Source organism: Cibotium barometz, chromosome 14, assembly GCF_041138505.1.
Source record: "Cibotium barometz isolate CiBa-2024 chromosome 14, ASM4113850v1, whole genome shotgun sequence".
NCBI lineage: Eukaryota > Viridiplantae > Streptophyta > Polypodiopsida > Cyatheales > Cibotiaceae > Cibotium > Cibotium barometz.
This window is the reverse complement of record NC_141059.1, coordinates 32,757,973-32,902,151: the sequence shown is the minus strand read 5'-3', so window position 1 is coordinate 32,902,151 and position 144,179 is coordinate 32,757,973. Positions and strand designations below refer to the sequence as shown.

Below are 144,179 nucleotides of genomic sequence, written 5' to 3'. Positions count from 1 at the left end.
GGAAAAAGGTGCCATATGATGATGTAAGTGCCTTCTGCAAACCCAAAAGGTTGAGGGTGACTTGTAGCTAGTGCACATATTTCAATACCTTGTCAGATCCATTTTTTTATAACTTGCGATAGTTTCTTGTCAAGTACACATTTAATGAGGGTATCTTTTAATTTTTTTTTCTAGAGAGAGAAAATACGAGTTTGTGAATTTCTTACAAGGCCCTAGAAATGACCTCCAAAATTTTCTAATGGAGAGAGAGAGAGAGAGAGAGAGAGAGAGAGAGAGAGAGAGAGAGAGAGAGAGAGAGAGAGAGAGAGAGAGAGAGAGGTAGTATTGATGATTGGTGTGCAGATCTATTTGAAAGTTAATAGCTAATATTGTGGCCCTTACCTAGGAAGAGATTTTAGAGGAAATAGAGATCATTAGAGTCCCACAACAACATGATGGCTTTATTTGTGGTTGGAGAGTGTGCTACAATGCCATGTTGCTGTTGCACTTAATGTTGAGACTGCTCTTAGAAAATGTAAACATGAACTTCTTCTTCTAATGATATCTCAGTTTCTTTGTACATTCACTGATAGCACATATGTATTTTTTTGTATGTGTAGAATCTATGATTAGCAAAATATATAGATTTAGATGTATGACTATTCTAGGGCCATAATAATTGAAACTCTAATCAACAATATTGGGCAATGAGAGCCTGATGTGCCATATACGTTTGTTCCCCCTCCACAACAGCCAAGACCAATGTCGCCCCGCGGGCAGTATCTACAAATGCTAACTAACAAGGAGTGGATCCACCTTGGAGATTTGCCATCCCCTCAGTGGGAGCAAGCATAGCAAGAGCATGCTAGTGACTCTCCCTAAGCAAGAGCAAGCTTACTCTTCCCCACAAGAAGAGCAAGCTTCCTCTACCCAACGAGAATATTTTGCATCAGCCCAGTTAACTAGAATTCACATATTCAGAACACACCTCTGATGTAATGTGTAAATTCAATATAATTGACAATGTAAGAAGGCATTGATCTTTGTATTAACTTCTCTCAACATGTATAAAATTTTGTCATGTAGGATTTTAACAAGGTAATTTTGTATCTCCATGTTGTAATGATGATCTCTATGATATAGTTGGTAGCACCAAGAAAACTTGCTTCATGGTAATGTCTTTACATGAAATGTTCCTTTCGTTATCCACAGTACCTATATGTAGAATTCAAAGTAATGTATGTAAGTAATAGCCTATTATGGCTTAATATTGAAATCTACACATTTTCAAGGTAGAGGATTAGGGATGCCTAGAACGTGTGGTTGCCATTAAAGTATATAGAAAGAAAAAATGAAAAAAGAAGAAAGAAGTAACATTTATACAACAACATATAGACTAAAGATAAATCTTGAAATTTTACTATAGATGGAAAGGTTACAATCTGAAGGTGATCACAACATCTAGGATATGTGATTACACAACATCTAGGATATGTGATTTGATACAAATAGAGAAGGTTTTGGAAGCTTCACTCTTGCTTCTGATTTTCATACCATCTAACTTAAAATAGAAATCCCTCAGTGCATCACTACACATCAATCAAATCTCTTGTCTAAGAAAGGCCAATGGTTGGCCAATGGCTTTCTAGATTAACCACACGACTAATAGATCTCGACCTTGTGATTACAACATCTATGATGGAAGAGTGAGTTCCATCACGCATGTCTTGATCCAAGCTTTACCAGACGCCTCTCCATAGTTTCCATCTTTTGTAACAAAATCACATGCATAATGTTTCCCTCCCAATGAAATGCTTGGTCATAAAAATAATCAATGCTAAAAATTAACGGATGTCACCCTAAAAAAATTTACTACAAAAACAAACAAACTTGATTTCACTTGAATGTAACATCTGGCATTATTATTTTGCATTCAATGGCATCTTCTACAAAGGTCCTCTTTACATCCTATCCCTCCCCCAAAAACTGGTTCATCCAATCATTATCAAGGGATCTCACTTGATATGTTAACTTTCTTTTCTTCACACCCTAACATGATGCAAACATCTATGCAAAAGCACTAAATGGTATAAACCAACTCAGATGGACATCCTCAGAAGCTATTGCGATGGTTTCATTTCTGCATGCATATCTGTTTCTTATCTTATTCGTGTATGTTGCAATGATGTCTGTGTGTAAGAACAAACCCATTCTTGGTTATCCAGTCTACCAACATTATCGTTTGCATTAACCAAAACATAAATAAAATTATAAAAGAAGATTCCATGTGCTGCTAAATGGTTGGGTGGGTTATCATATAACAATGTGCCTATCTCTATATGGAAGACATTGATTCTTCCACTGATGCACTTTGCATTTTATTATTCATTCATACTTGATGGATATAAAGCTGTAAGAAAATTTTAATGCTTAGCTATAGAGCACAAAACAATTAGGTATTGAATATTAAAAAAAAGATTACTTATTGAATCTTACTGTTTGTCTTAGATCTTGTATTGTTCTTAAAATTCTGAGGAATGGTGCCCTAGGGATGACAAGATGTGTAGCCTCTTGTGCTTGCCTTATCTTAGCAAACAATTTCTTTTGTCCCTAGGGGAAAGTTCTTGCCTTAGATAAATTTGTTCTACCCTTTACTTGTTTTTTCTCTAATGGTTGCTTAGAAGTTGTTGCCTTTTGCTCTTACTGTAGCATTGATTCTTGCTCCCGGGACTGAATCTTTAGGAAGGGAGAGATCTAGGTAAACCATCCTCACAGTTTTCTTTGTACGAGCCATTCTGCGAGGAAGCTACTATCCATGGTGGGATAATAGAGATTGGAGCCTGCCGGATATGTCTACTCGCGTTGTGGGAGGAGGGCGAGAAAGCACTGTCTAGCTGTCCACGGTGCTATAAGAGGGATTGGAGCTTGCCGGATGTGACTTATCGCATCGTAGATGGATGAAAGGCGATGAAACATTGTCCATGGTGTGATGGGAGGGAATGGAGCCCCCGGATATGTTTTATTGTGCCGTAGAGGGATGAAGGTGACATTGGACCCTGTCATGGTGCGATTATCGAGCTCGGACCCTGCTGGATAGCCCTACTCGCGTGTCGTCAAGGAAGGACGGCAAGAACATGGAGTCCACGATGCGATAAGCCTGATTGGAGGTTGACGGATTAGTCTACTCGCGTCGCCGTAGAGGGAGGATTGCAAAGGTTGTGAAAAGTTACGAAAATAATCACTTAAAAATACTCGTGCCGTCAATGGTACCCGAAAAAAAATTGAATATTTTCTCCATTTTATAGAATGCAATGTCATCATTACAAGGATGACTTAAGCCTACAATGTGGCACTCTGGTGATGATGTCAATCCTACACGTAGCACAATGGCACATTTCAGTGACGTCAACCCTTCACTTCCGTTGTACATGTATGATGTCAGTCCTACACGTAGCACAATGGCACATTTCGGTGACGTCAACCCTTCACTTCCGTTGTACATGTATGATGTCAGCCCTAATAATATCTATATATAGTCGTGCCTTGTTAAAATTTTAATTTTGTTATTTCGGTCCTCCTACTTCCCTGCAGCAAGTTGTTTTCTTTGCCCCTTCCTCCACACACGCTTTCAGTTCAATGTTCAGTTCACCGTGCGATAAGAGAGTTTGTTTCTAGTCCTTTCTTCATCCTTGCGCCGTGGATTGGCTTCCTTATCCCTTCACTCGCGCCTGCAATTCACCGTGCGATAGGTAATTTCACTTCTTGTTAGTTGTTTGTCCTCACGTCGTGGCCATCATGGAGCAAGTGGTTCACTCATATGATCCTTTGGAAGATGTAGAGACACTTGAAGAGGTATCAGATGATGCGCCTAGTGCTAATGAAATCTTATTAAGGAGAGCTGGGCGGCATGATTAACGTAGTTAGGAATTACGGAAATTGGAAGAGAGCCCTTGCCCACCCTTGATCAAGGAAATGAAGAAGGCTCCATCAACCTTTGGGATGCATCCATTGGGATGCATCCAAGTTGGAAGAGGATGAGAACCAGAAGGTAATTTATCTGTTCTTGATTGAGTGAATTTATGTGATTTATGGTATTGACTGAATTTATGTGTGAAAGCTAAATTCTTTGTTTAATGCAAATTGCCGATGGTTTCCTTGGACGTGGAGGTGCTACCCGTGAAAGGGTTGGCCAAGATGCTGCTCTTGCACACTACATCCCGTCTATTAACAAAGAAATATTTATTGTCTACCACAGTAAATATTCTAGTGATGCTGAAATTCCACTTCTCACAACTCAAGGCACTATCTAGATATACGAGCTATTCCTTTATCCTTTACAATACACATAAGGTCATGCTGATAGAGAAGTGTGCTATTATTCGTATCTTTGGATATGGTACAGGATTTTGGCCTTCCAAAATCGGATACTTCCTCTGTTATGCTAGCTATGCTCTAGGTGCCAGACTAGAAGATGTAAATGCACTCAAAAGTTATAGCCACAAGAAGTTTTTGCGTTATAGAGGAAAAATGCCTAGTGAAGAGGAAGAGCATGTAGAGAAGAGACTCCAGAGAGCAGTTAATTATCTTGTCATTGTAAATATTTTGTTATATCTCTTATGTAATGAAATGATACGAATAAGTTTTAATTACAAGTCTGTATTAAGCAAACATGTTTACAACCCTTCAAAATGACATGATAATAAAGTAATTAATTACAAGAACATTCCAAAGAAAAATTAAAAAGAATAATAAAAAATATAATTGAAAGACTTAAAAAAAGAAAAAACAACGTTTTTTTATTTTAAAAATAAAAATTTTAAACTTTTACTTTTTTTACACTGAAGTTAAAATGGTTAACCCTAACCCTAATGTAAATGGTAACGTAAATGATATTTGGTAATCATTTATTTAGGACCTCCTAACAAGTAAATGGTAACGTAAATGATATTTGGTAACGTAAATGATATTTGGTAATCATTTATTTAGGACCTCCTAACAAGTTATTCTCTCTCTCTCACACACACATGCACACATCCCTCTCTCTCTCTCTCTCTCTCTCACACACACACACACCTCTCTCTCTATCTCTATTATGGAGGCCAAGCTTATTTTCCTCCACAATGAAATAGGTGAGATGAGGGTGCCTTTGAGAAATGGAAAAGGCTTTGTGAACAAGTAATTTCTTATTAAAAAATGTTTACCATCACAGTTCAAGGGTTTCGAGGCAATTACAATCACAGCAGATAAAGAGACACGTGTTTCCCTTGTTCCACTACAAGATATAGAAGGTAAGGACCTCTATCTCCTTGATGACCTAGATATGTGTAAGCTCAAAATACAATACATCAATTGGTACCTCTAATTATGTGAATATGAAAGTTCAATTTTCTGCTGCATATGACATCTATACTAGATGTAGTGCCTCTATACACCCAATTTCCTAGACAAGAAGTCTTTTCTCCCTTGAAATCGCAAAGCATTGTAGAGTTCTTGTTGAACATGAGGAAGAATAACACTTTGACAAAGTTGGTGAGATATATACCATGGGTGTTTTAGGTGAATGAGCTTCCTAGATTCTATGATGGGGATGTAATATTTGAGTTTCCTACCACCTTGGGTTCTAAAGCAAGAATGGATGGTATGGATCATAAGTACGATGGTCACATGTGGATAAAGGCAGCTACATTGAATGTCAACTTTCTAGGGGTGTGTAGGATAAGCCATTGCAGGAAATGCATTGTTTACACACCACACGCCCTTGATATTTGAACAATGTCTTCCCTAATGACATTAGTTTCAACTTTCCAAGGGTGTGTAGGATTAGCCATTGCATTGGTGAAATGCATTGTTTACACACCACATGCCCTTGGTATTTGAATAATGGCTTCCCTAATGACATTAGTTTCAAAGGGTGCATAAAGAAAAATTGTGAAGTTGGTGTCCTGGCCATTAATGATGGAAAGCTCAATACTATATTGCAAAAAGCCATCTACTTGCAAGGCATCTTATGCTTGTTATGTGTATTATATCATGCCTAGTGATAATCGACTAACACAACTTCTAATACACACCAAAATTAATTCACATGGTGTCTAGGCTAGAACATGAAAGACATTGCTTGATAAGACTAAAGAAATGGTTCAAAGAGTAATTAAAGTTGATACAAGTGTTGGTCCAAGGAAGGTGCAGATGTATGTTGCCAAGGAGTTGGTGCTAACTTCATTAGTCCGAGAAGGAGATGAAGGACATGACCTTGGAGATAAAGAATTCAATAATATGTTAGAAGAGCTTGGCCCGTTGTTAGTTGAGAACAAGTGGTGAGTTAAATTAAAGAAGCATTTGTTAACGCCATCATATATACGAAGTGACTAAAATTTCCTTTCTTGTAGGTTTCGAAGGTCAATAGCTCATGCACGCCAAGGACCTCATGTTCGATCATTTGGCTATGATGACTTGCTACATTTGAAGAGGGATTGCAATTATGACTTCTTCCATGGAAGCTGATTTCCAGGTCACGGTAATGAAATTGAACATTGTTTTGTTTTCAAGATGTCTACTAAAGGACCAGCCTCAGGTGTCGAACTTGTCAATAGAATGAGGCATTTAAGGAATGGTGATCTAAGAAGAGCTTAGATCTAATTTGACCACACTAGATGCATCATGGATTGGGTAAAAAAAGCTTGGCATGTTTATGATCCAAGGTAGTGCTAGTAATAATGGCTTTCGAGAAAAAAAAGTAGTTCTTTGTTATTACCTGTTTTAGCACATTGACTTTTAGTTGCAGCTTGCAGGAGCTTCTAACTCTTGCAACTTGTGAGATGAAAGAAGAGGACAAGAATTACCAAGTATTATTTTGGGAGTGCATAAATAATGTCATGGTGACACACGGGTTTGAAAAGGAAGACTTCTTTGGTTTCATGGGGCAAATCAAGCCCAAGAAAATTAGAATGCCATTAGAGAAGTCTACAATGAAGGACAAGAAATAATAGGTTCGGAATGCGCATGTTTATTTCATTGGGCACACAAAGTCTAAATATACATGCTACAAAGTATGTTATAAAGGCATTTCAAGGTGTGCATAAGAGCATGTGCGAGAAGCGGTAGACCGAGTCAACAAAAAAGTCTACACTAGCTCAAGGTCGACTTATTAGATAATGGTGGCATAGTGGAAATGTAAGAGATTCAGATACACCTGCTAGGGCAATGTAATGATTTCGGTATGTATAAGTACACCATGAATAAACTTGTAAAAGTCTAAACATGGAAGTTGGTTAGCCGGGGAGGGTTTCAAACAAAAATTAACACTCTACAATGCATATATATTAGACATGGCTAATGCTTTATTACATATTGCAAAGAAAAATTCATACATGATGGGAAAGCATATTGGATCAGGTCCAAGTCTTGAAAAGCTCATTGAGAGGGCAAATGTGTATACTCCAAGCCCAGCACAAGTTGTAAGGATAGTAAAGAGTACCACTGTAGGTACACCCATGTACAAGGCCCCATCTCCTTTCATAGGTGATTGGGAATCAGCGCGACATAAGAGACAATAATGTAATGTAATTGATGTGGATGATGATGCTAGTCATGGACCTAAGAGATAGGAAGTCTATTAAACGTTGCAGGAAAATACAATTCATGGATAAAGATTTGGACACAAGAAATGAATTGAGTGACAAAATCATAATGGAAGCACCCATACACAAGACATTTTGGGCAATTAGGAGAACTCTAATGGGAAGCCAAGTAAAGTGTTTGGTTTATATAGGTAGTAGTAGTAGGTAGTAGTAGTAAGTGTGGTTGCATGATTGTAGGATGTGTAAAAGGAGTACCTACACCATCATTTTTTTCAACCAGGTCCGATGCTGATGAAAAGACTAGTCAAATGATGTGGTTTTGCAATAATGACATCATGCATACATGAGATGTGGATAAGAACATTGACCATCTCGCACACAATGTGCCTATGATAGTTGAGGAGGTCAACGCATTGGTGCTTTTACAAGCTATAACTTATAGAGTAAGCCTTTGGGAAGGGAGCAACAAACTCCTATGAGCTGAAGTCTGCCAAACATGACTAGAGAAGAGATAAACACATTCAGAAATGATATGTCATGAGATGTTCGTCACACAAGATACAGAACAGGCATTTCAGAAGAAGCTACAAAAAGGATCAAGAAAGCACTAGATATTAATGCACAAGTTATACAAGTGTGGGTGTTTCAATCTTTCAAACATGAGGCTTTCACCATTGAGACATTTGGACAAGGTTCTCATGTGGGAAGTTATGATGTACACATAAAAATACATCCATGATGCTCATTTCCATATTTTTTGGGATCAAGAAGCAAAAACCCTACTTAGCATCATGCAAGCACTTGTACTTTGTGTACATGAGAGTCACGGGATTGAGCCAAAATGAAAATATATTTCTCCACCAAGCAATTTTGACAGAAAGGGAGGTAACCAAATGTCTACACAGAGAATGAAATTGCCTTTAATTGGTTTAGTGGGGACAACTCACATTCCTAATTTAACTTCAAAGATGTATGGGATGTGCAAAAATCTTTTGGGGTATCATTTTATTGGAACAATTTTATTGGGATGTATCATTTTATTAGAGTAATTTTATTTTTCTAGAGAGAGAGAGAGAGAGAGAGAGAGACATACATACAGATAAAGAGAGACAAAGAGAGAGAGAGAAAGAGAGAGAGAGATAAAAAGAGAGAGAAAGAGAGAGAGAGAGAGAGAGAGAGAGAGAGAGAGAGAAGGAGGGAGAGAATGGGAGCCTCCCATTAATTAAAAACTGCTTGCCATATTTGGGAAACTGCTCGCCTGAATTTGCTCACCGAAAAAATCCCCCACTTAAATGCTATAATTGGCACATGCACTTTGTAGCCATACATAGCCTCAAAAGGGACATTCTAATGCTCACATGATATGTGCTATTGTAGGAAAATTTCACCAAAAGCCACTTGTTCACCCTCTCGATTTGACCATCAGTTTTTGTGTGATAGACCATGCTTGGAGTTAATCTAGCGCCCATGCTCTCAAATAATATACGCCAAAATGTGCCCATGAACTTCACATCTTGATCACTCACTATTTGTTGTGGCATACCATGCATCTTGAACATATATTCCATGAATTGATGTGCAACCATGGATGCATCTTCAGTTATTTATTGTGGCATACCATGCATCTATTCCATGAATTGATGTGCAACCATGGATGCCAAGTATCTCATTTTTGCTAGCAAAAAATGGGCAGTTTTTGTCAAACGATCAACCACAACAGAGATGCTATCCCACCCACACTTGGTAGGAGGCAAGTCGGTAATGAGATCCATTGCAATATGTGTCCATTTACCATCCGGAATAAGTAAGGGCTGAAGCAAACCATCGGGCTTTTGCATAGGATCCTTGTTGAGTTGACATGGCATACATTTGAACACATGTTCTTTCACATCTCTCCATTGGCCATTCCAATGAAAGCTCTTTCCTATGGCATCATAGGTTTTGAACAAACCCAAATTTCCCGCCATGGCAGAAGAATGCATCTCATCCAAAACCTTTTGCTTGAAAGATGAATAAGGCACAAGATATACCCTCTCCATATGGTATAAAAGACCATTATGTAATAAAAAATGAGGTAAATCATCACAAGTACCATGCTATAATTTTTGCACCATTTGTGATGCCTCTTCATCAATCATATATTCCTCTTGGATGCCATCAATCATATATTCCTCTTGGATGTCATCAATCTAATCCTTGTGCACTTATGTGAGGCTGATAATGAGCATGCCCACATTCTAAAAAGTGAATCTACCACCACCACATTATCCTTCCCCTTCATATAAGTGATCTCAAAGTCATAGTTTTGAAGAGTAGCCAACCACCTTCTTTGCTTAGGTGAGAGATTAGGTTTTGATAAAAGAAGTACGTGAGTACTCTATGATCACTTCTCACAAAGAACTTGCTTCCATAGAGATAGTGATGCCATTTCTTGATTGCATGCAAGATTGCAATCATCTCTCGGTCATAAACATGCAATTCCATCTATTTGTCATCAAGCCTACTGCTCTCAAATGCAATCGCCCCATGATCTTGGTAAAACACAGCACCAATACCTTTTGCACATGCATCCACTCTTATAGTAAAAGGCTTTGAGAAATCCGAGCATACCAAAATAGGAGCCAAAGTAAGCATCTTTTTCAGCTTTTCAAAGCTCTTATGGGTTGTACCATCCCAAAAGAATGCCTCTTTCTTTAACTTGTCCATCAATGTAGTCTCCATGTGAGCATATTTATCGATGAACCTCCGATAGAAAGATGAAAGACCCAAGAATCCCCTCAATTGAGTGATATTGGTGGGAGTATGCCAATTCCTTACACATTCCACCTTCTTGGGATGCCATTTTGCCCACAATGTGACCAAGGTACTCCACTTCATTTGCCATGAACATACACTTACTCTCTTTGGCATACAAATGGTTAGCCTCAATGTATCCAAGACTTTATGCACATGAACCAAGGGTTTCTCTTCCGTCTTACTATACAAAGACCAATACAAACTTGAAGAGGAATGGTTAAAGCACTTTGTTCATCAGGCTTGAAAAGTGGCGAGTGTGTTGCATAATCCAAACGGCATCACCATGAAGTAATAGAGACCCCTCTTGGTACTAAATGTTGTCTTGTATTGATCACCACTCTTCATCCTAATATGTCATCAACAAAGACCAATAAAAACTTGAAGAGGAATAGTTAAAGCACTTTGTTCATCAAGGCTTGAAAAGTGGCGGGTGTGTTGCATAATCCAAACGGCATCACCATGAAGTAATAGAGACCCCTCTTGGTACTAAATGTTGTCTTGTAGTATTGATCACCACTCTTCATCCTAATTTGGTGGTAGCCATCCATCTCAAGTCAATATTGGTGAAGAATTTGGCCCCTTTCAATTCATCCAAAAGATTATCTATCCTTGGGATTAGATACCTATTCTTGATAGTGATCTTGTCCACATCATGATAGTTTATGCACATGCAAAAGGTTCCATCCTTCTTCTTTTCTAGAAGCACGGATGATGCAAATAGTGATTGACTTAGATCCACCCAACCCATTTCCATTAATTCTTTGACTTGCTTTGCCACCTCATCTTTCTCAACTTTTGACAATATATATGGAGGTTTGTGAATGGGCCTAGGTTTAGGCTCAAGCTCTATCCCATGATCCACATCATGCTTGGGTGGCAAGCACTTAGGCATCTGAAAAACATCTTCATAGTACTTTAATAGCTTTGTCATTCCCTTATGTGTATCCTTGCTCTCCTCCACATAGTCCTTATCTTTGCAAAGATGTAGTACAGACATTTGTCCCATTTTTTTGAGCTTTCTCTTGAGTTGAGTCCCATTAATCAAAGTCAAATTTGAGTTAAAAAATCTACGTAAAGTGACACTCATTTCTCCATGCATAAAGCTCATGAAGCCTTGCTACAAATTCACGGAGAAGGTCCCAAGAGTGGATAGCCAATCGCAACCCAAAACCATGTCAATTGGCCCCTTGTCCAATACTAGAAAATTTGCTTTGCAAGCATAATCTTTTGAGAGCAATACATCCACATCCTTACAAACTATTGTATAATGCATAGCCCCATTTTCCACTTGAACTTTGCGCGTTATTGCCAAGGCATCTAGGTATAATTTAAGATTGCACAATGATTGTTAATTCACAAAACTATGTGTACTACCACTATCCACCACCAACACAAATGCCACTCTTCCACCATTGACCATAGCCTTAAGCCTCAAAGTATTTACGCCCTTGCAACCAGCATAGGCTTCATAGGAGATTGAGCATAGATTAGCATCATGTGCACATGCATCCATAGCACATAAAGAAGTGGGTAAACCATCATCTTCACCATTGGGGTCAAATGAAAACTCACCATCCGATTCTATATCATTGTCAGCATCCACATATTCAAAGAAATCATTAAATGATTCCACATTCTTTTCATTTTACTCATCCATCACTTCCAAGAATGCCATGTTGATAGTGAAATTACGTGCCTTGCATGATTTGACATGGTCCTTGTGCCACTTCTCACCACATTTGTAACATAGGCCTTTGTTTCTCAATTCATTAATGCGGTCCTCCTTCACAAATTTACTCTTGTTAGCCCAATTGTTGTTGTAAGTCTTTCCATCCCCTTGTGAAGGCTTATGAGAAGTGTTGCCAAACCTGAAATTTTGTTTGTTACCATTACCATACACGGGCGAAAACTTGGGTACACTCGGAGTGATATTAGTATCCCTTACTTGCCTTGTGGTGGAAGCATTTGAGCCAAAGTCCACCAGCCGTCTATTTGACCATGCATTAGCATATTTTCCTTCATAAATCTTGGCTAAGATCATGGCTTCCTTGAGAGTGGTCGGCCATTGAGCGTTGACATCCACGTCAATAGTATTCTTAAAGCTTGATATACTTCACGATTTTGAAATCTTCACTAAACCCTTTCACATGAAGCATAAGCTTGAGGAACTTGAGAGCATACTACTTCACACTTGAATATTTTTGTTGGAGATCATCCCAGTCACAAACAAGCTTGTCCTTATGCAACTTAGAAGTGAATGCATTTTTCATGTCCTCCTTGAAAGCATCTCATGTTGTGATTTCATACTCTTGTGAATGGAGATGTCTCCACCAAGCATGCCCATAACCCTTCCAAGTGCAAGGTAGCATATAATAGATCTTGGCCTTTCACTTCAAGGATTCATCTCAAAATAGAGGTTCATTTTTTGATCCACTCTTCGAAATCTTCATTAGAGATAGCTTCACCATTGAACTTGATAAGCACAATTTTGTCTTTCACACCTCTAAACTCTTCTCGATTCACAGGTCGATCCCCATGAGCATGAACATTGCCATCTTCACATCTTTTGTAATGATCTTCATACCCATGAAACCTTGATGAAGACCATGACCTTTGTTAGGTGCACAAGCATCATTTCAAGAAGATTGGTATGCATGCCCTTTGCCATTTGCATTGTTTGTGGTGTGGACGCATACAATGTGGACGCATACACCGAATTGTGCATGGCTCCAAGGGAAGAATGCAAGGGCCATACCTCAACCCCTAAGAATGATATATAATTGAAAAACAAAATATGTATATACCTTATAGAAATTGGTCGTTTATCGTTGTCTTTGCTCGTTTTAACAAGAGCTTTAGAACTTGACATAGAGAATAGAGTCTTCTAATACCTTGTCTTTTGATTGAAATCATCCAATAATCTCCAAGCTTTATCTCCTCTTACTCATACTGTGACTCTTCTGTCTTTCCTAAGGTCTATGGGCAAAATAGCCTTCTCTAACAGGGCTACGGTATACTATTCTTTCTCTAAAAGAAAAGCTATGGAGTTTTGGTCTCTTCCTCCGAAAGACCATAGAAATCTAAGCTTATTTTCTAAGATATTAGATAAGAATGAAGGGATATATACATCTCAAGCTCTAGGATTACCTTGAGACTACTTGCTGCCTTCTCATAGTTTTCTCTGTGTAGAGACCCTGACAGAAACAGCAAATTGTTTTGACCATAACTCTCTGATAAAAACTCAGAATATGGTCATATAACCAGTCAAAAGAACGGGAAGACATTTGGTCTACAAGTCATAAAGAGCAGAATAGGCAAAAACGTCTGTATATAGCCACAAACGCGCCATCTTTAGAAACGCGTTGTTTTTCCACATTTTTAGTATGCATGGACTCTAAATATGTAAAAGTACTCTAAATATGACCTCTTATCACCTAAATTCGAAATTCTATTTTTGGAGATACTTATCTCTTAATAGAACTATTCTTATGTTCTTATTTCTTATAGGATTTTTGGAGCTAATATTTTTATTCTAACACTTTCCTAATGTTTCTAGCCTTGTTGTCTCACCCTTCTCTAATTACACTCTTTCCTTATTGAAATCTATATTAAAAGAGACACATACATAGATGGCTTGGGAGGGACCTTACAACACATATGCAAACAACTTGGTCTATGCCTCTTTTGTACAAAGCTCGTGCAATCTCAAGGTAATTCTTGCTTTAGAGAGCCAGTTTATTCCATTGATCTCTGCTCATGTCAATGGGTAATGCCCTTTCTTTGATGAACCATAGCATGTCAAAGTACCAATTTCTTTGATGAACCATAGCATGTCAAAGTACCAATTTCTTTGCATGGGTATAGACTAAACAGCAAACAAGTTTGCATCTAGAAACTGATCAGCCACCCTTGTAGGCTGCTCTCCAGTGTCTATTCTACTAAGAAAATCTACTAGTGCATTCTGATTGTTAGGAGTGTGCATGATGGTAGATTGAAATTCTTGCAATAGAAGCATCCACCTTGCCAACTTTTTGGTAAGATCTGGCTTATTTACCAGATATAGTAGGGCTTGATGATCTACATAAAACACAAAGTGATTACCCCAACAGATAATGATGGAATTTATTAAACTGAGTAAATTAGTCCCAGAGGTTCCCTTTCAATGGTGCTGTAATTTTTCTCAGCATTTGACAGCATCCGACTAGCATAATAAATGGGCATGTACCACCCTTTTTCTATCTATTGCATTAGCACACTTTTGATTGTTGTGTCCGATGCATCTATTAGCACATGGAATGTCTTGTCCCATTCTGATTGTTGGATTATCGGTGCACTAGAAAGCATTTTTTTAAGACTTTGGAAGGCCCCCTTGTGCTCTTCTTACCAAAGGAATTATTCCTCCTTCTTTGTGAGGCTATATAGTGGTTGTGCCACATCAGCAAGGTACCCGAGAAATCGGTTGTGCCATTTGATTTGGCCCAAGAATTTGCTGAGTTCCTTTAGTTTTTGCGCTAGACTCATCTTGCTTATCATTCTAACTTTGGCCAGATCAACAATAATTCTACCTTTAAACACTATGTGTCCAAGCAGTGTCCTGCCCCTCACAGCAAACACCTGCTTCATTGGGTTCAGTTTCAACTTAGTTTGCCTACATCTTTTGAAGCATAGGCGTAGGAGCTGATGTAAATGCTCCACGCACTTCTCGAAGACATTGAAGTCATCTACAAACACACACATGAATTCTATTAGATAATCATAGAAAATTTCTTGTACCAAGCGTTAAAATGTTGCAAGTGCATTCCGAAGTCCAAAGGTCATGACATTTGACGCAAATGCTCCTCATTCCATAATGAATGTAGTCTTTTCCATGTCCTTGGGTGCCATTCTGACCTGGTTATATCCACACTAAATCCATCTAGGAAGGAATACATTTCGTGGCCTGCTCTACACCGTTGTGTCTGTGAAAAGGTAATGGAAATGGGTCCGGTATGGTAGCTGCATTCAACTTCCTATAATCCACACAGACTCTTAGCTTGCCACTCTTCTTTGGCACGATCACTATGGGGCTCAGCCAAGTTTCTTTTTCGATTGGGTGGATGAATCCCACTGCCAACAATTTGTTGATTTTCTCCTTGACTTGCTTGGCATAGTTGGGGTTCATCTTGTACCTTTGCTGCCTTATTAGAATTGCATCTTCCTTCAAGTTTATTTTGTGTTGGTAGAAGCTTGGGTCAATGTCAGGCATATCTATGTAGTTCCAATCAAAGACATCTTTATACTAGGTGAGAAGTTCTTGGAGTTCATTGCTTCCTCCGATTTTGCGTTGATTCTTACTATCTGGGAACCTTTTCCACTAGTACATGTCAGTGTGTTCCCCTATCACGCTATGTGAATCACTCTCCTCAACCTATAAGTACATGTTTTCTTACTTTATGAAATTTTCTATTCACACATGGGTGTTGTACACATGTCAGGTGTGATTCCCATATTGCCAAAAGGGTATAAACTCGTGTTCTCCCTCTTCTATAACTTGTCTTCAGGTTTTTCTCTTTTTTAAAAGACTCTCAAAAGGAAAAGAAAGCAGTGCCTCCTAGTATTTCTCCTTCTTGCTAAAATCACCTCCATGATTCTAGCTACCTATCCATGGTGGCATCCAACAACATGGCATCTGATGTGGATTCTTACTTGGATAGCTCATATCCTATGTGTACAACATATGCCAACTTATCTCTACATTTTAGACTCACCTGCAAATCAAGAAAATATCTGATTTTTTCTGACACAGTTCTCTGAAATTGGCAATCCTAATTCATTTTTGGTTCTAAACTTGCAAGGTGTTAGTTCTTGATATGGTTGAACTTCTTAAACTCCATTTGAAGCCCTCATATTAGATTACATTTGTTGCTATTTATTGTATGGCTTGGATTGAAAGCTAATCATCTATGTGTTTAAATGAAGACCAAATGGAATGACCTTTGGTACATGTGTTCTTAACCTTTGGAGAAGAGCCCTGTAAGATCATATTTGAATTTTGTTCAAGATCTTGGTCTAAAACCTCTGACTTCTGAATTGGCCTAAATTGTACATGTATTGTACCTATTCAGATTCCCTGAATTGTTCGTGACCTTCCTTTTGCTTTACTCTTGAAGAAGAACTTGACAACCTACCTTGCAGTCCATACTAGTCCAGTGGGAAAAAACCCTTGGATTTATTTAGCGAAGTCCATGTACATCCATGTCTTTGGCACCTAAAAAAGAAAAGGCATATCTACACTATGTACAACATTGAGAGGGATCAGATTTTCTTGCATCACTATGGACTGAGATAAGGTTGAGCTATGAGCTCAGTTGCAGCTGGAGGAGTAGCTGTGGGCGTGCCAATAGTGGCGGCGGCAATCTTAGAGATAGATAGTGGCCTAAGTTGGCCGGCTGAGGTGACGGACAATGGGTGCAGGCCGACTGAGGTGGCAAAAAGTGGGCGCAAGCTGAGGTGGTGCGCGAGAGTACACGGAGGCAAACCAGCACTGCCACCGACTAAGGTGGTGCACGTTGTAGTTGAGCTTCCGTCTCTGACGGATTTAGACTAACCACACCAACGACAATGGTTGGCTATATAATATCCTTCTAAGAGGTTTCTCCCACAAAAAAAAGACTTATACACACTAGTGGTTGTTTACACACATTGGAACCACTTTACTTAAAGCCTACACATACAGTGCTAGTTTACACAACCACCTAGCATTTTTTTATTCCCACATTAATCAAAATTAATATTTAACAAAGAGGTCAATAGTGATGCTTCCATATCTAGTGATGTATCGCTCAGTGCTTCTAACAAGATTTCTCCTATTCGGTACATAGGCAATGCTGCTATGCGTTATGTTACATCTAGGAGTGATGTTTAATAGGAAGAGGAGACAGTTTTTACTTGGTTGAAATTGGGCAGTATTCAAAAGTTTCATGTTTTTTATTACATAAGTAAAATTCCTTTTCTTTGTCTTTGATCTCTCTCAAATTTCATGGTATCATAAAACACTATCCCTGTGTCTCTCTGCATGGTGTAGTAGAAAAGAAGGCAAGTGTAAAAAGATCATTATAATTGTAGACGTGGTGACCACGCTTCTTCTACCCGAGAGGGATATGAAATAATCATTTTCAACTCAGTCTCTCTTTATCCTCTTTAATGTGAAAATCATTTAAATGAATTTGCCTTGTTGAAATAATTTGGTCTCTTGTTGACGTGCAGGTAAAAAAGTAAAATCATAACAAAAACAAATGTCATACATAACTTGTCTGCATAAATGAACGTAATATGTTGATGAGAGAGAGAGAGAGAGAGAGAGAGAGAGAGAGAGAGAGAGAGAGAGAGAGAGAGAGAGAGAGGGGGGGGGGGAGTGAGAGAAGAGAGATATAAATGAGAGAGAGAGAGAGAGAGAGAGAGAGAGAGAGAGAGAGAGAGAGAGAGAGAGAGAGATGGTAACAGAGACAAGAGAGTGAGTGAGTGAGTGAGGGGGGTAAGAGAGAGAAAAGAGATATAAAAATGAGAGAGAGAGATGGTGAGAGAGAGAGAGAGAGAGAGAGAGATGTAAGAAAGGAGACGGAGACGGAGCCGCTTAACATCGACTTTATTGATCTAGAGAGACAGATTTGGATTTGTGTCAGTTATGAGTGATTGAAAAGTCCTTTGTTTTTTATGTTTCAATTGTGATGAAGATGTTTTCCTTGAGTTTATGAAGTTAGAGCCTCTGTGAGTGTTAGTCTAATGATGACTAGGGAATAATCTCTGAGCTAGTGCTGACTCAGTCAGCATCTATTTTGAGGTACAAAGTCAATTTTGTGTCAGTTGAACATCGGAATAATCAGTTGAAGGTGTAGGAACCTTTCTTTGGTTTAGGGTTGAAGGGAAGTGATCCTGAGTCACAGCAGCTGACTGTTAGAAGTTGATCTATCAATTGTCAAACGGGTTTGTTATCTGAGTGGTGTTTCTGTGGTAGTTATTTGTTGTGAGCTAAGTGTGGCAGTTATTTGTTTATGTGGTAGTTATTTGTTGTGAGCTAAGTGTCCAAAAGGTTGGATCCATGTATCTATAGGGTATAGAAGTGCCAGCGGATGTAGAGGAGAGGAAACCTTGGCCAGCTGAGCCGGTTTGGTCAGTTCAGACAGGTTGGAGTCAGTTGTGGATCTATTGTAGTTAGCAAGAGAGCTTGTAGTGTGATATCTCTATGAGATTAGTGTAACCTGAGGGTTGGAAGAAGTCAAAGGACACATGTGAGAAGGTTTCTATTTCAGTTGAGTTAGTTGAATCAGAATTTTGTGTGTCAGAGTGCTGAGGCAGTTTTCAACTGAGTTGAGTTGAGCTAGAGAACTGAGCAGGTGGTCAACAAAAGGTTTGCAAAGTGTCCAGGGAGGTCCTGGGGTTGTAGCTTTAAGGTCAGCTGATGTTGGAGGACAATAGAGGATCTTGGAGGACATTTATCTAACTGGGGACATGAGGAGGATTTCGAGAGCAGTTTTCAGACAAAATCTGGTCTGTCTGTGTTAGCTGAGAATGTTTCTCATCAGTTAGTAGTCAGCTAAGGGAATCTAAGGGTTTATAAGGAAAAACTAGGGTCATTGGAGGTCATAGCTAACTTGAGAGGATGTCTAGAAGAGGCAGCTATATAGTTTGAGAACTTTGGAGTGTGATCAAGTGTCCGCCTATGTCAGCTGGAGATCAGGGGACATCAGTTGAGTGTACTGGTGCCTTCATTTGGTGTTTGTACTGGGTTGTGGTGCTAGGTGGTAGTTCTCTCCTCATGTGGTGTGTTTTGGTTGGGCTATAGAGGCAGGTCTCCCCGATACATCATTGTTTTGGTGCCCCCACTGAGGAGGGCTTTGAAGAACCCTTTCAATTTACTTCCAGGCTTGAAAGTTCTCAGTAGAGCAGATGGTAGCCATGATGATGTACCCGGTGTTCCATGGTCATGCTGGAGAGGACCCATTACAAGTTTTTGGCAGGGATGGAGTTTTCACCTTTGGGAAGGATAGAGATGAGGATAAGCTGACATTGTTATCAATGTTATTGAAGGGAGATGCCAAACATTGGTTGCAGACATGGAGAGCTCAGCTGAATCAGGGTCAGGCCTATGAGGATATCAAAGGGGCCTTAGTGCAGCACTATCAACAAGGTGAAGCTGCAGATATATTGTGGCAAGAAATTTAGAAGTTAAAGCATAACATATCTGATGTGTTTGACAGATTTGTGGACTACTTTGAGGACTTGTGGGAAAGATGGGATACTTTCTTGGGAGCAAAGCACCCAAGAAAGATGGGATACTTCTTGGGAGCAAAGCACCCATCGATTTTACTTAAGAAAGGTGAATTTATCCAATCCCTTCATGCAATCTCCACATCACAATTGTACTACACTCTCATTTCTAGCTGCTAGTGATGTGTGAGGTTACCCCGCTACTAGTGATGTGTGAGGGTACCCCGCTATGTGAAGAAGACACCGGGGGGAGCATGGCTTGCACTCACCACCATGCCGTGAGTGCCATGATAAAGCGGTACAGTGAGGGATTAGGTATTGGCGGTGAAGGCGTGGTCCAAACCTTTGCCCTTGGATTCTAAACTTGGGTAAAGGGGTTGGAAGAGCTTGGTCGGGAGATCGGCAAGCTTCAACGCGCGTCATCAACATAATCATCAACACCAAATTGATGTGAAGTACATTGGCAATGAGCAATGTTAGCAATGGGTAATAAAATGGTTAAGGCAATGGTACAAGTAATGGACTTGGATGCAAAGTGAATGGACTTGCAATTTCTTGTGCTTGCCTATGTTTGGGCATCTTTTGTGATCACATTTTGGATTAAGTTTCGGTAGAAATTGCCCAAAGGTCATGTTGAAATTTTTTTTAATCCCTTGCATACCTGCAACCTAAACCCTAAATTCAGTCATAGGGATTTTTAGGTCTTACCTAGGGCTTTACACCCTCTTGCAATACTTGCATCAAGCTTTAAAGATCTTGACTCCGACATCGTTTGGGGGTGAAATTAGGGTTTTCCAAATATCACCAAACCCTGATTCAGTCTCATAAACACTAGATTGTGTCAAATAGGTCTTTACATATCTTGTTAGTGCTTCATTAGACCTACCAATCAAGCCCTTAACTCTTTGATTCCAATTTCATTTGCTAGGTGAAAGTGACATAGTTTACTTTTTATAAAAGTCAAAATAAAGTTGACTTACACTTTGACTTTGGTCAAAGTATTTGGGGGGATGATACTACTTACTAAGATAGTTCCAACAAGCTATAAATCATCAATATTGGTCAAGTTTTGGTCATCTTATAGCCAATTTTCCATTTTTAGCAGTACTTCAAAAACCCTAAAATAGAGAACTAAAGCACACATCCAAAGTGGGATCCAAGGTGGTATGTTATGGGTGGGCTACCACACCTCCAAGAGGGAACTCAATGCATTCACCTAAAGGATGAGCAATAGAATACAAATGTCATAGGGAACTTACCAATGTTTTGAACTTGAGTCCCTTGAGGCCTCAAAGCTCCACCTCCACGCTGCTGTCACCGTAGAGTCGCTCACACCGTCGCATAAGGCAATCACTCTCTCTCACTTCCCCACACAAGCATGAATCATACAAACATAGAAGAGACCAATGTTTTGAACTTGAGTCCCTTGAGGCCTCTAAGCTCCACCTCCACGCTGCTGTCACCGTAGAGTCGCTCACACCGTCGCATAAGGCAATCACTCTCTCTCACTCCCCCACACAAGCATGAATCATACAAACATAGAAGAGACACAAATGCTAGAATGCTCTCTCTCAATCTCTCTCAAGACACAAAGAAGAGCTCTCAATAGCACAAAGGGGGATTTTGTCTTTTCATTATGAGAAAATGCCTTATATACAACTAGCCCTTATTCATACTTGGGCGCCCAAAACTTACTTAACTAAGGCCTTGGGTGGCCAATATCTCATAATGTATAACTTTTATAGTGCCTTTTCATGACACTTATTAATGTCCTCAATTGGAGGAGCATACTTGTTAATCCAAAATAGGATTAACATCCCCCCTACTTGATGTAGGCTCTGTCCTCAGAACTTATTACCGAGGTCTAAAGACCTGGTCACCAAACTCATGATGACGATATAAGTTTTGGGGTGACTGAAGCTTTTTGGGGATTCTTCTGAATGCTAGGTGTGAATGCCAGAACCCTGTATCCACCATGTCTTCGAACATGACATGCATGTATGCCAGAAGACACCATAGACGATGGTAATACAGCATCATACCCCTATCAGATGGGCCTTGATTCATGTCGAATTGCAATTGTTCAACTGCCTATCCATCATAGGGCTCTTTGGGTTGATCAATCAGGACCACGAGCAATTTCAAAAATCAAACACTGGCCACAATTGCTAGGTCTGGGATACGGCACCATGCCTGTATCCAAGTGAGCATCTATTTCTTTTGCTACCATATGTCTATAAAAGTTGCAGGCATGAAGACTAGGAAATTGTAATAGACATGGGAGTCGCACTGCTTGGCCTCCTGAAACTCCAGTGGAGTCCATCTTCTCTTTAGTGGCATATATAATGGGTCAACTTGCTGAGTTGGTGGTGCGCATATATAGACTTGGCTGTATTCTGGAATTGTTAAGTATTCTTTTCTCTAGTCCGTCGGCTGTATTCCAAAATCTTCTAATTTGGGATGTGCATCATATGTGATAATAGTGGCATAGCTGCCTCATGTGTGTACTGGGTGAGCTTTTCTCCATCTCTGCGAAAGCAATAACTGATCATGAAGGTTACAATTCTGATCTCCAACATGTCGGCCAATTGGGGATTGGCTAATTTGGTGTGCCGCACCACATTAGACTACAATTTCCCCTTGCCAGCCAAAGGGAGTAGTTCTTCTAAACCTGGGGCGAGGTGCTCGTAGAGGGTATGGTACATAAGGCTGTTTTGTTGGTGTGACCTCGGATTAGGCTTTTGGTAGAATCCTTTGAGTTGGCTCAAATGGTATTACTTGCATTAATACCTTAAACATCAGCTTCTTCGGCTTTAACGGTGGATTGCTAGCTTGAATGAAGCCTTCATATTCTGCACCAGACAATGACTCCAAAACTGTATCATTAGTAAAAGATTCAATGTTGTCTTGGGGAACAGTATAGTGTACCTCTTGAGGTTACCGTTGGGAAGATGGGTGAGGTGCCAGTATCTTGGGGGGCAAGAGGGTTAGTGGAAAAATCCATCTGCTGAGGAGTGAAAGTAGAGAATATGCAGTCGGCCTGAGATTTTTAGTAGTAGGTGGGGCATCAGGATAGGGATTAAGTGGTTTACTAGCGACATTAGAATATACGGGGTAAGTGGAGATGGAAGATGAAGATGATGCCTCTTCCTAACCATGACCGAGCCATGACCTGAGCTGGGAGGTGGGTGGCTAGGTTTGTGAGATTTCATAAAAACTTGAAGGTCAGGGATATCCTCAGGATTTATGATAGGATATTCAATATGGGTGGCATCAAAAGTGTAGAGTACATTAGTTAACATGGATTCTAAGTGTTTGTAGATATTAGAGTATAGTTTCAGAATTCCAAAAGGCTGATATAAGGTAGACTCACATAAGTTTAAATGTTGGTGAGTATTATAGACTTCAAGCCACCCATGGTTTATAATCCATTGATAGCTTTGTGCTACCACCTCATAGTTGGCCGGTGTCTCGGGAATGTCATCTGGAATAAACAAGTCTAATTTTTTGACACTGTTGTCCAGAATTTCAGAGTTTTGTAGTACCTGACACCAACTATGAAGGTTTAACACAATAGGAGTAGATATCCTATGGATTAGTTAGTACTATATCTCCCTGTAAAATTCCCATTATAATAGTGGGATCAGCATCACGTTTAGTATTCTGCTTAATGAGGGTTAGTTCACCTAGGCCTAGATCCTCAAACAGATTTATATTGTATTGAAGTAAGGATAGGGTTAGTGTAGACAAAAACAGAGTAAGAGTTTGAGGAGGGCCCAAGGGGTTACTGGAAACTGACCTATCTCCGAGGCTCGCTCAATGAGTAGGCATATGTCATCCATAGGCTCTTGCCATTGATCTTGGTCCTGTATTGCCAATTGGCGTTCTAACTCTTATAGACGGAGTCATTGGTGCTGAGGAGGTTTGATATTATGGTTTCGCGGACGCTAAAGCTCTTGTACTTGTTGGGCATGAATGGCTATAAGCTCTTGGTTGTGGGTAACCTCCTTCTAGAGTTGCTCCTTAGCCTGTTGGGCATGAATGGCTATAAGCTCTTGGTTGTGGGTAACCTCCTTCTAGAGTTGCTCCTTAGCCTGTTCCAACTTTTCCTTAGGGTCCATATTCTCTTTGATTCTCTAAACAATAGTTTGGCTTAGAACCAAATTATTGCTTTCCAGTCACTTGTATTTGGTCTCTTGCTCCTTAGTGGCCTTTAAACTCTTCATGATGCATGGTCCCTCTGTTGCTACTAAGTGTTCCTTTAAAGTCTGAACTTGTGTGTTTGACTCGGTAACCTACTTCCAAAGTGCAGCGTTACGATCATGCAGCATGTGTATAGTGAGGAGGTGGCAATGCCATACCCTTTGCTCCTGCTCCCATAGTGTGCACTTGTGCTTGCGGCCCCTTCAAGTCCAACATGTGGCAAGGTTAAGAGTCCATCTAAACCTTCCAAAATTTCTTACATGAACTATTCATAATCAATATTATGTAGGAAGGACAGCTGGGGGAAGTCTTTCTTCATCCTCCAGACGCCTTCGTTTGCTCGGACTCAATGGATCTTCACTCCTTAGTCTTTTACCTGTATCCAGTTGGGCTGTTAGATCTTGCATTAGGGTTGGTTTTGCTGTCTCAATTTCTTGTGACTCTTCAGTCGTACTGGGATTGATGCTGTTGTCTCTGGCTCCATTTCTGCAGGTGTCTACCATTGTAGAATCTTTGAGCGGGGACAAGTTTGTGAAGATAAGTTGTGCCAAGCTTGGAGGAGGAGTAATCTCCTGCGTTTGCTCTTCAATGGCCTTATCGACAGTGGCTTCTTGCAGTGTCAGTACTTCCTGGTATGATCTAATTTCATGTGCCAGCTCAGCCTCTATCCTCTGTGATTTCGCAGCCACGTCCAGGATGATGCCCCTCATCTTCCTTTCTGTCTTCTTTTTGCTTCCTCCCTTTCTTTATTTCCTTCATTATGGCTTGTGTTTCTACTAGGACAGCTTGGCCCTCTTGCATCTCTGCAGCTGTGAGTGCAGGTTGCACTGGTAGTAATGCTAACTGCATCTGCTCTACTAGTTCAGGTTCTAGAAGAGGCCTTTTCACCACATGGTTGAGGACCTGTGTCAGCATGTAAGGGTTGCATATCTTGAACTGATGGGCCTTGAGATAAAGGAAAGACTTTTGAATTTATAGGACGGCTTCCTTAATTAATAATGTCACATGGCATCTTGCGATTGGCCCATGAGAAGTTACCATTTCATGACGTGAAGCATTTTAGACCAGTTCACGGCATGAACTGTTTTAAACCAGTTCACGGCGTGAACCTTTTTGGATTTGTTCATGGCGTGAACTCTTTAGGACTGGCTCGCGGCGGCGTGAACTTTTTAGGATTATCTCATGGCATGAACTTTTTAAGATTGGCTCATAGCGTGAACTTTTTAAGATTGGCTCACAGCGTGAACTTTTCCGGATCATGAGTGTGCAAGATTGATACCTTCTATTTTTTCTTCATGCTCACTCATTAAAACATGCATTAAATGAGTGAATGATACCCAGTTTTACCTTGTATCCATTGTGCAACAAATGGATACCTTTATCTTTTATTGCCATGAAAACCAAGGTGACACCTTGGCACTTCTGGTGGGTAGGTGTTGCTGCAAACGTTTTAGCTCCATGTGGGAGTTTTTGATTCTTCCTTCCACCCAACTGAACAATGTTATTACTGGGTCCTGTGGTTGGGGGCTTTTATCCATGTCCCTTTGTTGAACTTATTTGTTTCTACCTTTAGGGTCCTTGTCCAATCCTTAATCGATGTGGACTGACATTACTTTGGCAACCCTCAACCCATCTTGTTGAGTTGTTTCTACCTTTAGGGTCCTTGTCCAGCTCCTTGATCGATGTGGACTAACATTGCTTTGGCAACCCTCAACCCATCTTGTTGAGTTGTCTTCTTCCTCTATACCAATGTTTGTGCAGTTTGAGCATTGGTTTTAGTTGGGAGTTGGTGTTGCATGCTTTTACTACCATTTCCTTTGTTATCGGAACAGTTTGTGACAGTGACCACTAAGCGGGGTTTGGGCACCCACACTATCGTATTTCCTTGGTAGTATCCTTGCGCCAGTAGTAAATCCTTTCGGACCCATTGCTTATGAATACCTTGTGGGGTGTTGGTATGTCTAGAGTACTACCAGCCTGCTTGTAAAGGCCAATTCTAATTTTTGGCCCCTTTTTTAATATTTCTTATTGTTTCTGTATTAACCTCCTCCTCCTCCTTGTGGGGTTGGTTTTTCTGAGTTGAACCTTGGGCACCCAATGTTGTGTACCCTATGACTTTGGATATTGTTTGAGTAGGGTTTGTGCAACTGATGCTTTTTTTCATTTTATGAGTTGATGTCATCGTGCTCGGTGTCGCTATCTCCTCAATCATGGCCAGTTTTCCTGTGTTTGTCGGGCTCCATAAGGGTACGGACATGACATTGTCTTTCCCATTCAGTAGTGTTGTCCTCTTCTCCCATTGGATATTACATTTGCTGTTGCAAATCTAGGATCGTCCTAGGATTGTTTCCTCTTCCATGGAACATGGAGACATGACGAACACCTTCCAGCCAAGGAATTATTTCTGATGGAAATGTTAACACTTAAAAATCCCTCAGCTTTCGTAGTTATTAAGTGCACACTATGTACTTGTGCATTGGTGGGTTCAAGGTGCGGTCTACCTAAGGAGGCTACCCATGTCTCATATGAGATCAGGTTATGACTTGATCCCGTATCTATTAGTGCAATGCTCATTTCATGACATTTAGCCATAGAGAGTTCTACCCTGAGTCATGCTAGCTCAATGTTCAGTTCTTCTTCATCCAAGAGAGTCAAGGAAGCCATGTTCACGTGTGTAACATTCTCTTCTGGAGTAATTGTTTAGCTTTGGCCTCTCTTGCCTTAGCCTCTTCTTGAGCTTGCTAGATTTTTTCCTTTGCTAGCTGTTTTTGTTGTTTTAAGAGATGTTCTTGCAAGAGCATCTCTTGGGTCAGTGGTCCAAAATATTTTTTGAGTTTGCTTCCATTGACGTAACCCTCTATCTGTATGCCATCAATTGTCTCAATTCAACTGACCCCTGAGGTGTGATCTCAGACACTCAGAAGGGTCCTAGGCCTCTGTATTTTAGTTTCTTTTTCGTGGTGCTTCCTACACCATACATGAGGATAAGGTCCCCTATTTCTAGTTCTTTTTGTTTTAAGTTTTTGTCAAACCAATGCTTTCTACATAGTTTCTCGACCATGAGTCCATGCGATGCAATTAGCTTGGTCTCATTAAGCTTCCCTAAATCGATTAGCCGTTTAGCTAATGCATTCTCCGTCAGACGTTCTTGCACTGCAATCCTTAAGCTCGGAACTAGGTATTTCATAGGAATTACTGCCTCAACACACCATAAGCTAGACAGAAAGGAGTGTATCCCGTCGCTACCTTATATGATGTTCGGTATGCCCATAGGGCCGCTGTCAGCTTATGTTCCCAGTCCGTTTGACTTGCTTCAAAGGTTTTCGTTAAGATAGTACACAAAATTTTATTTGTGCTCTCTACTTGACCATTAGCCTGTGGATAATAAGGTGATGATTTCCAATGGACTACTAAGAATCCAGTAAGTAAATGATCAATCACCTCATTAATAAAATGTGAGCCGCGATCACTAACTAATTCTAATGGGCAGTCGAATCTCGAGATGATTTGCTCATATAAAAATTTTGTTGTTGTGCATGCATCAACTCGCTTCGAGGCTCTAGCTTATGTCCATTTAGTGAAATAGTCCGTCGCACGATCACATATCGAGATTGTCTGATGGATGTGACACTGGACTAATAGGTCTAACATCTACCCCCCATTTTTCGAAGGGTTGTCTTACAATAATAGGGGTGAGCGGAATCTTGTCCCTTTGTTGTGGGATAGCAAATCACTGATATTCTTCGCACCTTTTGACAAATTCTATGATGCCTCTGAACAACGTAGGCCACCATAACCCTACTTGAAGTACAAGCCGTGATCTCTCTAGCAAAATTCCCACTATCCCTGAATGAGCTTCATCTAATATCGTTGACAAACTCATCTTCTCACACATCTTCTTAGTACATTGTCTTTACCTTGCTTATATAGTTCTCCCGCAAAATCAATTGATAAGATGCAGTAAGCTTGATAAGCCACCACATTTTATCTTTGTTCAAGGGTGTTGCCCAAAAAACCATATGCTAGATAATCAGATATCTCCTCACTCCATTCGGGTACCATGTCCAGTTTGAACAAACAAGCATCCAGGAGGTCATCATCAACACCAGTTTGCTAGTTTCCCATTTGGAATTCTTGACATATGATCAGCTAACACATGCTATGTCTCTTTCCTTACCGTAAATTGTACAGTCGAATTCCAATAGTAATAGCAACTAGCATGTGATTCTTCCTGTGGTGGTGGTGCAAGGTTTATTCACCAAGTATAATAAGGCTTGATGGTCCACGAAGAATACAAATTTGTTAGCCAATAGGTGATCTTGATACTTCTTTGAGACAATGTGTCCCAATATCACACCATGTTTGACCCAAAATTGGAACTTTAAAGGGTTTAGGGATATACGAGATTAAAGGTTTTAGGGATATACGAGATAATCAACATTGCTCGAACACCTTCCTTAAGCAAGCCAGATGGTCCACCATCGAGAGTGTACACACAAATCATCAATGAATACCTCCAACCACTTCTGCGGTCTTTGAAGGTTGTGTACATCAATCATTGGAATGTTACTGGGGTATTGGTGAGACCGAAGGGCATGACTTTGTATGCAAATGTCCCCCACATTGTATTGAAAGTTGTCTTATGCTGGTCTTCTGGTGCTATTGACACTTGATTGTAGCCTGAAAATCCATCCAAGAAGCTATAAGCTTCTTCACCAGCAGACAACAGCCACTCCAAAACATGTTTCGTATAGGGTAATGGATAATGGTCTTTCCCAATAGCTGTGTTGACCTTTTTAAGATCGACACATACCATAAGTTTTCCATTCTTTTTTGGCACTATTACGATTGGTGACAACCAATCCGTGTGTTATATCTCATAGATGAAATCCGTGTGTTCTATCTCATAGATGAAATTCGCATCAATGAGTTTATCTATTTCCTTCTTTACAATTGCCGCATATTTAGGATTCATCTGGTATGGTTTCTGCCTAGTTGGTCTTGATCCTTCCATGATTGGAATTGTATGTTGCACTACCTCAGGTGTGGTACACCCTTCATCTCCTTGTAATTCTTGGCAAAACAGACCTTAAATTCCTTAAGGAGGCAACAAGCTCATCTTCTTCAACTGAAGTCAAGTCCTTAGCAATATATATGGGTATGGCTTCCTTCCCTGGTCCCGTAATATCGACTTCCTTGACTTCCACTGGGCCATCGTATGATGTGGATAGCCCATCCTCCTTAACCCTTGTTGCCATCAGTCGGACCACTTTTCGTTCATCAACAACAATGTAGGTTTTGAAGTCGTCTGGCACACTGAGAGAAGTCTGGTTTATCCTCATTCTCACTTTTTGTTTTAGCCATCACTTTTCTAGCCTCACGATTGGCTTCTGCCAAAGCTTTGTTCCATTTTCGACGCCCAGCTTTCATAAGCTTAGCTGTTTCTGGCTCTTGAAGGTTGACTTTCTCCTTATGTTTTCCCTCCAGTGATATCTTACTCAATTCCTCACCCCAATCCTTAGAAAACTCATCATGTACCTTAGTGGCTTCAAGGTATCTCAGCTATTAGGCATCTGTGGGTTTTCTTCGTAATAGGGCATTTCGTCGGGCAATATATTATTATTTTTTTTGCCATCTTCTGAGGCGTTGAGCATTGGTACGGCCTTGTGTCACAGTCCCTTCTATGCTAGAGGCCTCCTCTTTGGATTCTTCATCAATGGTTTACCAATTACCCATACGAACAGAGGTCGTAGTAGGGACAGTTCCAGATTCCACATATTGGGTCCCCCTGGGTTGCATCACATCTATGGTAGCTACTAGCACATGCATATTGTTTTCACTGAAGTCTGGAGGAGAAAGTGATGCATACATTTTTGTTTCCTCTTCTTCCTTAGATATTTCCACCATGGGTTGGCATATTTGTACGGATGTGGCCTGCTCCCTTGTGACCAAATCATTACCAAACAATTGCCCTTCCATGGGGTGTGCTTTCCACGTTCTCATATCTATCTTTAAAATTTACAAATCCCTACGCACATACACATGATCTAATGCCCAATCATGCACCAATTTGGACTCCCTCATGAAGGGTCTCCCCAATATTACGTCATATGAGTTGGGTTGATGCAAGAAGTCCATTACCACAAATGTATGATAGTAGCAAAACGTAAAGAGTTTGAGTTTCACATTCTCCAAAAGTCTAATGGGTCTTGAAGATGTTTCGTCGGCCATTTTAACAATTAGATCTGCTTTTTTTAGATCGGGTTTTCCCCAGTTCTCCCAGCAACGTTTTGTGATGATGCTAACCCCTGCCCCGCCATCCAGGATAGCCAGTGCCTAGTATGATGAATTGGGATTATAGTATTTGTGTCGTCAATTTCGTAATAATGTCCTAATTGATTAACTGGTATCTTGACGACTCGTGTGTTCCTTGTGTATCTTAGGGTCCTTTCTGCCACCACCAAAGGTGGCAAAACCTCCTCCGTAGTGTCGGGCTGACCTTCTACCCACTCCTTTATGTCTGTCCATAGGGTTAGTTGTTGAGATATCGAGCTCGTCTAGTGAGACGGTGGCCACTGATGACCTGCCTGGGGGATAGGCCCCACACTTACACCACTGGCATGGTTGGTGAGATCTTGGGTGATATGTAGCCAGTGGGATGACAGGCTGTGTGACAGCCATTCTAGAGACTGGCATAGTTATAGCGACAGCTCATTTAGTTGGGTTCACACTATAGAGAACCCGTGTATGTATTGGTTGAGTACCTTTCATATTATGTGTACTCTTATCTTGTATATGGTGTGTTGAGTGTTGTGTGAAGAAGAAGAAGATTTTTAGCCTCTCACCTTGTGTGTTCTCTATTAGGGTTTTGTGTGTGTGTGTGTGTGTGCTTGTAAGAGCTTAAGCTCTCTTCCCCCCTGCATCTTTTTATGGTATCAGAGCCTGGTTCATGCTAAGGGCTGAGCTGCAAGCAAGAGAACCACAGGAAGCGGTACGAGGGTAAGAGCTTCAACTACTCTTCCCTATTTGTGTTGGTGACTACACCCTTGTCGGGAGCTCTACGGGAGGCACCGGCAAACGATCTCTGATTGAGGAGCTTTCTTTGCGGGAGTAAAGCTATAGGGCAACTATACTGTCCTATTGGACAATATTTTCTAGGCCGAAAATGCGTTTCGGGCGCGTCTGGACCTCCGTTTTTCAGAAAGCAGGCGATTTCGAGCACTGCGGGTAAGTCACTGATTCTCTGCAGAACTCTGTTTTAAGAACTGCAGGAAGACAGATTGACTGTGCAGACACTGTGGGTGCTGCAAAGAGGTGAACAGTTGCCATTGGGTGTATGTATGCACATTGAAGTCACTGGTTGTGACATTTGAGAGTACTACAGTACCGCTGTAGAAAATACAGCAGTTTGTGCAAGAAAAACCAGAGTGCTGTTTCTGGTAAAATTGTGTGTTTGGCAAAATGTCAAATGATGGGATAACCCAGATTGTGGCTGAGAAGCTTGATAAGAATAACTTCCATGCTTGGAGGTTCAGGTTGAAGAATTTCCTGATGGGAAAGGGCTATTGGGACTACATAGAAGGTGAACATGAAGAGGCACCGGAGATACCGGATATAAATCCGACTGCTGCAGATGTGAAAGAGTTTAAAGACTGGAATCAAGGAGCCAGGAAGGTTATGTATTGGCTATCCATTAGTATACAGGACACCATGATTGGGCACATTCAGGATGCCAAGTCTCCCAAGGAGGCGTGGGACACCTTGGTAAAGCTTTATGAAACAAATACCAAGGCACGCAAGATACAGTTGAAGAATGAACTTCATACTGTGGAGAAAAAGAGCATGTCTGTGAATGACTATGCGTTGAAGATAAAGGGTATTATGGAATCCCTTGCATCTATTGGTGTGTCAGTAGTAGATGATGATGATAAGGTGGAGGTCTGTCTATGTGGTCTCGGGCCATAATATAAGGCGTTCAAGACGTCTATTCAGACTCGAAAAAACATTCCCAACTTTACAGATTTGGTGTCTATGCTGATTATCGAAGAGAAGAGCTTGGGTGAAGACCAACAGTCTTCACAAAGCAAAAACAGTTCAGAGCAACAGGCCTTCTACACGAGTTCAGGAAGAGGACAAGGTAGAGGAGGCCGTGGACGCGGTCAAGGAGGTGGCCGAATAGGTAATCAGAATTATGGCCAACAGCAGCAGCAACAACAACAGTCCCAGAATACACAACAACAACAACAACAACACGCAGGTGGAAGAGGCAAATTCAGAGGCAGGGGGAGTCAAAGAGACCGTGGAAATTGGCAAAGGCAGTACAATGATGCACGTGAATGCTATTATTGTGGTAAGCCTGGACATGTGTAGGCAGAGTATTATAAGAAGCAGGCTGACATGCAAAATGGAAAAGTGCAGCAAAACAACTATGCATCCTCAAGCAGAAATAATGAGGACAATGAAAGGCTGTTTGTTATGCAGCATGTCGTGAATGCCATGTCTAAAAATGTTGATGCAGCACAAAAGGATGATGTATGGTATGTGGATTCAGATGCTTCGAACCACATGACAAGTCATGGGGAGTGGTTCAAGGAGATGAAAAACCCGGAAAGACCAGGTTTTGTGGAAACAGGGGATGACACTGCTCATCCAATCGCCCATGTTGGAGATGTGCCATTGTCTATGCAGGATGGCAAAGTGAAGTATCTTACAGATGTACTTCACGTTCCGAACATAACAAAAAATCTGGTTTCAGTTGGCCAGATGATTGAGCAAGGGTTGCAGGTTCGGTTTAACCCTGATGGTTGTTATGTTGAAGATTTTAAAGACAAGTGCAGAGGTTGGTTGCAAAGGGCAACAGAGTGGGCAGAATGTTTACATTGAATGTAGACATGCCTGAAATGAGTGCTGCAATGTTTGCAAACGGTTCAGGAATTGTTGCAGACACAGACATTTGGCATAAAAGGATTGGACATGTGAATGTGCAGAGATTGAAGTCTATGCAGACTAAAGGAATTGTGACAGGGCTGCCAAAATTTAAAGTAGAAGGTATGCAAAAAATATGTGAAGCATGCCAATTTGGGAAGCAAACAAAGCATGTGTTTCCACGTAACAGATATGTGAGCAGAAATGCACTAGATGTTGTGCATTCAGATGTATGGGGTCCTACGAAGACCATATCTATAGGAGGCTGCAGGTACTATGTGACATTCATCGATGACCACACAAGGAAAGTGTGGGTATATTTCATGAAGGAGAAGAGTGAGGTGTTCACTCACTTTCAGAATTTCAGAGTTTTGGTTGAAAAGCAAACAGGGAAATATGTAAAGTGCCTAAGGTCAGATGGAGGGGGAGAGTACTTCTCCAATGAGTTCTCTGAATTTTTGAAGAAGAATGGTATTCGGAGACAGTTTACATGCAGATACACTCCGCAGCAAAATGGAGTTGCTGAGCGAAAAAACAGGCACATTGCTGAGATTGCGCGAGCATTGATGGAAGAGAAGAATAGGCCGCATAGCTATTGGGCTGAGGCTGTTTCTACAGCAGTATACATCATGAACAGGACTCCAACTGCAGCCATACATGATGTAACTCCAGAGGAGAAGTTTACTGGTAGAAAACTAGATTTGTCTCATCTGAAAGTCTTTGGATGTATTGCATATGTGCATGTGCCAGATGAGCTGAGAACTAAGCTGGATCCAAAAGCTGAAAAATGTGTGTTTATTGGATATTCCCTTGAGCAAAAGGGATACAGGTGTTATAACCTTGCTACTACACATGAGTTGAGGGTAAGCAGGGATGTTGTCTTTGATGAGATGAGCAGCTGGTATGTTGCTGAAAAAGAAGCTGTTGTTTGGGGCTGATGTGAGTGGGAGTGTGGTTGCACAGAATGTAGGTCAGCAATCACAGTCTTTGAGTGGACCAGGAGAGTCCTCATCTAGTGGGTCTGTTGATAGACCATGGAGTAGCAGGCTGCGTCATAATACCAGTCCTGCAAATGTGATTAGTACATCATATAAAGGAAAAGAGAAAGTGGTTGAGCCCCTTGGTATGCCTGACATTTCTACAGGGCATTCTCATGTTGATGGAGAGTCTAGTGGCTCAGATATGAGCCTTGATGAGGAGCTTGGGATCCCAGATATGAGAACACCTGGTGTAAAGAAGGCTATGGAAGCCATGAATGAAAAGCTGTGAAGATCTGGGAGAGTGAAAAATCCTGTGCAGAGATTTTCCTATGATGGTTATGTGGCACATCATTATGCATATATGGCAAAGGTTGTGCAAGTTGTAGAGCCCACATGTATTGATGAGGCTGTTGGAAATGTGTGTTGGGAGAAGGCTATGGATGATGAGATCGATGCACTATATGGAAATGAGACTTGGGATTTAGTGCAATTGCCTGAAGGCAAGAAAGCCATTGGATGCAAGTGGGTGTACAAAGTAAAACATAACAGTGATGGAAGCATAAACAGGTACAAGGCTAGATTGGTAGCCAAAGGATATGCGCAGACATATGGCATTGATTATGAGGAAACTTTCAGCCCAGTTGCCAAGATGGCAACAGTGAGAGTTGTGATAGCAGTGGCTGTGTCAAAGCAATGGTCTTTATATCAGATGGATGTAAAGAATGCATTCTTGCATGGGGATTTGCAAGAAGAGGTGTATATGTTGCAGCCACCTGGTTATGAGGATGTGGGTAACCCCGAGCATGTTTGCAGGTTGAAGAAAGCCTTGTATGGCTTAAAACAAGCACCAAGAGCATGGTCTAACAAGATTTTTGAATATCTTGTCACTATTGGCTTTCATGTAGCCAATGCAGATTTCTCGCTATATGTGAGACATGGTGATAGAGGGGTTGTGCTTGTTGTCATCTATGTAGATGACTTGATCATTACAGGGGACCATGATGCAGAGATCTTTGATGTAAAGATCTTGCTTATAGACAGAAGTTCGAGATGAAGGATCTGGGGGAGCTCAGATATTTCTTAGGCATTGAGGTGATTAGGTCACCACATGGTATTGGATTACTGCAGAGACAGTATGGCTTGGACATGTTGTCCAATTATGGTATGACAGGCTGTAAGCCTATTTCCATGCCATTGGATCAGAATGGCAAGTTGAGTGCAGATTCAGGAGAGATCTTGGAGGATCCTACTATGTATAGGTGCATAGTAGGAAGTTTGATCTACATGACGATCACCAGACCAAATTTGAGCTATGCTGTTGGGTTGGTGAGTCAGTTTATGCAGGTTCCACGAAAACCACATTTGGATGCAGTGAGACGCATACTGAGGTATGTGAGGTCTACTTTGCATTATGGACTATTCTATGAGACTGGGTCAGAGATATGTGTACATGGATACACAGATGCTGATTGGGCTGGTAGTATCTCAGATAATAGGAGATCTACTAGTGGATTCATGTTTTCTTTGGGGAGTGCTGCTGTGACTTGGAGCAGCAAGAAGCAGCCTACGGTTGCTCTATCGAGTACAGAGGCCGAGTACAGAGGAGCTGCTATGGCAGCATATGAGGTAGCTTGGTTGAGGAAGCTACTTGCAGATTTGGGTCTATCAGTGGATAGACAAGTTGTCATTTTCTGTGACAACATTAGCAGTATACAGTTGGCCAGGAACCCAGTCTTTCATGCTCGCACGAAGCATATAGAGGTCCACTATCACTTCGTCAGAGAGAAGGTCTTGGCAGGAGACCTTGACCTTGTTTATGTCAACACAAAGGGATCAGGTAGCTGACATCTTCACCAAAGCATTGGGTACAGAGAAGCTCCGCAGATTCAAGGCTTCACTTGGTGTACATGAGATGGAGTTGAGCTCGAGGGGGAGTGTTGAGATATCGAGCTCGTCTAGTGAGGCGGTGGCCACTGATGACCCGCCTGGGGGATAGGCCCCACACTTACACCACTGGCATGGTTAGTGAGATCTTGGGTGATATGCGGCCAGTGGGATGACAGGCTGTGTGACAGCCATTCTAGAGACTGGCATAGTTATAGTCCCATTTCATTTAGTTGGGTTCACACTATAGAGAACCCGTGTATGTATTGGTTGAGTACCTTTCATATTATGTGTACTCTTATCTTGTATATGGTGTGTTGAGTGTTGTGTGAAGAAGAAGAAGATTTTCAGCCTCTCACCTTGTGTGTTCTCTATTAGGGTTTTGTAAGTGTGTGTGTGTGCTTTTGCAAGAGCTCAAGCTCTCTTCCCCCCTGCATCGTTTCATTAGTGAACTGCATAGCAGTTGCCCCAATAGCATTTGCACAAGCGTGGACAGTACAACTGCAAGACTTCCTATGTCTCTGGGTTCTATAGAGATTGTGGGTTCTCCCAAAATGTGTATTTCATACTCATCCCTAGGGAAGGAATGGATGGACTCACCCTGTGCATTTTCCTCAAACATCCTAGACATTGTGTTTATTTCAAATCCATCTTACGTTTCTTCTAGAATTGGAGTAGGTACTTCCAATTCTCTTTCCCTTGTTGGCTCGTTTTGTGGATACATTGTATCCCTGACTTGGTTAGTCCTTAGCTTGGCTTCATGAAGCTATCGACATTCTTCTACGAAGGCTCTGGCATCTTAGAGCTTTCTTATCTCCTCATTGGCATTTGGGTACTCACCAACTCCTTTAGGGATTGATGGTATCTCCCTTTACTCCTCTAGGCCAGGCTCTTTGTGGTGGTTAATCCCTTGATCCCCTTCTTCTCTCGATTGGGTGGATCCAGTGTCAATCGTATCTTCTTTGGATCCATCTTGGATTGTGACCTTGGTGTCACCCTTACCCACTTTTTTCACTCTTCTCTTGTGTGGCCAGTTCTAGAAATGGTCGCATCTGCTCGGTTCTTCCCCTTGTCTCCCAATTGGGCATGGGCTCGTGTCAGGACATTGATTGATGTGATATTTCCAAGCTGCACACTAATCGTTTTGATGGTGGCCTGATTTAAAAGTGGAAGTCAAACCACTTGCACACTATGGACAATCCTTGATCAAATAATCAACACCACATTTAGTGCAAGTAGGTACTGGCATGTCATTGGGTGAAGCAGTCAATTGTTGGGGGGTTGGTGTGTATGAACCACATTCTTGTTTGGGCACTCAGTGATTCGATACGGCGCTCCATAGCCAAAACATTTTAGCGGTCCTCTCCTCATGTTCGAGTTCATGTCCTTACCCTTCCACTATACCGTGGTTTGAAACACAAGTACTGGCATGTTATTCTGTAGGACATAGAATTCAGGTGTGACCTTCGCAGTTTCCTCATAGTACTCTCTGCTAAGTTCTACTTCACATGCCATATCAATATCTTCTTATGGCTCTTCAATCAATACTTGGTTGATTTTAGCCTGTGGTGGCTGTGGTGGTAGAATAGGTGGTGGTAGAGGTGAAGTGTCTTGTACCCAGAATATCCCCCTAAGCAAATAGGAAGAGTTGGGTTTTCCTGTAGTTGCAGTGATTTGCCCAGGTGGTGCTGGTAAAGCCAATGGAGCTCTAAGTGCCGGCAACTATGCAACTATTTGGAACCTTGGATATCTGCGCATTGAAGTGTCATGATTCCCTAATTTTACACAGTGTGCATAATAAAGTAGTGGCCTTACTCTTAACTATGGACATTCGGTGGTAATGTGATTCAATCTGCACATGGAGCACCACACCAATCCCCTACAAGGGTAAAGATGGTTATGCCCATGCCCAGATGTTTCTCTTCCCTCTTTTACCTTCAATTTCTCTAGTATTGTGTTATTAAGCTCGTCCACAGTCATGTTTCCGACTTGCTTGCCCCGAGTTCCAATCTCTTGGTGACTCGAAACATGCGAAGTCGTTGTTGTTTAAAGATATTCTAACATCCTCCGGTTGCGGCAATTCCAACATATTATCTTCATATTCAATTGCCAGTTTGCAACATGCATCTAGAGTTGTTGGTTGGGGCTACTACCAGATAATCATGCATCTTGTGGTCTCTAACTCCTCTTCGGAGGCAAGGCAACAACTGATCGTCAGTTAACCTCTCCCATAGTTTGCACCTTGAATTTAAGTGCTTAAGTTGAGACACATAGTCTCTCATTGACTCCATTTCTTTTTGTTTGATATTGTGGAGCTATGCCATAGGGCTCCATCTGTCACCACTTCTGGAAAAGCTGGGCACAAACACATTCTTGAGTTGTGTTAAGGTAACCTTATCCTTGGTTTTGAGAGTTCGGAACCACTGATATGCTTTCCCTTCTAGGGTTAGTGAGAAAGCATGAATCATTGTCATATCACTACTGATAGGCTTGCAAGTTTCGCATGTGGATTCAAAAATCTCTACATGTTGAATAGGGTCCCTGTCCCCTAGAGAATTTTTGGACGAGCTTGGAAATGATGTGTGGCTTCATCTAGGAGGGTCGCGATTCTAGAGCAGTGCCTAGTTCCCTGACCATTCCTTGGTCCATTTCTGCGTCCTTGTGGCTACATTAAGATCAATGGTTGGATCCACCCTTAGTCTTTGTGGAATTGCTCCCCCCTACCTAGACCTCGTCCTCTTCCTGTGTTGGCTCTTCTAGGTATCTCCGGGGTCCATGGGATGGTCCTACCACTGCACCTTGGAGTGGCTTATCATTAGTTTCCTCTGTATGCCTTTGCACAATTAAAAGTTCCATATCCTGTAGTAGGAACGTAGGATGATTGATCATCTGCTTAATGTCTTTTTTGGTGTATAGACGGTCCTCCACTTCACCCACCTCTCTTGCTAGATCATCCTCTTCATCTAGGGTTACAAACCCTTCCTCAGTTCTGGGCTCTTCATTTATGGGTTCTAAGTTTGGAATTTCTCCCTTACCTTCCCATAACTAATTCCCACTCCTTACCCAGAGTACCTCAACCCTTCTTCCATGGATTCTTCACTACTAGTTTCAACGATGGTCAAATTCCTTAAGACACTCAAGTGAGTGCTTACTAAGTGGCCTGAACCCACACTTTTTTTATAGGAGGTTCCTGGGTGATTTGATGCACTATCGTCAGGTGTAAGATCGGCTTCGATGTGCTTTCCAGACCTTAAGTGCATGTATGCATGTATGATTTGATAAGATCGGCTTCGATGTGCTTTCCAGACCTTAAGTGCATGTATGTATGATTTGATAAGATAATTTGATGTCCCAAATAAGTTTTGATTAGATTATGTTGACCTGTTCCTGAGGCCGTGAGATTGCAAAGAACAGTTCACGACGTGAAGTGTCAGAAAACAGTTCACGTTATGAACGATTTCCTGCACTTTCATGTATTTAAAAAAAATTGCTCTTGGGATCAGAATTCCATGTTACCTTGTTATGGGTGTCAATCTTTTCAAGACCTCCGTAGCCTTAACCTGACAATACTAAGCTTGTGAGTTGGATTTGATTAAGGCGTGAGATTGTAGGAAAAAGTTCACGCCATGAAGAGATAAGGTTTCACGTCATGAAAAATAATGGGTTCACGTCGTGAACAAAAAATGGTTCACACCGTGAAAGTTTCTAAAATGGTTCATGTCGTGAACAATTTTCTACACTTTCATGTATTTAAAAATTTTGTCCGACCTCATGGCGTCAGAGGTGTCAGGATAAGGCCACCTATTTTTAGCAAGGTAATCCCATGAATTGCGACGTTAATCACGGTGCTGATGTCGGGCGGTTCACGGCGTGAAGTTGTAGAAAACGGTTCATGAACGTGAACATTTTCCTACAGTTTCACGTGGGAACCGCGTCGAGACTAATGTGATTCTCGGTGCAAAATACTTATCCAATTGTTCCCAAAATGATTGTGCCACATCTAAGGAGTGGAATACAAGTTCAAGGCAAAGTCAATGGCTCCTTATTTTTTTATTTTTATGAATTTTTAGAAAAGAAGAAAAACACAACACTAACCTTCTCATTCATGTTGAATGAATCCAGTGATGCAAATATCAAATTTAACTAGAAAAAATAGTGGAGCTCTATTCTAAGACCACTCCACCACACATATACACAACAAACACAACTAATTTCTCACAATTTTTTACTTCCACACAAATCTTATCCATTCATTTCCTACACAATGCACTACCAAAATGCAAAGACATCATGAATCTTATGCAATGGGAGCTGAAACACCAAGAGGAAGGAAGAAACAAAGGCGTTTCCCCAGCGGCGACGCTAAAAATGTTATGGGCTACCACACCTCTAAGAGGGAACTCAATGCATTCACCTAAAGGATGAGCAATAGAACAACACAACTATCATAGGGCACTTACCAATGTTTCAAACTTGAGCCCCTTGAGGCCTGCAAGCTCACTTGTTAAGCTCCAAACCTCCAAGCTCCACCTCCCCAAAACTTACGTAACTAAGGCCTTGGGTGGCCAATATCTCATAATGTACAACTTTTATAGTGCCTTTTCATGACACTTATTAATGTCCTCAATTGGAGGAGCATACGTATTCATCCAAAATAGGATTAACACGGTATACGCTTTCTGATCTCCATTGCAGATGTGACAAACTAAAGATCATCAAATTTGGAGTCCGTTTGAGCAAAACACGGCCTATTTGATATTTGGCAGTTTTTAAACGCATTAAGCAGAGTACTAAACTCTAATTCAGTCAAGAGGGTTTAGGGCTGTTTTGAAAGCAATCAATGAGCTTTAATCATTATCCCATAAGCTTCATGACAAGCTTTCAACCTCGTAAAAAATCAGATTTCAAAATCACAAGTTGGATCAAATCTTGTACCGGGGGCATAGTTGACCAATTTTGAATTTGGTACACTATTCGTCGGGAGTCATGGATGACTATGATAGTGAGGATGATGAAAGCTATTATGGGAATGAAGATGATTATAGTACCAATGATAATATTTACAATGGAAGTTGTACCACGGATGAGGAAGATTACCTATTTTTTTTGTATGTAAAATATATGTTGCTTTTATGTAACCTTCAAATCGTAATTGGGATGCTTATTTTCATGCCTTTCCTTGTGGCAAGCTTGCCAAAGTGAAGAAAGTGACTTCTCATTTCAAAGGATGAGCTAGATCTTGGTGGTTGAAGAAAATGCACAAGTATAATTGGGATTGGTAAAATTTGGCATATGATGTTGTGAAATACTTTGTGACCACCCAAGATCAAAAGTGCTTTAGAGATCGATGCATGGTATTCTCACATGAGGACTCTCTATCTAGCTATATGGAGAGATATTGGTACCTTTTCTTCTTCATTCCCAACATAAAATAGAAGGAAAGTATAGAGGGTTGATGCAAGTATCTCAAAGTATTGTGCAAATTGATGAGGAGATCATGATGTTGATGGGCCTTTTCCACATACATACCCAAAGGGTCAAACACACAAGGGAAAGTTTGTTAGGCTAAGTAAGATAGAAATGAATGAGTTGGTGGTACCCATTCTTGCCTACACTTCAGGCTTGAATGGGGATGGAATGCCTCAACTCATGTTGAAAGATTTGGATATCAAAAATGACAAAAGAGGTTACCCACTCACTCAAACTTTTGGTCATTGCATGGACTATGATTATGTGGGTCTTTGTGTTGCGGCATGCATAGCTCTTTTTCCTATGTTGGAAACATCCATATGTATTGATGTAGCGGCTCATTTGTGAGCCAATGATGAGTTTTGTAATGGCTGGAAATTCACAGCAATTCATTGATGGTTGGAAATTCACAGCAATTCATTGATGGTTGTTTGAATGATCGTCTTTCGCCTTCTTCAAGACTCTTCACACTTGGCTTGGTGATGCATCGATTGATGATAGTTATGGGTAGTATGCACATGTGGATTGGCACCAAGTTCCTTGTGGTGACTTATCTTTTCTTTGGGTTGATATGGAGTCAACCTCAAGAGATATTAATACCCATGAGATGATGGAGTCCATATATGTTATGGAGGTGGATGGTTTTTCTTTGGCCACTACACCTTCAATTAATGCATGTATCCATGGGTATAATGACTTTGGAGAAAAGATGGATGCCTATGTTTACAAGAGATTGGATAGTTGTGCATCTACTTTGTGTGATGCTTATGATGTGGACATATATGATACTCATAGTGTGGACAACCTTTTTTTTTATCCACCTATGTGGTATATGTTACACATGCATTGATTGGTGTGGACAACCATACTAGGGATTCCCCTATGGATGCTTTGAAGGATGGTCCATGGACATATATGATACTCATAGTGTGGACAACCTTTTTTTTTATCCACCTATGTGGTATATGTTACACATGCATTGATTGGTGTGGACAACCATACTAGGGATTCCCCTATGGACGCTTTGAAGGATGGTCCATGGACTACATTTGTGAATCCAATTTATGATGCTTTTCCAAGCTCAGAGTGGAAAGTGTTTATGATTGTGAGCTCTATGAGACTGCTTCATGTGTGGATGCCTTATTGGAGTTTAGTATTGATGAGGATCATGCTTATGATGGTCTTGAGGATTGGACACATGGGCAGATTACACATGTGGTTATAGTTATGCACATCATTATTTGACATGTATTGATCAATGTTGCACATTATAGTGATGACTTACACACACCTATCCGAGATGCTTCTTATTTCCATGATGTGTATGAAAACTCTCCTTATACATGGGACATCGACAGGTGCTATGTTCATTACATAGAGGATGACATAGAGAGAGCCATTACTATGGAGGGTTTGCCAGATTATCATTGTACTACCATCTATCATGAGGATGGGGATGATTATGATGATGCATGCTTTATGCTTGATGGTGGAGTATGTGATGATAGTTATGATGATGGAGATACCCACTATGATGATGCATGCTTTATGCTTGATGTTGGAGTATGTGATGATAGTTATGATGATGGAGATACCCACTATGATGATGTTTGCTCTATGCTGGATGGTGGAGATTTCCATATGTACAATGAGCATGCATATTTGGATGATCACACCTATGCCCATACGGATGTCAGATATGAGGTGTGTATCTTTGAACTTTATGGGTGCCAACATGAGATGATGATTTATACAATTGGGGCATTTTGGATGTGCTTCATGCCATTTGGAGTGTAATGTTGATGGAGAGCACATGACTATCTTCATCATAGATGATGGCTCTTCACATTTTCCATTTAATCTCGGTGGTCATATGGATCATCATTTTGGTAGATTATTGGATGGAGCTTCCTTCAATACATGTGGTTATGCATGTGTGCCTATGGACCACTGGTACTTTGGACTTCCATTTGATCCAAGAGATTGTGTGATGATTGAGGATACATGGCTACATCATCTTTTCAACCTACAATTTTGAAGTTGGTCCATGGAGTTTTCCGTTCAATCCAGGAGGCTACGAGGACCTAGAGATGTTGATGTTTCTCGTGCATTGATATTTTAGGGTTTCCATTTGATGCTGGCAGTGACTCGGCTTGTTATACAGGATCATGGACTATTGGCACTTACTATGATATATGACTCCACATATTGTAGGTCTGTTTTTGTTTGGTTTGCACGACCACCCTTCAATTTCGAGGACAAAATCATTGTAGGAGGGGATGGTTTCTAACGTAGGAAATTATGTGTTTGGTTATACTACATATACACATGTGGGATGAGGCCTACGCACATGATGTGGGGCATAGGACTTGGGTTTATGGGCAGCCCATGTGTGAAATGTCCTAGGAGTAAGTGACTATATAAGTCACTTATGGGATAGTTTGTACACTAACCTTTTTGATATCTTTCATGAATATACATTACCTTGATGCCTATGGCTCCAAAATCCATGGTCAGCTTCTCCCATATGAGATCTAGGATGGTGACTAACACTCATTTTGTCTACTCCATGTAATAAGTGGGCCTCCTTCTTGCAATGGTAAACAATGATGACTATATTATAGCAAATGTTGAGAAAAATAACCTTCAATATCTTGTCCATCACCATAAATAAATAAAATTGATCTCCTTGCCACATCCATCCTAAGCAATATACCCGTGATATCAATTATGACACTACACTACACTAATCATTTACATAAGTTTTTGAGCTCTCTCTCTCTCTCTCTCTCTCTCTCTCTCTCTCTCTCTCTCTCTCTCTCTCTCTCTCTCTATCTATCTATCTATCTATCTATCTATCTATCTATCTATATATATATATGGCTGCTCAGTATTTCAAGCCAAGCAAGAAAAATAAATAATGCCACTGTAAATAAGAGCAAGTCAAAAGCAAAACATTTGCTTATCCAAATGTTTAAAAAAACAAACATGAACTCACTAAGCCCCTACAGCCATCTCAACAGTTTGAACCACCCCTTGAGCAATATATGGGGCACTCCATATTGTGGATCTACATGGTGGCTTTACCTCAATGTCAACCATTTAATCTACACAATGTAAGTAGATTTATATATATCAATTCAATATAACCAGCAAGGGTAGCACCAGTGTGAGATAAATTGAAGGAATTTTGCCATCTAACTCCTATTTAACTTCATGTCTTAGCATCACAATAAAATAATTATCATTCTCAATGAAACATCAATCAACTAAAAGACAACATAGATTGCACATGTCACATATTTCTCCTTTCAAATTCAGAGATATCTATGAATGTAGTCTCTCGCATTTGTAGATTGATGTATCAATAGCTCGTTCTCTACCTTTTGGGCATAGATTACGTTTACATTCTTCTGCATGCCATTTGCAATACCTCTTTGTAGACAACATTGGCTATGAAGACTTCGTTTGAACCTTCTATACTGCTTTCATGTTCCATAGTATCCTTTACACACACTTTCACTGCATCAGATGACCTAACACATGATATAGCAACATTCAATTGTCCATGTGTGAATATTTATGTGGCCAAATAAAGTCCTAACACACTCAATGTTTGTCTTTGGGACTTATTTATTGACATACCAAAAGCTAGCCTCACAGAAAATTTTCTCCTTCTCACATCAAAAGGCAATTGATGCATAGTTGGTATGAATATTATCCTGGGGATAAAGACCCTATCTCCAATGTTTGTACCTATAATAATTTATGTTTCTATCACCTTTGAGTGAAATTTCTTGTATATCAGTCTGGTACCATTACAAAGTCCTCGCCGCACCGGAGGGTCCAAATTGCGGAGCAACATGAGAGGAGCGTCCATCTTTAAAAGCAAGCAGTGAGGAGGGTAACCACCACCTAAGTTCAAACTATTCAAGTACTCATTTGGATACAATATTCTCTCATTCTCAAAAGAAACAACCGAAACTGCACTAAGGTATTCTCTTTCAAGACCGGGTAATGCACTCAAGGCTAGTTCATTGATCTGATCAACCTCTAGATTTCGTGGTGCAAGAATAGCACAATCTTTGAAAAAGCATGCACAATGTTGAAATATACAAGTGAATGGGTGTGTGTGCGAGAACAAGCCCTTAGCAAGAGTCTATAAATGAGTGAGTAGCAGCAGTGAAAAGGTGAGAGGTATCTACTGGAGAATAAAGGGAAGCATGAGAAGTTCTAGGATGTGTGGAGATATTTTGGGAAAAGTGAAGAGGTGGATAGAATCAAGCAAAGAGGTGGAGTGAATCAAGGATGAGGCGTCCCCCCAAATGTAGGGGAGGTGGCACAAATCAAGGAACAAATCAGTGAAGCAGATCATGGACAAACTTGTATAAATTGAGGCATTGGCCTAATGAGTAATTTTTTGGTTTTTGAGTATCCATGCCTACATTAAGCTATCAATTAATTACTCACTAATCTTATCTTAGTCATCATCTAATCACTTGCTTAATGATGTTGATTCTTGCATTTGAACCACCATAGCTCATCACTTTGCTTGCATTTTAACATGGTATCAGAGCCTAGCTTAGGATCCATCCAATTTATGAGCTCATTTATCTTGCTAATCGTCTTATTAATCAGGATTAAGAGATAATCACCTTTTTTAGTCTTTTTCAACAAGCTTTCTGCACCCCCAGCTAGTGGAGGGGCTTGATCTCCCTCCACCCTCAACATTAGGCCCAATGATTCTAGCCACTTGAAGCCATAATCCCCACGCTTTAGCCCAACTCATCAAATCGCCAAACCACCAATGGGAGCTGCTGTTTTTTGCGAATTCGCCAGTGCTTCATTTCTGAAGGAAAACGTAGATCTACACTCACACAGAAGAAATTGGTCTGATTCCTCTTGGCCCTAGGTGTTTTCAAGGGTGCTTTACATGTTGGTGATCTCAGATTTGTGAAATTCCTCAAGGAGAAGTGGCATCAAGCTCTACATCAAATCTGCAAGTGACTTTGGTAAAACGGAGATTAAGCATTCAATGTTTGGTCAAATCTTTTGTTTCTTGGCTTGATCCTCTACTAGATTCCCACTTCAAGAGCGTATGGTAGCAAGTTAGGATGAAGTCCTAAGTGATGTCCTTCATGGATATATTATGGGGATAGTCATTGTAATAGCATTAGGCCTCTTATGAACCTAAAGTGCCCGGCCGGCCATAGTTTAAGTGAGTGTGAACACTTATGGCCATGTATATAAGTGAATTTCTCTCATAATACAACATACTCTCCCATTGTGTAATTGAGTCTTGCTCTTGCTAATCTCTCTCCCTAATGCATGCTAGTGAGTGTGTGTGTGAGTGAGTGAAGTGAGGTGAGAGGAGGGATGAGGACCCGTAGTGCAACACGGAGGTGTGACAACGCTCACGGGAGACACGGTGGAATTGCTTCTCAAGGAGTTGTAGAGCTTGGAGACCTCAAGGGTTACGAGCTCGGCCATTGGAAAAATCCTCACAACAGTTGCGGTTCACCAGGTAATCTCTTTTTAGATGTGTTTCAAGAAGGGTTAGGGTGTTTGGCACCGCTGTCGGGGAGCCATCCCTTGGCTTTTTCCATCATCTTGTCTCTGATATATGCATAACCCATTGCCCTTTATCTTGATTAGTGGTTTCCCAGATACGAATTTGATGGTGATTTGTGTGAGATTTGGTGTAGAATAGCTCTCTTTTTTGTTTTTGAAAAGAATGCTTTTTTCTTAATTTTTAGATTAATTTGTTGTTTTTGTTGTTGTTTTGGTGGTTTTTCATGTTCTTAGGGCTTGCACATAGTTGTATTGGGCTTAGTTTGCATCCATTACATCAAAAAATGCAAGAGAGAATGCAATTCTTAGTGAATGTTAGCTCTCTTTAGTTTAAGCATAGATCTAAAATCATTAATTTGAGTTTAATTGTGTGTTTTTTGTTGAAATTGTTTGGATTAAAGTGTTAGCAAGCATTAGGAGTAGCTTAATCTTTCTAATTTCTCTTAATAGACTAGTTTTTGTCATTAAGGGTGATTAATCTTGTTCAAGAGGCCAAAAATTTAGAAACTGTGTTGATTGGGGTCTAAATGGATCATATGAGTAGTCGAAGTTAGGGTTTTTGAGTGTTTTGAGAGCATCTAGATGCATCAAAACATCTAATCACATCAATTTTTTGATCAATTAGAGAAATTCGACTCTCTTTGCTTAATTTTTTCTTAAAAGAGGAGACTATAATTAAGAGCCTAATTAATCTCCTATTTTAGATTAATTTACACAATTGTTGATATACAAAGATTAGCATTCCCTTGCTCTATCCAATGATGTGCTCAATTGTGTGAATTAATTAGGGATTAATGGTTAATTAGAGTCTTTGATTAGTGTAAAAGAGAGAAAGATTAGTGAAAAGATTAATTTTAAATTAATTCTTAATCACTTTTTCACATAACTCATTAAGGCTAATGAGTATTCAATGAGTAGATGCTCATGAGTTGTCAATTTGTCCATTTTAGGAGTCATCCACTTACCTTTTTGGGAAAATGCTCATATCCCTTTCATTTTAAATTCAAAAAATATTCTCCCCCAAAAAGGAAAAAAAGTTTTTTAAAAAATTTTAAATTTTTTAAAAAAATAATAATAAAAATCCGAGTGTGAAAGGCAATTCCGGTGAAAAATTCCGGCCATGAAAGGCAAATCTGGCCAAAAAAAATTCGGCCGTGTGAAAGACAATTCCGGCGAAAAATTTCGGCCATGAAACACAATTCCGATGAAAAGTTTCTGCCATGAAAGGCAAATCCGGTGAAAAATTCCGATCGTGGGCAATTCCGACGAAGATTTTCGATCGTGAAAGGCAATTCTGGTGAAAATTTTCGGCCGTGAAAGGCAATTCCGAGAAAAAAAATTCGGCCGTGAAAGACAATTCCAGCGAAAAAAAACCGGCCATGAAAGACAATTCCAACGAAAAATTCCCGGCCATGTGAGACAAATTCAGTGAAAATTTCTAGCCGTAAAAGACAATTTCAGTGAAAAAATTCCGGCCATGAAAGGCAATTCTAGCGAAAATTTTCGACCGTGTGAAAGACAATTTCCGACTGTGTGAAAGACAATTCCGGCAAAAAAATTCATGCCGTGAGATAATTCCAGCAAAAAAATCAGCCCAAAAAAAAACTCTAGAAACCACCCCTGTTTGGAGGCTCGTATCTCTTAAACCATGTATCTGATGAAGGCGCTCTAGGGCTCATCGGAAAGCTGACATCGAGCTCTTTGACTTTGGACCGTCTTCCAAAGTCGAAATCAACCATTTTGGCCTGCGACGACTAGCAGCCTCAAAATTTGACCCAAAAATCGAGGTAAAAACAGTCTAAAAACCACGAAAAATCATAAAAATTAGCACGAAAACGACAACGAGCCATATTCAGGCTACTATTTGAGGATCTAAATGACAAAATCACGGATGACTCGGGGAAACAAAGTTGTAGTACTCCAAAAATACTACAACTCTCTCATGTAGAGTTTTTCAAAATTCCTTTTGGAACACCCTCAAAAACATGCTGCGAAACAGGGAAAAAATTCTTAGGAATATTTTCGTCTTGAGACAATGATGGAAAATAGGTTTTAGGACCTCCTCTTCCATCTGGGAAGTTCCTAGCATACGCTTTTTCCGAAAAATATCTCTAAGGTCGTTCAGCGTATAGCGCTTAAGCTAATTAGGGCAAACGGACACTCGTTTGATCCAACAAAGAGTACGCCAAGCCTCTTAAGGCTGTAAACGGGCTGTGGGAAAGTATAAAAAGTACTTTAAAAAAAACAAAACAAAACAAAACCAAAAAAAACTGTAATTGCTCATTAAGGAGGATTTAGGCACTCCGACATGGCCACGATAGAGGGAGTGCCAGGAATCACACAAGGACTAAACCCAATGGCTGTCATCTTCGAGCCATTGAGATCTATGCCACCAATTCACCTCCCCATGCCATTGGCCATCCTATAACAAGCATGTCATCAGGTTTTACACCCCCTATGACTTTGATCCCACCGGCGGGCTTTGGTCCCTTGCCTAACATTCCCGCAAGTCCTATAAGTACCAACCCTTTCCTAGATGCCCACACCTTGGACATACTGACTAGTCTAGGAAGGGGGGTGGCCTAAGGACTCACTGAGTCTCTTCCAACAAGAGCACTCACATATGGCCTCAGTTATTCATACAGAAATACGGCCGTATAAATTTCTAAAATTATGGGCAAATATGATGAAACAAAAGACCGTGTTCAATTCATTCAAATGTTTGAACAGAGATGTGAAGCCTTTGGAAATCCCAACTGCCCGACTAAGGTACATGCATTGAACTTATGCTTAGAGGGAAAAGCTAGTCGATGGTTCATCGCATTGATGCCGACGATCAAGACCAACTTCAAAACCTTAAAATCAGCCTTTATACATGGCTTTTCCAGACAAAGTGATTGGTGGAGTGAAACAAGAGAACTCTATTCAATTGAGCCTCAACCAAATAAATCCATTATAGATTTTATCCTTAGGATAAAGATCTTGGACTCACGTTGTGAGTCATGGAAAAAATTAAACGATGTTCAATTGAGGAGATGTTTCATGATGGGCTTGAAGAGTAACAGCTTACACAACTTAATCATTGTATCCAATCCGAAAACATTCGATCAATGTTGCAAAGAAGCAATACGTTAGATGACAACATGCTAGAAGATGATCATGCTACAAGGTGTTCCTCATCTAAACCAAGTGAAGCAATGGCAAAAGAAAGTCGATCTCGGAATTGACATTCCCCAAATTTTATGCAGCCTTGCTTAAAACCTTATAGCAAACATCTCTAAGAGAGGATGAAAACCTTCAAACCCAGACATCCTTAATGCCTCTAAAAGTGAAGAGCGAAATGCCTTGTGTCGAATGCAATCACTACGACTATCCCAATCCTCATTGTGCATACAAGGCACCTGTCCTTCTATACTGCATATGTTGTAAAACCTTTGACCATGATACTAAAAAGTATCCCGCTTCATCCACAATGGACTCAAAACCTCCATCTCCCGTGCACCAAAAAGAAGCAGTCCAAAGGGTTGAAAATGCTCAGGAAGCAGTTAATCAGACACTTCAGTGTTTCTATTGTCGTGGACCTCACAAGGTGGCAGACTACACAGTTTGGAATACTTCCATGCCCATAGTCACTGACATCTTGTGGACCAATGTGTGAACGATGTGGCATTAATCACATGTTCCAAGATTTCCCAGGACAAGTTGCTTCAATGCAACTTGTCTCACAAAATACAACTCTTAACATCTTAAGTGTACAAAACAAGAAACTAGCTACGGTACCCTTGAATGTTCTTACATGCTTACAAGCCAAGGCACGAGAAACAGTCAAAAGAAATGTAAAAGACAACACCTCAACATGGGGTAGAAGAACATGCTTTAAAACACAACCTAAAAGAGAAAACAAAACCTTCTAAACCAAAGAAAGACAAGGGACAAAAAACTATAAAAACCAAGGTCGAATTAAAAGACAAGGAAAAGGAGTCTATACAGGACATAAACCCAAAAGGGGACTGAATACGAAAGAGCCAAAAGCTATTCGAGATGCAGAAGCATCCACATCAAAGACCACCACACAAACCTCCACACCCATATGTACGACACATGATACAAAAACCCAAAAGAAAATTCGATCTCGTCGCATGGATAAACATAATGAAAAACTGACAAACCAAAGAAATTCAGAGAATGAAACAAGTTCTAGTACATCGCTAAGTGAGGATGAAACAAGTTCTTACTCTTCGCTCAGTGCACCACATAGACCAATCAAGAAACTAGAACCCACCCAACCACCCCAAATGGATAATGATAATCACATGACATATGTGGAATGCAAAAAGCAAACTCAGGAGAGCATGCTTAGCTTGGTTGAATGTCTTACAGGGTCACCGGTTGTGATTGAGCCTCATAATGCCAATCCTAAAAGAGCAACCAAGATACAAAGCCTAGAAGAGTACCACTTCCCCTTTCAAGAGAAAGACATACTCTCTACAGAGAAGAGTCATTTGAAACAGACTGTATGAACTATAGGCTTGAGAAAGCACGTGAGGAATTTGATAATTCCCTTACAAATTAAAACAATCTCTCACTCTTCTCTCATCACATCATAAAGCCAGCATCACACCGGCACTTGCACCTTTAATGGCTCAACCTGAGTTATACAAGGACATAATGAACTACATAAAACAGGACTATGAGGATTTGCAAGTTTCCAAACAGCCCTCATTAAGAATTGTCAGAGGGCCAAGTGTGCTAGTGTATGCATTGGGTACTCTTGAAAAAAGCTGAGACTCAAACAGAGGATGAAAGTGAATGGGAATATGAAACAGAAACAAGATCTGAAATTGAGTCAATAATCGAAACATCCATCGTTCCTTTGGAAGATTCTATGATGGTATGGTTGGATTTTCCTACAGGCAATGATGTTAAGCGCAAACGCGCATTGATTAGCCCTCAAGCTAGTCATAACATCATGACAATAGACACTTGGGTGTCATTGGGACAACCTAAACTCATCCCTGCAAAGCAATAGTTTTGCAAGAGGAGCCAATGGACAAAACATTGAAGTTCCAGGTTACTTTAGATACACTACTCAAACAATCAATGGGGATATGGAATTTATATTCCATGTTACCCTAGATTCCCTTGAGTATGATGTCGTTCTTGGTAGAACTTGGATAGGTGAATCGTTGTATTCAATAGATGAATCCATGCAAACAGTCACCTTGAACACTCTTGCAAGAAATGTAAAATTTCTACTACGAGAGGAAAAACCTTACACGATCTAAAACTTCCAACATATCTTATAGAAAAGATCCCTAGGATTCTGGTTGGAGTGGACATTTCAAATAAAATCACCACAGCTCAAGCACAACTTTATCCAACACGAGAATACAATCTCATGACTCTTGACCTATGGGATTTGTTAGGTCAACCAACACTCACGGCACATCCCGAAGGAATACACTGTACACAAGACTTGAACATGCCATGTTTGGGGTACTTTGAACATACAATGTATATTAAAACTAACCCCCTCACTTACAGGTTTTTTGTGGTTGAGTATGTGTTGGAAGTAGATTTGATCTTGGGGCATAAATGGATAGTTGCTACCCAAGCACCACTGTGCTTTGCTAGTGATGGAGTCATCATGATGGTCAACGACAAAAAGTTCACAATACCATACTGCCAAGAAGAGGATCCGACTTTAATGGATATCTATGATGTTGAACGCAAAAGGATACAAGCCTCTTCCACAAAAGCCCCTCTACACAAGGACCTACCATATGTGTCAACGATCAACTTTGATAAAGCATATACTCCTTCAACCCCATCCTCACACCTATATGAAGTTCTCGATGCCAAAACCTCGCATCAGTAGCTATTCCTAAAGAAGTTCCTAGAGCCCAACCATCTATCTCTAACAGGGAACTCAAAGGAAAGGCCTCGGATCCTATGCATCTTCATCAACAAACCTCATCAAAGGAGACAACCACATGCTTAAAGGCCTCGTCACATCGATAGCCACTCCACAAGAGACTCTAACCTCATCATCATCAACAATGCCCCCATGAGTCTCAAACCTGCAGCCTCAGCACCAACCAAAGTCAAGGAGGGTCCCAAACCTACCACACCAACCCAAAAGAAAACTCCACCAAGACTACCACAATCACGATATCTTAATAGTATCAAAATGTGGGTGGAGAAGTAGCTACTTGTAGCTCAAGGCTACTATGAAGGTGCCAATCAAATTTGGGTGCCTCGACAGTCAAAACCTCTTCCTCAACGTAGCACTCGAAGGCCAAGGAAGAAGAAGAGTACTCCACAACAACGTCCACAAAAGCCTATGCGAGTTCCTCAAAGAACTCCACCAATCCAACAAGTGTGGGTACCAAAAACACTGCTGCAAGCACAAGGGTACTACCAAAGAAATACCAAATATTGGGTCCCCAAGCACATCACAAAGTCCCCCAAGCTTGCACAAAGAAAAAAGCCTCAACACCAAGCACATCGGCCACCAAATTACAGTGTTCGTCAAAGATGGGTGCCTATGCATGTACTTCAACAACAAGGATACTATGATGGTAATTCCATCATATGGTTACCAAAAGCAAACAATTTGAAGAAAGCCTCACCAACCACCGACTTCAACCCCAACAACTCGACAAGAATGGAGGCCTAAGCAACATCAAGCAAATCACTCAACCACTCTCGTGCATTCGGCACCAACACAAGAGCTTGTCTATTCAAGCAAACAATCAAGTCTTCCCTACTGCCTCGACATCATTTCAGAACAAATTCAAGAACAAATACGGAGACTTAGAAGAACATCAAGAACAAAATAACAATGCTTTTGTCACCCCTCTGGAAATGAGAAATGAGCGCACAAGAAGCTATTGCTTGCAAATCATGACCTAGATGATCAATAAAATAAAATTTAAAAAAACCCCTCGAGGTCAAAACCTGTAAATTCGTGGAATTCCATCTCACGGAATTACAATTCACGGAGTTCCATCTCATGGCTTAAGAACCTTCACTTTCACGATTTAAGCCTCATCTCACGAATTAAGCCATATCACGCAATAGCCGCTATATATCTGTTCAGCTTATTGCTTACTCTTCTTTTGGCTAAATTAATGTAGCAGCTGCTCCATAAGTACATATCCATACTCATGCACTGGTGAACATTTACACCAAAGCCTCACCATCGACAACTTCCAAGTACATCTCTTGATGGGGGGCCATGGTGGGCGAAAGCCTAGTCAATGGTATAACCCATCGCCTAGAATTTTCCTTCAAATTACAAACCTCTCCAAACGATGCCACCATCTTCACAACTCAATGATTTTCAATCCCTAGTGAAGATCTCTATATTAGCCTCACAAGTCGACGTAATTCTTTCAATCGTCACCAATAAGTGGCTACTTCAACACATAGCAGTTCAATAAGAGTCTATATGACTCAATTCTTGTGATTCATATAAATCTTCTTCATAAGAGCACTTAAATATACATAAAAACATAAAAAGCATATGGACAAAAAAAGACAGGATCAGTTCCTACTCAACAACATTTCACAAGAATCCTGCCACACAAAGTGACATCATCACAAGCCAATTACTTCAAATGATGAATGTCGCTTCAATGAATCAAATGAGGAACTGAGAATCACCATCTCATTCTGATGATTAAGTCTACGTTCCTCCGGATCCTTCTCTCTCTTCTCTCCCATTATTAACATCTCTTAGTGTCCCCACTAACAAATATCATATATAACCTTGTCGATGATTGCCAAAAATAAATTGAGCCCAAAAAAAAGGAGACACACAAATATATATATATATTTTTAAATGCAATCATTTGTTTTAAAAAAACCCCAAACCCCCACCCCGTTAGGAATTCAATACACCACTAACCTCTTCATTCATTAACTAGCTTTTCTTATTTCTTCCGGAGGAACAAAGACCATTGAACGTCATTCAACATCAAAGCCATCGCCAAAGCTTGTTCATTCTCCCTACACAAAGTTCTTCAACGTAATCACGAGACGACGTGATCACCATCAGGATGGGGGGAATGTTAATCCAATTCTAGGATTAACAAGAGCTACCTCCATTATCTTACATCAAGGAGTCACGGTAGATACACCAAAGGGTGATACATTCAAGATATGAAGTAATAGTGTCCAAAGCTATAACTTGGGCGGGCACACGTAATGGTGTGACGGGGTATTTATGGTGATTCCCGCTTCAAGAGCGTGTGGTAGCAAGTTAGGATGAAGTCCTAAGTGATGTACTTCATGGATATATTATGAGAGTAGTCATTGTAATAGCATTAGGCCTCTTATGAGAGTAGTCATTGTAATAGCATTAGGCCTCTTATGAGCCTAAAGTTCCCGGCCGGCCATAGTTTAAGTGAGTGTGAACACTTATGGCCATGTATATAAGTGAATTTCTCTTATAATACAACATACTCTCCCATTGTGTAATTGAGTCTTGATCTTGCTAATCCTCTTACTAATCTCTCTCCCTAATGCATGCTAGTGAGTGTGTGTGAGTGAAGTGAGGTGAGAGGAGGGACGAGGACCCATAGTGCAACGCGACAGTGTGACAACGCTCGCGGGGAGATGCGGTGGAATTGCTTCTCAAGGAGTTGTAGAGCTTGGAGACCTCAAGGGTTACGAGCTCGGCCATTGAAAAGATCCTCACGACAGTTGCGGTTCACTGCGCAATCTCTTTTGGGATGTGTTTCAAGAAGGGTTAGGGTGAGCCATAACAATATATATATATTTATCTTCAAGATAGGCGTATAGAGAAACTACAAATATATATGGCATAATATATAGTACATTTCAAAATATCATGTGATTGTGCATGTGTACATGTACTGCATGCACTTATGCACTACATATGTACACATAAGATACCAATTGAGCATCTCTTTACTTCATGCATTTAAAAAAAATTAAAATAAAAGCTTTTTGAGCTTTATTCTATGACAATGGTCACTCCCATGTAGACCTTTGTCAGAGAATAATCCATATACTATTATTTATAATGAAGAAAAATGTGGTACTACATGTACATATCACTCTCATATAGACCATTATCATAGAATGATGTATATACTATTATTCATAATGAAGAAAAATTCGACGAAAATTTTTATTGGATTTATTCTTCAAAATCAACCAATTTAACTCCAACATCATAATTAATCAAAGTAAAAAATAAGTGTCTTTAACACCCTAACCAACCATGAATATAAAGAAGTTACACTTACTATTCCTCAGTCCCCCTTAAGTGTAAGCGCAACCTAGATTCTTATAAACCTATTGTACAAAATATATGGCATCATATATATTACATTTCAATCTCTCTCTCTCTCTCTCTCTCTCTCTCTCTCTCTCTCTCTCTCTATTGGCACATGCCGTCCTAGTCTGAAGATCATACTCATGGTGTGAGGTATTTATGGAGATGATGTGTTAGCTTGGAATACATGATATGGACATATGGAATATACATGATATGAAAAGAAATGTATGATGCTATGTTTTTTGTATGTGTTATCTTGGAATATGTTCAAATGTGGACATATGGAATATACATGATATGAAAAGAACTACATGATACTATGTTTTCTTTTATGAAAGGATAATTTTTCAAAGGAGTGTACATGTGAACTTATTTCAAGTGAGTGAAGTGACAATTTTAAAGGAGTGCATGTGTGAAGTTGTTTTAAGTGGTGTGTGAGTAAAGTGGAAATTTCAATTATGGGTGCATGAGTTCATACTGGCTCCATAGGTCTAGTGGAGGGTAGACACCTAGAACCATGGGATTTTATGGGGCTAGGCTAAGCCTATATATATGATTTAAGCAGAAAATCTCTCTCTACACACACACACACACACACACACACACACACACACACAAAAACATTTGAGGGTTATATGAAAGTAACATATATTTTATCAATTAGTAATCAATCTCTCTCTCTCTCTCTCTCTCTCTCTCTCTCTCTCTCTCTCTCTCTCTCTCTCTCTCTCACACACACACACACACACACACACACACACAAGTGCGCACACACACAAACATTTGAAGGTTATATAAAAGCAACATATATTTTATCAATTTTAGTCATCTCTCTCTCTCTCTCTCTCTCTCTCTCTCTCTCTCTCTCTCTCTCACACACACACACACACACGCACGCGCATGCACGCGTGCACGTGTACACACAAGCATTTGAAGGTTAGTAATCTCTCTCTCTCTCTCTCTCTCTCTCTCTCTCTCTCTCTCTCTCTCTCTCACACACACACACACACACACACACGTGCGCATGCATGCACAAACATTTGATGGTTATATGAAAGCAACGTATGTTTTATCAATTAGTAACCTTTTGCCTTCTCTCTAATAAGTGATAGAAAAAACAATTCGTTACTAAGAAATTCATAGTGTGACCTAAAATTTCACATTGCTATTTGCTATTCAGATTATTAAATTATTTTAAAAAAAACTTACACCTTCAATATTAAAAAATAGCGTTCACTTTTGAAAGATAACACATTAGCATATATATGTGTGTGCATATATGTGTTTTTGCATGCCTTGTGTGTGCACACAAACACACATACGATGGCTCGCGTGCATGCACGAAATCGGCTGTGTAAAGCTAATTACTAATTACTAATGCTAATAGATCTCTTTCATGCATGCAATCGGCCTTGGCCAGCAAGACCGCATAGGGCATGCACGAAGGTTTTACAATTTTCTTGTACTCTGCATACCATTTGATTGAGCATGTGATCTATGTGTTACATGTATCAACATGTGTGTGAGTGCGGGTGTGTGTCTGTGTGTGAGCACACACATATATATTTATATTTATCTTCAAGGTAGGCATATAGAGAAACTACAAATGTATGTGGCATAATATATAATACATTTCAAAATAGCATGTGATTGTGCATGTGCATCCAAGTGTTATCAATGTGTTACATGTACTACATGCACTCATGCACTACACATGTACACATATGATACCAATTGAACATCTCTTTACTTCATGCATGTTTTTTTTAATAATAAAAGCTTTTTGAGCTTTATTTTGTGACATGGTCACTCCCATGTAGACCATCGTCAGAGAATAACGCATATACTATTATTTATAATGAAGAAAAATGTGGTGCTACATGTACATATCACTCTCATATAGACCATTATCATAGAATGATGCATATACTATTATTCATAATGAAGAAAAAATCGATGAAAAATGTGCATTCGACTTTCAATCGTCGAGGGTTCAAACAAAATGTTATTGGATTTTATTCTTCAACATCCACCAATTTAACTCCAACATCATACTTAATCAAAGTAAAATAATAAAAGTGTCTTGAAAACCCTAACCATGAATATAAAGAAGTTGCACTTACTATTCCTCACTCCCCCTTAAGTGAGTGCAACCTAGATTCTTATAAACCTATTGTACAAAATATATGGCATAATATATATTACATTTCAATCTCTCTCTCTCTCTCTCTCTCTACACACACACACACAAACATTTGAAGGTTATATGAAAGCAACATATATTTTATCAATTAGTAACCTCTCTCTCTCTCTCTCTCTCTCTCTCTCTCTCTCTCTCATACTCACACATGCGCGTGCGCACAAACATTTGAAGGTTATATAAAAGCAACATATATTTTATCAATTAGTAATCTCTCTCTCTCTCTCTCTCTCTCTCTCTCTCTCTCTCACACACACACACACACACACACGCACACACACACACACACGCACGCACGCACAAACATTTGAAGGTTATATGAAAGCAAAGCATATTTTATCAACTAGTAACCTTTTCCCTTCTCTCTAATAAGTGACAAAAAAAACAATTGGTTACTAAGAAATTCATAGTGTGACCTAAAATATCACATTGCTATTTGTTGTTCAAATTATTATAACATTTTTAAAAAAACTTGTACCTTTAATATAAAAAAGCAGCTTTCACTTTTGAAAGATAACACATTGGCATATATGTGTGTGTGCATATATGTGTTTTTGCATGCCTTGTGTGTGCACAGAAACACACATATGATGGCTCGCCTGCATGCACGAAACCGGCTGTGTAAAGCTAATTGCTAATTGCTAATGCTAATAGAGCTCCTTCGTGCATGCAACCAGCCCGGGCTAGCAGGACCGCATAGGGCATGCACGAAGGTTTTACAATTTTCTTGTACTTTGCATGGCATCAAGCATTGTTCTAGAGCGCATGACATCAAGCATTGACCTAGCGTAGATGTGTGCGGGAGCTTCCAGCCTTGGGACCACGAGTGTGAGAGAGGAAGGTGGCTTCCTCAGCCTCTACACGTCCACCCTCCAGGACTCCAATGCTCCTACTCCACTAACTCTATCCTACTCCATCTAAGAGCTATGTTACTCTGCCTACCTGTAAGTAGATCTCTCTCTCTCTCTCTCTCTCTCTCTCTCTCTCTCTCTCTTTGCAATAGAAGATATATTACCAAAAATTACTTTACAAATGGACATGGCCACCAAGTGATGTACTAGCTTTTCCTCACTAATTACTCCGAACCACAGGTGTAGCTTGGAGTACCCTCATCCAATATATAGCCGTGTCATTCTCCACCAAATGAGCTAATCGCAAGGAAGAGACTTGCCACAATAGTAGCCCTTGTATATACGACCTATGTGAGCTGATGTTGCACCACATTAGAGCAGCAATCATAGGTGCTGAGTGGACTTGGGGAGTCCTCGAGTAGTGGATCCAATGTTAGCCTATGGTTAGGCAGGTTGAGGAATGATGCAGGTACACATGTATCACGAAAAGGGAAGAAAAAGGTAGATCAACCTTTTGTGCCTGATATATGTGAGCATGTCACTCATATGTGGATGGTGACTCTAGTGGCTTTGAGCAAAGCCTTGATGAGGAGCTTGGCATTCCGTATGTGGCTACTCCTGGTGTAAGGAGAACCAGGGCTATCACGAAAAGGGAAGAAAAAGGTAGATCAACCTTTTGTGCCTGATATATGTGAGCATGTCACTCATATGTGGATGGTGACTCTAGTGGCTCTGAGCAAAGCCTTGATGAGGAGCTTGGCATTTCGTATGTGGTTACTCCTGGTGTAAGGAGAGCCAGGGCTATTTTAAGGACACCTGGCAGTGATCCAAGTGTACGCAGGTCTACGAGGGTTAGATACTGTGTTGACAGGTTGAGATATGATGGATATACAGCCCATCATTATGCTTACATGGTAAAAGCAATACAGGAGGTTGAGCCCACTTGTTTTGAGCAGGAAATTGGAAATAAGAAATGGGAAGATGCCATGGATGAGGAGACGTCAGCATTGGATGCAAATGCAACATGGGAGTTAGTGCCTTTGCCTAAGGAAAAGAAGGAAATTGGATGTAAGTGGGTGTATAAAGTCAAGCACAATGCTGATGGTTCAATGAGTAGGTACAAGGCAAGATTGGTTGCCAAGGTCTATGCGCAAACTTATGGCATAGACTATGAGGAGACATTCAACCCGGTTGCAAGAATGGCAACCGTGAGAGCTGCCATTGCTATGGTTGCAGCGAAGGGTTGGTTTTTACATCAAATGGATGTAAAGAATGTTTTCTTACATGGTGATTTGAACAAGAAGAATTCTACATACATGATGCAGCCACCAGGTGATGAGAGTGATACACATCCAGATTTTGTGTGTAGGTTACACAAAGCCTTGTATGGCTTGAAGCAGGCACCCAAAGCATGGTCAAACAAGATCGGGGAGTATCTTGTTACCATTGGATTTCAGATATCCAATGTAGATTTTTCACTATATGTGAAAAAGACCGATAGAGGGATCATGCTATTAGTCATCTATGTGGATGACTTGATTATCATCACTGATGATAGTGATGTAGACATACATGATGTTGGGATGCTTTTGAAGCACAAGTTTGAGATAAAGGTTTTGGGTGAGCTACGGTATTTCTTGGGCATAGAGGTGGTGAGATCACCTCATGGCATTTTGCTATTGCAGAGGCAGTATGGCTTGGACATATTGTCCAAGTATGGTATGACAGGCTGTAAGCCTATTTGAGCTTTTGGAGGACTCCACTACATAGAGGCGCATAGTGGGTAGTTTGATCTACATGACTATTACAAGGCCAGACTTGAGCTATGATGTTGGACTTGTGAGTCAGTTTATGGAGGCCCCTAGGAAGCCACACTTGGATGCGGCTAGACGGATCCTCAGGTACATGAAGTCCACATTTGATTATGGACTTTTCTATGAGACTGGTAGAGAGATACGGTTGCATGGGTACATAGATGCTGATTGGGCTGGTAGTATTGCAGACAGGAGATCTACCAGTGGTTTTATGTTCTCATTTGGGAGTGCTGCTATGAGTTGGAGCAGTAAGAAGCAGCCAACAGTTGCCTTGTGTCGAGTACCGGGGTACTGCTATGGCAGCGTGTGAGGTAGCTTGGTTTCAGAAGCTACTTGGTGACATGGGAGAGCCCGTGGATAGGGCAGTTGTCATATATTGTGACAACATGAACAGCATACAGTTGGCCAGTAACCCAGTATATCATGCTAGAACGAAGCACATTGAGCTGCATTATCACTTTGTGAGGGAGAAGGTTCTAGCAGGAGATGTAGATCTGGTATATGTCAGCACCACAAAGGATCAGGCAGCTGACATCTTCATAAAGGCATTGGGCACAGAGAAGCTCCACAGGTTTAGGAGCTTACTTGGAGTGCAGTGTGTGGAGTTGAGCTCAAGGGGGAGTGTTGAGATATTGAGCTCAACTAGTGCTACGGTGGACATTAAGTGATAGCTTCCACATCTACACTACTGGCATGGTTGGTGAGATTATGGGTGATATGAGGCCAGTGGGATGACAGGCTGTGTGAGCCATTTTGGATTACTAGAGACTGGCATAGTTATAGCGCCAGCTCATTTAGTCGGGTTCACATTATGAACCGACCCTTGTATGTTGTAGTAGTTGAGTACTAACCCATATAGTGTGTACTCTTATCTTTATGTTATGTTGGTTGAGTAGAGAAGGAGAAGATAGAAGGAAATTCAACTATCCATCTCTCTTGTGTCTTGCTCTCTCTTGTGTGTGTTTGCTTGCTAGGGTTTGAAGCTCTCCCTCTCCCCCACATTCTCTTTACACCAGGCCCTACTTTTCCTAATGTTCCATACCCTATTAGCCTTCTCAGTGATCCAACCAAAATTCAATAGAATGGCTCGATATAGGGACTTGTGGGAATTATGGATGCTTTGCTGCCATGTAGAGGCCGCTTATTGTCTTTTCAAAAAATCCGTTAATATTTTCGGGTTCCACATAGATATGTACAGTTATGGGAGGTGAGGGCAAGACTTACACCATTTGGTGATATTCCTCAGTTGGAGGATCAGCAACCTTGGTTAGATTGAGCATTTCGAAAGCCTCAGGACATTGTCCAGCATACAACAAATCAAGTGTACCATATGATGATGGAAGATAAGCGTCGGATCTCTCTCTCTCTCTCTCTCTCTCTCTCTCTCTCTCTCTCTCTCTCTCTCTCTCTCTCTCAGTGTTGACATTCGTCACAGTGTTTGAAAAACTCCATGGCATCACTAAAAATTGTTGGCCACCATAACCCATCTTGCATAATTTTCCTTGCAGTTACTTTGCCCGCAAAATGTTCTCCGGTGATTCCGCTATGGGCACCTTCCACAATGGTCAGAAATTCATCCTCCCTTACACATTGTCTCAACACGTGATCTTTGCCTAACTTATATAATTGACCAGTGATTAATTGATAAGGTGCAACTAACTTAATAAGTGATCGCATCCTATCCTTGTTTAATGGCTTGTCCTTTGGGAATCCATAGGCAAGATACTCGGAGATTTCTTCATTTCATTCCGGTACCAGATCTAATTTGAATAGAGTCGCATCCGGTAATTCATCATCAACACCAGTGCAGCTTCGTCTCGTTAGGTATTTACCGTGACATGTGGTCTGCCAGACTGCCAGTACATGTGATCCTTTCCTTACTATGTTAGTAAAGTCACACTCCAGTGTGTAATTCGATTGTTGACTAGATACAATAAAGTTTGATGATCGACGAAGATGAACATATTAGCCACTGTCTATAATTCTTCACTACATACATCATGGCTAGCCCCTCTCTTTTAGTTGTGGTATAAGTCATCTCCAGCATCATTGAGCTGTTGACTCACGAAGTAGATTGGGTAATCTAATTTATCCTCCCCTGGTTGTGTTAAAACACACTCAATAAGCAAAGTTTGATGCATCGATATGCATACGAAACACAAGGTCCCAATTTGGTGGCCTCAAGACGGATACCAATGTAATTTTACCGATTGGTGTGGAATGTTTGGTTGGAGACAATGCTAATCAATACACTTAAATACACTGAGATTTAATGGACAACAAGAATAATATAAGATGTAATTTGCTGAATTGATAAAAGACACAAATGGCCAGCCCCTCCCTCAAATAATGTATATTAATCTTGGGAGAATCAGCTGAATACAATATGGTTGTCAGTGAAGATCTTCGACTCATACTACCCTCTCAAGTGAAGATCTTCGACTCATACTACCCTCTCAAGTGCCCATGTTTCCTACCATATGTTTCCTACCATCTCCTCTCTATTGTTTCACCCACACATGTAGAAACAATCTTCAAGAGAGCACATAGTTATAGTGGTCCTGACACATATTCTGCCAATCACACAGGGTGCAAACCACTTCTACCAACTACCTCATGGCAATTCCACAACCAATGTGGAGGCCTAGCATAAAGAGCCTCTACATTGCCTATGACTTTCCATGCCACCTCAATAAGTTGCCTTGATAGTTTACTTGTGAGCTCTCCTCTTCCCTCTTCTTGCTTGCTTGTATGACATTGAAACTTGCTTGCATGCTAGATAGGTTTTGATTGTATATGTATTCCCCACCTTTTGTGAGAGAGAAGGACCACCTCTTTTTATCTCCATCTAGGCATATACGGAGTGAGGACATGACGAATGAGCTAATAGTTCTAAGGCAAGAGCCAATGACATATGCTTCATCAAGGCTAAGCTAAGCTCTTGACTTGAACAAGATGAGACTAGTGGTTGAGAACCTAAAAGTAATAGCAAAGCCCACCATTTGCTTCATCAAGGCTAAGCTAAGCTAAGCTCTTGACTTGAACAAGAAGAGACTAGTAGTTGAAGATGAGAACCTAAAAGTAATAGCAAAGCCCACCATTTGTAAACTTGCTTCAAGACATGCTAAATGATGCTTTTTAGGTGCATCAATAAGACCTTCCATTAAGCACTGTTACTTGCTCAAGTGTGTTACAAGACCTATTGTACTCCATATAACCCTCCTTCTTTGCCTTCTATGCTGCAAGAACATCTTTGTATCATCTTTTTCACACGAGGATACCACCACCATCACCACACTACCTTGCCTCATATTTTTCTCCCTCTTTTGGCAAAACTCGTTTCATAGCTCTTGCAATAGCTTGAGGTTCCACTTATAGTATAAGGACCTATGGGTAAATGATAGTGCTTACAACAACAACAACCTTAGTTACTTTATCTAAGCTAATACAATTTGTATAATAAGGTAGAAAAAAGTCACACATGAGGGAGGAGAGGAGAGGAAGCATTCAAAGAGGAGAGGAAGCATTCAAAGAGGAGACGAAGGACACATTGGTGGATTGGCTGGATCCACATCGTGCGTAGTTATAGGTTTATTAGTGCAAAATTGAGCATGTAACAGTGTTCACTCAAAACATTTTCTCAACACATCAAAAAACGAGATTGGAATTTGGTTCAAGTTGACCACCAACCTTTCCAAGCACCTCATTCCCTAACCACATATCTTGCATAAGGCAAAGTTAATAAATGCTAATTAATACATATCTTAATAAAATTTAGAAATTCTCTAAAGTAAAAATTACAAAATACATTGAATTTTTCCCACCATTAGATCCCATTACGATTGACCAAAAAAGCTTCGACTGAACCATGAATCCACTCCTCACCATGTCTTGTGAGTGATAAGAGCAACAAACCTCCAAAATTTTTGAAGTATGGCCTCCAAAAAAGCTAACTTGGGTCCAAATAGTCCTTGAAATAGGGACCAAAAGTGGGCTATAATCTTTCCAATCAATTTGGTCACCTAGGGTAGCGGCACGAAACATTGTGGCTCCAACGTGAGGAACCATAAAGTCGAGAAAATGAAGGATGAGTAGGGGCGGACACAGTCACATTCACATTATTACTAGCTTTAAAAAGATGTTGCCGCTCAGCACACTTCATCCTTAACATTGGCTTGTCTCAACGGAGGAGGCCACCTCTTCTTCCACTTATGTTGTCTCTACTTTGCTTGTGTAGGAGGTCCCCCTTTTAATGCCTTTGCTTCATAATGGCATCGCTTTGGAGCGTGGGCGCAATGGCATAATTCTATCATGGCTTTGGCTTCTGCAATGTTTTTTTGAAAATGTGTTTCAAAATATGTTGTTATGATACTGAAAGCACTTGTGAATGGTCATGTTGAGGCACATGTTAAGGACCCTTTTACACGCTTTCTCTTAATTGATTGGATTAAAACCTCTTTTTTTTTTTCATGTACCACACATAATGAAAGGAGAATGAAGTAGTGGATTAGTGTTGAACTTGAGCCCTAGCTTTTGGAGCAGGATGCTTTCTTGTTGGGATACTGCATAGGGGCCTTTTAACTTTTAAGGACATTTCCCGGGATCAAGAAGTCCTTGAGTATCCTCACTTAAAAAAGGAAAAACTTTTAAGGACATTGAAGGATAACTTAAAGCATACGGAGGTGTGTAAAAATTGTATGTGTAAACCAAGGGTCTTTTGAAGCTTGAACCCACCTTTAAAACGACGGCATTAAGCGTGATCCATGTGTTGGATGCTGACGTGGACGGTAGAGATGACACGATGTACTTTCGTACAAGATGTCTTACCCATAATTTGATCTTGCTGTGTGCTGTGTAACCAAAGCCAAAAAAACAAAAAGAAAAGGCTTTTGCGCGTGGCGTGGGGACCTAAAGCTCTTGTTTTTTCTGAAAAGAGACCACCATCGCCATGGATTTTGAAAACCATGTCCCCTCAACTTCTGTCAACGCTTGAGCAGAGTTTCACCTCTCCTTTTTTGCGCTCTCACCGATCAGCGCATCTGGTGCAGGTTTCTGTTCCTTTTTTGTGAGGTAAGGGTTTTGCTGGCTGAGAGAGAGAGAGAGAGATTGCGTAAATCTTGATTTCGGTTATAGCATTAGCAGATTTGAGAGAGAGAGAGAGAGAGAGAGATGGCCTAAATCTTGATTCCGGTTCTAACATTATCTTTTTGAAGCAGATTTGAGAGAGAGAGAGAGAGAGAGAGAGAGCGAGTCGCGATCTGGCATTTCTTTCTTCTTCTAAAGCAGACCTCGTTTATGGAATATTTGGGTTATAAGAGAGAGAGAGAGAGAGAGAGAGAGAGAGAGAGAGAGAGATTTTGATATGGGTTTTTATACATTCTCTCTTCTCTCAAGCAGCTTTCAATTATGGTCATTGGATTCTAAAGTTTTCTCTGTGCGCATTTATGGCAATTTGGGCTCTCTAATTCTCACTCTGCAGCAGATTTCATTAATGGTAGCAGGATGGGGGAATCCATCTTTACCTCCCAGTACTAGTGGTGACAGCGGCCAGACGCCCATGCCAGCACCTCCTGTGTATTCTCCTCTGCAAGATTCGGGCTTCCAGCAAGAGCCCAAAAGCATTACACACTCGTCTGCTACCATCTGGCCAAAACAAGCATGGACAAACTTTTCCAGAGATTTGGCTGCAGGAGCTGTGATGGGTGGAGTTGCCCATACCATTGTTGCACCCATAGAGAGGACAAAACTCCTTCTTCAGACCCAGGACAGCAATATGGCCATTCTGGGTGGCCACCACAAGCGCTACAATGGAATGTTAGACTGTATGGTGAGAATTGCAAAAGAAGAGGGTCTCATTTCCCTTTGGAGAGGTAATGGCAGCAGTGTCTTGCGATACTACCCCTCTGTTGCTCTCAACTTTTCATGCAAGGTTAGTTTTCCTCATCAAATTGTTTGGCTTTTAACCTGTAGTTAATCATTTAGCTCCTTTGTCTATGTTTTATCAATGATCTCTTACTTTTTCCAGAATGTTTGAGCTGTTGTTTAGATGTGTTGCAGGGTTCTGGGGTTTTTCATACTGCATAGGCTCTGTGTGATCCATTTGAATTCTGAGCCTAGGGTGGCGTGCCTTCTACATGAAAAAGTATACATGTTTATTGTGTGTGCGTGCGTGCGCATGTGCATGTGTGTATTACAATGCATAAAGCTTTTCTCTAAAGAAACGAGGGATAAAATGATACGAGACAGAAAAAACTGGCTCGCTGAAGCCCCCCCCCCCCCCCCCCCCCCCCCCCCCCCCGAGCTTGCTGCCTGCCTTCGCCCTCGCCATCGCCATCGCCTTCGTCCCTCGCCTTCGCCCCCCGCCTGCCTGCCTTCGCCCGCGCCCTCGCCCTCGCCCTCTCCTTCGCCCTCTCCTTCACCCTCTCCTTCGTCCCTGCCTGCTCGCGCCCCCCCCCCTCCGCGTCCCACCCTTGCCCGCCTGCCCCCTCTTCCTTTCACGCCCCCCGCCCCCCTTTCGCGCCCGCCTGCCTGCCTACCCCCGCCCCCCTTTCGTGCCCTTCTCCCCCCTCCCCCCCCCCCCCTTTCGCGTCCTTTCGCGCCCCCTATCGCACCCTCCCCGCTGCCCGCTGCCCCTCGCCTCCCCCCCCCCCTTTCTCTCCTTTGTCATCCGCCCCTCCCCCCCTCGCTTTCGGTCTTTTCCTCCCCGCTCCGCGCTTCCCCTCGTTTTCGTGCAGCTTGGTTCTTGCAGGACCCTCCGTCTCCGCTTCGCCCTCGACTCAGCTTCAGACTCTGATGGAGGCCCCTCCCGCCTCACCTCAGAGGGACTCTTCTGTAGCCCCCTCGCCCGCCCTGAGTCCATCAGGCTTTCTCTTTCGCCAGAAGAGGAAGCGAGCCTCGCCGCAGAGGTGGAACGCCTCCAGGCACATTTCACCATCTGCCGTATAGTTGGCACCCGCCCCAGCAGAGGGGAGATCCGGGATCTTCTCCAGGCCTGCCTTCTTGCAGATGTGGGCAAGATTCTGGACGTTCAGTTATTGGGCCGCGGACACTACTAGTTCGAGACAGCCGAGAGTGTGGCCCAGGTCCTAGCCATGAGTCCCCTTGACATACGGGGCGCTCGGGCCTTCTTCAGACATTGGCAACATGGTTTCCGACCCAGCAGCGGCCGAGGAGGGAGAGCGTCTATTCCATGTCATAGTTTGCTTTCCTGAACTTCGCCGTGAGTACCTTCCGCTCCTTTCCAGGATAGGATCATTGGTGGGCTTGGTGCTTGAGACTGGCCCCACAGCAGCTTCAGTGGTGGCTAGAGCAACTGGCCTTCCTTCGGTCAGAGTTTTGGTTCCTGACAGCTCCTCTCTTCCGAAGGTCATTCAGTTACTTACCTAGGATAGGGGGCGGGGGATGGATCGATCAGAGAGTGGAGTTTTTGGGGCTTCCGAACCAGTGTTTTATATGCAGGCAGGTCGGCCACTTGGCCAAGGCCTGCCCTCGCAGGAGACCCCGACCTTCACCGCAGCAGCAGACTTCCGATGGCCCGTCCACAAATGCGGCTCAACAAGCAGCCTCTGGGACACCTGCGCAGCCCACAGAGACCTTTGATTGGCAGCTTGGACAGGAGCGCCGTAGAGGGAGACAGCCACAGCAGCACGCCCAGAGACCGATGCAGCAACAGACACAGCCTCAGCATCATTGGGTTCCAGTGAGGAACAGCTTTGCTCCGCTCCAGGAGGAGACCCCAGCACAGACTGAGGATCAGGAGATGCCAACGCCCCTCCCTTCACCTCCACCCCCACCCCCACCCCCCCACCCCCACCCCCACCCCCCCCACCCCCGTCCCCCCCTCCCGCCTCGCTTCCACCCTCGCCTCCTGTTCCCGCTCCCGTATTTTCAGCGTCTCCTTCCCCACCCCCTTCTCCCCCCCCTCCTCCCCCTCCGCTCATCTCAGCTCCCCGGGAGGCACTGGCAATGCCCTGGCGCTCACCTGCAGTCCGGCAGGCACTGAGCACCGACCTTGCTCGTGTACCGCAGAGGAGACCTACCATGCCGATTCGTGCTTCACGGATATCCTCTATCCGCAGTCAGCTGAGAGTTCATGTGATGATACTTCCGGCCCGAGGGGAGGAGGCACTTGATTCAGTGGTGGCCTTCTCCTTTCCTCTTTGCGGCACTCGCGACCGGGAGTGAACTCTGGATCTTGCTCTTAGTATTTTGCAGACACAGGCAGTTGAGTTTTCTCACCATGTGAGCGACTTGGAGATTACAGACATGGTAGGTCGACTCTGGGAGTTGGCACATTTCTTTGATACCGGGAGTGCGGATGCCTCTGGGAATCGACACTTGGTGGTTCGCATAGTGGCAGACCTAGTGCGAGACCCTGGCTATGTATGCATACATGAGGATTCTTTCTCCGAGCGGGAGGCAGTCGCTATGGGACACAGCCACTGGCGCCTGGTCGGAGACTCTTGTAGCACACCGGGTGGGCAGATTTGTAGTCGCTCGGATGGGGATTACTCTCCATCCAAGCCGCTTGCGAAGGCCCGCCGTATGGCTGAGACAACCTCCATCTCAGCAAGTCATCCATGAGGATCATCTCATGGAATGTACAGGGCCTTGGCGGTGCACACTATGTACGTTATCGTGGTTGCTTGAGGCAGGAGCTTCAGAGATGCCTGGTTGGGGGCAGTATTGATATTCTGATGATGCAGGAGCACCATTTGAGTGAGAGCAGGATTCGGAGATATGGTTCGGTGATGCGTGGTAGATGGGACACTTTTTGGTATGCAGGTTTTGGCCCCTTGGGTGGGCAGGGAGGAGTATGTATGGTCATTGCGGATGCATGGCGGCAGGCCATTGTGGATCGCGGGGTCACTGTGCCTGGTAGAGCGCAGTATGTTATTCTGAGAATGCACGATGAGCACATTGGTGTGCTCAATGTCTATGCGCCCAATCATGCTAGTGCCAGAGCAGAGTTTTGGACCCTTGTTACAGATGCATTGCCCGAGGCCGCATCTTGGTGTGTTGGGGGAGACTTCAACATGCTTGAGGACCCGGCCGATAGGGTGGGAGGCAGTCATGTTACAGTGCACGGCACGGAGCTTGAAGCTTGGGAGCGATTTTGTATGACACTGCGGATCACTGATGCATGGCAGCATGAGGCTTTCTCCCGTTCTGAGGACAGTCTTAGTTTTTCTCGGTTCGATCGCCGGCAGGGAGGGACTAATCTATCACGGATTGATCGCTTCTATGTGGGCGACAGGTTCGGGGAGCGTGGTGGCTCCGTTGGCATTCTCGTTGGCACCTTTTTCTCAGACCATGTGCCAGTTATTTTGACTCGAGGAGAGGACACGGGAGACCAGCTTGCAGTTGAGGATCCCAGAGAGGATACTTACAGACCCTAGTCTTTTTGAGAACATTGAGAGGATATGGCAGGATAGCCAGAGCTCCGACCTGGATGCAGCAGGTCAATGTGCCCAGGGGCTCATCCAGCTCAGCTCTTTTTTGCACGCTACAGGCTTGACACGGCTGGGAGAGACACGAGAGCGGGAGCGTCGCTTGAGATGTAGCCTTGCTTCGCTCCAGCGCCTTCAGGAGCAGCAGCCTACATGTGAGTGGGTGGCGTCCCAGCTGAGCTAGGCACACCAGGAGGTTAGAGAAGTAGAGGAGTAGAGACACGAGTTTTACTATCATCGCCAAGCCTCTCAGTGGACTCAGCTTGGTGATAGAGTGACTGGGGGGTTTTTTGAGATCACCGGACCCCGCCATGCTTGAGCAGGAGTACGCCAGCTCAGGAGGCAGGATGGATCGTTAGCCACTGAGCCCGAGGAGATTAGAGCTATTGCCACTGAGTTCTACAAAGACCTGCTTTCAGCGGAGCCAGCCACGGAGGCATGTGATGCTTGCAGACAGACTGTGTGGGCCCATGTGCAGAGGAGGGTCACAGATCGTATGCGCACAGCTTCGGGTGAGCCCCTTTCAGAGGATGAGCTTGGTGAGGCTTTGAGGGCCCTCCCGCGTCATAGTTGCCCTTGGGAGGATGGATTGACGCCTGCCTTTTTTATGCGCTATTGGGACCTTTTGGGGCCAGGCCTCCGCGGGGTTTTCAGCATGTTTTGGACACTCGGGTGATGCCACAGAGTTTTTCAGAGGGCTTGATCTTTCTTATCCCCAAGGGGGAGGGAGTGTCAGATGATATTCGGCAGTGGAGGCCTATTACGATCCTCAATACTGTCTACAAAGTCCTAGCCAAGGCCTTGAGTTTGAGGATCCAGCCCTTCCTTAGGGATTTGATTCATGCTATCCAGACAGGAGCGCAGTATCCTTGACAACATTTTCACCTTCTGGGAGGCGACGGCGTGAGCTAGATTTCTTGGCGAGGACTTGGTCGTTATGCTTCTCGATTTTGAGAAGGCATATGATAGAGTCGACTGGGTTTTTCTGGAGGGCACTATGCTTCGCTTGGGTTTTGAGCCAGATTGGATTCGAGGGGTGGCGGCTCTATATTCCACAGCTCGTAGCCAGGTGTTGATGGCAGGAGGACGGGGGCTGAGTTTTGAGCTGACCAGATCAGTCCGTCAGGGATGCCCTCTCGCTCCGTTGCTTTTTCTTTTCTTTGCTGAGGCTATGAGCATGTATCTGACAGCAGAGGAGGTTGGTTTGAGAGGACTCTAGCTTCCAGTCTGGGGTGAGGACTTGCTTGATTCTGAGTTTGCTGATGACACGGGATTGTTTTTGCATGGCCAGGAGGCCAATCTACAGAGGGCAGAGCAATCTCTACAGGTTTTTTGGTGTGGCTTCGGAAGCATTGATTAATTGGCGCAAGACAGTGGCTTTTTGGATCAGTAGCGTCCCCGCTCCGGCATGGAGCCCAGACCCAGGTTTTAGATGGATTCCTCGTGGCACAGCAGTGCGGTATCTGGGATGCCAGATTGGACTTGATTTGTCACCTGAGCAGCAGATCGCCCCTCTTCTTCTGAGCATTCGGAAGAAGCTTTTATATTGGAGTACAGCTCGGCTTTCCTTGGCTGGGAGGGTGGTGGTGACAAATCAGGTGCTTTTAGCGACTGTGGTATATCACGTCTTGTTGGATTTTCTCGAGCTCTTGCATTAGCCAGGTATAGAGGCTGATCAGGAACTTTCTTTGGTCTGGGCGGGATGGTCAGCTGGCCGGGGCTAAGGTTGCTTGGGCAGTTATTACTCTTCCGCTGGCCCAGGGGGGCTTGGGCATTATAGATCCAGCTGATCAGAGTAGAGCCTTGTTGGGGAAGCTTATTGTTCGGGGGCTGCTTCCAGGCGCTGAGCCTTGGAAGGAGCTTCTTTTTCAGCGGCTGCAGGCTAGAGCTCCCCCAGTAGGGGGCACTTGGGCACCAGAGATACGGTGGATCTTCACAGAGATGAGGAGGACAGACCTCAGTAGCGGATGGGAGGACAGATTTGCCTTGAGTATCCTGTGAGCTTGGGAGTTGCTGAGACCGGGGCTTTCTCAGAGAGCTCCCACTTGTGAGGAGGAGCGGGCCAGACAGCCGCTCATCTGGAGCCCCGCAGTACGCACATGGCAGGGTCATATGCTGGGTTCTCGGCCTTGTCTAGCCTGGGGACCATTGGTGGCAGGCCCAGCACGCAGTTTTGGAGATTGGCAGGCCTTTTGTAGTCTCCCGGAGGAGATCCAGGCGGAGAGGCTGAGTCACTTCAGAGGGGGGCTTATTATGAGGGATGACATTCAGGAGGCTCTCACTGAGGAGTGGTTCACGCCTTTTGAGCCAGCGGCCCCACGGTGGATGGGAGCCTTTACAGAGTTGGAGATCCTGATTGCTGTCAGAGCTTGCATTGAGGATGGTAGATGCCTCTACTATGAGATACAGGATGAGGGCAGACTTCAGAGAGTGGAGGCGGAGTCGCGTTTGGTTTTGCAGAGTGCATCTTTCAGAGGATACGGGTAGTGCCCGCTGCTTCTCGGAAGTGGCATATTGATCGAGACCCTGCAGATGTGGACTCTGATTGGTGCATATGGGCATATGCTGCGCGTCCCTTGGCCTGGCTCCAGTGGGACCCTGGCGAGTACGAGTGGCATGATCCTTATGCATCCCCCAAGGCCACAGGAATCACCTTTTTCCAGTACACTGTTCGGTTGGGGAGGCATATTTTGACTACGAGGATGACGGTCTATCCAGCTGCATCGGAGCATTGGCGGCTACAGGGACTCTCACAAGAGTTCCTGGAGGATTTTTGGACCAGGCTCTGGGCTAGCAGACAGGCACGCAGGATCTCTGCTTTCCAATGGCTGGTTACCCACAGGGGCTCTGCAGTTGGCACCTGGCTTGTATACAGCGTCCGATGCGGCCACCCATTGGAGACACGGCGACATTGCCTATGGGACTGTCCACAGGCGCAACAGATTTGGTTGAGGATTCTGCGCATTTTGGCCTCCCAATCTCCAGAGGGAATATATACGTGGGTATAATATGCGGAAGCTTCGAAGAAGGATCGGTACTTCAAGACTCAGAAATCAGCACTCTTTTCGCGACGGAATTAACACACAAACTGAAAGGAGATGTGCAGAAAATAGAGAGAGAAGGGGGGGATGGAGAGGACACAGTATTGGGTCCCAATTACCCTCTGTAGGGCCCCCACCACGGATGGTGTATTTGCTTTATTAGAATGATGTAAATCTGAAAACAAATACAGAAAACTTGACCTTTTCTTGGCTGGAAAATCCTGCCCTTGACCTGAATCCTTCACCCCTTTGCGTTAGCAAGCCCTTGGCTGTCTTGGCCCCTTGGTTTGCTTGAGCACTTGGTGAAAAAATGAGATGAATGATGGGATTATGGCTCTCTTCTATTTATACTACCCTTCAGGGGCAGTCGGCTAGCATAAGGGCAGGCGGCCAGCATCAGATATGTCCCACGACTGGATATTCAGCATTTAATGCTGAAAAATCCCATTAAATGCTGGGAAAAATTCCCATAAATCCTGCGCATCACTTCCTGGCTGGCTGGACATCAGGCGCCTGCTTTAAGGGCTGGGCACATCTTTTGCCCACAATCCCAAAGCTGGGCAGCCTGTATGGGCTGCCCCATACATGCCCTACAGCCATTTAAAGGCTGTATGTTCCTGAAAATAGCCTTATCTTTGCCCTAGGGCTGTCCCACAGCCCTTCCATGGCTGGTGGGTCCAGCTTGGGCCTTCCTGGCCCTCATGGGGATGGTTTCACACCATTCCCATGCCCATACTAAGCTCTGGGGTAGCCCTATGGGCTGGCCCCTTGTCCTAAACATACTCTACTCAGTGATATGCCATACGGTACCATACCAGATACACAGAACCACTGACATCATTCTAGAGGGAGACTCACAGCGCGGACTGGCACTGTTTCATGTGCAAGACAGTGCACACCTGACCTTGGACTCATGTGCAGGACAATGCACACCTGACCTCGGACGACTGAGATGGATCCCTGGCTGACTCGTCCCGGACTGGGCTCACATGGGACCAGTTGTAACGCGCGGAAGCTCTGGGTAGTCTTCTTTCAGCCCTAAACACTCTTGGAAACCTTCTGATGCAAAAACGCACCATCTGATGCAAAAACGCAGGTAGAGAGAGAGTAGAGAGAGAGAGTGAGAAGTGCTGGAAATTCAGTATATACTATGGTACAAAAAGGGTACATATCTGCAGCCATGGGCTGCCTTCATAAAAAGGTGGTTAACCCCTAAAATCTATCCCCTATGGGACCTCTAAGGATCCAAACCCCTAGTGGGATTGAATGAATAAGACATTGAGCAAGGGGGGCTATTTATAGCCCCTTGGAATAAATGGTGAACTGGCTGACTGCTGGTCGGCCAGTTACAAGTTCATTAAAGTCCCTTTAATGCAGCCCGACTAGATCTTATCCATGTTCTTGATGTGCTTGCTGCTGTCCACTCTGCTGACTTCAGCCGACAGCTATTCTGGCAACCAACATCCTCTTTCTTGCAGCCGACAGCCCTTGTCTGGATTCATGTGCTTCAGCCGTCTGCTGACTTCAGCCGACAGCTATTCTGGCAACCAACATCCTCTTTCTTGCAGCCGACAGCCCTTGTCTGGATTCATGTGCTTCAGCCGTCTGCTTCCCTCCATGATCCCACTTGTCCTGCTCCATGCTCACCTCAGATGCTACACTTGAAGCTCCTACATTCTGGTTCTACCTATCTTCTACTGGTTCATGGTCTTTATCTGTTTGCCTCTTCTGGATCTAGCCCTGAGAATGTTCATGGCATCTGTGATGCACATGACACCAGTTCACCATCCCAGGTCATGCACCTTCTGTACAGAAATGTCTACGTGGCATTCAAGTGCGGGATGCACGTGACATCCCCTTCTGCTTAACTTGACGGAAGCTGCATAGCCTCCAAATAATCCGTCAATAATGCCGGATAGTCTTCGAAAAATTCTTTGTCGAGCCATACCGCTTCATGAGTTCCTCGGTCCTGAAACTTCGTGAGAAACTGTCGTAGTCTTCGGCCTGAGCCATGCTTGAAACGGTGCAGCAGGATCTGTTCTGGAACCATTACTTCTGCTTCATCAACAATGTCTGGTTCCGCTTCAGCTTTGATCTTTGAAGGGGGTGGACTTGCATATGGCTTTAAGTAACTGACATGAAATACATCGTGCATAGTGCAACTCGGAGGTAGCGTTAACTGCATAGACACCTCATTAATCTTTTTCCGGATGGGGAAAGGTCCGAAGCTCCTGAAAGACAACTTTGGGCATCGCTTGCCTACCTGTTTCAATCTTTGCTTCGTTATCCGAAGATAAACCCAATCTCCTTCCGAAAACTTCATATCCCTTCGGTCTTTATTGGCCTGTCGAGTATAGGCCTCTTGCGCTTTAGCCAATCTGTCTTTAACTGACTCCAAGATCTCCTGGTAAGACTCCGTCACTCTGTTCGCCTCCGGTACTGAAGACGAAGTCTTGGTCAACAACGATTGGAAAGGTCTTCCAAACGCTGCCTCATATGGAGTCCTGCCAATAGCTGAATAAAAAGAGTCATTCAAAATAGCTTGAACTAAAGGCAAAAACGATTCCCACTTACCTTGCTGATCGTGGACATAACACTTCAGCACATCAAAGGCCAACTGGTTGTATATCTCTGTCTGGCCATCTGTCTGTGGGTGGAATGCACTGGAAAAATTCAGCTTAGTACCAAAATTATCAAACAATGCCCTCCAAAAATGATTGGTAAACTTGGCATCTCGGTCTGACACTATGGTCCTAGGAATCCCGCCAATCGGGTACCAATGCCGAATGAATAACTGGGCAACATCCTCGGCGGTCACATTGGCCCTGCAAGGAATAAGCATAACAAATTTGCTAAACCTATCAACAATAGTTAAGCACTGCGTATTACGCTTACGTAACAACCCTATCTTCTTTCCACGAGGAGCTTTCACCTTTTGACAAATGTCACAGCGTTGTACATATGTAAACACATCACGCCTCATCTTTGGCCAATAGTATTGCCGTTCTAATTTCTCCAGAGTCGAATTCATGCCCCTATGACCACCTGTAATGGCGTCATGGGCATCATGGAGAAGAGCTGCCCGGAATGACCTCATGACACATAGTCGGCCTTTGTAGAAAAGCCAACCATCGCGTATCAGAAAATGGCATGGTCTTGTGGCAACCAATGCCTGTTCCCACTGAGTACCGAATTCCTCGGAATCCGCGTACGTGTGCTTCATGTCTTCTAGTCCTGTACCAACAAGGTCAAGTCTAGTGGTCTGAATCGCAGATACTTGTCCCTTCCTGCTCAACGCATCGGCCACTGGATTGGCCTTTCCTGGAAGGTACTCAATCATACCATCGAACTGCTGGAATATCTAACTCCTGCGGTGTTGTCGATCACTCCACTATGCACTTGGCATCGTCTGAATCCAGCGCAATGCTTGATGGTCAGTGTGAACCTCGAAGTCACGGCCATATAGGAAATGTTTCCAATGTTTCAAGGCCTGTATAACTGCTAGGAGTTCACGATCATAGACTGAGTAGTTCTTTTCGGCGGGCAGTAACTTACGAGACATGTAAGCTACTGGATGATCATTCTGTTGCAATACACCTCCAATTGCGATGTTACTCGCATCGGTGATCACTTGAAATGGTTCGTCCCATGAGGCAAGGGCTAAACAAGGCGCTTCTGACAAAGCCACCTTGAGGTTCTGGAATGCCTCCAACGCTCGTGGAGTCATTCGAATCTTTTGCCTTCTGGTTTTCACTCCCTTTAGCAGATCGGTGAGATGTGCCGAGAGATCAGAAAACTTGTCAATGTGGGTGGAATATGCCTGGCATATACCCACAAATGATCTAATGTCATAAGCCGTTTGAGGTACTTCCCAGTTAACAATCTCGGCCACCTTAGCCGGATCAAGTCCAATGCCTTCAGCACTAATTATATATCCCAAGTAATGTACCTGGAACAAATAAAATTCTGACTTCTTTTCATTGACATAGAGCTCGTTGCTTTCCAGCAACTTAAGGACTTTCTCCACATCAATGTCATGCTGCTCAACTGTAGCTAAAAATATGAGTATGTCGTCCAGAAATATGAACACACACTCTCCAATCAACTCCCGGAAAATACGCATCATTATGCGGTTAAATGTAGCTGGGGCATTCGTCAAACCAAATGGCATGACCATAAATTCATAGTGGGCCCGTTCTGTACGGAAGGCTGTCTTGGGGATGTCCCCCTCTTACAATCCGTACCTGGTGGTACCCACTCTTTAAATCCAGTTTGGAGAACACCTTTGCTCCATTCAGCCTCTCGAGAATATAGTCAATTCGAGGCATTGGGAATTTGCTCTTGATAGTCAGCTTGTTGAGTGCACGATAATCGATATAACCGGGAAGACCCATCTTTCTTCTTGACAAACAAGATCGGTGCTACAAATGGCGACACGCTGGGGCGGATGAAGCCAGCTTGCAACAATTCTTGGAGTTGGCGGTCCAACTCCGATTCCATTGCCTTAGAAAGGCGATACGGAAACTTGCTCGGGGGTTCCGAGCCTGGGAGGAGGTCAATCTTGTGATCCTCCGGTCTGGACGGGGGGAGCTGGGGGAGGGAGGCTGTCCCGAAGAAAAATCTTCTGGAACTTTTCATGGAGAACCGAGTACTTCTCGGAAGCACTGGCCACCATCTGGGCTGTCTGGATGTAAATCATCGCACACTGTGCGCCTTTCCTGACTGCTCGCTTAGCCTGCAAGTGGCTTATGAGCGGAAAGTTCGGAATATTGGCTCACACTTAATGGTCACTGGGGTGTTTGACACATTCCGATTGATCTGGAACGTGTGCTTGTCCCACTTGACATCAGGGAGAAACTTGTGAAACCATTGGATACCCAAAATTATGTCTGCTCCTACAAGAGGGGCAACCATAAAGTCACGCACAAACTCTATGTCCTGAATCACTAACTTAGCACCTAGAGCTTCATACTTGACGCTCGTTGTCATACCTGTGCTAAATCCCTCAACCTGTTTGTCCACTGGAGTCAGCTCGAAACGGGCACGCCTAGCGGCCTGTTCCGTGACCACATCCTCCGTGCTGCCGCTGTCAAACAAGACGACGACTCTTTGGCCACCTATGTAGCCAAAGGACTTGAGCAATTCGTTGCGCTCATACTCCTGGTCATGGGCGCCCTTCTGCTTATCTTCGAGCTCCCGGCTAATAATTGCTCCAACTGAAGCACCGGGGGTTGAAGAACTAGGGTTAGCCGCTGGGGTCTGTGTGGGAGCTGTGCTCACCATGGAAGCTGTGGAGGCGGCGGCGGCCTTTGGAGGCTTCTTCGGACAATCCCGAGAAGTATGTCCTTTTGTATGACAAAAGAAAGAAGCATCTTTTGTACTGAGAAAGCTCCTCAGCACTCAACTTGCCACCTGTCTTGCCTGCCTCCGCTTTCTGGTCTGGAGTAAGCCTAGATGCATTGTTCGAGTTCTTGGAGCCAGAGGCTCCCGGGCTCTGTCCCGGGGAAGACCCCGTCTGGTTCTGGCTTTTGCCCCCCGAGGCGTTAGCCTTGGGAGAAGCCGGCTGGGAAGTCTTGGGCTTGCCACCATTGTGTTTCATTTCTGCACTCTGCGCAAGCGAGAGTGCGTCCTCAAAGGTGGCTGGCCTAAACATACGCACCTCCCATTGGATTTGCGTGTCCAGGCCATACAAAAACTGCCCTTTCTTGTTCGTGTCAGATAAGCCTAATTGCAGACATAAAGTCGAAATTCTATTGGCAAACTGAAGGACTGGTTGCGCGTTCTGACGCGCTCCCTTGAACTCGTCTTCGAGTCGCTCAAGGAAGTGGGGCGGTAAAAACCGCTGCTTAAGGTCGCGGACGAACTCGTCCCCCACATGAGCTGCCATACCTACTCTGGTGTGGGCATGAGCCCACTGGGTCCACCAAGGAATGGCCTCACCTTCCAAGTACCAACTAGCTAAGATCACTATCAGTATCTGTTTTCCTCACTGCGACAAAGTAAGCTTCAAATTGATGTAACCATGAATAAAGAGTTCTGGGATCGAGTTTACCATTATACTTACTGAAATTCATTTTCTCGGGAAAATGATTCGAGGGCGCCGCCGGTGTCAATCTGGCGTCCAAAGCTCTGAGGTAACGCTCGTGTTCCACGCGTCGCATGGCGTCGTCTTCTCGTTCTCGGATCTCCAATGCACGCATCTGCAACTCAAGCAAGGAGCTTGGCTGCGGCTGTGACCACGCGAGAGGGTCCCTGTGACAAGGATCTGGTATCTAGGATACGGAAGGAGAGGGAGGAGGAGATGGAAAACGCGACGCTGGAGAGCGAGAACGCTCCTCCAGAGCCAAGATCCGCGCCTTCTGCTCATCCAACTTGGCTGTTTGGTCTGTGATTGCTCGCATCATCTGCTGGAACATGTCTGTGACACTCAAGCCGGGTGCCCTAGCTGGGCTGCCTGGTGCACTCTGGTCCCATGGTTCTGGTTCTCTCTCGTCGCCAAAGCTCGCCGTAGCGGGAAAATGCAATTCCTTTCCGGAACGCAATCTGACCATCCACTATCTGTGTGGGACACTTTGGGAGGCTTCCGGAGGCTAAAAACCAACCGTCCTTCGAGGGACAGGAGTCACTCCGAAAGGGGGTAGTCCACCGGCGTCTAAAAACCAACCACACAAGCGAGAAAAATTTTCTGGTTTTCTTTGCTGAATCTTTGTCCTTGAAGTAGGCTTTGATACCACTGTAATATGCGGAAGCTTCGGAGAAGGATCGGTACTTCAAAACTCAGAAATCAGCACTCTTTTCGCGACGGAATTAACGCACAAACTGAAAGGAGATGTGCAGAAAATAGAGAGAGAAGGGGGGGATGGAGAGGACACAGTATTGGGTCCCAATTACCCTCTGTAGGGCCCCCACCATGGATGGTGTATTTGCTTTATTAGAATGATGTAAATCTGAAAACAAATACAGAAAACTTGACCTTTTCTTGGCTGGAAAATCCTGCCCTTGACCTGAATCCTTCACCCCTTTGCGTTAGCAAGCCCTTGGCTGTCTTGGCCCCTTGGTTTGCTTGAGCACTTGGTGAAAAATGAGATGAATGATGGGATTATGGCTCTCTTCTATTTATACTACCCTTCAGGGGCAGTCGGCCAGCATAAGGGCAGGCGGCCAGCATCAGATATGTCCCACGACTGGATATTCAGCATTTAATGCTGAAAAATCCCATTAAATGCTGGAAAAATTCCCATAAATCCTACGCATCACTTCCTGGCTGGCTGGACATCAGGCGCCTGCTTCTTAAGGGCTGGGCATATCTTTTGCCCACAATCCCAAAGCTGGGCAGCCTGTATGGGCTGCCCCATACATGCCCTACAGCCATTTAAAGGCTGTATGTTCCTGAAAATAGCCTTATCTTTGCCCTAGGGCTGTCCCACAGCCCTTCCATGGCTGGTGGGTCCAGCTTGGGCCTTCCTGGCCCTCATGGGGATGGTTTCACACCATTCCCATGCCCATACTAAGCTCCGGGTAGCCCTATGGGCTGGCCCCTTGTCCTAAACATACTCTACTCAGTGATCTTGCATCCGGTATCGTACGAGATACACAGAACCACTGACATCATTCTAGAGGGAGACTCACAGCGCGGACTGGCACTGTTTCATGTGCAGGACAGTGCACACTTGACCTTGGACTCATGTGCAGGACAATGCACACCTGACCTCGGACGACTGAGATGGATCCCCGGTTGACTCGTCCCGGACTTGGCTCACATGGGACCAGTTCACCATCCCAGGTCCTGCACCTTATGTACAGAAATGTCTACGTGGCATCCAAGTGCGGGATGCACGTGATAGTGGGGAGCCGCTGCTTGGTCGACTTCGTCAGGGCCAGCTCTGGGATACGAGACGGAGCAGGCCAGCCAGGCCATCATATTCATTGGGAGCCAGCCTCGCCTTGTTCCTTCACCGGATTTCTTGACAGCCGGTTGGACATAGGAGAGGGATTTACGATGGGAGCTCCTCAGCAGCCTCACCATATGGTTCACCTGGAGAGCCCGGTGTTTCAGGGCCTTTCAGGGGAGACTGGAGCCACCAGCAGAGACTGTTGGGGCTATCTGGCAGGAGTTGATTCACACCCTGCGAGGCCAGTATGACCGCATTTGGGGCGACTCAGATCGAGCGATCTTGCGACGCCAGGCCTTCCACACCACTTGGTGCAGCGGCCCTTTCTATACTTTACATGCGGGTACCCCCGTTGGCACTATAGGCCACGTGTTTGGATTTTCCCCCTTCCTATTGTATGATATAGTCTCTCAGTTATTTGTACTTTTCTGCACCTAGGGAGAGTCTCCCTAGCTGCCTTGATTGGATCTCTGCTCTGCCTTCTTATGAGTAGGAGAGGGTTTGTAGCCCATTGGGCTTTTTTCTTTTTATAACTAATGAAAGGATCTTTTCATGGGAAAAAAAAATGATACGAGACAGACTATCTATGCACATCTAGTCCATGTCAATCCAGATGATAGGCCAAACAAGTGATGTCCATTTCATTCCATAGTGTCTTTATACAAAAAGATAGGGTTAGGAGGGCTATCTCCCACCTAACCCTAACCCTAATCCACCAAAGCCCACACACTTGGGTACCATCCATGGCCCCTTTTTGTCCACACCAAGCTACACTAAAGGCCCAAAGAAACCTTTGACCCTTCTTCGCTGATCTCTTTTAGCACTATTGTAGGTGGACCAATGTGCTGATACATGAAATTTGTCCGTGATGGGGAAAGGTTGAAAATTTGCATTTCTTCTAATTGGTTTGAACCTCTATGGTGCGAAGGTACACCTAATTATCCACCTTATACTGTAGTACTTTTTTGTATTGGTCCGGTTGGTGTTTGTAACTGGTATGTGCATCACTTATCAAGACGTGTAATCGATGCCACAAGGTTTGCACATGTCTTTGTAATTTGCTGAGTAGCATCCACAGATCTAACATGCGATTTGCAAATCTCATGTACAAAAAGGAGATGAAATCCTAAATCTGACACATCTAGCACTCTCGATGTGTACTTCCCTCTATTGCCATCTGGAATGAGGGGCATTGTCCCTTCGCCAAGAATGGGACAGTAGAGTTATCTCCAATGGCGACTCTGCCACAATGTTGCTGCAATGCATCAAGCCAATCCTTGTGATAAGTCATGTGCAGTGTGGTACCTTTGTCCAAAATCCACCGAGGAGAGTTGGAACAAGAAGGAAGAGCTTGCTCCACCATTGAATGGGGAATATCGGACTCGAGATCAATTAGGGTGCGAAAACTGACGACTCCACAACTTTGGCGGATGAGCTTGCCCCTTTGTCCTTTGACTTCCCTTCCAAGTCCTACATGCAACTGAGGCATTGTCACCATAAGTGCCCCTATTTGGAGCAGTAATCACACCCTCTCTGTCCAATGAAAGCCTGGTTCCCTTTCTTTGAAGAAGAATCCTTGAATGTGCTCTCTTGATCAAGGACCATAGTCACCGGCTCATCCTAGGTAATGGTTTCCGTCCGTCATGAGGTAAGAAGTGAAGAATAGAAGCTCTCATATTTTGGGGGCAACTGAGCAAGTAGCCGGATGGCCATATCCTCATTGGAAACCTCCTTCCTGCACCCAGAAATCTCAGATCACAACAATTCCAGTATGTTGATGTGATTCCGCACGGCGCATGGAAGCATGTTGCTTTGTCTGCAATTTGGGGGTTTTCAAAATTGAGGTCAAAATCAGCAAATTGAACCTCTTTCATTTGCAGAAATTTGGGGATTTTGTGAAAATTGGCCAATTAGATGCACATCGAAGCCATTGGAGGGGATGAAAATTGGGGATTTTCAGATTGGAGCATGTAATTGGGCATTACAAGCGTATGTATACACATTGTGTGTAATTAGACAATTTGGTGCAGGTTTACACTTGCTTTGGTTTGCAGGCATACATTTGCATAGGACATTTGGTTGCATGGCAGTGCACATTGATGCTTGGTTTGCTTGCAGATATATTTTGTTGACATGGCACAGAATGCTGCAGATGTATTTGGTGTGCTCACCCAGGAGGACAAGCTGGATGGATCTAACTACTCCCTCTGGAGTTTCATGATCCGTAATTTGCTGGTAGCCAAAGGGCTTTGGGGCATCGTGTGTGGTGATGACACACGCCCACTTACCATACAGCCAGCCACGCCTCAAAGGGGAGGTGCTCAAAGAGCTCCTGATGTAGAACCTGCTCCCACACAAGAGCAGAAGAGATGGGACTCTAGAGATGCATAGGCCATGTCATTGATAGCCCTTTCAGTGAAAAGGACTATTATTCCGCACATTCGTTCTTGCAAGACATCGAAGCTTGCATGGGACACATTGGAAGCAATGTATCAGGTACGCAACGAGGCAAGAGTTGCCTACTTGAAGAGGCAATTGGATCTTCTTTCTATGGATGAGGGTGACTCCATGGCAGATCATCTCACCAAAGTGAAAGATTTGCAGGAACAATTGCTTAACATTGATGAGGTCATCCCAGACAGACAGATGGTCACAAACACTCTTCATTCTTTACCGCCTTCCTACTTGGGCTTTCACACCTCTCTCAACCTCTCAATGAGAGGAGGTGCTGATCCTGTCACTTTTGAAGAGCTCGTGGGTTTACTCTTGCAAGAAGAGCAAACAAGAGCAAACTTATCGAGCAACCGTGGTGGAGACAAGGCATTTACAGCCAAGGATAAGGGTAAAGCAAAGAGCTTTAGGCATGGGGGACAACAGTCTAGCAAGGCTGGTCATGGACAACCCTCTTCTGGTGGTGAAAAGTCTGACAAAGGGGATGCATACAAGCCCAAAAAGAAGGGCAAATGTCACTATTGCCATAAGCCTGGACACTACATCAGTGAATGTAGGAAGCGGATTGCAAAAGAGAAAAGGAAAGAAGCAGGCAATGCAGTAGTAGACTCTTCTGATGACAAAACACAGCAATCAGCTAATGTAATCCAGGAAGAGTACACTTTTTTGGTCACATGCACTAGTGACACACCAAGTGCTTCAGACACTGATATGTCTTGCATTGCATCTGACAGACAGAATGCATCATGGTATTTTGATAGTGGTGCTTCGAGCCACATCACTTCAGGCAAAGATGTATTTCAGCACTTGGTTTATGCTTCAAATGGCCGCACTGTATCATGTGCAGATCATACCACATATCCAGTAAAGGGAATTGGTAATGTCATACTTATTGCAGCCAATGTAAGGTTTAAAGGTTGAATTTGAAGATGGAAAGTGTTTGGTAAAAGACTCATTAAAGGGTTATGAAATAGTCACTTCTGGAACACGATACAAAGGCTTGTATAAGCTGGACAGCTATGACAAATGCAGATACAGTGGCTGCCCACACTCCTGCTATGCATGATGCAGAGCTATGGCATGCTCGTTTTGGGCATGTAAATTTTCAGAGTTTGATGCTTTTGCAGAAGCATCATATGGTTGATAATATGCCGCCTCTTGAGTCTCCACCAAGACATGTATGTGAGTGGTGTATTTTTGGAAAGATGCAACTTAAACCATTCCCCAAAGATGGAGCTGTTAGAGCTGAAAGTAAATTACAGCTCATACATAGTGATGTATGTGGTCCAATGCGGACACCATCTATAGGGGGGCATCTTTACTTCGTCACATTCATTGATGACTACTCCAGGTTTGCTTGGGCTTACCCTTTGAAAGCGAAAGCAGATGTGTTTACATGCTTTCGACACTTTGTAGCAATGGCTGAAAATATGTGTGGATGTAAACTCCAAACACTCCGCTCAGATAGAGGTGGAGAATACATGTCAAATGCATTCAAGGATTATATGCTTCAAAAGGGCATCAAACACCAATGTACTGTGCCTTATACACCGCAACAGAATGGTGTAGCTGAAAGAAAAAATAGGTCTCTCATGGAGATGGCAAGATGCATGGTGAAAGCACAAAAGTTGCCTCACAAATTTTGGATGGAAGCTATAATGTGTGCAACTCATGTGTTGAACAGGTGTGTTGGGGTAAAGGCGTTATGCCCACCCTTATAGTGTGTACAAGCCCATAAGTTATAGTACATAGTACACTTAGTACTTTTAATGTACTAAGTGCACTATGTGTACTAGTGCAATATACATGTGTGATAGGGGAGTCACACACTCATGCTATTGATGAGTTGACTTATCCCCACAACTCTCTCTCTCTCTCTCTCCCTTGTTCTCTCTGTGTATATCTCCCACACATGAATTAACCTAACCCTAATTCCATCTCTCACTCACAACTGGTATCAGAGCCTTCAACTGGAGCACACAGTCGAGCTAGCAATCGTGAAGGCAAGCTTGTAGCGAAGACCAGGCGAGCGCAGAGGCTGTGGTGGCAAAATTTGGAACGAGCAAGAAGCTCAGGCTGCCTACTGGGAGCGTTCGTAGAAGGCTGCGTACAAGAACCAGGCAGCGTACCTAGGCGAATGCGTGTAAGCGTGGAGTTCCAGCGCACGGCAGGCGAACGTGGGCAAGCGTGTCAGCGCATCGTAGCGAACCACAAGGCGGCGTCAATAAACGAAAACACGTCAGCGCATTGTAGCGAACCACAAGGCGGCGTCAATAAACGAAAACACGTCAGCGTTTTTTTTTTAAAAAGTTGGGCGCCGTGCGAAGGAGAGCGCCTAGTAGCCAGCTTGCGCTGCTGGCTGGGCACGAATGAATGCACGTTCCACTTCGCCGCCTCTGCCTGGTGTGAAAAAGGAGCAGCTCCATCGGGTGATTAGCCACCCGCAAGCAGAAGCTAAGTGCGAGCAGAACCCCGGTGCCCGTCAACAGCACATTCAACGGAAGCCCGTGCATCAGCTACAGCTGCAGGAGCATCAGCATCAGCATCAATAGCAGCACCAAATTCATCAATTTTTTTTTTCTGCAACAAAAAATCAGAAATTACAAGGTATCTTGCTTCAATTTTTTTTTGGGATTTGCAATTGAGCAAGTACAATCATCAATTGAGTAGATACAGGTGCCGAATTGCTCAATTTTTGAGCAAAATTGGCAAAATTGGGTGACATTGGTCACAATCAGGATCAATTTGCAGGAAATTGGTCACAATCAGGATCAATTTGCAGGAAATTGGATGTCAAAATTTGGGGCTTTTGATGTAATTGTGCAATTAAGCACTCATACATGCTGTATGATGTGAGAAATCGCACATTTGGGCAAAATCGCAGCAAATTGCAGTGCAAATCAAGGGGCTTTTGTGCCGATTTGGTTGATTTGCATGCAGGCAATCGCATTTGATGATGTGGATAATGTGCTGATGCCTTACAAGCACTCAATGTGCCTGTAAATCAAGGGGCTTTCATTATTTGGATGTATATGTGGCCAGGGGGAAGCATCGTGAACACTCTGGATGCCTTCATGTGCGTCAATGTACCATGTATGATAAATCAAGGGGCTTTTCAAGATTTTATGCTTGTTAAGCTCGGCAAAGCAGCAGGCAAGACTTTTATGCCTTGAATCCTCAAAAATCAGCTTGCAGTCAAGGGGCTTTTGCCCAATTTCTGTTAGGGACTGTTGTATTGAGTGTACAGGACTGTAAAAGTCTGATTTTCACTCATTTGGACAGCCAGGAGAGCATTTATTGCTACTGTACCTGCTGGTACAGATTTGGCACAGCTTTGTGCAAGTTTTGGCATGGCTGTACACTGTTTTGAGTGACCAAAAGGTTCAATTTCAGCTGCTGTACTTGCCAGTACAGGTTTGGTACATCATTGGTGAGCACTTGGTACTGCTCGACAGTGCTTTGGAAGGGCAACAGAGCACATTTAAGGTGCTGTCCAAAATCTGCAGCAACCAGATTTTGGTGATTTCATCACAAACAGTGGGAGTAAAGTTGCATTTGTGCTTCCGCAATGGGAGATAAAGCTTGGGAGAACAATTGTGAGCACTTTGTGTGCTTTTGGTGCAGTGTTTGCACATTTTTGCAGGGAGTCAGGCATTGACAGGTTGCATATTGCTATGGCAACCACAGGTGAGAGCTCTTCATTGCTTCACATCAAGAAGCTTGAAGGCTCGCATAATTATGATATTTGGCAAACCCAGTGCTACAATGTGTTGCTCTAGAAAAAGCAGCACAAGCCTATCAAAGAAAGGGGTGTGATGCCCGCTTCTCTTACTGCTGAAGAGTGGGAAGATATGGATGAGCTTGCAAGATCTACTATCATGTTGTCTGTGTCAGACTCATTACTTTTCAGCATTCGTGAAGAGAAGACAGCTTGGGGAATGTGGCAGAGATTGCAGGACTTGTATGCCCAACAAAGTGCCTCAAGCAAAGTGTATTGGTTGAAGAAACTCATAGGTCTTCAGATGAAGGAAGGGGCGTCTATGACAGCCCATCTAAATGAGTTTAATGGTATTGTCAGCCAGGTCATTAATCAAAAGTTGGCAATGGACGATGAGTTCAAAGCCACTTTTCTGTTATGCACTTTGCCAGAGAGTTGGGACACATTCAGGACAGCCACTAGCAATTCGCATGCTATGCTGTCATATGCAGATGTTGAGGGTGCTCTTCTTCAAGAAGAGATGAACAGGAAAAACAACTCTGTTGGAAAGTCCAATGCAATGAATGCACGTGGGAGATCCCAACAAAGGGGAAAAAGCCAAGAAAGGGGAAGGAGCAAGTCTCGCTCCAAAAAGGATTTGGAATGCCATTATTGTGGCAAGAAGGGACACATTAAAAAGCAATGCTACAAATGGAAAAATGATCAAAAAGAAAAGGGAAAAGGCAAAGACAAAGAGAAAGATGAAGCCAAAGATGTAAAGCCAAAGGGCAAAAGTGGAGTCAAGATTGAAGAGATCAATGTGTCACATGCAGGTGGCAGTGAGGATGAGGTCCTATTTACGTCTTCACTTGATGCCCATTCACTTCTTACAGGTGGTCATGGTATGCACTCATGGATCATTGATTCAGGTGCCTCCTTTCATGTCACAGGTTGCAGAGACTTGTTTGTCAGGTATACTGCTGGCAATGAAGGAGTGGTTTATTTGGGTGATAACCATGCATGCAAGATTCTTGGCAGAGGTGATGTGAGGCTTGTGTTTTCAGATGGCTCACAGCTTATGCTCCATGATGTCAGGCATGTGCCTGAGATCAAGAAGAATCTGCTTTCTACTGGACAGCTTGATGATGCTGATTATGTTACCACATTTGGTCGTGGAAAGTGGAAGATTTGTAAGGGCTCACTGGTTGTTGCCAGAGGCTCTAAGGTGGACACTCTTTATTTCATGCATGCAGGTGTTTGTCACCATGCTAATGTAAATGCAACCGAGCTGCCGGAAATCTCTAAGGGCATAGCCGGTTGGGACACATGAGTGTCAAAGGAATGGAGCAATTGTCTCGTTTGGGTTACTTGCCTTCTCTAAAGTTTTCAAGTTTTCAGTTTTGTGAGCATTGTATATATGGTAGGCAACTACAGTGCCCCCACAAGAAAGCTCTTGGACAGAAAGATGCTGAGTTAGAGCTTGTGCATACAGATGTATGTGAGATGCCTCAGCTTTCTTTGGGAGGGGCAAAATATTTTGTGTCTTTTATTGATGATGCCACATGCAAGGTGTGGGTCTATCCTCTTCGTTTGAAGAGCGATACACTCTCAGTCTTTCAGAAGTTTGTTGCTCATGTTGAGAATCAAACTGGCAAAACAATAAAGGCTTTGCGTTCCGACAATGGTGGAGAGTATATGTCCAAACAGTTTCAGGACTTTTGTGATGCTAAAGGCATCAAGAGGGAGCTCTCTACTCCTTATGATCCTCCACAAAACGGGACAGCAGAGAGGATGAACAGGACCATTCAGGAGAAGGTCCGTTCTATGTTGTCACATGCTGCATTACCTCATGGTTTTTGGGCTGAAGCTGTTATGACAGCCGTTCACCTTATAAACAGGTCACCTAACACGAGGCTTGGTGGGAAAGTGCCAAAAGAGGTATGGACAGGGAAGCCTCCGTCATACAAGCACTTGAGAGTGTTTGGTTGCGTTGCGTACGTGCACATACGCAGGGAAATGCGCACCAAACTTGATCCTAAGTCTCACAAATGCATATTCCTAGGATATGGTGACAGAGGTGAAATGGGGTATAGACTTTGGGATCCCATGAATAGAAAGATCATACGCAGCAATGATGTCATTTTTGATGAAACATGCATGTATAAGGAGCCTGCAAGGCAACAGGAGCCTGGCAGAGTCATCTTTGATGATGATGGACATCATGGACAACAACCAAGGGCTGTAAATCAGCCATTACAGCAGCAAAACCAGCCCTTAAATGGTGCTGAAAATGGTCCAAATGGACAGCCAGAGATGGCAGAAGATATCCCTATGGATATACCACAGTTAGAGGAGATACCGGGCATGATTTTTCAGCCTTATGGCATGGAACAGGAGCCACCAATGGGTGATATGCAGGCTGGACAGCAACCTGCAAATGATGGTCATTGGGTACGGAGGTCCACAAGACCCTCCAGAGCCCCTGACAGGTTTGTTCCAGGGGTTGACTACTTGATGCTTACTGACTGTGGGGAGCCCTCATGTTATAAGGAGGCTTTACAGAGGGCAGACAAGGCTCTTTGGGAGCGTGCCATGAAGTCAGAGATGGATTCTCTGCACAAAAATGGAACATGGAAGTTGGTGCATTTGCCTGCAGGCAAGAAGGTTTTGCCATGCAAATGGGTTTACAGGCTCAAAGTTGCACCTGATGCAAAGCCAAGATACAAAGCCAGGTTAGTGGCTAAGGGCTTTAAGCAGGAATATGGTGTGGACTTTGAGGAGATCTTCTCTCCAGTGGTCAAAATGACCACACTTAGAGCTGTGTTAGCTTTGGTTGCGCATGATGATCTGGACTTGATTCAGATGGATGTGAAGACTGCTTTTCTTCACGGTGATCTCCATGAGGAGATATATATGCAGCAGCCAGAGGGTTATGCAGTGAGTGGAAAGGAGAAGCTTGTATGCAAGCTGAAAAAGAGTCTTTATGGGCTCAAACAGGCACCAAGAGAATGGTATCATAAATTTGATACATTCATGAAATCCCAGAAATTCAGGAGAAGTGACATAGATCACTGCTTGTACACCAAGAAAGCTTTGGATGGCAGTCTATTAATCCTCATCTTGTATGTTGATGATATGTTGATTGCCGGGAAATCTCGTAAGGAGATGGATACCTTGAAGCAGAGGCTGCATGAAACCTTTGATATGAAGGATTTGGGTGATGCAAATCACATTTTGGGTATGCGGATACTTCGGGACAGAAATCAGCATGTGTTGTATTTGTCTCAGAAGGAATACATTGGCAAAGTCTTGCAGAGGTTCAATATGGACGGGGGGAAGAATACTAGTACTCCTTTGCCTCCATATGTGAAACTCAGTGCTATGGACAGCCCACAGTCAGATAGAGACAGGGCTGATATGGCCAAGATTCCGTATGCTTCAGCTTGTGGCAGTCTCATGTATGCCATGGTTGCTACTAGGCCGGACATTGCATTTGCAGTGGGAGTGGTTTCTAGATACATGGCCAACCCTGGCAAGAAGCATTGGGAAGCAGTGAAAGGTGTCATGAGATACCTGAAGGGCACACAGGATATGTGCATATGTTTTGGCAAACAGGATGCATTAGTGCATGGTTACACGGATTCGGATTATGCCGGTCATCCAGATAACCGGAAGTCTACTACCAGTTATGTGTTTACATTCACAGGAGGTGCTGTGTCATGGATATCCAGGATGCAAAAGTGCACTGCCTTATCTACTACAGAGGCCGAGTATATTGCAGCCACAGAGGCGCTTGCAAGGAGGCATTATGGCTATCTCGGTTAGTGGTTGATTTGGGTTATACAGGGGATATTCCACTGTTGCATTGTGATAGTCAGAGTGCCATCCAGTTGGCAAAGAACCCTGTCTTTCATGCAAAGACGAAGCATGTGGATGTGAAGTATCACTTCATCAGAGAGGTGATAGAGAACAAGCAAATTCAGCTTTTTAAGATTCATACGGATGATAACCCGGCTGATTTGTTGACAAAGAGTTTGCCTCCGGAGCGGTTTGCTCATTGCAGACACTTGATGGGCATTGGATGAGGCCAGTTTCAGCCTTGATATGGCCTTGTATATTATCATGTACATGCTGATTTTTCTTTTCCTTTACTTAAGGGCACTTTGTCTTTAAGTGGGAGGTTGTTGGGGTAAAGGCGTTATGCCCACCCTTATAGTGTGTACAAGCCCATAAGTTATAGTACATAGTACACTTACATAGTTGCCACACGTTTTTTGAAACGCGTTTTTGAAACGTGTTTGAAACGTTTCAAACAAATTTCCAAAAGTTTTTTAAAAGTTTTTTTCAAATTTTTTTTCAGGTGTTTTTTCCAGGTTTTTTTTAGGGGGGTGTCCATAAATTTATGTTTGGTACAGTTTAATGCTAAAATCTACATTCAACTTTCATATACATGTAACATGAATCATGATACATCATGAATGATGAATCCATGATTCAAATTTCATACTGAATCCTGATTCTTAATACATCATACATGATTACAATTTACATCATACAATGATCATACATGTAACATGAATCATGATACATCATACATGATACATGGCAGTCTTCAGGAATCAGGAATTAGATCATAGATGGCAAAAACCCATATAATTATTAATAGCATAACCAGTTTGAAGTTACAAGTTACAACTTACAACATACTAAGCAACATACTAAGCACTAGTGAATAGTGTCAAATGATAAATCTGAAATCTGAAATACAGATGTCTGTACCGAAAGACCAAATACAAAAACTCTGAAAAAACAAATGGTCTCCAATGTCTGGAGTCTGGACTCTCAACTCTAGACTCAAGTGTCAAGAGTCAAGAGTCACTAGTAGTAACTAGTAACTACTCAGCATCATCCTCCTCTGAGGAATGTGAGTCTGTGTCGTAAGAAGATGAAGCCTCAGCCTCAGCCTCAGCACTCGTAGATGCATGATCTGCTGATGTCGGTGCCCGTGATCGTGTCATAGTAGCTGGTGCCATCATCTCCTCATATAGCATGGCATAGATGTCGCGCTCCTCAGCAGGGATCTCTGGTACGTCCTTCACTTTCTCTATGTCGATCTTGTCGACATTCACTTGGCGCGGCTCAATGGGATTGCCTTGCTGCTCAATTAAACGGAGGTTGCAATGACAATACACCAACCGTTCTAATTGAGCAGTGGACAATTTGTTCCTCTTCTTTGTATGGAAGAGGGCCCATGTGCTCCAGTTTCTCTCACATGGACCAGAGCTGCAATCCTGTGAGAGGACTCGTAATGCAAGGCGTTTCTGTCAAAAGATAACAGAAAACTTTATAAATAATAAGAAGAAACAACTTATATAAGTTGTAAGTACTAAGTTGTTACTTCAAAGTGCAAACTTATTACATGTAAGTTGTAACTTGTCAGTGGGCACTTACCAGAACTGGAGTACCGATGCCATATTTCTCCCACCAAGAGACTGGCTGAAGCTGAGTCTCTCTCAAAACTGCAGTGGCTCTCCCAAAGGCATGACTCCCATTCCGAAATACTAGGAGCTCATCCTCTAACTTCCTGAGGAGCTGAACATCACCTCCAGTCCAGGTCTGGATGTAAGACTGCCATCCCTCTTCTAGCTCCTCATTGTTGAACTGCTCCTCATTCCGCCATAGTGGGTGTAGTATATGGGCAACCGCATGGATTGGCCTATGAAACCAATCCCATCTACGGTTCCACACCTCCCTGATGTCCTGGATCCTGTTCAACGACACTTGGAAGCATGGAATTAATATCAATGTATAATGTGGCCACTGGCAACTAAAAGAACAACAATGACATACAATGATACATACCTCTCAGCTGATAGTATAGTGCATCGATCTAGGGCCTCTCCAATGCGGTCCATGAACTCATATAAGAGTCCAAGGGTGCTGCCCTCCATGTCCGTAATGCGAAGCACACTATATATAGGCTGAGTGGCCGTGACAAGTGCAAGGGCCTCAGCCCACCAAGTGTCTCGCATTACCGCGCGCACAAATGCTACTGCCTTGGGATGCTCTCTATCATCCCATGCCATCCACTCCTGAGAGACAACAGTGCGGAGTAAACCTGTACGGACCCGCACAAGCCTCTCAACCACAATGAGCATGTAAGCAAACCTGGTGTTTGAGGGCTTCAACAACTCCAAATCACTGTGTGCACGAAACATAGCTAAAACCTTTGGCCTCTTGGTGACAAACTTCACCATGCTCCGAGAAGTACTAAAGAGGTCGGCAATCCACCCAATTTTGGCCACATCCTCTATCAAGAGGTCCAAGCTGTGTGATGCACATGGAGTCCACACTATCTTTGGAAACTCATCCTCTAACATCCTGCCCATAGATACACAATTTGACCCATTATCTGTAACTACCTGCACTATGTTCTCTGGGCCAATCTCTAGCACTGCCTCACGCAAATGTCTCCATATGAATGCTCCAGTAACAACTGTACCTGGAACCGAGGCATCAATGGCACGCAAAAACATTGTGCCCTTACAACAGGACACCAAAATGTTATATACATTTCTCTTTCTCATGTCTGTCCAGCCATCACAAAGCAATGTGCATCCATATTTCTGCCAGGTTGCCTTCAAAGGCTCCATCTCAAGCTCCACTGCCTTCTTCGCCTTCCTTAAGTGGGTTTTGCGAAGGGACTCATAAGATGGACCCTCCCACTCATACCCAATGCGGCTGATAGCTTTAATGGCCTTCTTCCAACGAGGAGTACGCACGACGTGAAATGACAAAGCGCATTGTATAAACAACTTTGTCAATTCACGTGTGGCCTCCTTGACAGCTTGCTTTTGTATGCCTGCTTTAATGCCTGCCCTCTTTAGAGAAGGCACGGTGGGCAATGAAGATCTGTGGGCTACAGGAATGGAGCTAGACCCACCTGCTTGACTCTGCAAATCATCCTCTGTCCTAGCTCTTTTGGACACATCACCTACAGAATCTGTATCCTGTACATCATCATCAATAGGCTGAATTCCCTTTGCTGCTTCATGTTCTCTCTTCCATTGCTGAAGAGACGCTACAACCTCTCTTGGTACTTGACTGCAAGGGCCAATGCCTTCCCCTCTTACTCCTGTAAAATGGGCCTTTACCCTAATAATAGACCCACCTGACACTTTGGCACAAAAATTGCATTTCCACCTTTCTGTGCCTGAACCCCCATATCTGCTCACAGGAGTTACGTGGTTCCACATGGCATCCTTAGCCCGAGGCATGATGAATGAATGAAGAAATTTGGGCAACCTGGCAAGAAATGCCCAAATTTCAAATCTGAAATTTGGTCCAAAATCAGAAAAAATCAGCATTTAGGGTTATTAAAAACCTGAGAAGCAGGGTGCGTAGGGGCCGGAGGAGTAGGCTTGGTGCGTAGGCAAGGTGTGCATGCACCAATGTAGGCAACCTGGCAAAAAATGCCCAAATTTCAAATCTGAAATTTGGTCCAAAATCAGAAAAAATCAGGATTTAGGGTTAGTACAAACCTGTTACCTACGGTGCGTAGGGGCCGGGGGAGAAGGACTGGTGCGTAGGTAGGGGTGCAAGCAAACCTGGAAGACTTCAAAGGCTGGAAACGTCTCTTTCAAGCGTCACTTTCAAAACTGAAATGCCAGGAGATACTGCATCGTACGTTTTCTATCATAAAAAAAAACTGGCCCAGCAAAAAAACGCGTTTCAAACGTTTGAAACGTTTGCACGTTTCAAACGAGTAGCCTAAAGTTTGAAACGCGTTTTTTTGCAACTATGTACACTTAGTACCTTTAATGTACTAAGTGCACTATGTGTACTAGTGCAATATACATGTGTGATAGGGGAGTCACACACTCATGCTATTGATGAGTTGACTTATCCCCACAACTCTCTCTCTCTCTCTCCCTTATTCTCTCTGTGTATGTCTCCCACACATGAATTAACCTAACCCTAATTCCATCTCTCACTCACAAGGTGTCCAACAAAAGCTTTGAAAACCATAACACCATTTGAGGCTTGGTATAGCCGAAAGCCAACAGTGGATTATATGCGTACATTTGGGTGTTTGGCATATGCACATGTGCCAGAACAACTCCGAACAAAGCTAGATGACAAAGCAATTAAATGCATTTTTGTGGGCTACAGCAATGAGAGCAAAGCATACCGTCTTTATAATCCAACTACACGAAGGATTTTTGTTAGTAGAGATGTGGTATTTGCTGAAAATTCAGAACAGCCCATGTACAGCTTGTATAAAAGCAATGATACAGGCATACATGACATGTTTGATGGACTTTTAGCCATTGTAATTAGGGGGGATTCAGATCAGCCAGCCCCAACACAACAAAATCCTCATGTAGAACATGTGGAATAGCCAGCCATTCAGCCTCCTTCTATAGAAGAAGTGGAAGATCTTGTCAGGGAAGAGTAAACAGCCATAGACACAGCCAAGTCAGTGCCAAGATGGTTGCTGAAAACTTTGCAAGAAAGCAAACTTGTAGCTCCACTCACAGGCAGAACAAGGGCTAGTTCCAGCCATGCTTTGAATATACATCGTGGGGAGTCTGCATTAGCAATGGGTGGTCTCTTTGATTCAGAAGAGCCTTCTTCTTACGAAGAAGCACATGAGAATGAGCATTGGTTGCAAGCTATGCAAGCTGAAATTTCTTCTATCATGAAGAACAATACATGGGATCTTGTGGAATTGCCTAAAGGCAAGCATGTCATTGGAACAAAGTGGGTGTACAAAGTCAAAAGAAAGTCTGATGGTACTAATGACAGGTACAAAGCAAGACTTGTGGCTAAAGGCTACTCCCAGAAAAAGGGAATAGATTATGAAGAGACTTTTGCTCCTACTTCGAGAATGACCACAATAAGATCAGTGATTGCATTGGCTGCACATAAAGGATGGAAAGTGTATCAATTGGACATCAAAACTGCATTCTTAAATGGGGATTTACAGGAGGAAGCATATGTAAATCAGCCCATTGGTTTTGTAGTTCCTGGTGAGGAACATAAAGTATGCAGGTTACGCAAAGCATTGTATGGGTTAAAGCAAGCTCCAAGAGCTTGGTATGATAAGATACATGCTTATCTAACCAGCCAAGGTTATGAGAAAAGTCCAGCTGAAAGCACATTGTATGTGAAGAAAACCGATGCCGATATTCTCATTGTCATCTTGTATGTAGATGACATGCTCATTACAGGTACTAGCAAAGCACAAATTTCAGATTTCAAAGCTGATTTGAAAGCTGAATTTGATGTCAGATTTGGGGCCTTTACACTACTATCTAGGCATACACTTTATGCATACAGATGATGGCATTGTTATGCAACAAACTAAGTACATAAAAAGTTTGCTAAAAAGGTTTCACATGGATGAATGTAAGCCCATTTCTACTCCGGTAGAACCAGGTGTACGGCTGACTATGCATGATATTGGAGAGCAATATACTCACTTATGGTAGTGCTATGTGTGAATAGGGCTTAACCAAGGGCACTTTTTCCCATGTGGTTTTTTCCCTTGGACATCAAGTGTGAAAGGACATACAATATTTTGTACTTCTATATTATATGGATGTGGCACACATTCAAGGGTTGACTTGCATTTTGTGGATACCACACTTTTGGCTCTCCCTCTCTCTCTCTCATTTCTGTGTGTGAGCTTTTCTACCCTGCACCTAACCCTAATGTGCAGGTTTGTGTGTGTGAGTATGTGAGTCCAACACCCAACAAACTTCACAAGGTTGCCTGCAGCAAGCTTGCGCTCCTTGTGATACACAGTCTGCTCTGGCTGCAAGATCTCCTCAAGCTCATCCACTTATGGTGGATCCTCAATGACCGTTTCATTGGGCTCCGGCCCTACATACTTGGATTCACATGAAAAGCATTGTGTATGTGCCAATGACTAGGTAATGCTAATCAGAAAGCCACTTCATTGATCTTCTCGATCACTCGAAAAGGCCCATAGTACCTGGTTGCAAGCTTAGAATATGCACCCTCTTTGCCAGGCCTCTTTGCAAGTCTTGCTTTCTCAAATTTCAGCAATACCCAATCATTCTCTTTAACATCCAATTGCCTTCTATGCTTGTCGGCAGCCTTTTTATGCTTGTCTTGTGACCTTGCAATGGCTGTCCGCACCTGAGCAAAAGCAATATCCAAGTCTCTTACATACTCATCAGCTGCAAATATCTCATCCTTTGTGCGAAGGATGGGTGGCAAAACCACCTTACCATAAACAATCTCAAACGGGGCCTTTCGTGTAGATGCATGCACAGTGTTGTCTGCAAATTCCACAAGCGGTAAGTACTTCTCTCAAGAAGACTTCTGATCCGCTACATAACATTTCAAGAGATCCAACACGGTTGAATTTGCAGCCTCACTTTGCCCATCCGTTTGAGGGTGATAAGCCGATGAGAAGTCCAATTTGGTGCCTATATTATCAAATAAGGTCCGCCAAAAGAGACTTGTAGCCTTGGGATCTCTATCCCCCACAATGGACTTCGGCATTCCATGATGCTTGAACGCTTGTGCAAGATATATTTTAACCATATACTCAGCTTCGATGGTCTTTTTGACCGGCAAGAAGTGAGCTTGCTTGCTAAACCTGTCCACAATTGTCCAAATTGCATCATTACCCTGGTGGGTGCATGGCAAGTCCATAATGAAATCCATTGTAATACTTTTCCATGGTTGCGTGGGAATAGGCAATGGCTGAAGCAAACCTGGTGCCTTTTGCCTATCAAATTTCACCTTTTGACAGGTGATACATGCACGTACATGTGCCTCTATGTCCTTCCGCATACGTGGCCAAAAGAAATACCGCTCAATCATGTACATAGTAGGTATTATACCTCTATGACCAGCATATGGAGGAGCATGGCACTCATCCAAAACCTTTTGCCTCATGTCAGACACCACACATAGGCAATTATCTTTCATGAGATAACCGTCTTTGATCACATATGAGGCATGTGCATGACCAGCCATCAAATCAGCCCAAATAGTGGCAAAATTAGTATCTGTATGATACAAATCACGCATAGAGGCAACCGAGATAGCTGCTACATATGGCTTTTGTGACAATGCATCTGCCACTACATTCTTCTTTCTTGGGGTGTGCAAGATCTGAAAATGAAACATAGAGAGGAAATTGGCCATCCTCATATGCGTCTTTGACAATTTAGTTTGGGTAAGAAAATACCTCAAACTCTGGTGATCTGTCTTCATAGTGAAATCAGCCCCAAGAAGGTAATGTTTTCATATAGTAAGTGCATGAATTACAGCGAAGAGCTCTTTCTCATAAATGCCAAGAGATAGCAATCTACGGCTCTCATAAGCCTCGGCATGTCTCTCTTGATTAAGGACAGCTCCTATGCAATTTCCAGATGCATCACATTCGACACTAAAAGGCTTTTGCAAATCTGGAATGATCAACACTGGACCATGAGTAGTTGCATCTTTCAATTTGAGGAATGCATCCCTCTCTACATTAGTCCATTTGAATGTGGCCGCCTTCTTTATCAAATCATGCAAAGGAGAAGCAATCCATGCAAAGTGCCGAATGAACCTGCGGTAGTAAGAGCATAATCCAAGAAAACTACGGATCTCATGCACTGAACTCAATTCGGGCCAATTCCGAATTGCATCAATCTTTGCAAGATCCATCCGCACTCCATCTTTGGACACAATATGCCCAAGATAATGTATCTCTGACAAGAAGAACTCTGTCTTCTTTGCATTTATGAAGAGTTTATGCTTACGGAGTTCTTCAAAAACAATGGCCAAATGAGCTCTCTGCTCTTCTTCGGTCTTCGAGAAGACTAGGATGTCATCAAAGAAGACACCTGTAAATTTCCTGTACCCACGGAATATGCGATCCATCATTCTATTGAATGTAGCCGGGTCATTTGTAAGACCAAAAGGCATAACAAGATACTCATAAAGCCCAAATGCTATCTTGAAAGCAGTTTTGTGTACATCTTCAGGCACTACATGCACTTGACGATATCCACTCTTGAGATCAATTCGTCCAAAGCATGCCGATCCATCCAACTTGTCAAGGATGTCGTCTATGCGTGGAATCGGAAACCGATTCTTGATGGTAAGCTTATTCAAAGCTCTATAATCCACACATACGAAAGGATCATCCTTCTTTTGAACCAAGCGGACGGGTGAACAATATGGGGAAGAGCTTGACTGAACCAAACCCTTCTCAAGAAACTCATTCACGTGCTTCATGATCTCCTCTTTTGGGATGCACTTACACGATAGAATGGCCTATTAGGTGGTGAGCTACCCGGCACGAGATCAACGCGATGATCTTTCGGTCGTACGGGTGGTAACTCATCAACAAAACAATCATTGTGCTCTTGCAAAAGTTTCAGCCTATCATTGCTAAGAGTGTTTACACGTACATTATTTTCCTCAACAAGATCTCGTACAAAAATCAAGTACGCAAAAACACTTTTTTTCATTACTTTCTTAATTTGTACATGAGATACAAGGGGAATAGTATAACCCTCTTCACCAGCATCAATTACATACTCTTGGCCTTTATGCATGAAGGTGATCTTGTTGGTCTTGTTAGCCTTGCATGGATCAATACGTGTATGCCAAGGCTTTCCAAGCAATACATCACAGCCATTCAAAGGCGCCACAAGAAAATCCTCATGATCCACATAGCCTTGAATGTGTATGCGCAACTTGCCAAAAATAGGCATGACCTGCACTTCTCTATCAACAAAGGCAGCCCCTGCTTCAATCTGAGGACCCATGTCCTCCACTTCAATACCCAAAGCAACTGCCATCTGTGTGGATATGAAATTTTCAGATGCACAATCATCAAACATGAACAAAGCGGGCTGATCCTTAAGCTGTCCCCAAGCTTTACATACAACCCTGTCTTTGCTATCATGTGAAGTGTTGCCCTGCACATCCGGAACCATATGCACATTAGGCTTTGATGCATTTGCATTATCAAGCTTCTTCTTGTTTGGGCATGCCTTTGCAATATGCTTGGTGCTACCACAAGTAAAGCATTTTCCCTCACTCAGATATTGCTTTTTCTGCCCCGGAGTGAGACCATAGTCTCTCAGTTTGAAGGGACGCTTCTTGGTAGTGTTATTTTCAGCCTTTGGACCATTTTTATCTTGGTTTTGGTCCTTTTTAGGTGGCTGTCCATTATTTTGCAGGTTTTGGACAATCCTTTCTTTGCCTTGAAATGAGGGTTTAGCCTTATTGGATCGACTCAATTTGAGTTCCAATGCTCGGTGGCGGTGGCGGCTGCGATTAGTTGGTGTAAGGTATGACTAGGATACATTTGTAGTCCCACTTTGTGCACGGGTTGCAATCCCAATTGAAACCTTCTCGTCCTTTTCGCCTCGGTGACATGTATAAATGGAGACACCTCCAAAAGCACTTTCCAAAACTTTTGTAGGTATGCATTTACCGATTTCTCCTCATTTTACTTCACCCAATTCCACTTCATTATTATCTTATTCAATGCATTGGGAGGCAAGAATTGAGCATAGAACCTCTCCTTGAACTCTTCCCATGATCTAATAGGATTCGGTGAGAGCTTCTCTGTGAGCCACCAATGGGCAGCAATGCCTTTCATGAACATGCTTACATGCCGGATCATGGATTTCTGAGTGAAATCCTGATTATTGAAAGCAATATCAAACTGGGCAATAAGCAAGTGCCTTTCATGCATCATATTCCGCATGATATGTGTCAAACTTCACAGATTTGTCTCTGGCTTTGAAGTCACGAGACTTTGATGCATGTGCCTGCATCTCAACATGTTTTCCCCCATGTTTGTCCATTGGGACAGCCCCTGTGACTGGCATCATTTTAGGACCAAAAGGTGATGCATAAGGCTAGATACATGTGCCCTGTAAGCATGAGGCATGGCTGGCCCCTCAACATGCATTGATACATTTTCAGCCATAGCTTCTCCCTCACGAGCACACTCAAAGGCATGAGTGGCATGAGAGATATGTGGAATACCTGCACCAACAGAAAATTACAGCCCATGTTGCATGTGTTGTGCATGCACATTTTTAGCCGGCAATGGCATTTGACATACATTTTGACCACTGCCATAGACATTGTATCCTTCACAGGCTACATAAGGTATTCCTGCATGGCGTGAAGTCACTGATTGTTCCTCTCCCATAGCATGGAGATTCATAGACATAAGTTCTTGTTCGGGCACCTGTGGGGATTCCAAGACATGTGGGATGGTTGCCTTTTTTGCATAGGCATCCTCGGTGCGAGCCAAGTATGCACGTGTTGCATCCCTCGATTGCATGTGCAACTCTTGAGCAATCATTGCCATTGCATGATCCATATAAGATTCAGCTTTCTTGGCCCTCAAACGGTCATGTACCAATAGATCCTCGCGGCAGTAGAGGTTCAATTCTTCTTCTTGTGCATGGAGAAGAGCCTGCATATGAGTAAGTTCAGCCCTCAAGACTATGGACTTTTCTTCCTGCATCTTCTCTTTGCCACGGGACGATTGTCCCACATATTCATGTTCCCTATTGTGCACCACATGAGTTTGCTCATCCTGTAAAGCATTGGGGGCATGCATTGCATTGTCCCTGCCTCTTGTTTTAGCATCTCGAACATTCATTGTATGGCTGTCCATAATGTTCTAAGTGTAGAGATAGCTAGTGTTCACGGTGATCGTCTCTCATGATAGAATTGAAAGAGAACTGTACTCTGATACCAATGTAACTTGGTTGAACACAATGCTAATCAATATAATTAAATACACTAAGATTTGATGGACACTTACTTAAATACAAGAAGTAAATTACTGAATTGACAAGAGACACACAATGAGCTGGAGCAGCCGACCCCTCCCTCAAATAAAGTATATTGATCTTGGGAGAATCAAGTACACAGTGTCATGGGCATTTTTGACCAGATTTCCATACCAATGCATATGAATACAGTATTGCAAACAAGTGGTTGTCGATGTAGATAGCAATCCACACTACCCTCTCAAGTGTCCATGTTCCCTACCATCTGCTCTCTATTGTTCCACCAACACATGGTAGCAACAATCTGCAAGAGAGCACGTAGGACAAGAGAACACTACACAAGGTATGTGATCTTGTAATCCGGTTTCTCCCTCCTGCAACTTGCTTCCATATTTAAGCATTAAAGCTTACTAATTGCAAGTAGAGTGGATGATAGCGGAAGTCTTCGCGATGGAAGTCCTTGGAGTGAAGAGATCTTCGATTTGTCGCATTTCTTCGCGACAAAAGTGTTCAAGAGGATGAAGGGAACCTTGGGAAAGCTTCCCCTATGGTTCAACTTGAGAAAGGAGGGTTGAAATTAGGGTTTTCAGTAAAAAGACCATAAATTACAGCAATAAAGAGAGCTGTTTTGCTGAATTTCAGTCATTGGGAGTGTGTAGGAGAGTGATTAGCATCCAGAAACACTCTTGGAAGCTTGAGAAACACCTTAGCAAGCTTGGAAATGGAGTTGGGAAGGAGAAAGTGCAGAAAATGCAGCCCAACAGTCCTCATGATGGAGGCGCCAATCTCTAGAGAGAGGAGGAGTGAGGTGGTGAGTTGTCCAGTGTAGGTGGCAGGCAGGTGCTTTGTGGAGCAAGCTAGAGTGGACACATGGCTGGTTACTCCCTTTGTACAAAGGGGATAAGGTGTGGGCGGTGGACATTGGGTTATGTCCACCTCGGGACATCAGTATGTGTGAACACCGGGTTGGTCATAATTTATAAGTGAGTTTTGGTCGCCCAAAACTTAATGAAGTGTGTACACACTCACTTATAAATTAGTGCTAACTCCTAAGGCTAGGTTTATGACCAATACTTACCACCTATCACATGCTACATAACCATGTCAGCAGACAGCTTCACACGCACGGTTCGCAGGCGGGCGTCCCCTTACCCGACACTACACATTGGTCAAGCAAGCATGAAAACAGCATGCAATTTCAATTGCAAGCAAGCACATAAAGGTGCTACGCAATGCAGCATTGGTATGGACAATCCTCGTTCATGAGACTATACCAAAATAGACGTGCTCTAGGCATGTACACGAGGTACCAGACCCAATGGAACACCAATCCACCAAGCATTTCTGGACATGTACACGGAGGCACAAGTCCCAACGGAAAGCCAAGTCCACAAAATCACATGAGTGGCATCAACCCCCGGCATATACAACTGCCATGGACACCAGTCCAATTTACATATATGATAAGAAAGCACGGGTGGACCAATTGGGTGGCCAAATGGTGACAATTAGTCCTGAGATTAGCAAGTACATGTGTGTGCACATGACGTCCCTATCACTGACTATGTCCTGCGGTAATTCGTACAGTCTAAACAATTGCTCGATAAACTGTCGTGCTAATTGCGTAGCTGTAATAGTCTTCCGGGTTGGTAAAAATCTAGCCATTTTTGTCAAGCGATCTACCACAACTCAAATAGAATCGTGGCCTTGATGTGTTCGTGGCTGTGTGGGAGGATTAGAATTAGGTTAGAGAGTAATTCATGTGGGAGACATACACAGAGAGAACAAGGGAGAGAGAGAGAGAGAGAGTTGTGGGGATAAGTCAACTCATAATGATATGAGTGTGTGACTCCCCTATCACACATGTATATTGCACTAGTACACATAGTGCACTTAGTACATTAAAATTACTAAGTGTACTATGTACTATAACTTATGGGCTTGTACACACTATAAGGGTAGACATAGTGCCTTTACCCCAACAACCTCCCACTTAAAGGCAAAGTGCCCTCAAGTAAAGGGAAAAAAAAAATCAGCATGTACATGATAATATACAAGGCCATATCAAGGCTGAAACTGGCCTCATCCAATGCCCATCAAGTGTCTGCAATGAGCAAACCGCTCTGGAGGCAAACTCTTTGTCAACAGATCAGCCGGGTTGTCATCCGTATGAATCTTAACAAGCTGAATTTGCTTGTTCTCTATCACCTCTCTGATGAAGTGATACTTCACATCCACATGCTTCGTCTTTGCATGAAAAACAGGGTTCTTTGCCAACTGAATGGCACTCTGACTGTCACAATGCAACAATGGAATATCCCCTGTATAACCCAAATCAACTACTAACCGAGATAGCCATAATGCCTCCTTGCAAGCCTCTGTGGCTACAATATACTCGGCCTCTGTAGTAGATAAGGCTGTGCACTTCTGCATCCTGGATATCCATGACACAGAACCTCCTGTGAATGTAAATACATAACCGGTAGTAGACTTCCGGTTATCTTGATGACCGGCATAATCCGAATCCGTGTAACCATGCACTAATGCATCCTGTTTGCCAAAACAAATGCACATATCCTGTGTGCCGTTCAGGTATCTCATGACACCTTTCACTGCTTCCCAATGCTTCTTGCCAGGGTTGGCCATGTATCTAGAAACCACTCCCACTGCAAATGCAATGTCCGGCCTAGTAGCAACCATGGCATACATGAGACTGCCACAAGCTGAAGCATACGGAATCTTGGCCATATCAGCCCTGTCTCTATCTGACTGTGGGCTGGCTGTCCATAGCACTGAGTTTCACATATGGAGGCAAAGGAGTACTAGTCTTCTTCCCCCCGTCCATATTGAACCTCTGCAAGACTTTGCCAATGTATTCCTTCTGAGACAAATACAACACATGCTGATTTCTGTCCCGAAGTATCCGCATACCCAAAATGTGATTTGCATCACCCAAATCCTTCATATCAAAGGTTTCATGCAGCCTCTTCTTCAAGGCATCCATCTCTTTACGAGATTTCCCGGCAATCAACATATCATCAACATACAAGATGAGGATCAATAGACTGCCATCCAAAGCTTTCTTGGTGTACAAGCAGTGATCTATGTCACTTCTCCTGAATTTCTGGGATTTCATGAATGTATCAAATTTATGATACCATTCCCTTGGTGCCTGTTTGAGCCCATAAAGACTCTTTTTCAGCTTACATACAAGCTTCTCCTTTCCACTTACTGCATAACCCTCTGGCTGTTGCATATATATCTCCTCATGGAGATCACCGTGAAGAAAAGCAGTCTTCACATCCATCTGAATCAAGTCCAGATCATCATGCGCAACCAAAGCCAACACAGCTCTAAGTGTGGTCATTTTGACCACTGGAGAGAAGATCTCATCAAAGTCCACACCATATTCCTGCTTGAAGCCCTTAGCCACTAACCTGGCTTTGTATCTTGGCTTTGCATCTGGTGCAACTTTGAGCCTGTATACCCACTTGCATGGCAAAACCTTCTTGCCTGTAGGCAAATGCACCAACTTCCATGTTCCATTTTTGTGCAGAGAATCCATCTCTGACTTCATGGCACGCTCCCAAAGAGCCTTGTCTGCCCTCTGTAAAGCCTCCTTATAACATGAGGGCTCCCCACAGTCAGTGAGCATCAAGTAGTCAACCCCTGGAACAAACCTGTCAGGGGCTCTGGAGGGTCTAGTGGACCTCCGTACCCAATGACCATCATTTGCAGGTTGCTGTCCAGCCTGCATATCACCCATTGGTGGCTCCTGTTCCATGCCATAAGGCTGAAAAATCATGCCCGGTATCTCCTCTAACTGTGGTATATCCATAGGGATATTTTCTGCCATCTCTGGCTGTCCATTTGGACCATTTTCAGCACCATTTAAGGGCTGGTTTTCCTGCTGTAATGGCTGATTTACAGCCCTTTGTTGTTGTCCATGATGTCCATCATCATCAAAGATGACTCTGCTAGGCTCCTGTTGCCTTGCAGGCTCCTTATACATGCATGTTTCATAAAAAATGACATCATTGCTGCGTATAATCTTTTTATTCACGGGATCCCAAAGTCTATACCCCATTTCACCTCTGTCACCATATCCTAGGAATATGCATTTGTGAGACTTGGGATCAAGTTTGGTGCGCATTTCCCTGCGTATGTGCACGTACGCAACGCAACCAAACACTCTCAAAGCATATTCAGCATATAAGTCATCATTCCTACCTCCTACATAGAGGGAAGCTGGCATCGAAGGGTGGACCTCAGCATTGGAGCAAGGAACAGTCCTTATCTTCAGCATTAACTCATCCATCTCATCCCGAGAAGGATCTTCATCTAGGACGGCATCATAGATCTATTTAGATCTCATTGTAGACCCATTCATTTAATATAGCTGCATTGCATTGCATTGACACTATCTGTCTATTTCTTAAGCATCATTAAGTGAAGTTTAGTCAGCCTAAGGTTGTGTTTACGACGGTCAATCTCTCACATGTCACACGAGGAGGTGCCAAAACTGCTGGTCCATTAGTACTCTCCATCTGGAGTATGTCTTGAATCCAGTTCCATTCCAAAAGAGCATGGACATTGTTCTCTTCTTCCAGTAAAGAGACGTATTGTTGGATGAAGTTGCCTAGGTTTCACTTCTATAGGCCACTGGGCTGTATAATTAGCGCCAATGCTTTTGTAAGCTTTTTTTGGCCAAAAATTGAATTCATGGCTTCTTATAAGGTAGGAGAGAGGCTATACATCAAATTAATGCATGGCTTGCGGGAAGGAGGGGGGAGAAGTGCACGTAGGAGAGAGAGAGAGAGAGGCTTCTGGAGGTGGGGCGGTGGCGAAGAGGTGGGGGCTGGAGCAGTTTGCGCACAAGGCTGGGGGGCAGGGGGAGTAGGCGCAGAGCGAGGGGTGGGGCTGGGCAGGAGAGCTCTCTCTCTCTCTCTCTCTCTCTCTCTCTCTCTCTCTCTCTCACTTATCAAGTATCCACGTGCACAAATGTTGTGTTCTAATTGCAAGTCTTATAATTGTAATGTCTCTTGATAATCAACAAACTTGTGCCATGTAAATTACATCTGTGCATCGACGAACCCAGAGAAACCATGAAGAATCTATGTAAATCTAATCGTAGTCCCAAAAATGCTTTGTAAACATCCTATTTGCCCTGATAAAATTTAGGCTAGTAGAACCACAATGTAGCAAGGTTAGAGCTTTCAATAGAGTAGCTTGAATACGTTTGAATGTTATATATGACATGTGTCACTAATCTGTTACCTTTTCAGGATTTGTACAGGACCATGCTATCTTCAGGTCAAAAAAGTAATGATATTATCAGAAAGGCACAGCAGAACTTTCTGGCAGGTGCTTTAGCTGGCTGCACAGCTCTTGTGGTTGTGTATCCTTTAGATATTGCCCATACCCGACTAGCGGCTGATATGGGGAGAACCGAAGCCCGACAGTTCAAAGGCTTGCTACATTTCATCAACACCATCTACAAGAAAGATGGCATTAGGGGTTTGTATAGAGGTTTGCCCGCATCCATCCAGGGTATGATAGTGCATCGGAGTGTCTACTTTGGAGGTTTCGACACCGCCAAAGAGGTCATGTTGAAGGAGTCCACTAGTATTCCATTCTGGAAAAGATGGCTGGCAGCTCAAGCAGTGACGACTTCGGCCGGCTTGATTTCGTACCCACTTGATACAGTCCGCAGACGCATGATGATGCAGGCAGGTTTGGAGCAGCAAATGTATGCCAACACTTTGGATTGTTGGAGGAAATTATACAGGACAGAAGGTGCCCGCTCTTTCTACCGTGGCGCTGTCTCCAATATGTTTCGGGGGACCGGAGCAGCATTGATTTTGGTTCTTTACGATGAGCTTAAGTATTTTATGGGTTGGACTGTGCCTAATTCACTGGATATGAACACTAGGTCTTGAGAAAGAGGATCACACTGGAGTGAAAAGTTGGCGGTGTTAGAAAATTGTAGCATATTTGGTGTTCTCTACACCATGACGTAAGAGAAATATGCTTGTGCAGTTTGTGATGCTGTTATCTGTAAGAACCAAGTTTGGAAATTCAGTCAGCTTTTTGGTTAATTTTCACCAAATCTTAGGGATATTAATTTTTGGGCAGACATTTGAATGCCTTTTTGTGCAGACATTTGAATAATTGAGACTCTCTCTCTCTCTCTCTCTCTCTCTCTCTCTCTCTCTCTGTATGTGCATGTGCGCATGTGTGTGTATCACCCATTTCTCTGAGTTGTCGTTTCTATTTCTCCTAAGATTTCCACTGCAATTTTTTCCTTTATAAGTTTTGACGTTTTCTAAATTTCCTCGCCATCTCCAAATTATGATCCACCCCACATTTCTCCTCTATTTCTCTCAACCTTTTCCCTCGTTTCTATTTAATTTTACAGATTTACCTTTCAACTTTACGAACTTGTTTTGATGTTTTCCAAATTTCCTCACCATCTCCAAATTATGATCCACCCCACATTTCTCCTCTATTTCTCTCAATCTTTTCCCTCATTTCTATTTAATTTTACAGATTTAGCTTTCAACTTTATAAACTTGCCATTTCTTAACCATTTTTGTTTCATTTCAGATGGTTTCTTTTGCACAGACATTTCCGTTTCCGTTTCTTGCAACTTGGGGGGGGTGCATTTGCACCTGTTTTGGTGTCCCAACATGTACACAAAGTGTGTGTGTTTAAATTGAAACATTGTGTATTGACTCTGACAAACACTTGTGGATGGACGGCAGTCAGGGAGGGCTGACATGAATCACCACAATAGGTATGGACTGACATCTGTGGGGGAGGAGTGTCACTGACGCTGGCATTGGAGTTGTTGTTGCACGGCAGTTGGTGATGCTATTGCCGAGAAACTCCTGTCTTGTCTACAGTGATAGCAAAGGATAACTCTGATAACCATGATTAGGCTTACCTGCATTTAGGTCTAATGGGCACAACCTACTCATCTTTTTTTTTTTTTTTGGGCAGAGTGATAAGAATGTCTTCTTGTTGCAGAGACGGTTATCAAGGATGGCCTAGAGCTGCTCCAAGCCCTTTCTAATTCAGTGTGTGTCTTACAGGACCATAAACAATCATGGTGGTGCCTTCTAAGCATTGCTGGTCTGGCCTTATTGGGTTGGGGTGGGAATCTGCAGTCCTGTAAAGGAGTACTTGGGGAAGATGAGGAAATTCACAACCTCAGCGAAGAGGTGAGGGGTGGGCGTTGTTTGTTAAGATTGCAGGGGGCAGACTCAGATACATTTGGAGTGGTGATCAATGTGAAGTGGAGTCCGGAGAGAGTGTGTGTGTGTGTGTGTGAGAGAGAGAGAGAGAGAGAGAGAGAGAGAGAGAGCATCTTAGATGATATGTCACAAGTGTCTCTATTATGCACAATAGTGTGAGAAAAAGAAGAAAGAAGGTCAAATGACTACTGTTATTTTGAGAAAGAAACACATGTCCCTGGGGATATTCATGAAACATCAGCAAAAGGGAGAGAGTACAATGTCTTCTAAGGTTGGATACGATTTATTAGATACGACAATAAATGTTGGATATGATCTATTAGACATTGCCATAAAGGTTGGATATGACTAATTCCAGCTCAAAAATGTGATCAATCGAGTGAAGCATGATACATGTGCATCTAGTGTTATTTTGAGAAAGAAACAACAAAAGGAAGAGTACAATGTCTTCTAAGGTTGGATATGATTTGTTATATATCACAATAAATGTTGGATATGACCTATTAGATATTGCCATAAAGGTTGGATATGGCATCTCCCCCGTACCCATCATTGTGGGAAGATTCTGCCACCCTGTTGGCCTCCTCGTTGGGAACCAGGCATTTGCGTCCTTGCTTCATAGTTATTGGTGAGAGTCCTTGGCTTCAAAGGTAAAGGCGGGTTGTCAATGAGGGAGCTTGGTGGAGGGAAGCTGGTGGTGGGGAGAGTTACAAAGAGAGTGTTCAAAGTAGAGTAGCCCAGCCCAGCCGCTCTCTCTCTCTCTCTCTCTCTCTCTCTCCTCTTACACTCTTATCTCTCTTTTCTTTTCTCTCTCTCTCTCTCTCTCTCTCTCTCTCTATATATATATATATATATATATATATATATATATATATATATATTCACTACTATCTCTTTCTCTCTTCCCCCTTTACCATCTCTCTTCTTTCTCTATATCTCTCTTGTCTCTCTTCCTTTTCTCTCTCTCTTTCCCTCCCTTCTACCATCACTCTCTCTCCCCCTCTCACTTTCTCACTCTCCCCCTCCTACTTTGTACCATCTCTCTCTCTCTCTCTCTCTCTCTCTCTCTCTCTCTCACTCACTCTCCCTTCTACCATTTCTCTGTGTGTCTCTCTTCTCTCTATCTCCATCTCACTCTCTCCCCTCCTACTCTCTCTCTCTCTCTCTCTCTTTTGCTATCTCTCTCTTTTCTACCATCTCTCTCTCTCTCTCTCTCTCTCTCTCTCTCTCTCTCTCACACACACACACACACACAAGTTATGTATGACATTTGTTTTTGTTACAATTTTGCTTTTTTACTCAGTAAATTCATTTAAATGATTTTCACATTAAAGAGTCCTAAAGTAAAGAAAAGCCACTTTGCAATTGATTGTTGAAAACTCAATTATTATTAAAATTTGTGTATTCAGAAATACGCTTACAATACCAAAGGCACTTTGCCTATACCTTTAACAAGGTAAGTTGAGTGATCTACACAAAGGACACTTCGACGACCTAAAACAAATTGCATATAGCTTAACATCACTCCTAGATGTTATGTGTGACATGTAGCAGCACTATCTATGTATCATATATGAGAACTCTTCTCAGAAGCATCAGTATTGACCTCTTCCTATTAAACATCACACCTAGATGTAACATGACACGTAACAGCAGTGTCTATGTACCAATCTTGTCAGAAGCATTCAGAGATATATCACTAGATATAGAAGCATCAGTATTGGCCTCTTCCTATTAAATATTAATAGTGATTAATGTGAGAATAAACAAGTGCTAGCTGGTTGTGTAAACTCGCACTGTATGTAGGCTTTAAATAAAGCGGTTTCAATGTGTGTAAACAACCGCTATAGTGTGTATAAGTCTTTTGTGTTGGAGCAACCTCTTAGAAAGATATTATGTAAAATATTGATGTGTTGCAAAGCCACAACTCTTAGGGACACTTGGCATCATATTTGAGATAAGGCATATGTGGTGTGTATGCTTCAGAATATGTAAAAGGGTTCTCTCCTATAAAAAAAGGACCTATGTCTATAATGAATTTATGCTAGGACCTATGTCTATAATGAATTTATGCTTTCCTGTACTCCCTCAATCCCTTTGCCCTTGAGTGCTGATCATCTTGTTGGTCATCATCTCTCTCTCTTCTCCCCACTAGTTGTGATCTTGCTCTCTTGCAGTAGGCAAACCTCACCCCTTTCAAATTGCCTACAATTTGTATCAAAGCAATTAGCTCTCCTTGCCAAGCTGCAGCCGATGGAGCACCACCATTCAGACGCCGCTTTAGGGCCTGCCCCAATGTCGTTCAAAGCCCACCACCGCTAGCCACAGGGATGGCGCTATAATGCCCAGCCTACCATCGATGTCGGTGGTTAGTCTAAATCTACAATGCGCACCACCTTAGCCTGTGGAGCAGCTTTGCTTTGCCTCCGCCCACTCTCGCGCCCCACCTCAGCCTGCGCCCACTTTTCGCCACCTCAGCCGGCGGCCTGCACCCATTGTCTGTCGCCTTAGCCGGCTCTGAGACCAACTCGGCCCACCATCTACCTCTGAGATTGCCACTGCCACTGCCACTACTGCCTACTCCTCCAGCTCCAACTCAACTCACAACTCAACCTCAGCTCAGTCCATAGTGATGCAAGAGAATCGGATCCCTCTCAATGTTGTACATAGTGTACATATGCTCTTTCTTTTCAGGTGAATAGGTGCCAAAGACATGGATGGACATGGAGTTTGCTCAATAAATCCAAGGGTTTTTTCGCACTGGACTAGTATGGATTATAAGATGGGTTGTACATATGAAGTTCTTCTTCAGGTTTTCACCACACGAAGACCAGAGCAAAAAGAAAGTGAACAATTCAACAAATCAGAACAGGTACAATTTAGGCCAATTTAGAAGTCAAAGGTTTTAGACCAAGATCTTGAACAAAATTCAAATATGATCTTATAGGGCTATTCTCCTAAGGTTTAAGAACAATTGTACCAAAGGTCATTCCATTTGGTCTTCATTTGAACATACAGATGATCAGCTTTCAATCCAGGCCATACAATAGACATCAACAAATCTAATCTGATGTGAGGGCTTCAAATGGAGTTTGAGTTCAACCATATCAAGAACTAACGCCTTGCAAGTTTAGAACCAAAAATGAATTAGGATTGCCAATGTCAGAGAATTGTGCACAATTCAGATTCAAAAAAATCAGATATTTTCCAGATTTGTAGGCGAGTTTTGAAATGTAGGGATGAGTTAGCATATGTTCTACACCCGAATTCACATAAGATGCCAAGTTGGATGCCATGTAGATAGGTAGATAGAAGCATGGAGGTGATTTTGGCAAGAAGGAGAAATACTAGGAGGTGCCCTTTTGAGAGTCTTTTGAAGAGAAAAAGCTAAACACAAGGTCTAGAAGAGAGGGAACACAAGTTCAAACCATTTTAGCAATATGGGGATCACACCTGACATGTGTACAACACCCACGTGTGGATAGCAAATTTCATAAAGTAAGAAAGAATGTACTTACAGGTCAAGGAGAGTGATTCATAAAGGGGGTAAGCCATATCCTGATAGGGGAACACATTGACATGTATTGGTGGAAGAGGTCTCTCTGATTCCTCGATTCTCTTTTTTTTCCCAAAATTATGATCTCTAATTTGAAGCTGATCCATGAAGACATACAATCTCTCTCAATGCTTCCCTGGCCCTGAAGAAAGATACTAGGCTTCTGGTATGGAGAGAACAGATGATACAGGTGACTATGCAACAATTCAAGAATTTTCAGGTTTCAAAATCAAAATTAATACTGGATTTGAGTTCGAGAGTTTTCTTAGAGACAGAGTTTCCTTTTGTGTTGTTTTCAAATGAGTTTACAGTCTCAAGCTTGTAAATCAGATCATATATTGATATCGTCTTTCCTGAATTTTTGAAATTCTCTCTGTAAGTGTCTGAATCAAATTTTTATTTGACCAGTCCTTTTCATGTTATATTATATGGACTTTATAAGTGGTAAAGAGAGAGGAGATGCCTTGGATAGAACTTAGTTTTCATTTCTGAAATGGGTTTTTAGTTTGTTTTGATCGAAGCCACATAGTGATCACCTACTAGGGTCTCTTGCTGGCACTTTGGAAGAGCTATCACCATGAGTTGAAGATGTCTTGCCTTGCTTGTGGTTTGAGAGGTTTGGGTGATTAGGTGTTGATTCCTAGGGAGGTGTTGGGTTTAGGGCTTGGGCTGCTTGTAGCTTAGTTAGCTGATGGTTGTTGTTTCCTAAGGGTGTAGAGGCCATCTCTAGAAAAACCTCAGCCCATTAATTTGGTGCCCCCACAGCTGAGTACAGACTTTATATCTTGCTCCAAGACTATTTCTAATCTTTATTTGCTATTGCAAAGAGGAGAACAATGGGATCTTCACCAATCTTTCATGGAGGATCAAGTGAGAATGTTCAAGATTTTTTGGATGAGTTGGAACTCTGCTTTTTTCAATCAAGAAGGGATACAGTTGAAGAGAGGCTGAGGACTATACACTTATTTTTGAAGGATGAAACCAAAGCATGGTTCAAAGCCTTGCCAGTTGCTTTGCTGATACTTAGAATAGCTTGCCTCTGTTTTTGGAAGAAGCTGGGAGAGGAGAAACTTAAGAAGCTATTTGGACTCATCTCTAACAACTCAAACAAAAGACTTTAGAGGACTATTATGCATATGAAGCTCAGTTTCAGGACCTATGGGAAAGTGGGAAGTATCACTACAAGGAGTTGCACTTGATTTTCTGAAAAAAGGCAGATTCATAGAAGGACTACATCCGATTTTGAAAAGTAAGGTACATGGTAAATTTCCTTAGAATTTTGATGTAGCTATTACTATAGCTAGGCAAAAGGAGAGGAAAATCATATTTGAACAAGAAATGACTAGGGATAGGGGGAGAGAGGATCAAATTTTTGAAGAGGATCAGGGAGTTACTAATCAGACAAATCAAGATGTGCAACAGACACTCGTATACTTCAGAGGGTTACTCAACCAACTAGAAAATCTGAATCTGCATATAATGCAAGGTTTGGGACAAAGACATGCTATTCCAAGGAAACCAAATAGACCAATTAGGAGGAAACAACATGAATATGTATGCTATAATTGTAATGAAAGAGGTCATGGAATGAACAATTACCCATATCCTAAAGAAGATCTCGGGAGAATACTTCCTACCCAAATCAGACCAGAAATCAGACCAGCCATATTATAGAGATCGGAACAAGTAGGAAAGGTGTTTAATCAAGAGGGTGGGCTACCCATATCTTGAACAAAATTCAAATCTGATATTATATGGCTCTTCTCCAAAGGTTTAAGAACACTTGTACCAAAGGGCATTCTATTTGGTCTTCATTTGGACATACAGATGATTAGCTTTCAAGTCAGACCATACAATAAATAGCAGCAAATCTAATCTAATCCAAGGGCTTCAAATGGAGTTTAAGGAGTTTGGCCATATCAAGAACTAACACATTGCAAAAGGTCAGAACCCAAAATGAATTAGGATTGCCAATGTTAGATAATCGTGCACAATTCGGATTCAGATTTAGATTTCAAATAAAAAAAATAAGATATTTTCATGATTTACAGGTGAGCCTAAAATGTAGGGATGAGTTGGCATATGTTGTACACAAGATATGAGCTTTCCAAGCAATAATCCACATAAAATGACATGTAGACAAGTCTCTAGAATCATGGAGGTGACTTTGGCAAGAAGGAGAAATACTAGGAGGTGCCCCTTTCTTGCCCTTTTGAGAGTCTTTGGGAGAGAAAAAGCTGAAGACAAGTTCTAGAAGAGGGGGCACATGAGTTCATACCATTTTGGAAATATGGTGATCACACCTATGTGTACAACACCCATGTGTGCATAGGAAATTCCAGAAAGTAAGAAATCATGTACTTATAGGTCAAGGAGAGCAATTCATGAAGAGGGGAAGCTATATCCTGATAGGGGAGCACATCGACATGTATTGGTGGAAGAGGTCTTCTCTCTGATTCTCTTTTGTTTTTCAAAATTATGATCTCTAATCTGCCAGAGCTGATCCATGAAGTGGCTGATATGCAATCTCTCCTAATGCTTCCTTGGCCCTGGACAAAGCTACTGAGCTTTTGGTATGGTGAGAACAAATGATACGGGTGACTGTGCAATAATTTAGGAATTTTCAAGTTTAAGAATCAGAATTGACAATGCTGATCTGAGAGCTGGAGAGTTTTCTTAGAGACAGAGCTTCCTTTTGAGTTGTTTTCATGAGTCTACAATCTTAAGCTTGTAAATCAGATCATATATGAATATTATCTTTCTTGAATTTTGGAAATTCTCATTGCGAGTGTTTGAATCAGTTTTTGATTTGACTAGTCCATTTCATGTGATATTATATTGGCTTTGTGAGTGGTGACGAGAGAGGAGCTACCTTGGATAGGACTTAGTTTTCATTTTTGGACAGGGTTTTTAGTTTGTTTTGATTGAAGCCACATAGTGCTCATCACCCATTAACATCTCTTGCTAGCACTTTGGAAGAGCTATCACCATGAGTTGAAGATGTCTTGCATTGCTTGTGGTTTGAGAGGTTTGGGTGACTTGTGTTGAGATATGTAATCGCGATGTTGTGTGTATGTGGGAAAGCACCCTAGAGGTGCAAGATATTGTGGAAAGATAAGAATGCCACATGTAATATTGTATGGTGTGTGAGTGTTGATCAAAAGAGTGGAAAAGGAAGTGCCACATGGATGATGACATGTAAAGTGGGATAAGGCTAGAAAGCCTATATCATTGTATGGTTCATTGTGAATGTAATAGTGCAATAGAATTGAGTGTTGAGTGTGCATTCTCTCTGTCTCACTTATGGAGTTCTTAGTGTGGTTTAATCCACCTTAATTATGTTGCTTAATCTATGTCCTTCACCATGATCAATCCCATTTTAGGATCGTTTAACATAGTTTCAGAGCTTGGGTTGGCTCTTGGTCATGGTGAATATTTATGAATAGTTTTTCTTGGTTATGAGTTATTTGATTAAGCATTATTTTCAGTTTATTATGAAAAAATTAAGCACACTCACATTATCATTTGGATTTGCATTTGTGAGGATTTGAGAGAGATTTGGAGCTGCCATTCTCAAGTTTAAGAGGAGATTTGCAACAAGGAGGTTGCATAGAAGCTACCCAAGAGAGTTGCAAATGGGAGTTTTGCAACATGGAGAGCCTTCTCATCATAGAAGCTGAAAATGGAGATTTCAGCAAGTATGAAGACTATGAAGTCTCCAGTGTCATAAAGAAAAGTTGCCATGGAGATTGGGAAGTCTCAAGAAGATAAATTGTGATGTTTTGCCTCGTAATTTGGGTATTGGAGCATGGAAGAATGCTCAAGTGTTAAGGGTTGCTTGATGGGATGGAATAATCCCAAGGTTCTTTGCTTGCAAGCAAAGAATGGAGGAGGTGCATGCTTGTCAAGTGATGGCAAGCCGTGATGGACTGATTTGTAGCTACTAATGGAGCATGCTTAGAGGGCATTGCTCATGGAGTTTTCTCATGCAAGATGGGCTTTTAAAAAAGCATTTGGCACCATGAGCTTCTTGCAAGAATCTTGTTTGAAGCACCCTTCAAGATTTCTACATGCAACCACGGCATGCACATCAGAGCTCATTGGGAGCTCATAGTAGTGGCCCATTGCTGGTCACATTGAACTACTATAGAGATGTTGCAGCAAAGAAAATATTACAGGATCTTTTCTCCAAGTACAAGATTTCAACAAATTTTATAAATTACTTCAAATAAGTTAACTACAAGTTAATACATCAACCTTAGAAAAAGAATTAAACGGAAAACTTAAATGGAAAAATATTAATGAACACAAGACAAAAGCATTGGGTCCAATTTGCCTCCCACATGTAAGACCCGCGGTCTCACATATGAGTATTTCACTGATTTATTAAGGTATGAAGTAATTTAATACAATCATACATTCTCTCATCAGAGGAGAAAAGAGAAGATAGAAAGAAAAGAGAACTTCATCCAAGGAACCTGGAATTCTTACAAACCATATTTAATCTCTCTCTCTCTCTCTCTCTCTCTCTCTCTCTCTCTCTCTCTCATCAAAGGAGAAAAGAGAAGATAGAAAGAAAAGAGAGCTTCATCCAAGGAACCTGGAATTCTTACAAACCATATTTAATCTCTCTCTCTCTCTCTCTCTCTCTCACTTATGAAATAATTAAACCATATAAGGAAAACAATAAGAGAACTAATACTTTGTCTCGGCCTGTCTTGGCTCCCTGTATACAAGTACAGGCTTGCAACTTGCAGCCGCTATAGCTCTCTAGTTTTTCATCAGAATATAGTTGAGTTGGTACTTAAAATTACAGGAATAGGCCTGGTCTACAACTCACTCGCAGCCATTTCACTAAATTCAACTATATGCAAAAATCGACCTACTTTTTGGGATCTCTATCATAAAGATGCTATTTTATCAGAAATTTATTTTCTTTATATTTTTCTAATTGTTTAGAGATATTCATATACTCTCATCCTCTAACTATATTTTTTATTGAATAAATATAATTAAATTCTCAAGAAAGTTCACTCACATAACAAAAAATCAACATCAAATGAGGAACTTGGACTTAGAATGGGAAAGAGCTAGCATAGCCAAGTTCTTGTCGTTGTGGAGGCAAAGAATTTGTAGCAAGCAAAGGTGCAGATAAATTGGAAGCGATTGTTGCAGCAACAGCCAAGGAAAGAAGAGCTGCACGAGACAAGAGATGCAGTAAGAGAAGAATTGCATCAGCGTCGTGCGTTGGAAGATGAGTCGGATTAAAGCTCCATAAACATTACTGTTATAAAGACAACACATCCACATAAGAAGAGAAGAGCTGCCAATAACAAAGAGTCAAACGCTTTGATGAGCAGTGGTGGATTATAGGGACAAGGCCAAGGGCCACAGGAGGCAGGCATTTAGCAGCATGAACAAGTGAACAGCAAGCAGTGTGCGTGGGAAGCTCTTGGATAGCCATAGCTAGAAACGAACGGGGGGCAAGTAAGAAAGCAGCAGCAGCAGCAGAAGAGAGATGGGCATGTGGACGCTGTTGGAGGGCCTGCTGCTGCTTGGCGAACACATTGGCCATTCTGAATGAGGAGTGCTTGCTGGCGCCGCGCAGCTGGGGGCTTCACTGAGATGAGAGGCACGGGCACGCGCATTGTCCCTCAAAGGCTAGATAATCGGCCCAGTGTTCCAAAAAAACTCGGGTATAGTGTAATTTGCACCTGCACATTTTTAGAATTACCTTTAAATTTGAAACTTAAGGGTATAAAAACCTGCAAATTTTGAGGGGTTGTAGAACAAAAACCTTCAAAATTTGAAAATTTTCTTTATAAATAATCTCACAATTTTTAGATAAAGGTTTTTTACTTTTTGGAAAAATAGTTTTTTTCGAACACTGAATCGACCTTGTCCATGCCATCCAGAAGAAGAGGCGCAGGTCCCAAACCTGCAAAAGGTAAAGGCGCATAGTAGCACAAAATTGGCGCGTAGAGCAGCATAAAGATTGGCAATCTAGCTCATAGGAAACCGTTTTGGCGCGTAGCATAAAATTTGGTGCCTATTAATGAAAGTGAATTGAAATGAATTTGTGAGTAATTTTTTAAAAACCCTTAGTGCTGTCAGGGTTCACTCACACACAACCAAATTTTCAAAATTTACACACATGGGTCCCCTACGCGATTGTGGTCTCAAAATGACTTTGTAAAATTTCACCCATATTTTGTCAAGGTTTGCTGCCCGGCTTCGGCCAAAATGTTTTGTAATTTATTTTTCATCTAATGAATCTATGATGATGGGTAACCGTACTACCTGAGCCTACATGCTCAAAACGAGAATTTATTTTAATCACCCACATTGGTATGAGGGTTGCCCTGTCGCCGGAGCCCATTGGAAGCTCAAAATGATTGTTGTGATGTGTGCATGAGCGATGCACGTGTGAGGTGCATGCGCATGGTTGGTTCCCACCCGAACTTCTTTGTTAAAATCGGACTCAGTGGTTCCTCTATGAGCGAGTTGGCTCAAAATGGACTAGGTGTCTAAGATGGTAGACACGCGCACACATGTTCGTTATAAGAGATCTAATTGTGGTGTTGTGTGTATGTGGGAAACCACCCTAGAGGTGCAAGATATAGTGGCAAGATAAGAATGCCACATGTAATATTGTATGGTGTGTGAGTGTTGGCCAAAAGAGTGGAAAAGGGAGTGCCATCATATGGATGATGACATGTAAAGTAGGATAAGGCTAGAAAGTCTATATCATTGTATGGTTCATTATGAATGCAATAGTGCAATAGAATTGAGTGTTGAGTGTGCATTCTCTCTCTCTCACTTATGGAGTTCTTAGTGTGGTTTAATCCACCTTAATTATGTTGCTTAATCTATGTCCTTCACCACGATCAATCCCATTTTAGGATTGTTTAACATCTCAGAGATTAATGCCTAGGGAGGTGTTGGGTTTAGGGCTTGGGCTGCTTGCAACTTAGCTGATGTGCTATTTCCTAGGGTGTAGAGGCCACCTTTAGAAAAAACTTAGCCAACAGCATTGCTAGGTCTTGTGCATTTTTGCATGGAAATATTAAAGATAAAAAAGTTGGAATCCTCATAGATGATACGGCCACACATAACTTTTTAAATTACAACTTGGTTAAGAAACTTAAGTATCATTAGCCAATGGCTATGCTAAAGATGACTGGGATACTGTGGTAAAACAAGTTGGGATAAAGATTCAAGAGTATGAACCACTTTTGGATTTTTAAGTGACGTGTCTGTCTACCGTAGATGTAGTTCTTGGGGGAGAGAATGGTTATTTTCACTTGGGAAAACACTTTCAAGAAGCTATTTACATAATACGCTAACGTTTGAGCATAAAGGAAAATTTATTGCATTGTAGGGAAAGCACAATGTATTGTCTTCTCCTTTGATATGTAATATTGAGCTCCAAAAGCTTCATCAAGATAATGAAAACAACAAATGTTTTTGTGTTATGTAATGCCTCAATTTAAAAAGCATTGTGAAAAGTTTGATTCAAGTATTTGTGAAGTAGTTAATTATTTTTTGAACAATTTATTAGAAAATTTTAAATATGTTTTTCCGAACCAAATCATGCAGTCCATATGATGGTTCCCACAAATTTTGCCACCATATAACGATGCTTTTCATCAAAATGACAAACCTTGACCAATTTATATTTAGGAGAATCCTTAAGTGTCAACACTTGAATAGTGTGCACTGATTTTCCTTTATGTTTATCATTACCATTCCCGGTAAGTTTTGTCCTTGGGACTTAGGACAAATTTTTTTATCATGTCCTGGGTCAAGAGACAAGAGAAACAAAGTTTTTCTTTAACCGCTCTCTCAAAATCTTGCTTTTTTAGAAACTTACTAGGTTGAATTTTTGCTTTTTGTAAGGTTCTTCCTTTAAAAAAAACCTTTCTTTTTTGAGAGCCAAAATTTTCTCCATGAGGTTTATACGAAAAAAGATTATCTTTTTTTTTAAACGATTACCATTACCGATGGTATCGTCAAATTTTTTTGCAAATCTTATAGCCTCATCTAAGTTTTTTGGCTCTTTGGAGAGAATTTCCTTCTTGTACTCCCTTTTCAGGTCTCTAATGAAGCCTCTTACTTTTTTAGAATTGTCTATTCCCATAAGCTTTAAGAAAATTTCTCTATAGCAAGCTATATGTTGAGTGAGACTTAAATTCTTTTGTTCCATAGAACAATTATTCCACTCCTCCTAATTTTAGTCTTCTTCATTTTCAAGAAGATATTCCTTTAAGAATAATTCCTTAAATGAATCCCAAGAATTGGATACTTGCCTAGTTGCCGCTGCTAAACTCATCCACCACTTATAAGCTTTGCCTTGTAAGGATAAGCTAGTTTCAATGGGGCATTATGATCAAGCACATTTCTTTAAAGATGCAAATCTTGCCATTTTGTAGAAAAATATGGACTGCATCTTTATTTCTCTCCTTCTCTTCTCCACTAAAAGTGGGTGCCTTTAAATCTTTGAATACCATACCCTGGTCTCTAGTTTTGGAACCCTCTTCAATTATGGTTTCACTCAATCCTTTGTCTAGAGTTTTCTCCCTTCCCTCACCAATGTTACTTTTAAATAGTTCTCTTACTCCCAATCCTTCTCCTCCCATCAAGGAACTACAAAAACCAATCATTCTCTCAAGTTTGTTTTCTATACTAGAGATTTTTAATTTCATCTCCTTCATTTCCATATGCTCATAATCATTAAAGTCTAAATCTTGTATACCTGTTTCATTTGGTTCTGTAATATCCTATTCTGTATGGAAAGAGGACATTAGGTTTTCCCCCTTCTCACCATTTTCATCCTTCCCACCTTGAGAATCCATTTACTCTAACACTAGGCAAAATGGAAAATTTCTTACAAAGAGAAAAAATGCAACACAATGGCCTTACCTATGAATTCTGCTTCATGATGTGAGAAACAATTTCTTACTCTAAGCAAAATGGAAAATTTCTTACAAAGAAAAAAAATGCAACACAATGACCTTACTTGGTTGGGTAACTATGAATTGTCCTTAATGATGTGAAAAACAATTCCATTGATTCTTGCTTGTTGATATTTACTTCAATGATCCTTCGCTCCATGTAGAACTCCAAAGTATGCCCAATTTATTAGGCAAGAGATATACCCAATTTATTAGCCAAGAGGTATTTTGTATGGAGAAGATTTGAGAAATATAGGGATTAGCTTATGGATATGAATATAAAGAGATTAAGATGTAGAGATTAATGGGTATAAATAGAATTAGAGTTAGCAATGAGTGGTTCAATGAAAACATGGAAGAGAAAGAACTTGGCTCTGATACCAATGTAATTCTCCTTGCATTATAAGCTTAAGGACTTGTAAGACTAGTACTTTGATTCTCCACACAACAATATCCCAAATGGACCCTAAACTCATGGTGGTTGTATAGGCCTAAGTGGTGCATGACCTTCCAACTTCAGTCCCTTGAGCTTTCATTGGCTAGACATTGCCTTTTCATTAACCAATGCCTCTTTAACCACCCCTAGAAGGGGGCGCCCTCTTCTATGTCCCTTGAGCTTCCATTGTGCTCCATTTACTTCCTATTTAACTTTAGCTTTAATGCCTATTAACCATTGCTTAGGTATTTTCTATTTGAGATCCACTTAACCTTAATTATATGCAAACCTTTGACATATAAATAATCTTTCCTAGTCTTATCTTTTAGTGTTTACTTTCAGTCTCATAACACACAGTGGGGGAGAGAGAGAGAGAGAGAGAGAGAGAGAGAGAGAGAGAGAGAGAGAGAGAGAGAGAGAGAGAGAGGGCAGGAGGGAAAAAGGGGAGGAAGAGATAAGGAGAGAGAGAGAGAGAGAGGGTGGCTGGGTGGGAGAGAGAGAGAGAGAGAGAGAGAGAGAGAGAGGGAAGATGAGGGAAAAGGGTGGGAGAGGGAGAGAGAGAGGGAAAGGGATGAGAGAGAGAGAGAGAGAGAGAGAGAGAGAGAGAGAGGGAAGAGGGAAGAGGGAGAGGGAGAGGGAGAGGGAGAGGGAGAGGGAGAGGGAGAGGGGGGAGATGGGGAGAGAAAGAGGGAAGAGAGGGAAGAGAGAGAGAGAGAGAGAGAGAGAGAGAGAGAGGAAAGCGAGGAGCGAAGCGGGGCTAAAGGGGCAAAAGTGGGTTGGGCTGAGAAGTGGTGGTGGTGGTGAAGGTCATGGGAGGAGATGGGTGGAGCGAGGGTGGAGGGACTAGAGAGACAATATTCACATCTTTAAGAGAGAAGGGAGGAGATGGGAGGAGCTAGTGGCGGAGGGATTGGAGAGAGAATGTTCACATCTTTCATAGAGAAGGGTTGCTAGCAAAAGCTCCCTCCACCAAGCTCCCCCAAAAAAACACACTCCACAAGTAGTGGTTGATTCTCTAGATTAGGGAGACTCGGTATCCTGAATATTTATTCTCCCAAACGAAGCCACATACTACACAACCTTTTGGATTTAGGTGCATCTGAAATGGTTAGGGGAGTTGGAGATATATGCAAGCTTTAAATCTTCATCATTGTGAACCACAGGCTCAACAGCAACCAAGAAATGGTCCTAGGCAGGGAGAGGTGAACCTAATTGTTTTGGGGTTGGACCAGCCTGTAAGGAGACAAGTTAGGTATGATATGGCCGAGGGAAGGGAGCTGATTTAGGAGAGTACATTAGAGGAAGAGTATGAGGAAACAAGCTCTGTAGAAGACTCAAAAACTGAAGAAGTCAGCTCAAAAGATGATAGGGAAGAGGTCCATATGCTAGAGTCAGATTCAGTTTTGGGCTTGTCTGTGCAGCTATGTGCAGAGGTCGGCGAGAGGAACCTTGTGTTTGTCTGCATGAAGAGATGCCCATGGAGATGGAAAGCCAAGTGATGTTGCCAGATTTCTCATCAGGGAGTGGTAACCATGAGATCTAGTGAGAAAGATAGTGAGGGGATGCATCTTGAGGCTAGGTACATGGATTTGTACACTTGTTTATGAGGATGTTGATACAAGTGTTCCAGATGACCAAGATGTAGATGAGGAGTTCGCTTATGAATTCTTGGAGGGACAATGCAATCTTGTAGATGATGTGGTGGTAAGTAAGCATGATGACTGGGATATTGATGATTTTAGTGAGAATGAACTAGAAGTGAAGCTTGATCTAGAAGCACAAGTGAATGTGCAGCATGCATGTACTAGGATTGCTATGTTAAGGAGCAAGTGTAATAGCATGCCTTTGGTTGATGATGGTGTTTGTGAAGATTTTGATGATGTGTTGGATGCTTCTATGGACTCCCCTGATATGCTGAATTAGAATGTTTTGAGACAAGGTGATTCCATGGGATTTTATGAGAGCCCGCTAGTGCTTGATGTGAGATCAATGTTTATGGGTGGTGTCTTGGACTTACATGGTAGTCAAGAAGGTGTTGAAAGCTATATTGATGTAGACATGGACATGTTTGATCCAAAAGGGGTAGAGTATGTGGAAGGGATGCATGATTGCACCCTTGTTTTTTATTTGATCTAGGTGGAGGATCACATTGATGTGGTGGTTGTACGAATCAACCAGGAGGAGCTTGAGCCAGCTACAGTGTTTAAATAAGTCTTTTCCAGCAAGTGATTGAGCATAAATGCTCTAATCAAGGGGAGTTGGGCAAATTATGATGAGTTTTTTGTGTCAAGACCTTAGTGCCCAAGAGGTGTGCCTGTCCCAACCCCAAGACTGAAAATAAAAAGTCGGCCATGTCATTAGCTTTGCTATATTTGGACACTTGAACATATGGAACCTTAGGAAATAAGTGGTCTTTGCATGGCCACCTTCTAAAAAGAACTATTGTTATCACTCCAATTAACATTTGTATGCATAGGGAATGGAGAGTAGTCGACAAGGAAGTGCATAGGAGTGGAGAGGTGCATTGTGGAGAAGAGTTATGGTAGAAGCATTGGGGAGAGCGTGACTGTCAAGAGAAGTGGTGTGAGAGAACCAAGGGGTCTTTTGGTAAAGAAGCTCTGTGGAAGCATGCTTGTGAATACAATGTTTGGGAAGAGGATGCGGGAATAGATTGAGGACATTTGGGTCTTCCCCCTAGAGCAGAGGGGGCAAAGGTGACAAAGGGTTTTGTAGGAGGTTGTGGTGCCCTACGACCTCTGGGAGTAGCAACCCTGTTTTAGAACTTGGACCAATCCAAAGCTTTGCTCAACAGTTCTCTGCTGTGTTTGATGATGGAAGTCTGCAGAGTGTGGCTATAGATCCCTTTGTTGCTGGCTCTTGTGAAATTGAAGAAAAAGGCTTGAAGAGCTTTGCTGGGATGCACTTGTGGAGGATCCTTCTTGTTCTTAATGATGTTTTTTTTTTGTTTAAACCCCATGTCTCAGGATTATTGAGACCGGCTCTTTTATCATCTATATATGTAGAAGGTTCGCTATAGTTTTGATTAAAGATTTGTTTATGCTCTAGTATATGTTGGTTGATTTGAGATTGTTGAGAGAATTCATGTGTGATTGAGGGTCTGAGGTTTGTTAAATCAGGTCTAAGTCAGTAAGCTTAAATTTTGAGTCAGCAGTATCTAGCCGAGTCAATTGGAGTCCGCTATATATTAGGGTTAGTCAACTGATGTTGTTTAAGAGTATATTTTTGTCTTGTTTGACATTGATGAAGTCTGGTCTAGCCATCAGAGAGTAGTCGGAAGGATTGGTTGAGGGCTAGATGGTGGTCTAGGTTAGCTGAGGATTGTTTCTGGTCAGAAAGGTGTCAGCTAGGGTCAGTTGAGCATCAATAGGAGTCACTTGAGAGTATACAAGAGTAGATCTGGTTTTTTTAGGGTTGAAAGGAAGTGATATAAGGTTTTTGTCTAACTGTTAGATTTTCAGTCAACCGATAGCACTCAAATTTGCAAAATTGAAGGGGAAAGTGTACAGAGTCAACAGACACTCAATTGATGTCAACCTTAGGTCTATGGAGTTGAGTGTTGGTGGGATTTAAGGTTTTTAAGGGAGTGGAAGTGTTAAAGGGCACTGGAGTGAGATCTAACTCAAGGCTGAGTCAGCTAAGGTAGCTAAGTTAGATTTCAATCAACTAGGTTGGTTTTAGTCAGGAGGAAGTCAACATGGGAGTGCTGATAGGCTCAATGAAGAGCTAAGGCTAGTATTTTAAGTTTGTTGACATTGGAGGACTTCTTTGGGAGCTTGGAGGACATACTTCTTCCTGGGGTCAAAAAGCAACTATTTGATTGAGATTTACAATCAACTCTATTGATCGGCTTAGTGTCAGTTGGAAGGCTTTTTTGGTCAATTGGGTGTTAGCCAAGGTCAGCTAGGGGGTTAAGAGCGAAGATCAGAGCTATTGGAGGTCAGATTTGACATAGGAGGACAGTTGGCAGAGTTAACTGAATTATAGTTTGAGGGGTTTTTAGAGATTTCTTGTGTCAGCTACTAAAGGACTGAGGATATCAACCAGGGGGACTGATACTATGGATTTGTGTTGTGCTAGTGTTATGGTGTTAGTTTATAGAGCCCTCCCTATGGTGGTGTGTTCGGATGAGCTATAGAGGTAGAATCCCCCAACACATCAACGTGTTTGGCTTAATGTTCCTTTTCCCCCACTATCTCCTAATAGAGACCTAGATTTTATCAAATCCAAATTCATTAGTATCATAGACCCAAGCTAAACAATTATAGGAGTAATAAACCTTATACACTTTGGAAATATAAAGTTTAGGTCTCTAGTTATGTTTGTTGGTTATGTTTGCATAGGTTATCACACTTGCTTATGACAACTCTTCACCTTGTTTATCATGGCCACTCAACTTTACCACATCAAATGCTAGTGTATCCATATGTTCCATAATGGAAACATTGGCTACCACCATAGGTTATATCCAAGTAGCCCCCTTGGTGTTAGATAACTTATAGATGGTGTTTACTTTTTCACTTCACCTAGCATCATTTGTGAAGCATCCAAAGAAGGTTCTATTTATGCTATTTGGCACATTGTCATAGCAACGTAGTTAATGAAGGTTTGACCAACATTTAGTACTAAGTTTGTTAAGAAATGAGAAGTAGTTGTGGGGAGTTTCTCTCTTATTGGGTGTTCTCATTTCCCACCCCCTAGATCCATCTTCTCTTGGTCATTATATGGATGTCTCTTTGCTACTACTAAACTCTTGTTCGTCTCAAAGTCTGTGTATTTGTACTTGTTTGTACTTACATAAATAAGCCTAAGTTAGACTAATACTTGGATCAGGTGTTATTCAATGCACTCTCCTTATAGAGAGAAATTATTTCTAACAAAATTACCCAAATTTATTCAATGTGTCTATACATGCAAAACTAAAGTGTTTTTGGCCACAAATTAGAGAAAATTTCTTGTGGATTGTATTAATCCACAAGTGAGTCAATCTTAAATCATATTTGATTTACAGATTGCTTGATTGATACATAGAATAAGGACTATAAATCACAAGGATAAGAAAATGCCTAACCCTCTTCATAAGGATAGGAAAATTCCTAACCCTCTTCACAAGTGAATCAAGCTGAGATAATAAGTGAACTAAGAATTGCAAGAGTAACATATAGAATAAGGACTATAAACCCACAAGGATAAGAAAATGCCTAACTCATACATAGATTAGTGTTAAACCTCTTCATGATGCAAATTGTTCACTCTGGTGATGCTAACTCACATGCGGGTTTTACCATGTGTCAATCTCTCATTAGACTATTGAGGAGAAAAGATCTTGGGCTCTTGTTGACATAGATTAGTATATCCACTCATGGATTAACTAAATCACTTGTGGATTAACTATGTGTAGATTAGTTAAATCAAATGTGGATTAGTCAAATCACATGGATTAACTAAATCACTTGTGGCTTAAAAACCCTACACTTCAACCAAGCTTTGGCCACTGAGTAACACTGGATTAGAAAGATTGTCATCATCATCATCTAGGAAGCACGCAACTAGATATGAGGGCTTAATGGGTTGACAATCCATTTGGATAATTAGGCATTGCAGGAGGTGCTCCTAATGAGATTAAAGGATCGCAATGCTTCGCTGGGTGATTAAGGGCATACATACTGGAGGCAGATTAGAAATTTCTAGCAAGAAAATTTTGCAGTTTGCACTTGAATGGCACTACACATGTTAAACAATTTAATTAAAATGAATCATCACTATTATTTTCAACATTACATGGATTGATTCATGCACAAAATATTGTACATGGAACTTCCTGAATCTTCGAGCCTGGCCTTACTTTATGAAATTAGTTTGGATTTAGAGGTTCACAGCTATAGTTCAAAAGTCCTCGTCGATACGAAACACGTGATTGCTCTCCATGCTCCCCAAGCCAGCCATGACAGATGCCTTCTGATACTCACCAGCTCTCTTCTCAAAGAAATTGGTTTTACCCCTACAAAGGGCCAAAAAGCACCAAAAACAATCAAACACCAAGTGGGTCTAAAAGAAGAGCAGCTCAAAGAGTGTTTAAGAGGGCAAGCTTGTACAAAACGTGCTTAATGCTAACATGCCCACAAAAAAGTTGAAATTAATGCAAATTAAAGGATTATAGTGTAACAGAAGTCAAAACATACTGTACAGAGATGAGTTCCATCCAATCAAACGGATTTTGGGCGTTGTATACTTTACTGTACCCTAATGCAACCTGCAATTAATTAACAAAAAATGATAAGTGCATATATAAAGCCATGATTATGTTATAATCCAACGCAGTACAGTGAAGCTTAACCTAATAATTAGGGAGCTGTCAAGGTGGATTATGATGCACATTTTATGGCAAATCCTACTAACCATAAGCCTATCTGCCACAAAATCAATGTACTGGCTCATCAAGTTGGAATTCATTCCAACAAGATTACATGAGAGAGCCTCACAAACAAACTCCCTCTCTATCTCCACTGCATCACACAGGATTTCCCTGACTCTTGACTCAGAAAGCTTATTCTCCAGCAATCTGCCCACGTGAATCAGTAGGCCTTTTAATATTTTTGATTACTCAAATAATCAAGAGTACATTAACATACTTCAATTAAGAGCACATTAAAATACTTCATTAAAATACTTCAATCAATTGCGTTGTGAAAACCTTGCATAAAGTTAGCAAGATCTTTGATCAAGCACAATATTGCAGCCACAAGCAAATTCACATTCATGATCATGTGAATAATATTATCATAAAGGACAGTTATATGTTCTTATTATAGTGTTATCAGATGTTTTTAAAAAAATCATAGCCACAAAGAGATGTGTTTAAAAAAAATCAAGTTTTCAAGTTCAACTTACGTGTATAATAAGCATGCAAAGTCACAATGAAGACCCTCATCTCTTGATATCAACTCGTTGGAGAATGTTAATCCAGGCATCAGGCCCCTTTTTTTGAGCCAAAAAATGGCACAGAAGCTTCAAAACAACGCACAATCCGGTTGATAACCAAACTGAAAAAAAGTCCTCATTCCACATAGCAAACAAGTCTAACTCATTAATAACATGTTGGAAGCTTGTTAAGTCAATTCCTTAACAGTTCCCAACACATATTAAGAGTGGCAGATGTTAAGCAACAACTACATTTGTCATACACATACCTGCCAGAGAAGAATATGCCCTCCACACAGGCAAAGGCAACGATCCTCTCAGCAAAACAGCTTTTACTGTCAGGACACAACCCAGCAAAATCAGAAGGCCACTATTCTGCAAACACTCAGTTTACTCCTGGATTACAACCCCACTAATCAAACAATAAGCAGCAGATCCTAACAGGTACTTCTGAAAATTCTAAAATCTACCGTCAGACATTGAGGTTAGAACAGTAACAGGTTTTACCTGCCTATCCAACAGAGGGCCCAATCTGCTTTCTTGGCCACACAGGGAACTGTCTCGATGGCATTGAAGATCCTGGCCTTCTCCATGTGATCCTTGATGTAGAGCAGGCTATACATCTCTGATGGGGGTGTTTGAGAAACAATAGTTAGCATTCGGCTATGAAATGCTAGACAATCGGCACACCATCAGAGAGCTTTGCTAACAAGAAAATGATAACTTCTGACCAGAATGGATGTTCTCAATAGCGATCTGGAATCCATAGAAAGCACGAGCCTGCAAATCACAGCACACCGACCCTAAATTTTTGAGCCAGCCCCTCAAATCTCAAAGGAACCCTAAAAGTTCCAGGAATTCCACAGACTTGGGATTACCCTATTAAAACCCAAAACAAAACCCAAGAATTTGACAGTATTCTGGTTAAACCCTAAATTATTTACTGGAGAATTCATTGGGAACCCTAACTCGCTGTAGGAAAACTCTTTTTACTGCATAATCCTAACTGATGCAGACGATACCCTAATTTACTGAACAGCTCACAGAGGGAACCCGATGCACGGGACAAGCGTTAACTACTACACTGTAAACAGAAGAAACCCTAAACTTCCGCACGGTTAACCATTCCTTACTGCCATGTGGCACCCCCCGCAAAAAAACACACACACACACACACACACACACCATGTGTGTCCCTTTTTTTTCTTGAAAATAGTCCATATGTGCCAATTGCTAACATTACCTCCGGTATTTGAATCATCTTTCATGAACCTAAATGCCAAATTCTCCAAAACTATGCCATCAGAGGCAGCAAAGAAGGCCAGGATGTGGCTTATGAAGTGCTTTTCATCATCACGCAGACTGTCCCAGTGCGTTTGATCGCTAGACAGATCCACTTCTTCAGCTGAAGAAGACAGAAAAAGAAGGGGAAAGCTCAGAATCCATTATAATCCATCATAGACACTGCAAAACTCTGCCTAAAATCATTGTCCCTGTTAAAAACATTAACCTCTGCCAATCTCCGCACAGGAACCCCTTATCTCTGTACCAAAAAACACTAACCTGTGCCTCTGCTTTCTTGTACATTTCCCACACTGCAGGATACTTCATGGGAAACATGCAGAATCTCTGAGGGTTCTCTGCCAGCAAGGGCTCCGGCTTCTCGATTAGGGAAGGCATATTAAGACATAATTGAGCAAGAACCCTGATAAAAACCTCAGAAACGTAAAATTGTTGGAAAATCAGATGATTTACATGGCTGTTCGAGCTGTACTAGCAGGAATAGCACATAAACATGAAACTAAACACAGCATTGGGACGAGCTTTTCAAACAGAGTATGCACAGAAAATAGAGGGAAAACCAACATTAGTTGAGTGAAATTGAAGACATTAAACTTACAGTTGTAGCAGGATTTCTGCTTTTAGGGTTGGGATTAAGTTAGGGCAAATGTATGATTAGGGTTAGGGGGAGCACTCTGTGATGGAGGAGAGAGCTTCAGCAGGTAGATGGGTCACATTATTATATGCTCCACTTTTGAACTTTCAAAAATGAGCGGTTTGGCGCGTTGGCGGGTGCAATTCGGTGTGTGTGTTTCCCTATGGATATGGAAAACTATGGTTTTTTAACCCTACTAGTTGGGAACCCTTGCTTCTCATTTCTTTTGAGGGTTCCAAAATCAAATTCTACCCAAACCTCCCCTTCCCCTTCCAGAACCTCCAAATTCTTGCCACGTGGCAGCTTTGTGAAACTCTTCCTTAAGATAATACTAGTATTGCACCCGCGCGTTGCTGCGGGGGCGGCCGACCAAGGTTCCAGAAAAGAACTATTCCCTCTCTACAACCATCTCTCTCTCTCTCTCTCTCTCTCTCTCTCTCTCACACACACACACACACACACATGCCCTCTCCCTCTCTCTGTCACGTACACACACTCTCAAATGTTGAAACTCTCTCTCTCTCTCTCTCTCTCTCTCTCTCACATGCACACACATATACACACCTGCTCTCTCTCTCTCTCTCTCTCTCTCTCTCACACACACACACACATGCACACACTCCCTCTCTCTTCTTACACTCTCCCAGCGCTCTCTCTCTCTCTCTCTCTCTCTCTCTCTCTCTCTCACGCACAAATACACATATGTAAATATATAGTATATACAATATTATGTTTTAGATACATAAACCTATACATAGACACATATACTTATACATATATACATGTATTTAAAAATATAAATACAAACATCGACATAATTTAATTAATTTTGATTAAATTTTAATGTGTGGAGATGGGTGATAAGTTGTGGTCACTTTTAAATATATAGATAGATATATCATACACACATCTAAACACACACACACACACAAACATATATATATATATATATATATATATATATATATATATATATGTATACATATATATATGTATACATATGTATACATATATATATATATATATATATATATATATATGTATACATATATATATGTATATATATGTATACATATACATATGTATATATATGTATATATATGTATACATATATATACATATGTATATATATATATATATATACATATATATATGTATACATATATATACATATATATATGTATACATATATATATGTATATATATGTATACATATATATATGTATGTATATATACATATATATACATATGTATGTATGTATATATAAATGTAAATAAAAACACACACACACACATGCACATGTATACACACATATACATATATGTTTTCTATTTAATTTATATTTTATTAAAAGATACTTTTTATTCTCTATCTCTCACTCTCTTTCTCTCTCTTTTCACCCTCCCTCATTACATCTCTCTCTCTCTCTCTCTCTCTCTCTCTCTCTCTCTCTCTCTCTCCAGGTCTGTCCCATCTCACTCTCTCTCTCTCTCTCTCGCACATTCTACACATAGATGCAGATGTATGCACATGCATGCATATACTCTCTCTCTCTCTCTCTCTCTCTCTCTCTCTCTCTCACACACACACACACACACACATGTATACACCGCACATACACTAATCTAAACGCACACTCTCTCCTCCCACACAAACTATCTCCTACGTAGAAATTATATGTCGTCTCTCTCTCTCTCTCTCTCTCTCTCTCTCTCTCTCTCTCTCACACACACACACACACACACATGTACACACCGCACATACACTAATGAAAACACACACTATCTCCTCCCACACAAACTATCTCCTACATAGAAATTCTCAGCCTCTCTCTCTCTCTCTCTCTCTCTCTCTCACACACACACACACACACACTCTCTCTCTCTCTCTTCACGCACACTCTCTCACATAGAAACTCTCAGCCTCTCTCTCTCTCTCTCACACACACACACACACTCTCTCTCTCTCTCTCTCTTCACGCACACTCTCTCACATAGAAACTCTCTCTCACATATATATATTTTAATTAATTAAATTTTAGATTAAATTTTAATGGTAGGGATGAGTGGTGAGGTGTGCTCACTCTCAAATAAATGCATCTTACATGTAATCTCTCTCTCTCTCTCTCTCTCTCTCTCTCTCTCACACACACACACACACACACATGCACATGCACATGCACACTATTTATATATAAAGATACTTTTTATTCTCTATCTCTCACTCTCTTTCTCTCTCTTTTCACCCTCCCTCATTACATCTCTCTCTCTCTCTCTCTCTCCAAGTCTGCCCCATCTCTCTCTTTCTCTCTCTCGCACATTCTACACATAGATGCAGATGTACACACATGCATGCATATACTCTCTCTCTCTCTCTCTCTCTCTCTCTCTCTCTCTCACACACACACACACACACATGTACACACCGCACATACACTAATCTCAACGCACACTCTCTCCTCCCACACAAACTATCTCCTGCGTAGAAATTATCAGTCGTCTCTCTCTCTCTCTCTCTCTCTCTCTCTCACACACACACACACACACACACACACATGTACACACCGCACATACACTAATGAAAACACACACTATCTCCTCCCACACAAACTATCTCCTACATAGAAATTCTCAGCCTCTCTCTCTCTCTCTCTCTCTCTCTCTCTCTCTCTCTCTCCAAGTCTGCCCCATCTCTCTCTTTCTCTCTCTCGCACATTCTACACATAGATGCAGATGTACACACATGCATGCATATACTCTCTCTCTCTCTCTCTCTCTCTCTCTCTCTCTCTCTCTCTCTCTCTCTCACACACACACACACACACACACACACACACATGTACACACCGCACATACACTAATCTCAACGCACACTCTCTCCTCCCACACAAACTATCTCCTGCGTAGAAATTATCAGTCGTCTCTCTCTCTCTCTCTCTCTCTCTCTCTCTCTCTCGCTCTCTCTCACACACACACACACATGTACACACCGCACATACACTAATGAAAACACACACTATCTCCTCCCACACAAACTATCTCCTACATAGAAATTCTCAGCCTCTCTCTCTCTCTCTCTCTCACACACACACACACACACACACTCTCTGTCTTCACGCACACTCTCTCACATAGAAACTCTCTCTCTCTCTCTCTCTCTCTCTCTCTCTCTCACACACACACACACACACTTAAATAGATTTACACACATATATATAATTTTAATTAATTAAATTTTAGATTAAATTTTAATGGTAGGGATGAGTGGTGAGGTGTACTCACTCTCAAATAAATGCATCTTACATGTAATCTCTCTCTCTCTCTCTCTCTCTCTCTCTCACACACACACACACACACACATGCACATGCACACTATTTATATATATATATATATATGCTTACATACCTAGATACACATACATACATAATATATATAAGTGTGTGTATCTATAGGTATGTAAGCATGTATACAAAGATTTCATTAAAAGATGTGAGATGAGATCTTCTTAGATTCAAATTCAAAATTGCATTGGAAGATGTGAGATTTGGCTCCTCCTCACTCTTGGAGGAGGAGTGGTTATTTTGAAATAGTCCCACCTCCTTTGCCCACGTGGAGGGAGGTGGGGTTCTCCTTAATCCTGTATAGATAGAGATATAGAGATAGAGAAGAGATGGGAGATACTTGCAACTCGGTTGTTGATCTTGTGTGTGTGAGCACATACAATGATACATGCTATTAGCTAGTTTCACACTTGGAACATTGTGATGCCGCAACATGTGTCCACTCGAACATTGGGACTGGTCAAGCCACCATTCCCATACAAATTTTTCCAAAATGTTGCCACCTTTTACTCGGCAAAATATTCTCAACTCAATTGGAGTGTTTCCCCTCAGAACTGTGTGAAACAAGCCTATCTAGTGAGTTTTTGTTGAGTGAGTTTCAGAGTTTTTTTTCTCTATTTTGTATGATGAAAATTGATAGCACCTCCACCAATGGGCATGTAGTTCAACTAGTAGAACAGTCGGGTTCCACGATGGGGACCCGGGTTGGATGCCTAGGGACTACATGACGGTGGCATGCTTGTTGATCCGATGGTATATATCCACCTTCCCAACAAGAAAATTGATAGCACCTCCATTTCAAGACGTGACTTGGCAGTAGCAAAAAAAAAAATAGTATGATGATTTCTCAAACTTTTAGGCAACTTGTTGTTTAGGTTGTTCAAAATCACATACAATGTCATGTGACACCTAGTTATTAAAAACCAAAGGAATTTTGAGTGATAAAGAAATAGATTTAACTTGCATGTAATAATAACATCTATACTTTTAGAAAAAGTTTGTCTTGTATCCTTTAGCTCCCAAGCTCTCTAGAGTCTTCGAGGAGCCATGTTCTAGGAAGACTATTATGGAAGGCATGTACTTATAGGTGGGCAGGCAGGAAACTTAAATTGAAATCAAGAACATTATTTAAGTGGAAGCTTTAAAAATACAAATTTCGAATAATGACATTAAAACTCTCTCTCTCTCTCTCTCTCTCTCTCTCTCTCTCTCTCTCTCTCTCTCTCTCTCTCTCTCTCTCTCTCTCTCTGTGTGTGTGTGTGTGTGTGTGTGTGTGTGTGTGTGTGTGTGTGTAAGGTGACCCTTACCATCTTACCCTTGCTTATCAAAATAAATTGAGATTTTTTTAAATTTACTTTATCTACATAAATCAAGTTCATAAAACTAATCCCTTTGTTTAACTAGAACTCTTGTCATTTGGTGGTTGTTCCAAATCCTCCAAGGTGAGATAGTCCCTTGGCAGCTTGGGCAAATTCTAGGGATTTTTTACTATTAAGTTCCCTCCTTATTCATATTAAATTAGGAGGGTCTTCTTGTCGTAGGAGCCACACTCTACAGTAGGTAGATGTGTGATCTAGGTGCCTACTATGAGCCATTTTATGGTGCAACAAGCAAAGGGGAAGGAGCTTCAAACACCATTGCCAGCTGTTGTGGGGAGTTAGGCATGGCAAAAGCGCTTTTTCACAACCTCAAAAAACGATAAGCATCAATCAAGTTGCAAATAGGGCAAACCCTAATCATGTGCTACATCTACATGATCTTCTTCATTTTCAAGGCTTGGACATATTGGTGAGTTGCCATTAAAGCTTATGGATTGAGTTTCATACTTCTTCCATTGATTTTCATCAAGAAGTTCAAGAAAGGGCCACTTCTTACTGTCATAAACTTGGAGTTTCATCATAATGGCAAAATTGGCCTCATCCTTTATCCTTGTTGCTCAAGAAATCATTCCAATGGAGTTTCATTACTTCATTACTTGAATATTGAGGGTTTTGGCAAGTTTTCATTGCTTGAATATTGAGGGTTTTTGATAAGTTTTCATAGCCATGCAAGCCACATATATATGCTTATGTTGCCATTGGGATATAAGCACGTTAATGTGATACACTTTTCATGTTAAGAAGCATACAAAAGTAGGACCTATTACTCCAAGCTATATTTTTTGGTAGATATGTCACTTTTGCATGAGAACACTCCACTTGAAGTAATTATTATATGCAATGTTCATTCTTTTCAACCTTTGGGTACTTCGAGTGCAATGAAGGAAACCTAGGGAATTGCACTCATTAGCATGGAGTACACACATGACCCACTCATCATAGGGAGTAGCACCTATTGCACTCATAATGGAGTACACACGTAGCTTCTCACAAGAGGGAGAAGTTCACCATGGAAGCTTAGAGCTCCAAAGAGTAAGAGTACTCATGAAAGTATAATGATCAAAAGGGTACAATAATGTCCGTGAGTCCTATACCTAATATAGCCCAAGGCCCCCCCCAAAAGTACACATGTAAATGTCCCTAAGCCCAAGTGCCTAGGCCCCATTCCTCATGTACATGTGCAATGAAACTACTTCATTACAAACCATCCTCTCCTACAATGATTTCATCCTCGAAATCGAAGGATGTTTGTGCCCAAAGGAAAGACATATACAAGTGGCTATGTACAAAAGCCAAAAATCACATCCATGACTAAATGCCGATGTAGTGGAAGACCCATACATGAATCATATGACCCCCAGAGTCAAATGGAAAGGATAAAGGGCTCTTGTTTGCAATGATGAGGGTATCTATGCAACCGCCTGGATCGAAAGGAAATCCGGGGCATGAAAAATCTAAGGCAATGGTCCCACGATAATCTGGTGCAAGTGGAGAGGATAAGAAACCACTGTCGATGACGAAGCTAGTCGAGTATCCTCTAGGATCAAAGGGATATGTATGGTATACATCCTGAACCATCGAAAGCTGAAATGGTAGTAGCTCCTGGGTCAAAAGGATAGCTCAACTCCAAAGAAATAGTAGCTCCAGGGTCGAAAGGGAAACTCGTAAGCCCGTCCTCATGACCGCAGTGTAAATCTAGCATGAAAGGTATCCACCGAAAAAGCTGAAAACTCCTGGCCAGAATGTCAAATGGTACTCACATAAAAGAGCCATCGTGTAGGCCAAGATTGAGATATGTCGTGGGTGCATCTGAATGTCGAGCCACATATCCAAAAACTATTCTCCTCAAGTAGCAAAGAATGCATCCAAAGGAAAATAATTCTGGCACCAAAGAACATAGGCTTGTGTCGACATCCGTAGGAGCCAAAAGAACATATCTCAATGTCGGCATCATGCGAGGATAAGAGTGAACATGTTGTCATCCCAGGTAGCATCACTCAAAATGTCAAAGACATGATCCACTACATCAATAGGTATATGGGCATGAGCTCGCCGACCATACACTACCTCCTCATGTGCAAAACCCTCTATGTGTGTATGATGATCTAAGATATCAATATAATAATCAACATCATCATAATCATCGTTGAAAAATAAAGAGGTATCCTCGTAAATGGTATCATCTCCTAAGTCATCATCTATGGCATCCCCAAGGCCTCCAAGGTCATCCTCATAAACATGGTCTATCTCCATCAATGATGCCCCTATGTGACCTAAATCCCATGATAAATCTATCTCCAATAATATAGGATCTAAGGAGATGCCTAGATCAAATGCAAATCTCTCAAGATCTATGCCATATGATCTACTTTAAAAATGGTCAATATGCATAATCCTACTTACGATGTCTCACATCAACGAAATCATCACTACTCTCATGCACTATCCCTGACTGCTCAAATACATGAACTCTATCTACATGAATAGTGCTAGGAATGTTGTGAATACTAGGAGTAGTAGTCCTATCAACGATATCTCCACAAATAGAAATCCTAAAAGAATAGCTTGATGTATCTAACACTAGTAACTTGGGCCTATGCTCATAGGTGTCTCCATGACCCGTATGCACAGTATCACTATCCTCGTGATTTATAGAAGTGTCGATGCTCGGTATGCTCGCTGCTGCCATCTCTACCCTCTCGAGATCATGCCCACATGATCTAACTCACACACATCACCCTTACTATCACTACCACATACATCATCATCATGTGCATATATATATGTCAGTGGCATCATGTGCACATGTATTACTATCATCATGTGTATGTGTGTGCAATACATCACTATCATCATGTGTATGTATATGATCATCACCATGTGTACATGTGTCAACATCAATATCATCATCAACATGATGATTATCATCACTATCCATATCATCACCCACTGAATGCATGTCATCATGATATCCATTCTCAGGTATATAGTCATCTCTGCTCACGAGTGGGCACTCAATCAAATCCCCACATACATCATCCCATGTAAGCAATGTCGAACCATCCATGTAAAGATAACCACATAGAGCCTCAACAAAATCACCATGTGTAGAACATCTAGACCATCTGGCACAAACATCCTTCTCATCAAATAAGTGTCTAAATTGGCTAGGCAACAACACTTGAAGCTCAAACATCCATATGTGACATGAATATGATGTGTCATCATAGCATGATGTCGGTGAAGAAGGATATAGAGGTCAAAGCCGCGATGTGCCAAATGTATGTATGAACTCGAAAAATGATATGCATCTCCACACCTAAAATGGTAAATCAAGATGATGGACATAGAGCCAAAGTGATAGGGTGTGAGTGGATGCTGCACAGTCAGCATTTGAGATAAAATCGTAGTGATGTCGATGAATAATGATGGTGGGTAGCACGGCGATCGTAGGTAGGGTAGAGGTAATAATGGATCCCCGTGTCTTAAAGTGCTTAAGAATGCCTCACTGTGTATGGAAAAAAGCACCAATATGCTCAAATGGTCACCCGCACGTGAACAAAGGTCAAAACAATGACCAAAATGCTCAAAATGACTACTTGCACGTGAACAAAGGCCAAGATGCACGTGTGAACGCCCAAAATACACTAAATGGTCAAAAGTGAAAAGCAACCCAAAAGTGTGCGTATGAACAAAAAAAAATTCACAATGCTCCAATGCACGTGAACCCACGGTGCTCAAGTCAACACTAATCACCCAATGTGTGAAGTGCGTGTGAACAAAGTGAAAAAAAAAATCCCAAAATTTTACCCACTGCGTGTGAGAACACCACACATACTCTACATGCGCAAGCCACGGCCTGAAGAAAATAAAAGAGTAACCAAGGATAATAAAATGTGAACCAAAATGTGGGTTGTGGGCAATAGGAAGAATGGGAATGGCCAAGTATGGAGGCCAAAATGTGAAAAAAGGGTCCAAATCCCAAGTTGGGGAGTAAAAGGGGGAAAAAAAACAAAATGAGACCCTGCTTCTCTAGGCAGCCATTTTTTTTATTTTTTATTTTGGTTCATTTTACTCTCTCGTTCTCCGTCCTTTGGTGGCCCTAGCTCTACCAGGGCAATGAAGGCTTCTTGCATAACTATCTCGTTGTTGGCATAACGCCCACGCTTGCTCCACTGTCTCTTTCTCTTTGTGATAAACGCTTGCTTAACGATCTCGCTCTGCTGACAATCTCGCTGTTGCCTATGCCCACGCTTGCTCCAAATTGTTGAGGCTACGTTAGCGACAAGGCAAGAGATCTCTCATAAAGCTACTGTAGCAGGTTTGTGGCAGCTCGATGATGACGATCTGAGTGTGATTAAGCCGGTTCTGTGATGCTGAGCCTTTATAGAAGGCGATGAAGCGATGAATCTGAACGTAAAATAGCTCGATGATGGCTTGCTGCTGTGAAACGAACCACATTAAGAGCTCCACTGAATAGCTGTGCGCCTGCAAATTAGCTCTGAGCTTGCACTAATGAGCCGCTTAGATGAGGCACTGCAGGTGGGAAGAGAAAGTTGCGAGATGAGCCTTGAAATAAGCAAGCAAACTGTTGAATCACTCAAACTGTAGGCACTCACGCAGCAGGAACTGCAGGCGATGCAGCAGCACATATATAGGCTTGAAATAAGCAAAGGCCAATAGTTGACGATTTTTTTTTAAATAGATATTTTGCTTCTTGTTACTTACTGCTTGAACTTGGACTTTTCTTGAGCTTGAGATGTGCGCTAGCTGCCTTTCTTTGTTTCCCCAAATCCATGCCAATCTGATCTCCACAATGTGCTTCCACGGAGATGTAGATATGATGATGTTACAATGCAGATTTACCCTTCTTTGCTACTAGCCACACTTCTAACCCTTTCCTGTGTTGTTTGTCAGGATTGGTACTCCAGATCTGCAATGCTCTATAATTTTGCAATGCTCTGAGTCTCTTAGATCAATGGTGTTATTATGCTTTTCTTCTATAGATCTATATTTTGCAAGTGTGTCCCAATCTGAGAGCATCAAGAAGCTTTCTGTCTTGAAACCACAATGTCCTTTGGTGTATGAAGCACACTAGCTATAGCTAGAGGATCGGGTTTGACTCCTAGTGGGGCTTTATGAGTATCAACAACACTTACAGCAAATTTTCGTTCAATAGTGCATTCATATATTATTTCATGTCTTATATACATTATCTCTAACATGCATACATCAACTTACTACAAATTTGTCAACTTTAAACCATGGATGCCTTGCTTGCATCAATATTCACTTGCATACATCAAGATTTGTATTAAATTGCTATCTCATAAGATTTGCACTTCCTTGCACTTTCTTATACTTAAACACACCAAGATTCACTTCTGTATCCATTTCTTGTGTATTTATGGCTAACTAAAACTTGAAATTGAAATTTTCTTGCACAAAATGTAACTTGATCTTATACGAATTTCAAGAAAATAAATTTTAGGGCAAGATTAAGGTTTAGAGTAACTCACTGGGACCATTTCTTGCACTAAATTGAAGGGATTTTAATGTTTTACACTTTTTTTGAAAATATGTACCAAATCTTAAAAATTTGTTCAAAACTGCAATGAATCTGCACTCAACACAGCACTTTGCAATTTTGTAACAGAAATCTAAGAACTCTGTACAGTAATTTGAATACTCTGCACAATAATCTAAATACTCTGCACAACAATATGAATATTTTGCACAGTAATTTGAAAACTTTGCACAATAACCCTAATTTTCTGCACCACAATCTTCTTCTTGCAAAGCTTCTCCAAGAACTCAAGATTTAGGAATCTAGGATTAGTTCTTGAAGAAATAAGAGTTTAAAGGATTAATATTTGAAACTTTAGCTCTCTAAGCAAGGTAATGCAAAGAAATCATTCAAAATTGGTTGTTAAAATCTCTACAAACCTTAATTTCAAAAATCAAGTAAGTTTTCAAGAAAATCAAGGAGTTCAAGAAATCAAACAGAATAGTGGATTAGGATCCTAAAAATAGTGATTTTAATACAAATTTAAAAATGATTAACATAAATTTTATTTTGCTAATCTTGTCAAAATAAGAAATTAGACGATCTAAAAATTGTGTATTTTTTTTAAAATGATTAATACTAATCACTTCCTAAGCAAGGTTCTAAGCCAAGAGCTTTGATACCAATGCAATAAAGAAAACCTAGGAAATTGCACTCATTAGCATGGAGTACACACATGACCCACTCATCATAGGGTACTAGTAGCACCTATTGCACTCATAATGGAGTACACACATAGCTTCTCAAGAGAGAGAAGTTCACCATGGAAGCTTAGAGCTACAAAGAGTAAGAGTACTCATGTAAAAGTGCTAGATATTGTGAATGGTGAGAGCCACATAAAAGAATGTGGAAAAGGAATTGCCACATGGCATGATAATGTGTAAAGGCGATTAGGCTAAAGGCTATCGATATTAGAAGCCTTTCATTGTATGGTTGATAACATATGCAATAGAGTATTGTTGAGTGTGCTTCCCTCTCTCTCTCTCTCGCAATGGCTTTCTTAGTGTGGTTCAACACCCACCTTAATCTTATGCTTAAAGTTTTGTCTACCCCTCATGATCAATACCATATTAGGATTCTCGACATGGTGTTAGAGCTAGTATGGGGTCTTGATTATGGTGGATATCATGTATAGTAGTTTTTATGAGGAGTTCATTTGATTAAGCATATTGTATGATTTTGCATCTTTTATTATAAAAAAATTTAAGCATATTCATTAGCATTAGTATTGCATTTGGAGAGAGATTATGGTGTTGGTGATTGGAGAGATCATGAAGCTGCCTACAAAGCTGAAAATGGAGATTTCAGTAATATAAAGACCTTTGGAGTCTACATCGTCAACAAGGAAGTTGCCAAGGTGACAAGGGTGATAAGGTTGATTTTGAAGTTTTACATCAAAGCTTTTGGTTTGAGCATAAGATAATGCTTAATGTATTAAGGGTTGCTATGTGGATTGGGATTTGTGGATCCCAAGGTTCTTTGCATTGGCAAAGCTGCTTGTGAAGGTGCATGCTTGTTGGCATCAGTATCGGGCAAGAGGTTATGGGTTGTTATGCAATCCACATTGGGCTCATAAAAAGTGGTGATGCTCATTTGGTTTGTGGGCAAAGGTAGTGGAAGCATGAAAATGAGCCATAGAAGGCTTTCTGCCATGCCAAGCTTCATAAGAGTTTTAGACTGCAAGGCCTTGGTAGGGCATTTGTTCAACACATAGTTTGCGCACATAGTTGCCTCTAACCAAAAACCATGAGGTAAATCTTGGGATTTCACCATACATCGTGCCATCTCCATGAGAGACCTATTCTTTCTCTCAATCACACCATTTTGCTGAGGTGTGTATGGCATTGTACATTGATACCTTATGCCTTTTCCAACCATATATACATGAAATTCCTTGGACATATACTCCCCCCCGCAATCTGAACGAAGGTGCCAACTTTACATTCACATGCATTTTCAGCCATGAATACGAAGTGCCTAAAGCACATAAAAACCTCTGACTTCTACTTTAATGGATACACCCAGCTATATCTAGAGTAATCATCAATAAAAGTGACGAAGTAGAGATATCCCCCAATAGATGGTGTCCTCATAGGACCACATACATCACTATGTATAAGCTGTAATTTCTTAATAGCTCTCACAGATCCATCCTTTGAAAATGATGCCGATGCATTTTACCAAGAATACACCCCTCACATACATATCTAGTAGGGGTCTCAAGAGTTGGAAACTCAGACACCATATCATGCCTTTGAAGGCGTAACAAACTGCCATAATTCAGATGGCCAAATCGTGCATGCCATAATTCTGCATCACTCATAGCACGAGTCATAGAGACTGAGCAAGCATTATGCTGCAACTTCTCAAATACATCCATCTTGTATAGGCCATGAGAAACAAGGTACCTGAGGCAATGATAGAATAACCATCATTTCTATCCTAAACTGTACATCTGTCATCCACAAATTTCACTGTCAAGCTTGACAAGGCTAAGGCTAAAACTGATAGCAAGTTCTTCTTAATGCCTGATACATATAAAACTTTAGAAAGAGTAAATGTGTCCCCATTTACAGCAGTGAGAGCACAACTCTACCAACTCCTTTGACAGGATGATATGAGGAACCATTTGCACATGTGACGGTTTCTTCACTTAGGATAGATTCCAGAGATGAGAAT

General features: G+C 42.1%; 2 protein-coding genes and 1 pseudogene across 7 annotated transcripts; 1 reads left to right on the top strand and 2 right to left on the bottom strand.

The window, feature by feature from the left end:
* Positions 1–65,660: 65,660 nt before the first annotated feature.
* LOC147631940 (ADP/ATP translocase At5g56450-like) lies at positions 65,661–108,245 on the top strand. Of its 5 annotated transcripts, none has more exons than XM_086808483.1 (3): positions 65,661–65,878; positions 66,206–66,737; positions 107,422–108,245. In XM_086808483.1, exons 2-3 carry the CDS (start codon positions 66,300–66,302, stop codon positions 108,073–108,075), a joined length of 1,092 nt encoding a protein of 363 aa, XP_086664609.1. In that variant the 5' UTR covers positions 65,661–65,878; positions 66,206–66,299; the 3' UTR covers positions 108,076–108,245. The 5 variants fall into 5 exon arrangements, with proteins under 5 accessions (XP_086664609.1, XP_086664611.1, XP_086664610.1 ...); XM_086808485.1 differs by having other exon boundaries at positions 65,675–65,878; positions 107,433–108,245; XM_086808484.1 differs by having other exon boundaries at positions 65,741–65,878; positions 66,291–66,737.
* On the bottom strand, positions 91,970–94,841 carry LOC147631941 (uncharacterized). Its single transcript, XM_086808930.1, has 4 exons — positions 94,723–94,841; positions 93,201–94,643; positions 92,790–93,105; positions 91,970–92,659 (listed from the first exon to the last, which is right to left on the bottom strand). Exons 2-4 carry the CDS (start codon positions 94,613–94,615, stop codon positions 92,234–92,236), a joined length of 2,157 nt encoding a protein of 718 aa, XP_086665056.1. The 5' UTR covers positions 94,616–94,643; positions 94,723–94,841; the 3' UTR covers positions 91,970–92,233.
* A 19,874-nt stretch (positions 108,246–128,119) lies between the features above and the next one.
* Positions 128,120–131,302, bottom strand: LOC147631939 (ribonucleoside-diphosphate reductase small chain-like; annotated as a pseudogene). Its single transcript, XR_015267265.1, has 10 exons — positions 131,178–131,302; positions 130,826–130,982; positions 130,521–130,686; positions 130,009–130,057; positions 129,785–129,902; positions 129,547–129,612; positions 129,248–129,364; positions 128,756–128,918; positions 128,539–128,609; positions 128,120–128,357 (listed from the first exon to the last, which is right to left on the bottom strand). The product of XR_015267265.1 is annotated as a ribonucleoside-diphosphate reductase small chain-like (transcript).
* Positions 131,303–144,179: the final 12,877 nt, after the last annotated feature.

Excerpts from the sequence above, each read along its gene's own strand:
- LOC147631940 (XM_086808482.1), top strand. The coding sequence starts at position 66,171 with ATGGGTTTTTATACATTCTCTCTTCTCTCAAGCAGCTTTCAATTATGG. Across the intron at positions 66,738-107,421 it reads CTCTCAACTTTTCATGCAAG|GATTTGTACAGGACCATGCT; the intron begins GTTAGTTTTCCT and ends TTACCTTTTCAG.
- LOC147631941 (XM_086808930.1), bottom strand. The coding sequence starts at position 94,615 with ATGCCTCGGGCTAAGGATGCCATGTGGAACCACGTAACTCCTGTGAGC. Across the intron at positions 93,106-93,200 it reads ACTATACTATCAGCTGAGAG|GATCCAGGACATCAGGGAGG; the intron begins GTATGTATCATT and ends GTCGTTGAACAG. Across the intron at positions 92,660-92,789 it reads GCATCGGTACTCCAGTTCTG|AAACGCCTTGCATTACGAGT; the intron begins GTAAGTGCCCAC and ends ATCTTTTGACAG.